The 120,742-nt window shown below is 35.3% G+C and overlaps 7 protein-coding genes, 1 long non-coding RNA gene, 1 other non-coding gene and 1 pseudogene across 23 annotated transcripts; 2 read left to right on the top strand and 8 right to left on the bottom strand.

Annotated features, from left to right (window-relative positions):
- Nucleotides 1–1,085: 1,085 nt before the first annotated feature.
- On the top strand, nt 1,086–22,178 carry LOC132306960 (sister-chromatid cohesion protein 3). 2 transcript variants are annotated; one of them, XM_059804575.1, is made up of 22 exons: nt 1,086–1,297; nt 1,392–1,617; nt 8,459–8,571; nt 8,716–8,808; nt 9,654–9,817; nt 9,912–10,148; nt 10,302–10,446; nt 10,544–10,722; nt 10,853–10,998; nt 11,080–11,207; nt 12,033–12,206; nt 15,578–15,739; nt 15,828–16,028; nt 16,106–16,243; nt 16,325–16,528; nt 16,641–16,785; nt 17,885–17,991; nt 18,495–18,632; nt 19,163–19,428; nt 19,512–19,627; nt 20,445–20,750; nt 21,826–22,178. In XM_059804575.1, the coding sequence occupies exons 1-22, from the start codon at nt 1,250–1,252 to the stop codon at nt 21,837–21,839; spliced, it is 3,450 nt and encodes a 1,149-aa protein (XP_059660558.1). In that variant the 5' UTR covers nt 1,086–1,249; the 3' UTR covers nt 21,840–22,178. The 2 variants fall into 2 exon arrangements, with proteins under 2 accessions (XP_059660558.1, XP_059660557.1); XM_059804574.1 differs by having other exon boundaries at nt 19,512–19,636.
- Nucleotides 22,179–25,529: 3,351 nt separating this feature from the next.
- LOC132306959 (protein SLOW WALKER 1) lies at nt 25,530–27,505 on the bottom strand. Its single transcript, XM_059804573.1, has one exon. It carries the CDS (start codon nt 27,423–27,425, stop codon nt 25,797–25,799), a length of 1,629 nt encoding a protein of 542 aa, XP_059660556.1. The 5' UTR covers nt 27,426–27,505; the 3' UTR covers nt 25,530–25,796.
- Nucleotides 27,506–30,323: 2,818 nt separating this feature from the next.
- On the bottom strand, nt 30,324–43,444 carry LOC132306958 (serine/threonine-protein phosphatase BSL1-like). Of its 4 annotated transcripts, none has more exons than XM_059804569.1 (21): nt 42,834–43,444; nt 42,677–42,737; nt 42,465–42,543; nt 42,255–42,334; nt 42,079–42,173; nt 40,729–40,828; nt 39,869–39,938; nt 39,185–39,286; nt 38,840–38,921; nt 38,559–38,729; nt 36,847–37,042; nt 36,554–36,758; nt 36,304–36,471; nt 35,966–36,204; nt 34,106–34,190; nt 33,906–34,004; nt 33,638–33,837; nt 33,489–33,564; nt 31,336–31,471; nt 31,114–31,253; nt 30,324–30,973 (listed from the first exon to the last, which is right to left on the bottom strand). In XM_059804569.1, exons 1-21 carry the CDS (start codon nt 43,039–43,041, stop codon nt 30,890–30,892), a joined length of 2,676 nt encoding a protein of 891 aa, XP_059660552.1. In that variant the 5' UTR covers nt 43,042–43,444; the 3' UTR covers nt 30,324–30,889. The 4 variants fall into 4 exon arrangements, with proteins under 4 accessions (XP_059660552.1, XP_059660554.1, XP_059660553.1 ...); XM_059804571.1 differs by having other exon boundaries at nt 36,847–37,036; XM_059804570.1 differs by having other exon boundaries at nt 36,554–36,755; nt 42,834–43,443.
- A 1,877-nt stretch (nt 43,445–45,321) lies between these two features.
- TRNAA-UGC (transfer RNA alanine (anticodon UGC)) lies at nt 45,322–45,394 on the bottom strand. Its single transcript has one exon. It is a non-coding gene; the product is annotated as a tRNA-Ala (tRNA).
- Nucleotides 45,395–48,217: 2,823 nt separating this feature from the next.
- On the bottom strand, nt 48,218–49,633 carry LOC132309509 (protein VAPYRIN-LIKE-like). The gene has a single exon (XM_059807813.1). The coding sequence runs from the start codon at nt 49,631–49,633 to the stop codon at nt 48,218–48,220; it is 1,416 nt and encodes a 471-aa protein (XP_059663796.1).
- Nucleotides 49,634–67,215: 17,582 nt separating this feature from the next.
- On the top strand, nt 67,216–69,975 carry LOC132306957 (gibberellin receptor GID1B-like). The gene is made up of 2 exons (XM_059804568.1): nt 67,216–67,798; nt 68,486–69,975. Exons 1-2 carry the CDS (start codon nt 67,760–67,762, stop codon nt 69,479–69,481), a joined length of 1,035 nt encoding a protein of 344 aa, XP_059660551.1. The 5' UTR covers nt 67,216–67,759; the 3' UTR covers nt 69,482–69,975.
- An 8,887-nt stretch (nt 69,976–78,862) lies between these two features.
- LOC132306955 (short-chain dehydrogenase TIC 32, chloroplastic-like) lies at nt 78,863–88,837 on the bottom strand (annotated as a pseudogene).
- A 1,255-nt stretch (nt 88,838–90,092) lies between these two features.
- On the bottom strand, nt 90,093–103,285 carry LOC132306956 (uncharacterized). 11 transcript variants are annotated; one of them, XR_009482143.1, is made up of 9 exons: nt 103,195–103,285; nt 102,495–102,646; nt 102,286–102,343; nt 96,534–96,707; nt 93,019–93,134; nt 92,206–92,914; nt 91,596–91,672; nt 91,384–91,437; nt 90,093–90,466 (listed from the first exon to the last, which is right to left on the bottom strand). It is a non-coding gene; the product is annotated as an uncharacterized LOC132306956 (long non-coding RNA). The 11 variants fall into 11 exon arrangements; XR_009482144.1 differs by lacking the exon at nt 96,534–96,707 and having other exon boundaries at nt 102,495–102,693; XR_009482141.1 differs by lacking the exon at nt 96,534–96,707 and having other exon boundaries at nt 92,998–93,134.
- Nucleotides 103,286–108,520: 5,235 nt separating this feature from the next.
- LOC132306954 (LRR receptor-like serine/threonine-protein kinase GSO2) lies at nt 108,521–110,259 on the bottom strand. The gene has a single exon (XM_059804566.1). The coding sequence runs from the start codon at nt 109,925–109,927 to the stop codon at nt 108,707–108,709; it is 1,221 nt and encodes a 406-aa protein (XP_059660549.1). The 5' UTR covers nt 109,928–110,259; the 3' UTR covers nt 108,521–108,706.
- A 3,161-nt stretch (nt 110,260–113,420) lies between these two features.
- On the bottom strand, nt 113,421–116,219 carry LOC132306953 (histidine-containing phosphotransfer protein 1-like). Its single transcript, XM_059804564.1, has 6 exons — nt 116,000–116,219; nt 115,736–115,866; nt 115,547–115,615; nt 115,189–115,260; nt 114,031–114,103; nt 113,421–113,705 (listed from the first exon to the last, which is right to left on the bottom strand). The coding sequence occupies exons 1-6, from the start codon at nt 116,060–116,062 to the stop codon at nt 113,658–113,660; spliced, it is 456 nt and encodes a 151-aa protein (XP_059660547.1). The 5' UTR covers nt 116,063–116,219; the 3' UTR covers nt 113,421–113,657.
- Nucleotides 116,220–120,742: the final 4,523 nt, after the last annotated feature.

The following is a 120,742-nucleotide window of genomic DNA, read 5'->3' as shown; positions in this document are numbered from 1 at the left end:
CCGCAAAACAATTGCACCACAAAACAAACCATGATCTAGAGTCCTAAAGTTGGACAAGTCTAACTAATTTCTCATCTCCTTCTATTACAGTATATATTTTCCTTCAATGTATATTGGTTTATTGCATTATTTGCAATCCATCCTCTATATATAGATAGGTATAACACCCAAAATAAAACAAAAAAGCAAAAAAAAAACAAAGTGGTAATTTGTTTGGGATTTTATACATAGAATTGAACATTAACGCTTTGTTTGGATTCAAATTATTGAGGAATTCCGATTTGGGAAAAAAGAAAAAGAAATTGGAACCCAAAATAAAAACAAATAAAAAAAGTCGCGCTATCATTTGTTTGGGATTTTGTATAGTGAAAGCATAGATTTGAACATTGAGGCTTTGTTTGAAAGCAAATTGTTGTGGGATTTATATTTGGAAAAAAGAGGAATAAATTGGATTGATTTGAAATGAAATTCATTGTGTTTAGAATAAATTATAATTTTATTATAAAGGAAAGGTCTCTTTCACCATTTTATCCGGATTGTAATATTATTTTTTAGAGGAATGAAAGACAAATTAGTAAGATACAAATTTTCAAAAATAAAAATAAAAATAAAAATAAAAATAAAAATAAAAATCTACAAACCCATCAATTTCCACTAATTTTCATTGAATTTGGGTGCACTATATTTTGGAATTTCAAATCTTATGAAATTCAATTCTTTTTTAAATTCCATTCATTCCAAACATAAAAATTCAATTTTAAATTTAAAATTCCACCAAATCCTAACATTCGAAATATTAGTCTACTTTGTAAAATTTATTCGAAATGTTAAGTCTTCGTTTCATTAATCCAATCCTGATACTCTTGATTAAAGTGGACTGTTGAGGTAAAATTATTACTTTTTGTTGCAACACAAAAAAATCCTAAAAGTATAATTTTATTTTTATTTAGACAAAAATTGCTTGGCATTGGATATTTACTTATACAAGTTTTTCACTTTTTTCTAGTCAATAAATACAATACAATTTATATTTTTGTTAGGAAAATTTATAAGCGGGACTCAGTGAATTACTATAAATTGTTCTAATTGAAATAAATTAGTACTCCCGCTCTCTTTCTCTCTCTTCATTTCTAGGGCACATTTTCTGGTTACAGATCGGACTTTAAATTGTTCTAATTGAAAAAGATTAGCGCTCTCTCTCCCTCACACACACATCACACACATTTTCTGGTTACAGAAAGGGTTGGTCATGGAGGAGGACACTCCTGTAGCTTCAGAAGCAGTGCTTCGCCGCTCGGTTAGTTCTTAGCTCTTACTCAGCTTTGCTTGATTATCTATCTTCTTTACTTGCTCAGATTTTAACCTAATTTTTTCTGTTATTGCGTCAACAGAAACGGCCTAGGGCTCAGACTACTGGGACTGGTCAACCGACCAAGACAAATGGTACCGGCAGAGGGAACGCGCAAAGGGCCAGCGACCGCACTGAACAAAGCCCTAATCAGCCTGAGCTAGAGGACTCTTTTGACGATTTTGTGGAACCTCAGTCCAAAGCTAAGCGGAACCGGACTTCGGAAGGGGCGTCGGCATCGGCAAGGAGAGACGAGCTAAGTTTGATTGGTAAATTCACTTTTCAATTCTGGAGTTTCGAGTACCAGTAAACAACTATGGGGCTATATGTGTGTGCAGTTTCGAGTACCAGTAAACAACTATAGGGTTATATGTGTGTGCGCGCTCGCGCGTGCATTTATGTATGTTAAAAAACAATGAAATTTTATGAATTTGTTGCTCGATGATATTATAGAACTAAGTATGACAGAATTGCAATGGAGAACTATGATAGACTCATCGGTAAATTAATCTTAGACTTCTGCTGTTTCGAGTGCCCTACAATTTGTTTCTTAAAATAACCAAGGGAATTTTATGAATCGGATGTTAAAGAATATTCTTTTGACAGAATCAGTTAGAATTGCATTTGCACATTTGGTAGACTCATTGGGAACATTTTAATATGATAATAACACCTTGGGGCCAGTCTGATTGCATATAGAATTTGGTTTAATTTAGCACTTTAGTTAATTTCTGTGTTATGTGGTGTTTTTTTTTTTTTTTTTTTTTTTGTTAATTACTTATTGACTTTTCACAATTTTATTCCTTCATGTTTGTAGGGTATATTCTATTTCTATAAAATGACTGGGAGCGGGATTATTACTGCATAGATGTGTGCATTGACAATGTGAAAAGTATGCAAATGGATGATTTGAATTTGATGAGAATTATGTATAGTTTGAACTACTTTGTCATGGAGTTAGACTTTGCAATTTTAGTTTCCAATTTACTGATCTAACATCTTACTTGACATTTCATTTACCTCCTACACCACCAAAGCAACTTGTAAAATTATATCATTTTGATCTATAATGATTGAGATTTATGCATGATTATGGAAATTGATTTTTGAGTGTTAGGTCTGTGGTTCATTGTTAATAATATGCATCACCAAGTGTTGCCTGTGTTGAGCTATAAACAGGAACGACAGTTTGGATCATGGGGTGGGTAAGGTTGCAAGTACACTAGCCTATTCTCTAGGCTATGGTAGATTATAAAAAATTAACTAAACAAAGCATGATCGGTGCTACTATTTCTGGCAAGCAAAATGAATGTTTGAAATAGAGATATTGTCAATCCAAATTAGAAAATTCATCTTGGTTCATATCAAAGTTGGAACTCTAAGGTTTGTGGCTTTAAAGGCTAGTGCAAGAGTTACCCAAAAAAAAAATAATAATGAAGGAGCCTAGTGCAAGCCTGATTATAATATTGAGAGTGGAAAAGGTTTCACATGACGTGTTCCATTACCAAAAACAACCTTTTCTTGAGTTTTAATTGGTTAACCCATGTTTAGGTTAGGTCTATTGGTTGGGTGAATAAATACCATCCTTTCATATCTTGTCTACTTTGCCTGCTCTGATGTTTTTACTATGATGTCCATTACAGCTGATACTTTAGAGGATATGCTTTTCTTGGAAAAATTGTTATAAAAACAGACATTCTTGTAAGAAGTTAAATTGATATTTTAGTTTCCATTTTTCCACGATGATTTACAATAAGCAATGTGTGAAACACTTGGTGTTTGGGCCTCTTATCTTCTTTGTAATTGTTCATGTTGCTTTTATATGCTGTTTAACTCAAGTTACTCAACAAAGGCATTTATCCTGTGTACCTGGGATCTTTTACCTTATATTACATAAAACAAATACAATGGGCTAATTGTATTTTATTTGTATAATGGACACCTGTTTATTCAGATATTTGATACCTTATCCTGAATGCGACAAAAACGTTTTGTATTTTTATTTTATTTTATTTATTTTTTTTTTTTTGTGATAAGAGAGTTTGCTGGGATTTATCAACCCAAACCTAAAGTTGTAGATGTGCTTCTTGACAAGACAAAGAGAACAAAGAGAATTTATGGAGACAACTTGTCTATCTTTCCCTTCGGGAGACTTCCTTTACATAATAATATTGAGTATTCTATACAAGGAATGCTTACAATAATCATATCCCAAGATTTTGAGTATCCACAAATAATATCCGTAACTACAAGCAATCTGTAAATTATCTAAATTGGAATGGAATCCCTAATTATAAGCTATCTTACAACGGATCAAATCATCTAATTTTGGTATGCAGATCACTTCCTTTGAAATCTCCGATATCCACCCCCCCCCCCCACAAAGCATCAATTTGTCAACTAAGAAACTGGTGACAAACTTAGTCGAGGCTTTAGTGAAAATATGTGCAGTTTGGAAATCTGTTGACACATGAGGCAAAGTGATGAGATGATTAACATAGGCTTCCTGAATGTAGTGACAATCAACCTCTATGTGTTTAGTCCGTACATGAAATGCTGGATTTTTTGTAATCCGTATGACACTTTTGTTATTAGCATGTAGAGAAGTAGGAGTTAATTGAGGAAAACCTAATTAAGATAAAAGACGACGAAGCCAACTATTTCAGAATAGGCAGAAGGCATGCCTCGATATTTTGCTTCACTAGAAGATTTTGAAACTCATTCTAGTTTCTTGCATTTCCATGACACAAGGGAGCCATTGAGATACGTGCACCACCCCGTTGTAAATCGACGAGAATCAGGACAACCTGCCCAGTCAGTATCACTATAAGTCGTAAGTTGGAGAGATGAACCAACTTTATAAAATAACCCACACTCTGGAGTGCCGAGTAAATAGCGAACGATCCGTTTGACAGTTGCAAGATGAATATGTCGAGGTTGATGCATAAACTGACTCATCAAATTAACTGCATAAGAAATATCTGATCTAGTGATTGCCAAATAAACCAAGCTCCCAACTAGTCGCCTATATGTCGTAGGATTAGAGGGTAGTTGGCCTTCATCTTTTTTGTACTTGACATTAATTTCAAGTGGAGTATCTACTGGAGTTGAGTTCTCGAGTCTAGCCAAAGCAATCAGATCTTTGGTATATTTGTGCTGATTAATAAAAATTCCATTAGCTGACTGATGCACTTTAAGGCCTAGAAAATATGTAAGATTTCCTAGATCCTTCATGTGGAAAGAAGAGTATAAAGAAGCCTGTAGTTGTTAAATGCCTACTGTATCTATACCACCGATGATGATGTCGTCCACATATGCAAGGAGAATGGTGATACCAGTTTCACGACGACGAAGAAACATAGAAGGATCATTGGTACTCTGATTAAAGCCAAATTGATGAAGAGTGTTACCAAACTTTTCAAACCAGGCTCGTGGTGCCTGTTTCAGGCCATAAAGAGAGCGTCGTAGATGACACGCATCTGATGCGAAATTGCTTGTGACACCAGGTGGAAGTCTCATATAGACTTCTTCTTTCAAATCACCATGTAAGAAGGCGTTTTTTACATCCATTTGACAAAGAGGCCAAGATTGAGAAGTTGCAATAGCAAGCACTGTATGAACAATTGTCATTTTTGTCACAGGAGCAAAAGTCTCCTCATAATTAATCCTATACTCTTGCCAATTCCCGAGAGCGACCAAACGAGCTCTATATCGATCTAAGGAGCCATCAGATCTAAGTTTAACGGAGTAAATCCATTTGCAACCAATTGGTTTGTGACCGAGAGGACAAGGAACAATATCCCAAGTATGGTTCCTCTCTAAAGCTTCCAATTCTTCCTTCATAGCTTCTTTCCTACATGAGTGTTGTATGGCCTGTGAATATGAGTTGGGAATAGATTTTGATAACAGAGTTGTCATAAGAATCAGGCGATCAGGAGGTTTGGATTAGCGAGTGAATCTTCGAAGAGGAGGAGGAGGCGGTTGTGGACTTGGATTAGGAGATGGAGATGAGTCACGGTTAGGACCTTCTTCTGCACCAATTGTTGTTTCACCTCGTCGCTTATAAACCAGCCCAGGTTTGAACCTCGTGAAAACAGAAGGATTAATACTAAAGTCATGAAGATAAGAAAAAGAGGACGGAGGAGAAGGGATATGAGTATTTAGGTTTGGATTAGCGAGTGAATCTTCGAAGAGGAGGAGGAGGCGGTTGTGGACTTGGATTAGGAGATGGAGATGAGTCACGGTTAGGACCTTCTTCTGCACCAATTGTTATTTCACCTCGTCGCTTATAAACCAGCCCAGGTTTGAACCTCGTGAAAACAGAAGGATTAATACTAAAGTCATGAAGATAAGAAAAAGAGGACGGAGGAGAAGGGATATGAGTATTTTGAAAGAAATATTGTTTTTCAACAAAGACAACATTATGAGAGGTACGAATGCGGCAGACAAAATGATCATAACACAAAACCTTTTTGATGAGATGCATACCCAAGAAATGCACAACGAGCAGATTAAGCAGTTAATTTGTTTCCATCAGAAGGCAGTCTATTGATAAGATGCACAGCTATGGAAAGTGCTTCCACCCAAAAATGAGAGGGTACTGATGCATCAAGAAGTCGGGTCCGAGTAACATCCAAAAGATGCCTATTTTTCCTCTCTGCTACTCCATTTTGTTGAGGAGTAGATGGACATGGGAAATGATTCCTTCATTTTGGAGATAATTTTGAAATTCATTTTTCATATATTCACCTCCGGAATCGGAAGGAAGAATTTTGATGGATGTGGAAAATTGATTTTTTATGTAAGCCAAAAAACGCTTAAAGGCATCAAAAACTCCAGATTTCGAATGCAAAAAATAAATTCATGTGTGTCGACTATAATCGTTGATGAAGGGAAAAAAATACTTGTGACAAGAATAAGAGGGAAATGGAGCATCCCCCAAAACATCCGTATGAATCAAATCGAAGCATTTTGTAGTAATGTCACCATGAATTGGAAAAGGAAGAGTCCTACTTTTACCCAATTTGCAACTACTACAATCAAATGAGACATCATTGAAAGAAACAGGGTCTTTATTAGAAAACAAACCAGATTTCAACAATAACAATAATCTTTTGGCATTAGGATGCCCCAATTGTGAAAACAAAGATTTATTCCTGGGATAGCTAAACAAGCTTAGAGGAAACAGCCTTCCATATTTAGGTCCCTTCCCGATCACTTCCCCCGACTCTTGATCCTGCACAATACATCCAGATGTAGAAAATGAGACTTTGCAGTTGTTATAAACCAATTGACCAACATATATAAGATTAGAGGTCAAACGTGGTGTATGATAGACATTATATAATGGCAAAGAATGAGGGATATCACCAACTGACTTAATGGAAAGATGTTTTCCATTAGCAGTATGAATTTGCACATTTCCCACATATGGTTTCACATTAGTGAGATGTGTTGAGAAAGAGGTCATGTGATTGGAAGCACCAAAATCAACATACCAAATAGATGAGGAGTTTTTTTACTAGACCAAGAGCAGAAAATGCCGAATGAATCATTTGTTGCGCTACCTCTGGAGTTAAGGAACTAGAAGCAGTAAAAGCTTTAGAAGGCTGCATTGTCGTAGCAGCAGAGGGAGAACCCGCTGCGGTGGTAGCATGAAAAGCCTGGGATGTTCGATTTTGAGGTCGCTTACGACAATCAACAATTAAATGTCCAGACTTCTTATAGTAGTTGCAATTTTTTTTTTTCTTACACTGATTGGCTATATGCCCATATTCCTTACAACTATAACATTGTATTTTGCTCATATCCTTTCCTTTAGCCTGAGCTGCATAAGCTACATCCAGTGAATTAGTGCCAACACCCTTTTGTTCAATTGCAGCTTGAGTCAAACGACGTTGTTCTTCTCAGAGAAGTTCACCAAAGCACATATCCAATGATGGAGAAGAATCTCTAGCCATCAGAATTGAGTGAATAGATTCAAAATCACGTCTCAATTTTATAAGAAACTGATCTCTTTGAGTAATTTCATACACTTTTTGAAGAGATGGTAGCCCCTCAGTTGGGATAGTAGCATAAATTAGTTCCTTATATTTAGCCCAAAGATTCATGAATCCAAAATAATAGTCTTGGATTGACATATTCCCTTGGGAATATTCAGATATGTCCAATTCAAGTTGAAAATGCCTCCGAGAGTTTTCTTGATTGTAAATCTTTTTTAGATAACCCCACATATCTTTAGCATTGAAATAAGGCCGCAAATTGAGTATGATATTAGAATCTACTGATCTTAAAATCCAACTAATTATCTTGGCATCATTAGACTCCCATTTAGCTATGCTAGCATTTTCAGTCCCAATTTTTGGTTTTGGGATTGATCCATCTATGTGTTCCACAATTCTTTCCCTTTAACAAACATACGGAATTGAAACTCTCAAGAAAAATAATTCTTCCCATTCAATTTAATGGGCAAGATTTTTGACTTTTTTGACATTCTAAAAAAACTTCAAAAGAGACTCAAACAAAAGAGAAAAGATGAATGAGAACCTGAGATGATGCTAATTGCAGTTCTTGACTGCAACTCAAACCAAGATTGTCACCAAAAATGTCGCAACTCCTTAGAAACAAGACACCATAGTTTTTAACAAAACTGTGATGTATCTTATCTAAAGAAACTTAGAACATCTTTTGTATCAAGCCAGGCTTTGATACCATGACAAGACAAAGAGAACAAAGAGAATTTCTGGAGAAAACTTGTCTTTCCCTTTGGGAAACTTCTTTTATATAATAATATTGAGTATTCTATACAAGGAATGCTTACAACAATCATATCCCAAGATTTTGGGTATCCACAAATAATATCCCTAACCACAGGCAATTTATAAATCATCTAAATTGGAATGGAATCCCTAATTATAAGCTATCTTACAACTCATCAAATCATCTAATTTTGGTATGTAGATAACCTCCTCTGATACCTCTGATACTTCTAATTGTTCATGTCATTCTTATTTCATCTCCATGTTATTTATACTGCAAATAGTATACTCACTTCTGACATTCAACGTTTCACATCTAAAGATGAGGAGTTAAATTTGTATGCATATGCAGAGGTTATCAAATGCAACGGGAAACTTATTCCTGAAGTGGTTAAGTTTTGGGTTGAACGATATGAGAAGGATCCCAAACCTGCAATAGTTGAACTCTTGATGATGTTGTTTGAGGTAATTTGACATTTTGTTTTAAGAAACTCTTTTGCCACTGTATGTTCTTCAAGATTTCTACACTGAAAGTTCACACCCTAAATTACACATTGCATTCTCCACTTTCATGATGTTAGTGCAATGATGAATCTTATAACTGTACAGGCATGCGGTGCAAAGTATCATTTACAAGGAGATTTTCTGGACGAGACTGATGTTGATGATGTAGTAGTTGCTCTTGTCAATCTGGCTAGGAGAGTATCCTTTTGATACTTGTTTAAATATGTTTACTTTATAGTCCTTTCTTTATTGAATTATATTCTCTCACAATCTAAGAAGCACGGATACGGACATAAGACACAAACGTGATACGACACGGATATGCCGACACTTCAAATTCTAAAAAAAGTTGAACACGGACACGGTGGGAACACAACTAATATAAATATAAATTTTGAAATCCAAAAGGAACTCGAGTTTTTGGTGCGATCGCCTGTGAATTGAGACAGTTATATTTTACTAAAATAGTTTCTCATTTATATATTTATTGAATTAGACAATCATAGAACTTTAATTAATTTATAAATTCTATACTAAAGTTACATGAGTTAGAAGATGTCATTATTCGAATATCAAAAAGAAAATCTTATATTATATATGATATTACTATCCTATCTTGTTATTTTAGTTATGTTTTTGTTCCTTGGAGATTGAACAGTTTGATTTATGTTCATAATATTGTTTTAAGGACCGTCGTATGTTTGTTTTATATAAGACGAAGAGTGTAGGATGTGTTGGTCGAGTGTTTGGAATGTGTGTCCAAATGTCCGAGATGTGTCAGCCAAGTGTCTGAAATAATAAATTTAGTTTTAAACAATAGCCATGGCCATGAAGTGCCGGACACGTGTGTAGGAGTGTCCATGGAGTGTTGGTGTCCGGTCTGGTGTTGGACACGGACACGGCACCTCGTAGAAGTGTCTGTGCTTCTTAGCTCACAATCAATTCATGGAATTGTTGTGCAATGACCAAATGTCCTAAACTTTTTTAGTTTATGTGTCACCATATATTCCTGTAGTTTTGGCTTAACACCACTAAAATCATAGGGCGAAGTCGAAGATTATCAAAATTCGAAAAGGAAGGAGTTCAAGAATTTCAAAGATAACCTTGTTTCTTTCTGGGACAATTTGGTCTCTGAGTGTCGAAATGGACCGTTATTTGATCAGGTCTTGTTTGACAAATGCATGGATTATATAATTGCACTGTCCTGGTTAGTGTTAATTATTAATAACTTCTCAAAATATTTAAATTTTTTTGAAGTAGTTTCATCTGACTAATCTGCTTTATGATTCCAAATCTTCCAGTACTCCTCCAAGAGTTTATCGTCAGGTTGCTTCATTGACGGGACTCCAGCTTGTCACATCCTTCATAAATGTTGCTAAAATGCTTGGTGCACAGCGAGAAACTACCCAGCGACAGTTAAATGCTGAAATAAGGAAACAAAGTGAGGGACCACGTGTGGAATCACTAAATAAAAGATTGTCGACAACTCATGAAAAGATAACAGTGATTGAGGAGACGATGCGCAAAATATTTACCGGGTAGGATTTTCTCACTTAATATTATTTTATCAAAAATTAAGTAAAGAAATTCTTAGTGGAGAAAGTTTCTCTCCTCAATTTTAAATTTATTTTTCCCATTTCATTATTATAATTTAATAGCTTTAAACTTATCTGACATATTGTTTGTTGAAGGTTATTTGTGCATCGCTACCGAGACATTGATCCTGAAATTCGAATGTCATGTATAGAGTCGCTTGGTGTGTGGATTCTTTCATACCCATCATTGTTCTTACAGGATCTCTATTTAAAGTATCTCGGATGGACGCTGAATGACAAAGTGAGTTGTAAATTTAAAATGAGTTTTTATTTTAATTTGCATTTTTTGTACTGCTCAAGTGCTAGAAATCCGCTAACTCTCTCTCTTGTTTATGAAGAGTGCTGGAGTGAGAAAAGCTTCCATCCTTGCATTGCAAAGTCTTTATGAGGTGGATGATAATGTGCCATCTCTCGGTCTTTTTACCGAAAGATTTTCTAACAGGATGATTGAGCTTGCCGATGACATTGATATTTCTGTGGCTGTATGTGCTGTAGGACTTGTAAAACAACTGCTCAGGTATGTACTAGTTCTTAACTTTAATAATAATGATAATATTAATAATAATATATTTTGCATTTTAAATAATTCCCGGTGACTGTTAATTCTAAAACTTGTGCATGATAATGGTCCTTGTGGTACCTTGCAGACATCAGCTTCTACCTGATGAGGACTTAGGTCCTCTATACGATTTACTGATTGATGATCCACCAGATATCAGGCGTGCCATTGGGTCACTAGTATATGATCACTTGATTGCCCAAAAATTTAATAGCTCCCAATCTCGGTCAAGAGGTTTCTTCTGACTCTGTTGCACCATGTGTGCTCTATGATTTCTCAAGTTAGACACTCATGTTCATGAAATTCTCATTTCAGGTGATGATACTGATTCTTCGGATGTTCATCTTGGTCGAATGCTGCAAATACTAAGAGAATTTTCAAGAGATCCAATTCTAAGTACCTATGTCATTGATGATGTGTGGGAGTACATGGGTGCCATGAAAGTATGTTGTTATAGCTTCTTGAATGTTAGGGCTGCAACTTGGGCTGGATGAAAATATCCCAGTTCAATCCCAATCTAATCAAGTAGGAAAATAAGGCTGGGCTTGGGGTTAAGAAATACTTTCTGTCCTTAGCTTAGGCTGCATAGGACTTCAAGCATTGGGCAAACTGAACCCGTTCTAAATTTCTAATGTATGCGTATACAATTTCCAACTGATATAATTATGTTTATTTTTGAATATATCTATTACAACATTAACGATTGTTAGGTAGATAAAGGCTCTATCTTTCTGGTTTTTGTATTTCTTTTACACCAATAATGCTATTTTTGTTTTGCAACTGGATTTTTAAAAGTTTTCTTTATTTTTCAGTTGGTAAAAGTTTACTCAGCTTCATTTTATAATTTACATTCTAAAAAAGAAATATAAAAAGAACTTGTGGGATATATGTGAAAGGTACTTGATTCCACCTTGAACTCAAATAGGCTTGATTCTGTCCAGACTATTTATATTACTACAGAAGAAAAGGAAAAGAAAAATCTCATGTTCAAGTTGAGTGACCAGTAATTAATGGGGGAGGGCTGGGCTATGGTGTCTTAGTTTAAGTCTCAGGATTGAGCCGGGTTTTTTTCTTCGAATCTGACACTTGTTGCAGCCCCATCACATTAATCTGAAAATTTCTTAGTTCTGGGTAATGTTTTCATTCAGATAAGATATTACACTCAGTAATAGAAACAGTGAAAGGAGAGGAGGAAATAGGACAGAATAGTTTTAACTTCTATTTTCGTTGCTTTTGTTTTGTGATGGGTGTTAATATTTCCTTGACAGGATTGGAAGTGTATTATGTCTATGCTTCTTGATTCCAATCCGATGATTGAGCTTACAGACGATGATTCAACGAATTTAATTAGACTTCTTTGTGCATCTGTCAAAAAGGCAGTGGGTGAAAGAATTGTTCCTGCTTCTGACAATCGAAAACAGTATTACAGTAAAGCTCAAAGGGTTAGTATGTGCTCAATTTATTACCTTCTTTTCCCCCAATTTGACCAAAATGTTCCTTTTAGTTGCAATATAATATTTATGAATTGTTGCTTCTAATTTTACCTTTCCTATACTGATGACTTGATATGCCTCGTTAGATGAAGCTTCAGATAGTGTTTATGAATTAATTGAAGTCGTGAAATCTCATCTTATACATCAAGTGTTGGTCTGAGTTTGATTTCTTTCTTGGAAAATTTCTTCACGTAAGTGGAGTTCTTTTCTGTCCTTCAAATCGATAATTGACCACTTCTCATGCTAGATATTTTGTCTGGAAATTTTAGATGCACAATGCCCAGTCAGATTTTGCATTGCCTTGATTTAACATCAGGGTGCTTCGGGCTGATTTGAACTAGTTCCAGCCAAGAGCCAAATGGGTCAGTTTTTTAACTGGAGAATTAGTTAGTCGAAAAACTACCAAATTGACCCAAGAGGAGTCTGGTTGTTTCAGGTTTGGTTTTGATTTGATCTGATTTGGGTAAAAGGTTAAAGAGAAACAAAAGAGTTATAGAAGAAGAAAAAATGGTGGCCTTAGTCTGAGCCTCTGAAGTTTTGTTAGATTTAGCCTTATAATAAATGATGATGCTTAATTCCCTTTGACAGGACCCCAACTTTAGATCTGTATGTGCAAGGAAACCTTATATTGGTCAGTGGGTTAAAGAGGAGCCCTATGTTTGCATTGGAACCCTAATTGAAGCTTAAATATTTTTGGGCTTTGAGAGGAACTTCCATTGGCATTGAACCTTAATTTTTGTTAATAAATTAAAGACTTTTGCTATTGTTTTCCTGTAAGTGTAGCAGGGCCTACACTGGCAAGTCACAAGAATATATGGCGGTGCCATTGTATAATCTCAATATCCTTAGGTATGTGTCATCTTATGCTTAGGATTGGTTTTCTGGCCCGCCATTGTAATCTCGATATCCTTAGGTATGTGCCATCTTACGCTTGGAGTTGGTTCTTTGTCTGGGTCTAGGGATTACAAAAAAGCTACAGATTCGATATATTGACTAGGCTGGCCAAAGCCTGACAGACTTCCGTCTGGATCTAGACTGGCACTGGTTTAACTAAACAATGGAGGGCCTAGGTCCAAGTCTTGAAGCCCCACCCAACTGTGAAGCCTGCATCTGTAGGTCCAGTCAGCTTCATAATAGCTTGGTGTAATGGGCCGGGTACTTCGCGATTCAACCCAAAGGCTTAAGCTTTTAGGTGGGGCTAACACCCCGCCCATTTATACCCATTTACTTCCCCATCCGGATCCAATGTGGGACAAGTCCTCCTTATAACATTCTCTCTCACCCGCACTCGCAACGCCCTCGTTGTGGTCGGACCACCCTATCTGCCTACCTGGGGGACTCACCTAGACGCCTCCGGGCCGGTTGCTTGGCATGGCACCGGATCTCTGTTAGGCGGGGCTAACACCAAGCCCATATATACCCATTTACTTCCTCATCTGGATCTGATGTGGGACAAGTCCTTGTAACATTTGGCCACTTGTTATATTTTGAATATTTTATTGAATTCAATTTTTTTGGTATGCAAGTCAGCACACCCATTTGTAGTACAATTTTTTTGCCTCGTTTGAGGATTTGAACCTTAGAAGTCTAGAGTTCAAACCTCAGACTTTATAGTACAATTCATTTAATTGGAAAAAATCAAACGAGGCAAACCCGGACTGGTCTAGTAGGTCAAAGCCTACCTGGCTGTTCCTTGGGTTTGAGTTACGGTTCGTTGACATGGTTAAAACCTGTTGGGGCCTGGACGTGGACCTCAAATATTCTGCTGGACGTCCCATTTAAAACAGTTTTCGAGTTACCTGAGCTAGTAACCTAGTGCCGAACCATTTATGATCGATTCTATATATTGTACTTTGTAGAATAATATTTTTATGTTGGCAAATTCTGTTCCGAAGTTTTGGTTGCTAGGGTGTAAACAAATGTTAAGTCTACGCTGGACACTTTGTTAAGATTTGTTCGTGAAGATTGAGATATGGAGACAGAAGCTACTTCAGAATATCTTTACAAGTTATTCCATGATGCTCAGTCACTATAGGTGTAAGAAGGACCTTAGAGACCTCAGGATCTAGGTCAGTAATGGACTTGGATGGATTGGACTTACCTGGACTTCAGGTTGGTACTTTATTGAATGATGAAGAACGGTTCTTGTAGGAAAATAAATGAGTTGGAAATAGTGGTAAATTATATTACTAGTAGGTTTAGTTGTACCGGTACTTGTTTCTGTTTTAATTTATTTTGGACACACTGCCCGTGTACCGGTGGAATATTTTGTTGCACCGGGACAATGTGATACCGAAGCTTGTTTTTCTCAAGGATTTTAATTCTGTTTGGACTCTAATTTGTGAATTGGCTTAGGAGCTATAAATTCATGTTTCTTGGGATATTTTAGTGTGCAAAAATGCAGAGATTTGAGAGCAAACTTATAGTTTCGAAAACCCTAGTTTTTCCATGTTTTAGAGTGATTTCATCTTTCAGAATTAGGAAATTTAATACATACCCCATGTATGATTGTGATTGAGTTGAGAGCACAGCGCTTTTGTGATTTTGATATACTTCAACCGGAGTTCATCTTCAAGCTTACTCATCTATGTTTTTCTTTTGAGGAGTTTTGGATCACTACGAAGGGAGTTGATTGTTGGTTGACCAATCGTGTTCTATGCCAACGGCTTGTTTGCAAGATTGTGGGAGTGATTCTGAAGTCTGTAACACCTGGGCTTGAGAGTGATCAATTTGGTAACCAGGAATGAGTCTGATACGGTCAACAACCAAGTTTTGGTAAAGGTGGTCTGAGAATAACTTTGAGTCAGAGTTGGTGTAACTTTGCTTCGAGATAGTAAATTGCTTTCTTCTGAACTACATTCTTGTAGTTTTTCATCGCTGAGGTTTTTCACGTAAAAAATCTGGTGTTTTTTTTTTTTTTTTTACTTGCTTTCACATTATTGTTTGTGTGGGATTGGTACGCATCTTAATTGCTAATTAACTCAGAAAATTTAATCAGTCACAAAATTAAGCAAGAACACCTATTCACCCGCTTATAGGTCTATAGGAGCCATCAGATAACACTAACTCAACTAACCACTTCCGCATAATGCAAACACAATACTGAACCGAATATGGTTTTAAACTACACCTAACCAACCCCATAAAGCACAGGTTGGTGGTTGGTTGATACTTCAGCTTTGACTGAACCATATTGCATCCCTACATGTAGCTTGTTTTCTTTGGATTTAATGGTTGCCTAATGTTCACTGAAGAAAGATTTAAGTGCTATAACTAAGAAAAAAAAAAGATTGACCTGCTATGTCTGTTACAATTTTCAGGAAATGGTTGAAAGTAATAGGCGGGATGTAACTATTGCCATGATGAAGAACTATCCACAGCTCCTACGCAAATACATGGCTGACAAAGCAAAAGTACATTCTCTAGTTGAGATTATTGTTTATATGGACCTTGAACTTTATTCTTTGAAGAGACAGGAGCAGGTTGGTAATGAACTTTCCCAATGCAAGTTATTTAATATGGTATACTGCCTAGACATAAAGAGATGCTCCTCTTTTCTTGCCTTTTCAGAATTTCAGAACTGTTCTTCAGCTCATGAAAGAGGCATTTTTTAAACATGGTGAGAAGGATGCTCTGAGGTCTTGTGTGAAGGCTTTCAGTTTCTGTTCCAGTGAGAGTAAAGGAGAGTTACAAGATTTTGCCCAAAGTAAATTGAAGGAACTTGAGGATGAGCTTATTGCTAAGCTTAAATCTGCAATAAAAGATGTAGAGGTATATATGTCTGCAAGTTGCAGCTGCTCTTTTCTTTGGGTAAGGGGATAAAATTTGATATTTTTTAAATCTTGCAGGATACTGATGATGAATACTTGCTTCTAGTAAATTTGAAAAGGCTGTACGAACTTCAATTGTCAAGATCTGTATCTATGGAAAGCTTATTTGAAGACTTCTCTATGATTCTTGAAAGTTTTAGAAACATGCATGATGAGGTGTGTATTAAACAATCTGCAAGACACGTGTTTTTTGTTTCTTTCTGCTTGCATATGATATACTTGTTAATGGTCGTTCAGGTTGTCAGCTTTCTGCTTCTCAACATGTATTTACATGTTGCCTGGTGCTTGCACTCTGTTATCAACAGCGAAACTGTGTCTGAAGCATCATTATCTTCCCTATTTTCAAAGCGCACAACCTTGTTCAAGCAACTTGAGTACTTCCTGCAAACCCCTTCTGAAATTCAGGGAGAGGGTGAATGTGGAAATCAGCTAGCGTGCAGGGTAGGCATTCATTGCACTGATTTATTAAATTCTGCATCGCTAGATATATGCAGAATGAACTTTCTTCTGAACTTTTTTGGAAATTTCTAATGGAATCTATTTTTGTGCTTAGGTTTGTACTATATTTGCAGAAGTCTGGTTTTTGTTCAGAAGTACAAATTTTGCCTCAACGAAACTGGAAAGTTTAGGATATTGTCCCGATGAGTCTATTCTGCAAAAGTTTTGGAAACTCTGTGAAAAACAGTTCAATGTTTCAGGTGTGATTAATTCCCTTGTTGCTCTATTAGCTAAAATTATGTGATGTCTTGATTGGATATGCGAAGCGAAAATTTAAACCACCGGTCAGATAGTTGCTCAAAAGATGCTTAACGTCAACGATGTGTTTCTAATAATGCGGCCTAAACTGGCAACTTCCCCCATCATAATCATCCTTGCCTATATCCCACATTGGGGTTGGCCACATAAATTCTCTTTTTCCATTCTTTCCTTTTAACTATTATACACCATGTCTTCTCTTAGGTTTGAGTTTTTAAAGTCGTTTTTAGTTACTTCACCCCACGTAAGCTTTGGTCGGCCTCGTTGTCGCTTATCTTCTAAAACAAACAACTCTTCCTGTTTTAGTAGGTGCATCATTGGGTCTACGTTGAATATTACCACACCACCTAAGTCTGTTTTCCCTAATTTTATAATTTATAGGTGCTATACCTATTGTTCTCCTCACACGTTCATTATTTATCTAATTTCTTATCATCCAACGTAGCATCCTGACTTCCCCCATATTTGCCATATTTATAAAGAAGTGTTGTATGATAAATGTTAACAACCATCTACTCCAAAAGCTTAAGCTGTTAGAGAGGGTGTAACTTTAATATTTAAATTCTTCAACACACCCCCTCATGTGGCCTTCTTTTGGTCTAACACGTGTTTTTCAATTTTTAATTAGGGTGACGGTGAAGTTTGAACTCGAGACTTTTTGGCTCTGATACCATGTTAACAACCATCTACTCAAAAAGTTTAAGCTGTTAGAGAGGATGGAACTTTAATATTTAAATCCTTCAACAAGAAATAAATGGTATATACACCCATCCACTTTTCTCAGGGTTGGCGAATATAGTTATTGGATACAATAATGTGGGAGTAGGAATGCCAACATAAACTCTGGATATCTTTGTCAATGTTTAGTTGCTTTTGTCATTATCTTTGCATATCATTATTCAAAGAATATACCTGTTGAGATTAATTTTTTTGGGTTCCACAAATATTTTCTTTAATGACTGTATTAGAGTTTAGAACATGATGCACACTTATTTATAATGCCGTGCATCACATCAAATTCTTCTCTTTACATAACTACAGATGAGACAGAAGATGAAGACATTAACAAAGAGTATGTTGAGGAGACAAACCGGGATGCTGTCATGATTGCTGCTGCTAAGCTGGTTGCTAATGATGTAGTTCCTAAGGTAAGTCTACATTTGTCTTATATTAAAAGTTTGGGAAGTGTCACTCTTTACCTAGGCAGAAACTTTTTGAGAATTCTTTATAACAAAAAAGCATGATCACACCAATGGACCAGTGGCCTAGCGGTATCAGTTTATGACTTCCCAAGGGGAGGTCAAGGGTTCAAGCCTCAGTGGAGGCATGTGTGTGTGAGTACCAACTATGAAAAAAAAAAAAAAGGCATGATCACAAGCTCTGGTTGAGAATGGTTGTATAGTAAAAATTATGATCACTGTTTACCTTAGCAGAAACTTTTTAAGAATTCTTTATTGTAAAAAATTATGATCCCATACTCTGGTTGAGAATGGTTGTATAGGAGACTGAACCTGGCAGATAGTTGTTCACTAGCCAAATCTCATAATCAGACATGTTCCTACTTCAAAATATGCATTCTAGATTTGCATATTATATCTTCTATAGCAATTAGTTGCTAAATTGTCTTGTTTAATGTCAATTGTAAATGCAGGAGTATCTTGGTCCAGAAATCATTTCGCATTTTGTGATGCATGGAACTAGTGTGGCTGAGATTGTTAAGCATTTGATAGCTGTTCTAAAGAAAAAAGACGATGACGTCTCTAATTTATTTCTGGAATCGTTGAAACGGGTAAACCTCATCTGGTTAACAATGCTTACTTTTTGTGCTCCTTTATACCTACAAATGTATAGTACTAATAAAGTGACACCATTTTCTACATCTTGCACTTGGGTCATTTCCTTCACATGATGCTAATGCAAATAGATCTTCAGAGAAGGCAATATATCTGTATGAACTATAGCTTCCATTTTATTTGGCTAACACCCAGCTCAGAAAGATTTGGCTAATACCTTTAGTTTGGTGCTTTGTTCACGATTCCAAAGATCTATATTGATGTTGAGATTTTACTCGTGTATGTGTGTTGAGGCTTGTTATTCATAGTCAGATAGCATGATGTGGTGATATGAATGGGAGTATATATATACCCGAGAGAATATATACCAATGGATGTGCCATGGGTTGAGATTTACTTTAAGATAGAAGGTAAAGTTGTAGAGAATATGTTCAGGTCCTTCAGGATATCGTGACATAGTGATATATGTTTTGCTCTTTTTTTATGCCAGTGAATAATTACGAACTCCTTTATTGGGTTTGACTAGGCCTACTATCGGTATGTGGTTGGACTTTCCATAAGCAACGATGAATCCTTGGCAGGCAAGTTTTTACAAGAATGTAAAGATCTGGCTGCTCGGCTTTCTGGAACATTTGTGGGTGCTGCTCGAAACAAGCATAGATCGGAAATTTTGAAAATTGTCAAGGATGGTATCGAGTATGCTTTTGTCAATACTCCAATGCAGCTGTCTTTCTTGGATGGTGCTGTGCTCCATTTTGTATCCAAGCTTCCTACACCTGATATCCTGGACATGTAAGATTTTCCCTTTAACTTTGTGTAATTGTTATAATTTATGCTTTCCGAGAGCCAAGTGCTAATACGTGCTTTGCAATTAGTCTAAAGGATGTTCAAAAACGAACGGAGAATGTCAACACAGATGAAGATCCCAGTGGCTGGCGCCCTTATTACACATTCGTAGACACCCTACGCGAGAAGTATGCAAAAAATGAAGGTTTTCAAGGTTCCATCATATTTTTCCTTTTATTATTATTATTTTTTATTTGGGTCAATAAGTGGTAATTTATCAGGCATTTTCTTTGGTCTCGTTTATTCGACTTCTATTTCCCTCCTCCCTCCCTCCTTCTCTCTTTTATTTTGTCTTTCCCTTTCCCTTTATTCTTTTCATTCACTTTTGATTCTATCTCAATGGAAATTATATCCTGGCAGAAAGTTGTTATAAGCTGCCTTTTCTTTTTCCTCTTAACAGAGTAGTAAAATATATTAAATCAAACAAGCATTTCCAAGCCCCAACTTTCCAGCATTTATAAGATCAAGGCAGATTGTTTGCAACCTTTTATTCATTATGAAGAGAAACACTTCCATCACATCATTTTTTTTTCATTTATCCCATTTTTTGTTTCACTTTATTTTCTTTTTTCTTTGGAGTGTCTTTGTTATTTCATTTTTAGGAATGGGGGCTGGCTTTTTATCTCTTGTAGATCTGTCCTTACATAACAACTAACACAATGAGAAGATAGATCTGAATTAAAGCATTTTCCGTCCTAGGATGCTCACAATATTGATTATGTTTTCTTTTTAAATATAAATTCCCATGCTTTCTGACTTTAATTTCACAGGGTAGGAACATCTAAAAATTGTCAAATGTTAATATATATATATATATATATATATATATATATATATGTATATATATTATGTTTTAGTATTTTTTATTTCTTCTTTGTGTGCACCTAATGATTGGCCAAAATGTACATTTCAGATTGTATATTTGTGAGATGACTCATTGTTAATGTTGGTTTGAGTTGCAGCTGAGAAAGATGGGGTGTCTGTAAGACGCCGAGGTCGTCCCCGAAAGAGGCAGAATTTACAGGGAAAGAAACTCTTTGATGAGCACAGTTCAAGTGAAGAAGAGGATTCAATCAGCGCATCTGACCAGGATGCTCAAGATGAAGAACAGCAAGAAGAGGTGGAAGAGGATGCTCCTTTGATACAATCACTGAGATCATCAGCTAAGCTTAGGTCATTGAAAGTTTCAAGAGAGGAAAACAGAGGCCAGACAAGAACAACGGATTCTGGACAAGCTGCAGAGAATTTATCTGGTTCTAGAATATCAGGTGTGTATTATTATTACTCTATTTAATGTTTGACTTAGTTTCTGATTGTTTGTTTAAGATGAAGACTGTACAATGTTTCAGTAATTCTGCTTAAATCTGTCAATTGTTAATGCAGTACCTCTTTCACTTCAACTCTTGATTTAGCAATTTATATGGTCCTAGTTTCTGATTCTTTTGTTAAGATGAAGACTCTGTACAATGTTTCAGTAGTTCAGCTTGATCTGTCACTTGTTTGTCTTCAACCAGCTTTTTCTTGTGATATTAGCTGATTTGATTATCTGGAAGTTGTTGACTTCTCCAACCAAAATTGTTGTATGTTCTGAGGATGCCCTAATTTTGAAGCAGCAGTGTAGAAGGTCCTCATTTGAGTCGGTTTTTATTTGTTCGTCATGGATGGAAATGTGATTGTAGTTTATATTTTCCAGTTGAATCTTTGTGGATGCCATTTCAATGGCAAGGTTTATCCAGGAGAGATTAACCTCAGTGCTTGAACCAAATCCAATCCAATTAGTTGGATCTGTTGAGTGTTCTTTGATCTGTTGATCCTTAACTATTTAATCAGACTGATCCAATTACTAAGTGGATAACACATGATCAAAGGTGGCCTAGTCTGTTAAGGATCCGATTTCTGATTAGAAATATTATACGTGTCACATAAATCTCATATTCCTAGTGGTCAACATACTAACATAGCATGTATATATACTTGGGGGCTGGCTGGTTTCTTAAATCAGTTTTATCGTCATTTCTACCTCTCGGCCTCTCTTGTAATGCCAGCCTCGTACACTCTACAATTCAATGCGTGTTCACTCCTGCTCTCCTCTCTAACAATTAGCCTAGTTGCTCCATCTCCACCAGCGCCATCCCTGGGGGCACTTAGTGTAGTGGTGGTGTAGTTGAGGACTTCTTTTGATTGGATGGTTGAAGACTTCTTGTAGAAGTGTGATATTAAAGTCTCCAGTGGCTTTAATGAATTTTGGTTAAGATTCCCCTTGTGCAACTCTGTATTCTTTGTTCTTCTCTTTTAAGAATTTTGTGGATATGCATATGTTACAAAATGTTTTACATTGTGTAGGAACATCAAGCTAGTGGATGCTAACTTTATCGTGCGTGTTTAAGTTGCTGAGCGAGGCATAAATTTTGCAATGATCGATCCCTCGCAAGTGTAGAACTTGTCTCCAGCTTGAAAGGGTTGATTGGGGGCCTGATGAAGCCAAGAAAATACCGTGTAAATTGTGGGTGAAGGTTTTGAATGACAGCAGTAGGAAGTGCCTTGGCATGATATTTACTTCTCGGCCACGTAATTTGTTAGTAATATACAAGTTGTTCCACAGATGCTTCCCTTGGACTTTTCGGTGTATATACTTCACTTCGTAAATTCGCATTTGCAACCATCTTCATAATACTTGTATAATTTACCCGTCTTAAGTTCAAATAGTTAATAAATAGTCAAATTATCCTTTCAGAACAAGTTTATCCTACAATTTAATTACCTGCTAAAAAAATCCTTTCATTTAATCATCTTTTGAAAGGCATGATCCTCATGCTGGAGGATAAGTGGGAGTTTGTAACATGATATAAAATGGAAAATGTCTTGTGGTTCTTGCAATCATTTCTACAGGTGCTTGTTTCCTTGCCGGGAACCCGGTGTTCGGGAACAGAAATTAGGTCAAATCAAACCAACTTGACGCCACCACATCATATGTTGGGTAGATTTTAAAGTACAGAAATTTTTACATGGTTCTGGCCTATCACAAGAAGCCATGTTCGCATGTGTCAGTTTTTTTTTTTTCCTGCTTATGTGGCTGCATGTGACTGGCCGGACCGTGTAGTGGGAACCGAATTTCTCCTAAAGTTACTCCAATGAATGTTTAGAATATAAATCCTAGACCAAACCTATGCATTGGAATTTTGAAACAAATAAAGCTTACCCCTACTGGTTCCAAATTTGGAAAACTGAGAACATACTCTTAATGCAATCACATTACGCATATTGGGAAGGTTTTTGTAAAGTTGCACTCAAATGAATGTTAAAAATATAAATCACAGACTAGAATGTAACACGAATAAACATTCCACTACTAATTCAATTCGTTTATAAACCCTTTTCCAGGAAAAGGAGAAACAAATATAAGTCGAGGAATAATCATCTTATCACTCAAGACTCAAACGCATTAATCCATACAACTTCAATTTTCTAAAACTATCTATACCTGTTTGAGAGCATCAATATTATGTGCAACACTGAGTGGGCAGAGAAAACATGTAAAGGAGAACTAATAGTTCATCAGTCCTCAGTCTCAGGTTTATTATGGGAGATTGCGACGTCATTAAATAAGAATTAGTAGAGAAAGGACCAAAAATGTGATCATTTGAGTCTTCATTCTGGAAACAGTTATGGCAGATGGACACTACAGTCAACAGATCGAAAAAGGAGGGATTAGCATCCTGCATCACCGAGGAGACAACTGCTGAAATTCTGGGACTGCATCTGTTCCATGCAAACACTATGCCAAGCAACCCTATCCCAATGATTCCTGCACTTACTCCAGGCAGCTTTAAAATTAAACTGACCATGCTTCCAAACCAGCTTGTCAACTATTGACGACAATAGTTTAATGAGCAATCTTATCGGAATGTGTATCTTAGGGGAAAAGCATGTGAATGATGATGGTCCAAACACAGGTGATGCTATTAGAGCCTGCATACCATGCCCCCTTCCAACAAAATAGATTGAGGATATTTTAAAAACTCCCACAACCTTGCAAGATCAGCAACAAAAAAATTATTATCTTCTAAACATAGCGAAACACATTCTAAACCTTACTCAACATAAAATTCAAAACTTTAGGGTGAAACACATTCTAACCCTCAACGCATCCTAAACCTCCATAACATCTGTATTAAAATCAAATATTTACAGAGACAGGGTGAAACACGTTCTACACCTCCAGAACATCTTCACTTGGGCCATTCTGCGTCATGAATTCATACATTTGTTGTAACGTTCTGTCCATGACCTTCAGCCGGTCAAGTGACAGAAGATTGTGTTGCTGAACTGCTTCCATGTGACTATTCATGGTTTGATGTAATTGCTTTCTCTAACTGATCATCATGCTTGTCTATTTCTGAGTCCCTTTTCATCAGTGCTTTATATGGAAAGACATGAGAGCATAAAGCAGACCCATTAAGAGTCAGAGGCGGGGGGATTTCAGGTTAATACTGGCACACATGAATTGTGCCAGTGCCCCATGAGACGAGCAATTGAATGTAAGGTCAATTCGTCTCGCTCTTGTGCCACTGACACTTGACAGCACTGGAAAAGTCTACAGCGGTGATTATCAGATTTATACCGCAAAAGACGTCAGCCATGATATTCACTAGTCGTCGATTGATATGCTACTAGGTTTGATGATGATGAGGAGGAGTTCAATGCTTCATTATCACATATTGTGATAAGATATTGTAATGATGAAGTTGTTGCATAAGGATATTAAAATGCCGTGTTAAGGATTGAGCTCTTTCTCATCATTGCCGAACCCCAGCAGCATGTGGAGCTCATTGTCAAACCCCAGCAGCATATCAATCCACGACTGGTGAATATCATGGCTGAAGTCTTTTGAAGTATAAATCTGATAATCACCACTGTAGACTTTTACTGACATTGTTTTCCAGCGCTGTCAAGTGTCAGTGGCACAAGAGCGAGAGCAATCGACCATACATTCGATTGCTCGTCTCATACGGCACTGGCACACAGTTCATATGTGTCGGTATTGACCTGAAATCACCTAGCTGCATACACTTTCAGACCAATTTATGGGTCTGCATTGCGCTCTCATGTCTTTCCGTAATGTATAAAGTACTGACAAAAAGGGACTCAGAATTAGACAATCATGATGATCGGTTAGAGAAAGCAATTCAACAATTACATCAAACCATGAATAGTCACGTGGAAGCAGTTCAGCAACACAATCTTATGTCACTTGACCGGCTGTAGGTCACGGACAGTAGGTCACAACAAATGTATGAATTCATGACGCAGAATAGCCCAAATGAAGATGTTCTGGAGGTTTAGAATGTGTTCACTCTGCCTCTGATTTAAATGAAGATGTTATGGAGGTTTTAGGATGTGTTTCACTGTCTCTGTTAAAATCAAACACTATGTCCCTGTAAATATTTGATTTTAATGACTTATCAAAAAATATATATATATATATATATATAAAATATTTGATTTTAATGAAGATGTTATGGAAGTTTAGGATGTGTTTCACCCTGTCTCTGTGAATATTTCATTAAATGAAGATATTATGGAGGTTTAGAATGTGTTTCACGCTGTAAATATTATATTTTTATGTTGATTAAGGTTTAGAATGTGTTTCACTCGGTTTAGAAGATGTTATTTTTTCTTTGATGCTGATCTTGTAAGATTAAACACTGGTTGCAAAGATGGACTTCTGATATCAGATCCCATACTTCACACGGTAAGACAGAGAAGGAACCTGAAGTGGAAGAGGCCGTGGTATTAACACTGATCAAACTGCAAGAGCTGTTTTTGTCAAAGAAGCCAAATTGTTCCTGCAACAGGGCCTTGTTTTTAATCTTCTTCAGTTTTACAGTCTAATGAGCTCTAATCTGACCTAACTATCTGTTGTTTAATTAACCACGATGGGCACTTGGTTGAGCACAAATTTAGCAGTGTTATCCAGGCATTTCAAATCTTGAGTGGGTCACTAAGCCAGACCATGATTAGAAATAGACAATAATAATGCAGATAGATAGATAATAAAAGAACAGCCATAGTATAAGTAGAATGTTTGCATAAATCGAAAACATTACACCGCAACAAAAGAGAGAACATTTGGTTGACAACAAAAATAGCATCTTGGGCATTTCTTAATTTGATAGCACAATTTCCTTCATAAAAGAAACAAAAAGAGGAACAACTATTAGATCATGATAAACCTCTCTCATCTTGGAAGTAAATCCAAGCAAACAAACAAGGAAAAAACACTACCCAGTACATAACAGAGAATCTCTTACATTTCATCTCCTTCCAGCAATTCTCAGCAAGGGAGATATTATACCCTGTATCTCTTGCAAGGACTGTTGAATTCTTAGCTCCTCCTCCACGGATCGCTTTAGATTTCTAATATGGCCTTTCAGAACATCAGAAGCTCTAACATCTTCAGCCCTCATTTCAAGAACCTTCTTGGCCAACCCCATCAACAACCGGGCATACCTAGGCATTGTTGTGTACCTTTGCAGAAACTCCAATAACAACCCAAGCTCCTCTGTGTCCAAATTCGAAACACACCTCATCAACTTCTTCCTTGCCACCAACTCCTCCATTACAGCCACAACATTCTCCGGATTCTTTCCTCTTAAGGCAGACACAAGAGCTTCCTTGTGCCTGAACTTCTTCAACAACTTATCATGCTCAGCTAATTTCACCTTTTTCGGCCTCATAATCAAGTAATCACCTTTAGAAGGCTTCTCATTTTGACCCCTATGGAAGTACCGAAAGTACGAAGGCCTTAAAACCCTCTTGTGAGGCTCCTCCACAGAACCCAACCCCACATAGTCCCCCAACTCAGAACCCACATCTTCCTTCACTTTCCTCTTCCCTGCAAATATGGTGCCATTCGAAGTACCGATTACCCTAGTCAAACAATCCGGTGAGAACCCAACCGATAAAAGAGGCGCCGGAAACCTCATTGTATGAGTAACCTTAAACTTTGCATAGTCAAAAACCTTCATATATCCATCCAATGAGACGCTCAAAATCCTATACTCCTGAGCTGATTCACCACTATCCTTCCCAATCTTCCCCACACAAATCGAAGTCACAGTCTTGTTATGACTCTCCATTGAATACAGTAACTTCCCTCCTGCGATCACATCCCAAATTTTCACACAATTCCCACCCGCGGTTGCAATTAGCCCTCCGGAAGGCAAAAAGATTGCGTCTTCGACCGGCTTCCCATGATTGAGCTCCATCACTGAGCTCAAACCCGAAACCCTAACATCCCAAACCCTAACTGTGTGATCATAGGATCCCGTAACGAACATGTCATCGCTAGCGGGGGAGCTGTCGCCGCAGCGAACGTAATCTTTGTGCCCTAGAAGTTCACCGATCCGGGTTTGGGACGCGACGTCCCAGTACTTGACGATGGAGTCATCGCCGCCGGAGAGGAGGTGGAGCTTATCGAGGCGGGGGTATCGGACGAGGTGGACGGGGCGCGAGTGACCGCGGAGTTGACGAAGAGGGGAGCGGGTCTTGATGTCGAAGACCTGGACAAGGCCGGAGAGGGATCCGGCGGCAAGGAGGCGGCCGTCGGAGCGGAAGGAGGCGGAGGTGGCGGTATCGGAGAAGGCGGAGATGGTGGATTTGGGCTCGAGGGTTTGGGCGGAGAAGATGGTGACGGTGGCGGAGTGGGTGGCGGCGAAATCATGAGGAGCTGTCGGGGAGAAGGAGAGAGAGGTGATGGAGGAGATTAGGGTTTGGATGGGTTGTGGCTTGAATGATTTCCAGTACTTTGATTCTGGAGAAATTGAGGATTTTGAGGAAGTGGGTTTCAGTTTTCGTGTTACAGGGAAGAGTTTGGCTATGCCGCCGCCTCCTAACTGTGACTGGTCCTGCTGATTCATCTTGGCAATCAATTGGTCCGCCATTGAAGGAGCTGAGGGAAGTGTGAGGGTTTAGGGTTTAGGGTTTTGGTATTGTTTGGATTGTAGTTGCCTAATGGCTACTACTGTATGATGTGTGCTGGGTACAGAAGATGGGTCGGGCCTTTCGGGTTTAGTCCCCCTCTCTCACACTGACACGCGCGCGCCTGCACACGTGTATATTCAACAATATTCTTACATATGGCCCTTTTGTAATATTACACAATATTACAAAACAGTTGTGTCGTTGTAAGAATGTTTTGGGTAGGATTCGACAAAGTAACGAAAATTTGATGTGGGAAATTCGAAAACAAAAATATGTAAACGAAATTTTGATGTGGGAATTTCAAAAACAAAAACATACAAACATGTTTGATAACGTTTTGGGTTTTACTAAATTCGAAAACAAAATACTTTCGGCATCTCATTTTGTTGTCAAAAATTCTGAATCAATAACATGAAAATATGTTTGGTAAATATTGTTTTGTTTATATTTTTAAAAATTAAATATATATTGATATAATTATTTAGTTTATATCTAATAGTTCATTTTTTTATGGTTTGAGAAATTTTGTACACAACAATTTTTTTTTTTTTTTCATTAACACTTGGATGAAAATTGGATGTAATACAAATATTAAAAAGTGTCTAACAATTTGTTTTTATATGTTGAAGGGTATAAAGATATTCAAGTACCATATTCATCTCGACAAACATGACTTTATTGAATACTATTGAAACCGACGACATGTCGTCGCTGTTTGAACCAATGGCGCAAACTTCATGAACAATTTAGCAGTCCGAAACTTATCACTTAATCTCCATCAGAATATCCAATTATGTCACACTTTCTCCGATCAAAGCATTGGCATGAGAACTCTAGGTCATGGAGTCGCACGACTCGCATCTCCTTGTAGAAGTTCTAGTGGCAATGTTTCGATACACGAGAAAGTGTGTGACATAATTGGATAGTATGATGGAGTAAACAATGGGAAACCTAATGGTGTTTCAGCCTTTCAGGTGGTGGAAGAGGCTGAAAAGGTGAAAGATCCACTACTCAAAGGTGGGGCTTTTAAATTTGAATTCTCTACTTTCAAATTCCACAACCTAGGGTTAGGGTTTTTAGGCATATGAAAAGGACCAACCGAATGCACTATGGGCTTAACTGGCCTTTTGATGTAATTTTGTTTCCTCTTCTTCTTAGGATTAATAAAAATAATAGGTGGGGCTTTTAAATTTGAATTCTCTCCTTTCAAATTATTATTATTATTTTTTTTTCAGAAGATAAGTTACATCTCTACTTTCAAATTCCACAACCTAGGGTTGGGGTTTTTAGGCACAAAAAAGGACCAACCGAATGCACTTAGGATTTATATGTAAAAATCCCATAATAATATTTGTTGGGTTGGGAAAAAAGAGAATTGTACAAATAAATCCAATATTGGATGCAAAAAAAATTTCTTTAGTATTTTTTTTTTTATAAAAAAAACATTAACGTGGATAATCCGTAATTCACTAATGCATTGAATGCCACACCTTCATTGGCAAATTGAATATTGAGTTAATTTATAACTTTTGGCAAGTTGCTAATTCGAGCATATGGAGTCACCTGGATCCCCTTGAAACAAATTTACCTTCTCTTGATCCGGCTGCGAGTCATATTTTCACTGTCAACAAGAATAATATATCCAAGACATGAATCACGTAGACTTATTTCATTTTCTTTTTCAAAAATTAATCATGATTCGGATTCAGTCACCACATCTCAGGTTCAAGTGTTAGTGATCAACAATTTAGACGAGAATATGTCACTGACTGTCCATTGTCAGTCACAAGATAGAGATCTTGGCATTGATCAGAACCACCCATTCGGAACCAGTTATCACTGAACTGTCGATATTGTAGTTAGGAAATCAGCCTCATACTACTGTGACTTGAGTTCTGCAAATTCGCATGGTAGGTGTGCTTATGATCAGTGTATTTGAAGGGTGGAGTGGATGGGGATGGATTGCATCTCTGCATCAAGAAATCAGATAACAAGAATTCTTTAAATTTCAAAACACGGCTCTTTGACTACTCACAGGAGCCTGTGTGGGGGGCTGTCGGTTTTCACAACAAACAGCACGGCTCATCCAGAAAAGGATTTTATTAAATAGCCTTTCTGCAAGAAGAATTTGCTAAAACCAGTATACCAAGTCCACAATAATGAAAATCCATACTGTGAAAGACTAAAGAAAATATCAGTATGTAATGTGCTATCTAACATACTGATATAAAGAAGAGAGAAGAAAATGGAGACGAGCAGATATATGTCTTATACGAGTTTCATAATCAGACCCCAAGTATAAAGAAGAGAGAATAAAATGGAGACGCGCAGATATATGTCTTCAACAGAAGCACCCATTTCAGATATATAACAAGGAGGGGAAAAAGTCAGATATATAGTTGACTGTTCTATAATGATCAAATTAGTGTAAAAAGAACCAAGTAAATCTCCTAATCCTTTTAAGGCGACGGGAGGAGATCAAGGTAAAAAGTGTGCGAGTAATTTCTCAGGAAAAGAAAAAAAAAAAAAAAAAAAAAAAAAACAAAGCAACAGTCAATAGCTTTGTTAAAACGAACAAATGTATATATATGAAGTTACTAATATACACCAAGCTCATGTGTGTACATGAGCAATAACAGTTCAATAAATGCATGAATGCTTGAAGTCATCAAAATTCGTAAACAAAATATTGAAATCCCAGCTTCTACCATGAACTTGATCTAAAAATCAAATAAATGATGAGAGATAGACAACCCAATAACATAATTAGCAGCCACACCAATGAACTGACTGGGGAAATCATGGTGTCCATCACCCTTCACAAAGTAGATTTATATATACACACACACACACATATATATATGTATAAAAAAGATATTTTATATGTAAATACATTGGTGATATTGACCACTACACAAAGAAGATATGTGTAATTTGATTTCTCAATTATATCACAATACACAAACCTATATGACCACTTTTACCTGTACTTTTTTGTTATGGACACTGAGGGAACTCCCCATCACCTCCACTGGATTAATAATACAAATACTATCAAAAGGATTTGGAGTATGCATAAATAAATTGGAAAGCACGATTAACACACCTTGGCTAACAGCAAATACTTACAACATCCTGAAGCTATGTGTACACAAGTGAAGCCGCCTCTTCCAAGACTTGGTTTGGGGGAAGTATGATCAACATGCATTGGCTACCAGCTAACTGTTCTACCATTCTCAAGCTGTGAACAAGTGAACCCTCCTCTTCCAAGACTCGGTATCTTCATAAACACAACACTGCTTACTGTATTATTGTAAAATATGACGGAATTCCTTGTTCATGAACTGGCTCCCATCATGTCGCCTTGTAAATTTGGGATTCCCACTTCAGAAAATGGTATAATATGTAAATCAATCATAAGACTTCAAATATATGCAAGTGAGCTCCGGTCATGGTCTGGCTGTGGGCGACCTCTAGTGGGTGTCGGTGGCCTTTGAATGTTAAGCTCCTGCAGGGACCAAGCCAAGCCAACACAGGTATATTATGAGCCAACCAAACAAATTCTGTGTTTTATGGTTGGATTTGAATCCAGCATATCAAAAGGCCTAGCTGCCCAAAAGAAAATGCAGGCTTATCAACAAATTTTACCTGCATCCATGTGTCTTCTGTGACACGTTCTGGAGATGTCTCAGGTGAATGAAGGGGAGGTGGCAGAGGATGAATCAATTTTGGAACCACAACCAACCCCCTGCCGATTACCAGTATTGCTCCAGCATTGTTGGCAGTCCCTAGATGCTTTAACCAATTAGACTGCAAATGACAGGACTGGGAAAAAAAAAAAAAAAAAAACTCGAACCTGTCATTGCTTACCACAATAGTTGGTTGCCGAAAAAAGAGTGATTAATTGACCCTGAGCAAACCGTTCAAACCCGTCCATAACGCATTCGTGGGCTCTTATGATGAGTTGTAATTTGTTCTTCTTACAGAAATCTGTGACCCGGTCAGGCTGCAAGTAATGGTAATAGATTATGGTCTAATGATAGAACTAAATGCATATGTGAGTGTGGAACTTTTCATGATTAGCAAACAGTGTCCGCAAGTGCGTGCTCATACTGAAATTATTTACTCTACAAAAATGAATTACTGAAAGGGAACATTTATTTTATAGCAAGTATTATAAGAAGGCTGCTGATATTGGCGCTCCAACAAAGTACTCATGCACTCCACTATTATTTGAAAAAAAAAAAAAAAAAAAATTATAAAAAAATCCCTAAACTTGATGCTTTGTTCTTATAATTTTTTTTAATGCCATAATTGTCCTTCATCTTCTCTATTTCACGTTATCTAAATATTCAATCATACAAAATCTCTCTTAGGTTTCTTCCTCTAAAATGCTTTTCATATTATCTCTCTAAAAAACTCTTTACCGTCGAGAATCATAACACCACCTCTGTTCACTGGTCTCTGATCCCCGAACTTTTCTGCGTGATACAACACAGCGGATGCACCTTCACCCAAATCCTGATATACTAATTTGAATTCAAGGTATCAAATAGAATACATAAATACACACACGTGTGTGTGTCCACATGTGTGTACGAAAAGGATGAGTGTTATGCTTTAAGAGATTCGTGTGTGTGAGAGAGAAGGGATGTGATGAGTTTTGGAGGATTATTAAAATTACAGGTTATTTTCTTTTGATCAATTACAATTGATGAGATAATCATAATTAATCACACCATTTGAAACAGAGTTTGATTTAGAAACTGACTCTATTTTCTCTCACTAACATCATCCACATTGTAGAGAGAAGGTGAATTTCACTAGCATAATAAAATTCATGGGTGAAGTCAAAACGTTTAGATTACAAGGATGCTTATATCAAAAGTTAAATCTACCATAGGCCACAAAAACTAAATATCTGGAAGGAGCGGAGGGGCTGGGGAATACCATGTTTCATCTACATAGCACAAAACTTGTTTCTGTCCAGAGCCCGAAGAGACCTTATATTACATAAGCTCTTCCTGCTATAAAGTCGATCCCTATGCTAGCTTTGACATGTTCAAATAAAGATGTTGATTCCATTGTTCATCGAAGGAGAGGTCACAAGAATATAATGGTCTATCGTTTTTAAGAGTCTCTCCGAAGGTTTTGAATCAGAGTAAGAAGAAATGTTTTGTCTAGGGAACTGTAAGGTCATTGGCTATCAAAGGCCTGATTTGCAGTTGTATTTCTTGTATGGGAAATAGTGGAGTTTGTTGATTCAGATAATTTTGTATGTTCATGTCATTATCCTAGTAGATGGGAAATCTGTGGCATTGAACACGAAACTGAAATAACTCGTACCCGTAAAGAGAAGATTGATCAAAACCCATTAAGGGCAATTATGGCATTAAAAAATATAATGTGTGGTGTAGGGACTTATTTGTAACTTTATTTTAAAAGAAAATAAGAGTTGAGTGCTATATACAATGTTGGAGTGCCAATATCAGCTCCCTTATAAAATAGTATTAAGAATTGTATACAACCAGAAAACCAAGTTTTCCAAAGAGAGAAATTTAGATCAACATCTTTTAAACAGCCAGCAATTCGTAATTAAGTTACCAAGTTTGCTCCGTAACTACCACATAGCTTATTTGGGTCTTAAATATTGAAGGGTGTGGTTAAAATGGGAATAGATAAGAAATAAATCTTATTTATAATTCCCTGGGTCAATGTTGTTGGCTTTAACCATAAAGTTAACAGGGATCTATGGAGTATCTACCATATTATCACATCAAGAATGCACAGTGTCTTGCTACCCATACAGTTAATCACCAATCTTTGAGTAATGGAATATAAATTTTTCAACAGTTACATCCTTGAGGTCAGAGAATCAAGGATCTTTAAAAATCAAGAATATCAGGGCAGAAGAAGAGGCATCCTGCATGTCATCCACACATACAAGACACGTGAATTGCTAAATGAGAAAATAAAATCACATGCCCATTCTGAGTATGTACATTGAATCATAACATACGTACCCCAAAGGAGACAAGACCGGGCCCTCTAGCATTTGGTCTCAGACCCTCTACACTATCATTTTCCGTCGGATCCGACCTGTGCAAAACATGAAATAATGTAGACAACATTGAATTGAAACTTATTAAGTACAAAATGAGCTAAAACATACCATAAAAGATCCATTAGAATGATAGATCCACCATCCATTGTTATTGGTCTTTCTAATTTCTCTATCTGTTCTACAGAATGTATAGATCTCCCTATGCCACCATGCATACAGATAATTTTTTTCTCAATAAGTGCAGCAAGCGGAAGATAGTTGAAAAGTTGATTGAACCGTGTCCATGCCCAAATCCCATCATTCTCTCCCTACATACACAGTTACTGTTACTACATTTACAGCCTTCAAAAGAGAAATGTTTGCAGTTAATCTATACCATTCTCTCAATGCATTCAAGACGGAAACCAAAGAGCGCATTTATATCTGAAGCCTCATGATTCCCTCGTATTAAGTGCACATTGTCAGGAAACTCGATCTGGAAATTATAACAAAGGAACATCGGGATCAGAAAAAAAAAAAAAAAAAAGGGTGGCCAGACAAAACCAATTACTAAAATAGTTTAAGGCAGAGGCTTGCCTTTAGAGCAAGGAGCAAAGTGATGGTCTCAAGGCTGTGCTGTCCTCGATCAACATAATCACCCAGAAATAAATAGTCAATATACCTGAAATATAGAAAGCAGTGTCGATAAAACAAGGCCAGCAAAAGGTTTACAGAAGTATTTATTCAGATTCTTAATTTACAAATGTAGCTAATAGCTAGAAGCATCCAATCAAAGGGACCATTTCAAGGAACAGAAATAACAAGAATATCCACATCGGGCTAAAGCAATATCTGCATGGACATATGCAAAGTGGCCCATGAGTCATAACTATCACCTGAGGCAATAACCCTCCCCATCACCCTCATGCCAAGAATTATAGCTCCTATCTAAGAGTTTTTACATCCACACCTAATCAGAAACAAGAATTGAACCCCACAGCACAATGTGTAGCACTTCAGTGACCTAAGCACAAAGCTATCTGAACTCTAGATTGACAGCTGCAGTCAAGAGATTAGCTTAAATTCAGGCGTGGGTGAAAAGTATGGGTTGCTTAGCTTGAAATATGGATCCTAATTACACAGCATTCCAAAAAATAATCATTGTCATCAAAGTAAAAGTCTGCCCATGTGTCAAGCATTCGAAACCTTTTCCCCAAAACAGATGATTCTATGCTTGCATCAGACATGTACAATATTGGATTATTCTGAGAGAACCCTGTTAAAAGAATATAGCATGCTCAACACTTTTGATTGATAGTTACGGTGCCTTACTTCAACCAACATTGACTTCTAATTTCTGATATTAAATTAAGTTGCATAATATTTTCCTAAAATTTTTCCATGAAGGATCTTTCAAATTAGTTTGCTCCATATGTTGCTTTAAGAAAAATTGTGCCATGGCCTACTTATTTTATTTGTGACAGAAGCATGAATCTGGCTCCATATCAGCAAATTCAGTTGAAGGTTCATAATTTAATGCCTTTCACCAACTCTATGTGTCTCCTCCTACATTTTTCAAATATTATCGATTTCCAATCTTAAGATTAGACGATCTAGATAATGTATTGGACTTAAAACAAAATATAATTATACAAGATCAAATGTGTTGGACTGCAACCAAACCATCGCAATCAAGTTCACATAACTTGCACCTACTTATGCTTCTTAATTATTTTAATTGCATATCCAACCTTTCCACGTCCATTGAAAATTTTACATCATTTTCAACCACTATATATCCTCATCTGACCCTATCTTCAAATCCTCTTCAAGCTCTCCCGTCTTACAAAATTTATTAAGCCAAGATAGTCAACAAAGTTACTATGAGGATGCCCAGTCATCGCACTTGCCTGGCATCTGACCGTAACTAGAGCCTTAATAAAGTCGTAATTAAAATGCATCACAAAATCTCTAGATGTCATCGCATTCCTCCATAATTATAGTAATAAAATTAATTAGTCTCATCCACTAGAGAACCATGCCATTTCAAGATGAAAGACGCCAAGAGGACAAGGTAAATTGGGCAATCAGTAAAATTATATGAAAAGAAAAATGTTCCTATTCAAATCACATGTACAAAATACTATTGTTTAAAAGGCTATTTTAGGTCTCTAGAAACTCTTGAATCCATGTATTAAGGGCACAATGACATATCACATCAACTTATACATATTCTAATGATACAACAACTTGTGTGAGTATGATAAAATTAAAAAATTAAAGCATAATATCTTTGATACTAAAGAGAGTATGTTCCAAACATAGATGTGTCACTTCTAAAGGTTCATGAACTCAAATAACCAGCACATAACAATTCCCAAAATTGTCTCTTTTATTCCCAGAAGTGAAATGGGAGGAAAATATTGGATATTGCTTACAGTCCAATATCAAACTTACGTTATATCTCCTGCAGCGGAAGGAAATCCATATTCATCAAACAGCCGCATTAAATCACCAAACTGTCCATGAAGATCACCAAATACTTTGATGGGAGCTTTCAGTTGAAGAACTGTTGGCTCTTGCATAAAGATCTGTTCAGCAGCATAGCAAAGCTCACCCACTTCATACGAATCCAGAAAAAACCTCCTGTCAGCAGGAGCTTTCCAGTTGCGAGGCCTAAGCAAAGAAGAAATAACCTGTGCAAGAAAACAATGCTAATGAAGGAACACCCCAAAACAATATTTTTCCATTTTTTCAAAAACGAACATTAAAATTAAAAGTTTGGTAATGCCTGCCTTTTTATGCAAGCCTTGAGGAGATCTCTGCCTGGTGAACCTTTTGGTAGGATATGACAGGTCATTATGCAAGGGAAGCATCCGTCTACTCTCATTTTCAAATTGATCCAAGGATAACTGCCTAATTAACCCACCCAGATTTCCTACAGCCTCTCTAGCTACTACGACCTGTAGCATAAGAAACAGCATGATGTCACAGCTTGAAGATGAATGGAACACGATATATAAAACATAGGTGCAGAGAACATACAGCTCTAGGGTGAAGGCGAACATCTAATTCGGTCTCACTACCCTCCGAATTAGTTTCTGCAACTTGTGAGCTGTCATCTGATAGAGATGTTTCTTCTGCAGCAGTGGTAGATACTGCCTGCACAGCTTGCCAGACAGCAGTAGCAGCCTCAGCTTCAGCAGCAGAAGCCTCAGCCAGTTTCTCCATAGATTTTTTATCCATGCTGCTAAAGATGAAAACGTGCCACAAAATTTTTAGAGAAAGTTCCTTTAAAATTCCCATGAAGATATATAGAGTCAGCTACAGAATTGAACCTCGTGCCACCATTTGAGGGGATATCAAGCCTGCCAGCTAAAGTTGGTGTTTGGGCGTATGAATTTAAATTGGAATCTTTTGTTCTGGGACTTGTCACAGTTGAAGCCCTCTCAGATGTTAATATAGGAGAATCAATGTCAGTCTGGATTGGTGAATCTTCCGCAATAAGAAAGTCATCTAAGATCTTGTCTGCACCTAGTAACATAACAGAATTATATGATGCAAAAAAACAAGGGAAGTGAAACATTGAAATTATAACATCAAGATTAAAAATTACTCTGATGCAGAACCAAATCCGTATCATTGTTCATTTTCCAATATTATTTGTATCAGTGGAAGTTAATTGCTTCCAGCAGTAACGAATGCATATTCCTGGTTTTTTTTTGCATAAATGGAAGCAGATAAGCAGGGCACTGAAGCATATGCCTTTAATTTTATTTTTTATTTTAACCTGAAGCATATGCCTTTAAGAAGTGTCCATGTACTGCAACAAAATCCGATGCTTTGGTTGGATCTTCATAGAGATCATTTCCATGGAAAAATGAACATGGAAGGCTAGTGCATGGCCCAATATAGCATTTTCTACGTGACCAGTGGCTTAATGAGAAGATTTTCTTGATGCGAAGGGAAAATTCATTCTCAACTGGTGAGAATTGGGCATCACTTTACCATCTCCTTATCCATTATGATGTTGCTATAGAGTTGTGGCCCTTTACTTTGGCTATGTTGGGGCTTCTGTGGGACTTCCACAATCAGTGGCTAAGCTATTTCATTTTGCAAGGGAGTTATCATGCCCACAGCAAAGGAAATATTGGGAGTCAGCCCATTATGCATTATGTGATGTCTTTGGAAGAAAAAATCAGCGTTCTTTTGAGGGAATTGAATAACCAATCCATAGGTTGGACAGCCATTTTTGGGCCTGCTTTACAATTGAGTGAACCACACGATAGATCAGATTTGGGAGAGCTATTATTGCTGAATGGAGGAGCCAGAGACAAAGTATCTTAATGATTGTTAACTACTAAAGTAGATAAGAATAAATTATAGTATGAAGCCTAGAACGGATGAAGATCATTATGGTATAGCTTACTACGGGGTTTTTTAAAAACGCCTCGGTAAGTCTCAAACAAAATGACCTCTAACATAAGCTAAAACCTAATTGATTATTTCAGGTTATCCTTTCCAAAAAAAAAAAGTAGAGGTGACAACAAAGAATATGAAGGATCACTGTGGACTGGGATTGGGGTAGAGATAGCATCATATTGGAGAGATGAGATGGTGTCTATATATGTAATATAGATATAAATATATATAAATTTACAAATGAAGAAAGAGAAATAACGAAGAAGATAAATATTAAAACAATGCTGTTCAGTTTATGAATGTAATTTGTATTTCACAGGTTTTATTTTTCACTCTTTTTATATTTAAACAAAAGAAAGGAAAACTAGTGACTTCCTGTCGCTAGTAACAGCGACCTGATGTCATGTCCTAAATGGAACTCTTGTATAGTTCCGGAGGTTATACACCATATCAGGGAGTTATCTATCTGCAAACGTAGTGGTTCACAAGGTCATTTTTGTGATCTACCCAAAAAGAAATTATAGTCCTTGCAGTTGTTGAAACCATCCTAGAAATTAGATTCAGACTGCCAGATCTTCTTAACAAAAAGACAGTCTAAGTTCCGCATCTACAAAATTACAGTCATTACCTCCTTTGAGACCACCATAAATATATATCTCACCACCAACAGACGCAGCTGCATGGCGGCAACGACGCATAAGCACCGAAGAAGGATCGTTCTCGGCCAGTCCCTTGCTTGTGCGTGAGTTAATCACCAGCCCATTTCTATCTAACCAAACTCCAGCAGCAGTGTCCAATACTTACAGAGCAGAAATGCAAGCAATAGGATCATGATTGAGGTTTTCCACAATTGAAATGAATTACAATAATCCTTCACTCTGTGGGTTCGGGAAGCAGAACCTAAAATACCTGCAATAGCTGCTTCGGTTTCTACTGCCCGTCCTCCCCTAAGAGCACCTCCCGTAACATGCAATCTAGCACCAACAAATACCTGATAACCAGCAACATTAAGATCATTGACACTAGAAAAATATCAAATTTAAAAAAGCCGAACTCTCAAAATAACAGAAAAGGATATAAAGAATGCCATCAGCTATCCATAATCCAAAGACCAGAAAGTGTGGTCAACGCAAAGAATAATACAAAATCTCCAGTGAAATTAATTAAATAAAAAATAAAAAAAATAAAATAAAAAAAGATATATATAGCTAATGTTCCGTAGATAGAAGCTTCTAGCGTACAGTTATCACTTACCCCAGCATGTTCATACCTTGGCGAAGGAGACACCCCAGGTGCAAGAGTCCACTCCCACTGACCATTCCTATGCATGAGGAGTCCATAAGCATCCGCCAGTGGCTGTAGATGCATGCATACAACAAATAATCTGAGACAATTATACTTCATGAATTCCAAAAGCATTTTTTTACTTCATGAATTCATTCTAGTATAGTGGGCAATGTCTACTCTAACCCCCACCTACCTAATCAATGATGGATCCAAGGAAGGAAAGTCATCACTTTTGGTAAATTATGGCCTAATTTTCACCATTTCCTATTTTGTACTCCTAGTCCTTCTAAAGTTGCATTCTGTATATTCTATCTTAGGCCTACACACACACACACAAAAAAAAAAAAAAATCAATAGAATCAACACCAGAGTGCCTTTCGCGGCAATTTTTCATTATAAAGCGCTCTAAGTTAATTAAATGTAAGCTGTTGTCTTTTTCCTAGGTTTTAATACTTAATGGAGTCGGGTGAGGGGCAGCACCCTAGACCACCGATAAAGTCAGCAAATATCCACGTAAGGTAAACCAGTGAATATAGCATATAAATGATGGTAACAATTTATCCAAATTAGAATATAATATAGTAAACCTCTGTGTCAAAATATTAGCAATTACTGAGTAGTTTAAGTTCCCACAAGAACAATAGGTTATACCATGCCTGCAGAATCTCTTCCACCACAAAGCAAAAACATGCCATCAGAGCGTGCACTACCTGTTGCATACCTACAACAAACAATGTCAAAGTGTTGCCACATCATTCAGATTTCAAGCTCTAAATTACAAGCATAAAAGCCTTTAAAATATTTTGCATATACTCACACCACTCAAAAACTTGAAAAGAAACATCACGCACACATATAGACATTAAATAGAGGCAAAGAATCAATGGTGTTAGATTATGAAAAACTAGAGAGATTTTGTTTGTGAAGGAGGCAATACAAGCAACAGTAGATACCCATTTAATCTTGACGCACCTTTAGACAATATTAACAAAATATGTTAAAGATAAATTTTTCAAAGAAATCAATAAACAATACAAGTGAGCATTCATAACACCATGTATCATGCATTAGCATATTAACTACAAGTGCCAACAATCAGCGACTGAGTATTCGTGTACTAGCTCCTTAAAGCTGAGGATCCCTAAGGACAAGGCTAGTGTCACAAAATATGGGCAATAATCAATGACCACATGGAAAGAAGCAGAAGTTAAAAGGGAATAGAGAAAGCAAGTGAATAAGAAAGGAAGAAAGAAAGGAAGAAAAAACCAAAACGAACTAGTAGCGATGCTGACTTGAGCATGGGTTTGATACACACAAAGCTCTAAGAACTGCAACTGAAAAGTTTTGGGACGAGGTAGGTTCAGGTAGCCCTGCTATGCTAATGTTACATGGAAAATTCAAAACACACAATATTTGTGAGCAGCATCCAGAACCCAAGCATCTGACAGCACTCTATTCAACAGTCATCACAACCCAATTTTAAATTTGTGAAAAAACACATATACACTTACATTCTAGCCGAAGGCCTATCACCTTCTGGATTAAGCCTCTGCCACACATATGGTTTCTGAGCAGTATCCAGAGCCCAAGCATCTGACAGCACTCTTTTCCCTAAAAAAAAATTAAATCACCCTTAGAATGTTCTAGTATTATTAGAAAAAAAATTTTTTTTTTTTTTTTTGGGTAAAACAACATATGGAACACAATCACTTTTTCTTTTCTTTTCTTTTTTTGGATAAATGTAGAGAATCACTAATACTAGACCAAGGGAAGTAGAAGTGGAAAATAGCTGGCACAACCTCTTATTTACTCAAAACTACTTTTATTCGGCCTTGAAATCGCCAACACATAATGGGGATAGATGTAACAAGAACTAAGAGATGGTTGTATGACTAAGAGAGGAATGCAAGCCCCAAGTCAAAAGACCTTAAACCTTTTTCATCTTGAAAAACCAGGCTTGTACGGGGTTACTCTGCATAACCAATAGAATGGAGTGGCTTTTTTTTTTTTAATCCTCCCTAGTCCCTATTACAAAGAATAGCTGGCCAACTTTATTGTACCCCAAAGGATTGGTCATTTAACCTTAGAGAGTTGGCTTCAGGTTTAAATACAGTTCTAAGATAATACTAACCTTGAGGCCTTATCAACTAATCATTGTAGATCACATTTGATTCTCTTATGTGGACAAATGCATACAAGAAAAATGTACAACCCTAGCACAGAATGGGCCTTCAGCCCTCTTCATCTGAGCTCTTCTTATATAGGGTAATTGTGCAGGTTTAATTGTTTGTTGCGTAGTTTAAACTACATAAAGTAGGTTCTGTTTTTGCCAACTGAAGTCAAAGGTAAAATTGCAAGTGCCTCTTGGCCCTCTTCTATAAAGGGTGTTGCTGTCAGACAGGGGATGATCAAAATACAATCCCAGACATTGATGGATTATAATTTGATCCGTGAAGTTGTCCGCAAAGAGTTAATATTAAAGCTTGCTATTTCTGTATACAAAAGTTGAATAAATTCTTTATTCAACTACGTTCATTACTGAGAACTATACAAATTCCCTATGCAATTGACTACATTTTGTTTCACTGACACTCTGAGAAACGCTATTGACTAGTTCCACAGATTCAGAAGGATCATTTATGCAAACATTCTTAATTCTCTTTGCAATCTACGGACATGCCTTATGAAGCCTAAGTTTTTTGGTGATGGTTATACACAACTATCAGACAACTAACCCAATTCGAGTTGAATTTTTTAAAATTCTGAACTTGGCATTGGTATCATATTTCAATTTTAAAAAGAACAACCAACAGATAATAAATAAATTCAAGTGATAAATTTAAAGAGGGAAAACCTCTCACCATCATTGCCACTGACAGTAACAAGGTATCGTTGCGCAACCAAATCCATTACATGGCCATATCGAGGCCCAGGACCTTGTCCTTGAACAAGAACTCTAAACTCAAACCACAGTAGTCAAGTCAAAATTCAACACAACCCAATAGAAGAAAATTCAATTCTATCTCTAGAAGCTTACCTGTGCCACTTGAACTTGTCATTGGTCAAGTCAAGCACGTAGATATCATCTGTTGAATGCCCAGCAGGACCTATACCGCCCTAGAAAAGCAGCATCGATCCATCAAAATTAAATTTAAAAATAAACATAAAAAATCACCCCAAGAAAGAAAAAAAATAAAATAAAATAAAAAATAATCAATCTTTCCCCATAATTCTGCATTTCAATCACCTGAAACACAACCATGGTGCCAACTGCAACCGCGACGTGCGCAGCCCTCGGAGAAGGCGGCTCACCAGCTGGTTGGACTCTAAGTAATATAAACACAACAAAAATCCATAATTAACATTCAATTTTTAAAAATTCGTAGAAAAAAAAAATAAAAAGAAAAAAAAAAAGAAAAAAGAAAAGAAAAGTAGTATTGAAGTATAAACAAGACATGCCTGGTCCATTTTTTGGAGAGAACATCATACGAATGAACAGAATTCGTCACTCCCGCTAACCCTAAAGTAGAATTAACAAATAGTTCAGCAACTTCCAATTGAAGTAAGCAAACATAACATATACATACATAGAGTTTGTAGAGAGAGAGAGTTATACTGATGCCGGGGGCGGATGAGGTGGAACCGCCGCCCTCGATGGCAGTGGCGCCGCCAAAGAGGATGAGGCGGGGGCCGTGGGATTTGGTGGCAGCGACGGCGGTGAGAGAGTGGCTGCAGCGGAAACCAGGAGAGTCGTCGTCGGTGTCCCAATAGGACTCCAAGGCCCGATAAGTCGGAGCCGGGTGGAGCCACGACTTCGAACCCATCAATCAAAACCCAAAAAACTCGGAGATCGAGAGAGTTCAGAAGCAGAACTGCTTACAGAGAGTCCAAAAGAAGAAGAAGATAAAAATGAAGAACCCCAAAAGTGAATTGGATCCAAGTCCCCTCCCGGGTGGTGATGGTGCGACCCGGGATCGGCCGTCGGGTACCACCGAAACCGGAGCCTCTCTCTTTCTCTACTAGCTTGGTGAGCTAGTAGAGTTTGATTTTCCGAGAAAATTGAGGTAATGATGCCATTTTCCTCTTGGTTTGTGAATATATTTACAGACACCAAAGAAATAAAACCCTATGACTATTCGAAGACAATGGAGATTGTGGAAATGGAAATCATATAAAATGGAGCCTTTTTTTTTTCTTTTTTTTTTTTTTTGTGTGTGTGTGTGTGTGTGTGTGTGTGTGTGTGTGTGTGATTATGCGTATCATATGGCATAGCCCTTTGAATTTGGAAAAAGGTTTTTTTTTACCATAAATTCATGGTTGACATTGAGCTTTTAAGGTTGAATAATATCTTCATCAGTCCATTACGTGTCCTAAGAAACTTCTATTTGAGTGGGATGGGACATGTAGGACTAATGATATCTTTGATTGGGAGAGAGAGAATGGAAGGAAAATGAATTGAGATGTTCTAATAACTCATAGCATCTCTGATCATTTTCTATATATTTTTGTTAAATTTAATGTATCATAAATTTATACAAAAAAAAAAAAATTGTATTACCTATTTTTTTTGTATTACCTATTTTTAGTTCTAACAATTATTTTATATTTTTTATGTAAAAAAAAAAATTTCAATAGCAACCAATCATGTATCATACCCAAATCTTACCTAACTTTTACAAACCCACTTGATTCATTTTACTTTTTCGCAATTAAATCTCACGTCTCAATCTTCCTCATTAGGAAAAAAATAATAATTTCTCCCTATATTTCACTTTTTCATCCCGCCAATAGCAAAACTTTCCTACCGCCACCAAAATTCTAATTTAATAACAAATAATAGAATTATGTAGATTAAAATATATATTTAATCTTTAGCTTGCTAGTACATATTTATTTCATTATAATAGAATGTAAAAGAATAAAAAAATCTAAAAAAAACTCTAAAATCTACGGCGATGATTGTAGAAAATAAGATCAAACGTAAGTGATGAATCAAATTATATTTATTAATAAATAAATAAAGAAAATAAGATCAAACGTAAGTGATGAATCAAATTATATTTATTAATAAATAAATAAAAGATGATGGAGCAGTTTTCACCTTACTGCAAGTTGCAGATTCTTTTCTATGGCGCTCTAGAAAAATGGAAAACAAAGACGCGTAAAGGAATGAAAGTGAAGAAAGAGAACCGCCAGTGAAAAATGGGGAGGAGAGAGAAAATATACTTACGTGGTTGTGTAAAAAGAGTATGTAAAATACACAACCCTTTTACACATTGGTGATGTGGCAATGTATCTTAACAAAGTGCTGAAGATGAAAAAAAATTATAAATCATACGTGGCAGTGTGTATTTTACACAAAAGAGTTTTTTTAACATACCGCTGAACTCTCAGGACTAGTTTAAAGTTTGTTTCGGACTCATGAACATGTTCATAAACATAAACTTGTATGGATTAATAACTATAGTTTGAATAAGTTTAAAAACAAGTCCAAACGATTTTGAACACGATCTCAAATAATTTGAATGAATTTTATAAATGAATGAACTTAATCTAAAATTTTCAAAATTACAAGTTAAGTCTAAACAAATTTAAACTCAACTCGGTATTTGCAACCGGTAAATAATAATATAAAAAAATAATAAAAAAAGAAAAAGAAAAAAGAAGGTATATATAAGACATCATATTCCGCAAAAAGAACAAAATAAATAAATAAAAACAAAAGTACATACCCAACCAATTTGGCTAAACAGTTGGAACTTTATTCAACCAAAAATGATTTCTTGTTTCAATGTTCAATAATTTCATGATTGATTAAAAGAAGTGCAACATTTTCTCTTATTTTATTTATCATTCTACTCACTTAAACATCATAGAAGTAAATTCATTTGTGTAAATTCATATTGTAGCTGTTAACTCTTTTGGATACCATGTAGCTATTGTAAAAGACACATCAGAGTTGCGTTTAGGCTTCCTATTTTATTTATTTATTATTATTATTATTATCATTTTATTATTATTATTTTTTTTATACCTTAAAAACAAAACAAAAAATGGCCCTTAAAATTGGACCCCCACTTTAAGGTTGCCAATAAACAATTAATTGGAGATGCAGGGTATCGAACCCTGTACCTCTCGCATGCAAAGCGAGCGCTCTACCATTTGAGCTACATCCCCCTTTTGGTTAGCAGGCCAATTCTATTTAAAATAGAGAAATTTTAGGTTCATTTAAAAAAAAAAAAAAAAAAAAAAAAAAAAAAAAAAAAAAAAAAATTCCCATAGGAAACTCATACTCACAAACCCTCTCTACAAGGAATCGAACCCTCCCATATTTTTAAATTTCCAACATGACTCAAACAAAATGTTAGATAGTGAGACAATAACAAGAGAAAATGGGTACATAATTTAACATATAGCGCTAGGGTGAAAAAACACTCTTTAACATAAATATTAATCCCCTTAATGGCCAAAAATTGACTGATAAAAATTATATTTTGTGAATGTTTATTTATTGATTTAGTGCTATGTTTGGGATCACGGCGTCTTGAATTTGGGATTGAAATAAATTTAAATAAAATTTTGAACTAATTTTTTTTCAATTCCAAATCCAATGCCCCCATTCTATACTTTTAAACACAACAATGTAAATTAAGAAGGGCAAGCAAATTCTGATTGCAAACCACTAGTTCAAAAATATGCATCATAAATAGATATTACGGGTATAGAAAAAAAAAATGATATAAAATTAAAAGCATGTATAAAAATAATATCAAAAATTAAATTTATCTATATTTTTCTTCTAACATTCCATTTTAACAATGTCAAAACACCCAAATATGATACAATAACTCTAGCACATTTGAAGAGAACCAATTTCAACAATTGACAAAATGTGGAGAATTTAATTGATAAAAGCAGAGTAGTGACTGTTAATGTATGAACAATTACTTAACAAAAGTCTAGATAATTAGTAGTAGTATAATTTATTGACAAAAAGATTCAATTAGATTCATGATTCACCATATCGGCCAATACGTGACGTAAACCATTGGTAACTCTTTTTTTTAAGAATGACTAATAAATGTTGTGCAAAACCCCTCCATTAGCAATGGTGTCACACCCCAACAACTTGCTCAGCTCCTCACCGTTCCTCACATCCAACTGTATGTGCCTCAGAATAATCCGATTTCTCTTGTTGTCCCTTGCAGTATTTTTCCAGCAAGCTCTTGAAACTATCAAAAAACACAAATCATCAATAAGAAAAATTTTCTCGAAATAGAAAGAGAAAACTTAAAATAGAGAAATCAGAAACCTCATAGGCTTGAAACGGGCAACTGTAGGCCAGTTTTGTGAGATCTGGAGACGGGCTTGGAAGTTCTAGGCTTGCTTCGAAAGCCCATGAACTTGGTTCACGGCGAGGGCTAATTGTGAAAGGAGGCTACACCACGCATGCAACACCTCTATGCTCGGCATCATAATGGGAAGAGTAGAGAATACAGTGGAGAGTGTAGATAGTAGAATATAGTAATGTTCTAGAGTCCTTTGAAATTGTGTAGAGGGATATGGAGCATTATAAGGAGAGTTTGGAAGATTCTACAATATTGGAGGGATTGCACTGAAGAGAGTAGAAGATTTTTGGAGATGTGGAAATTCTAGAATTATAAATGTGTAGAGAGTTTTAGAAGTTAGATGGATGCCTATAAATAGATAAGGAGGGTCGTTTGTAACCAACAAGCTCCAAGTGAGAGGCAGAGGATTTGGGTTGAGGTAGCCTTGTACAACAACTCTAAGCAATAATCCAAATGTTATTTCCTCTCTCAATAGAAATGGTAGAGCAATGGAGAAACTCAATACTCGTGGCAAGTTGCAGTCTTGGTGGTGGGTAATTTCAAAATTCAAACAGATTATTTGAACGTTAAAGTGATGGAGGAGGATATAAAGGTTCATAAAGGATTATTGTTAATGTAGCAATGTTCTATAGGGCTTGATCCAGTAATGCTAGTTGAATAACAATGCATCCTCTTATCTAGTAACCTAGCTATTTTATGTTTTAAAGGTGGGTGTCATCAACATTGAAAAATCAATTATTTAATAGTGTCTCCTCAATTTTCTAAAGTAAAAATGATAATGTCAAATGGGCACTTGAATTTCTCAACTAAACAACTATGGAATTGTGAATTTCTCAACTAAACAACTATGGAATTGTGAAAATATCACCTCTCACAAATTATATAAGAAATGTATGCACTATGTAAATAACTATTTTTTCATATATGTGATGAACTGAATTTGGTATTAATTAAAAAACATAGGAAATGAAAGCAAATTTGATCAAAGACTCACCATGACATTTACATACGCTTCCCTCTCACCTCTAGGGAAGTGTTTTCTCCCTCAAAGACATATAATGATAAATTCCTATAGATGCATATATCGAACTTAAAACACTTGAAGTGATAAAATTATGCTAATTTTTGTGGTACGTTGGAAAAAATAAATTGTCTGGTTTGATATCTTCTTCCTCTGAAACACATCATACACAATTATACATCTCATTGCATTGCAAATGAAATCTCTCTCCATTTGTCGAAGTGTCACATAGCTCCAAAAAAGTACATAAATTGAAGGCATGTCTAGATAAAAGCATAAGAAAATTTAAACAATTTTGACCCAGACAAAAACCTCAATTCATTCATGGCTTGTTAAATCTGAATCCTCATAACACACATGCATGAGACTGAACTGAAGATTGGAGGGTCACACCATATAGAATTCCCTCCTATTTGGATTGTACACTCTGGTATGGGATGGGAACGCATCATGTTCTCTCTCTCCCCAACATTATACAAATACAAAACCCCAAAATATATCTACACAACTCTACACATCAAACATAAGATGATGCTATGCTTTTCCATTTTCTAGGCTCTTTCTTTATCTTTTCAGTTGTACATTTAACTCGCCCTTAAACCACGTAATGGCGAGAGCCTCGTGCACCGGCTAGCCTTTTAGCCCTTTATCTTCACACAAAGGAGTGACAAGAGAAGGATGGTTCTTGAAACAATCCAAATTGAAAGGAACCACACCTTTGAGACTCTTCACATTTGCTTTAGCACCATGAGCAATCAGACAAAGAGCAACCTGCACATGCCCTGCCTCCACAGCACGGTGAAGTGCCGTGTAACCGGAATCATCCACGAGCTCAACCTGAGCTCCATGGCAGAGCAAGAGCTTCACGCTGTCGATCCGACCCTTGAATGCAGCTCTGTGCAGAGGGGTCCAACCATTCTGATCCTTACCATTCACATTTCCACCTTCAGCTATGCAATTCTTCATCCCATGAACATCATCCAATCTCGCAGCACGAAGCAACACATCACCCAAATGCAAAATATCGTATAATTGAGAGTGACCCTTTTCGACCGCCATTGCAAAAGCTGTTTTTCCTTCTTTGTTCAGAGCGTATTTGGTATATGATGAACAGTTCAACAAGAACTCCACTGTTTCAGTGTGACCATTTGAAGCACAGCAATGGAGAGGAGTGCATCCATTACAGTCTGCGATTTCAGTGTCTCCTCCGATTGAAACTAGAAAACGAAGCAATTCGATGTTTCCATGAATGGCTGCGATGTGAAGTGGTGTTCGACCATTTAAATCGATTGAATTCACGTCGATTTCTTTGAACCCTAGACACAAAACCTTCATTAAATCCAATCTCTGCATCTCTGCTGCTTCGTGCAAGAATCGATCAATTGGGTGTTGAATTGTACATCCAGACTCGATCAGGACCCGAACCACATCGACGTCGCCGGATCGGACTGCGAGAGACATCACCGACCGTTCATCGGAGTCTCTGCTGTTCGGATCTGCTCCGGCGTCGATTAAAGCCGAGACGAGTTGAGAGTTTGCATTCGCGATGGCCAATTTCAGCAGCGAATTGAGCTGAAACTCATCGCAATACCCAATCGCTTTGGAGAACAGGAAAGTGGTTTCCAGGGTTTTGGGGGAAGGTGAGAGGAGGGATTCGACGACGTGAGGGCCGACGAGGGAGATGGGGATGGCGGCATCCTTGAAAACGTGTGGGCCAGGCTTGGCGAACAGACGGCGGAGATCCTCCTGATTGGCTTTGCCGACGGGGAGCATGGAGGAGCGGACGAGGACGGTGTCGGCAGGGGAAGATAGAGGTGGGTGGTCGGAGGGGTGGGAGAGGAGGAGAGAGAAAGTGGAGGTGGAGAGAGGAGGGAGGATGGAGAGAGGATGGGTGAGAGAGAAAGTGGATGGGTTAGTTGTAGAGAGAGAAACAGCAACAGACATGGTGTGCATGAGGTTGGTAAGCTTGAACGTTGCAGTGCACTTTTGGGCTCTGGTGAAGAAGAGGTTGACTTCATTCACGTCAGGCTTAACCAGTCTGTCCATGGCCTTTGCTTGGACGGACTGTAAGTTTTCAACTTTTGATGAACGACAGAGACTAGTATATTCGTTGAAGATGAAGATGATTGCAGATTCGTTGGTGGGGGTGGTCCTTTTTCTTGTACTATTACATTATGTTAAACCCTCCCCTAAGTCCTTATATAGTATTATATTAAACTACGTATGTATATTATATATGTATTTATTTAGTTTATGTTGAATTTTCCAATCCTCTGTTCTAATAACACAGTATTGTAACTGAGCACGACACTGATCGTTTACATTCCTAGAACGATTATAGCTATTACCATTAACTTTTGTGATTTTTTTATACGTGTAGGGTGATCACAGTTGCGAATAATCACGGCCATTGGCTCCAATATAGTGCGATGTTGTTTGTTGCAGTGGATACTTGCTCTTAGGTTTGATGGTGGAGAAAGAGAAATGGTGACTTTGAAGATAGTGACGTTTGATTTTAAGCTTATTTGACTTGGGGTGGGCCAATGGATTTGGCAGATGTGAATGGAAATCATGCTCAACGCAGCCCACAAGTTGGTTAGACCACTGATCAAAAAAACGCCTCTTAAGTTTTTTCGCGGTTTCTAGAAGTGCAAAATTAGTCGCAATACATTGAGATAATTCTCCATCCCCGCTCGCATCCCGTCCCACCTTGCTTTATTTATAAAAATAATGAGAATTCTTTTAGTTAAACGAAAATAGGTACGAGAATAGAGGTAAATTATGAATTTTTATCGGCTCGGGACTGGGGGAGGGGATAGGGTAAACTCGTCCTGCCCCGATTAAATATGAAGTTACTAATATACCCTTATATATAATAATTTATTACTAAATTTGATTTATTATATATATGAAAATAAGAAAAAATGTGTTTTTTTTTAATCAAAAAAATTATGAGGCCGGGACGGGGCGGGGACAGGGATAAGGTGTCGGGGGCGAGTATGGGAATTTTGACAAAATTTTAACTGGGGATAGGGACGGGGATGGGGAATGAAAAATGCATTGGGGATGGGGATGGGATGGGGATGGGGAATGGAATCTCCGCCTTATCCCGCCCTGTTGTGATCCTAACAATACCTAGTTGTAATAGGGGATGGAGTCAGAATTTTAATTTAGGATGACACAATGTTAATGAAAACAAACAAATCAGAGAAAAGAAAAAAAAAAATTAAAAAAGAGAGAACTTAGAAGAGGTAGAAGGGGAAAAAAAAGAAAAAAATTAGAGTTTAATTTGAGAAAGAAAATTTAACCTTTTTAAAGGAATTTAAAGAGAAAATAACTAAACATTAATAGACAATTTTAGAAACCAATAATTTTAAGAGGGGCATTAACTTAAAATTTTCTATATTTATGCATGATTTTTTTATTTTTACCATATATACTTAATGGGCGGGGCAGGAAGGGCGCAACTGCCCCGAGCATGCTGGCTCCATCCCTGATAAGGAACGTCATTTATATATGTGTGATTTGTCATAATATAACATTGTGCTATATTACAATTCATCATATGTGTGTTAGAATGATTGCACAAGTGAATAAAGACAATCATTCGTTACGATAGACGATGCTATTTATTCGGGAAGGATCCTTGTTCTTAGCTTACTTTCTTTATGGTGTTCTATTTTTTTTTGTTAGGTTACAAGACATCCTAAAACTCTATTGACAATTCCTTATTCATGCAACTAAATATTACAGCTACCTGTCCTCACATCTCCTTGTTTACTTTAACAGTGCAACTTCTAATAAGTAACTTTAGGATGATACTTACATCATTGAGACTAGCCGTAAATTGGGACGTCTCTTAAACACTGAATTTAAATAAATACGTAAATCAATGATAGCATATATTCAAGATTTACCTTATAATTATAAAAAAAAAAAAACACCTCCAAATTAGAAGGGTTTTTGTTTTGATTTATTTTTATTTTTACCTATTTTTTAAATAAAAAAAATAACTTTGGGAAGGCTGATTAAAATATGGCAGAGACAGTCTCAATGGAAGAAGGAAGGGATTGCAGTACCATTAAAAAAATTGGAGCACTATTATAGCAAAGTTGAGAAGAAATATAGTTTATGATTAGATACAGGACTATAGATTACATAGATACACCCTATGATCAATAGATTAGAAATCACAAAGATCCTTTATATTTTTTAAAATTGGGACTCTCCGTGAATCTTCCCAGGGACATAATGCAATGTAAATTTGATTCCTATTGGTTGATTAATTCCAAGTTAGTTGTTGTTGCATATGTAGTCCACATCTCATGTAGTAGGGTCCATTATTATATTACGTGTGAGAATCACAATTATTATTTGATCATATAATATTTTCACTGCATTGCTTTTGCCAAGTCGCTTCAAAGACCTAATTTTAAATTTAAGATAACTTTCTATAACCTACTTTGAGTTTGGAGGGACTCTTAGATTATATTATGTATTGTACTGTAGGGTTAGGGTTAGGCGTCTTCACTTATCCTAATTATCATCTATAGCCAAGAAAAAAAAAAAAAAAAAAAAAAAGGCCCCCAGAGAAATATTAGTCCATAATTCCTGAATCCACCATTGTTTATATTATTCACTTGAATAGAACATACATTTTTGCTCTCTCTTATTTCTAATATTTCCTTTAACATGACAACTTTCAATAAGTAACTTTAAGATACTTGCATCATTGAATCGTAAACTTGTACATCTCAAATTCAACTCAAATACTAAATTTACGCAATACGTATGATTTATGAGTGATTATACATATTCGAGGTTTATTTACAATACACGAACACCTCCAAATTGAAAGGGTTTTCCTTTGATTTTTTTTTTTTTTTTCTTTTGGTAAAGAAAAATATTTGGGAAGGCTGATTAAAATATGGCAGAGACAATCTCAATGGAAAAAGGAAGGCTACTACCATTAAAAAAATTTGGAGCATTATTATAAGGTTGAGAAGAAATACAGTTTATCATTCCATAGATACACCCAATGATCTACAGATTAAGAAATCACAAAGATCCTTTATACGAGTATTTAGAAAAATTAGGACTCTCCATGAATCTTCCTAGGGTCATAATGCAATGTAAATTTGACTCTTATTGCTTGATTAATTCCAAGTAAGTAGTAGTTGTTGCATATGTAATCCACATCTCATGTAGGGTCCACTATTAGTATTATGTGTGACAATCACAACCATTTTTGACTGGTGAAATTTGTCTGTTGTTGCAGCATCAATGGACAATTTTATATTTTTCAATTTGTGATGGAACCTTTATTTAAATGTTATGTGTAGGTAGGAAAGGACAGTCCTTGTTATTTGATCAGGGAACCATGTCTTTAGTCTTAACTTTATTTAAATCTTTAGTTTTCCTATTTGTATGATTAATTGTCTATGATGTTCTTGATTGTGATTTTAATAATTTGATAACTTTTCATTGAAAACAACATATTAAATTGTTTTTGCAGGTTGTCTCAAAATTTTTATTGGAAAGCAAGTTGTGAATAAATGACTGTTATAATGAATTGGTAAACTAGATTTTATTTGTTTATTTTTGGCACCAAAATAAGAAGAAAAAAAATACAAGTGAAATTACTTAATGAACTTTGTATTTTTACATAAACTTGAATTTTCGATTTTTTACGTGGGAAAGTATTACTAAACTATAGTTCTTGCTAGTAAAATGGAGAATTGTTGGTTTTTTACATAGACTTAAATTTTCGATCTTTTACGTTGCAAGGTGGGAAAGTACCACTAGACTACAATTCTTGGTAAAATTTTCAATAGGAATAATACTAAGGAAAAAAAAAAAAAAAAAAAAAAAAAAAAAGAAGCAAATTTGTTGGATTATTGCATATCTTAATGCAAATTTGCACTTTTTTTTTCCACACATTTTCTGTCAAAGCTTTCACTTTTTTATTTCATTTTTGGGTGATTGAAACCTGTAATTTTTTCGTCCCATAGAAACAAATGGGTGTGTGAGTTTTTTACCACTAAAATAAAAACCTGTAATTTTTTCATTAATAATAATTAAACCATCCGTCCACAGCAGACAATTTTTAAAACCTAAAGCAATTTTTGGAGCAATGGGCTTGAAGGGAAAGAGGAAAAACACAAGAAATTCAGTCATATTAATCAAGAAAAGTAGAGAAAATTGCTCATGAAACTGGCTGGGTTGGGGAAGCATGTTAGCAGTCTATTGCAACAAGAACATATTTATATTTATTGTAAAGTAAACTTTATCCGTGGTTGGATCGCTCGCGGTATAACAGATTTGAACGAATATCGATGTAAATCGACTTAATTGATCTGTGCATAGAGGTATGTAACGGCATCACATCATTGAAAAAGAGTAATGAACCGACCGATACGACAAACCATGACTTTACCTTTAAAAAAAAAAAACATATTTATATCAGCAAACATATGTTATATATTATATTCAGTACTAGAAAACAGGTGTCTTAGAATTGAAATTGAAGAAAAATTATTTTAAAATTTATACTATTTTTTTTTTTTTTTTTTTTAATTTCGAAACACTTAATTTCATACAATGGAACATAACAAACACAACATTATACCTGAATTTTTGGTTTGCAGTATACTCTTGAATTCATATTAGCTTCACAAATTATGTCAATATCATCATCACCAGCAGCAAAAACCTTGATGAGACATTGTGTTCACTTTTGATGGGCAGGTGGGGCTAAAATTGTACAAAATACGTAGTAATTAATAATCTAATGCCACATTTAAACATCACAAGATAAAAATAATTAGAAAATGAGGTTTGTAGAGTCCCATCCTACAAGCAACAAATTAATCAATTTCTGAAAGAAACATTTTCCTGTCTAAAACAACTAAGTAGCTTTCGAATTCTTCAAAGAGAATGATAAAGAAAATTATCAGAAACAGTGATAAAAGTTAAAACATTATTACGTAACAATTAAAAGGGTTGAGTGAAAAATATAAAATAAAATCATGTTATATATAGAATTTGCAAAACTTCCCTTGTTGTTAAGAAAAAATCCCTACAATTTTCAAATTGATCAAATAATGATATTTTGCCAACTGAAAACTGAAATACCTAAATTGCCCTTAAGACAGAATAAAAATAAAAAAACATTGATATTAGTTTTAGAGTTTTTATTTTTAAAATAGGGTCAAAATTGACAATCAACAAATATTAGTAGGTAATTGATATATATATATATATACACATACACACACATATATTCAAATGTTATAGACTTATATGTACATACTAAATAGCTGAGCTGTTTTTTGCACATATGTAATTTTTTTTTTTTTCACTTTACCCTAATTAAAAATGTGTTATGAGAATTCACTAATTTTTTTTTTTTTTAAATAACATTTGCAAGCATACTTCATTATAGTATTGGTACCTATGAAGCACGGACATCACTCCCAAGGGTTTCACCAGTGTTAAACACGTTCCGACACTTCTGTGAAGTGTCCAGAAATTATTTTTTATTGGACACGGGATAGACACGGATGGGACATGCGGGGGACACGCAGAGGACATGTAGGACACGGCGGGGTATATTTTGTAATTTCTTTTAAGAAAAACGGGATACCTAATGTAATTTTAAATGTTTAAGAGTAAAATTTTGAAAAATTAAAAAAAACAACTACACAGGCAATGAACTATTGAATGAAGAATGTTAGTCATGTTGGAAATGTACATCTTATTAATTTGTCTAATTTTATTGATAACTTTGCTTGGTTCTTAATTGCTTAGATGATAAATTGAAGCATTTCTTGCAATATTTGTTTGGGAAGATTAGATTTACGGTATTGTGGATTTTGAATATATATATATATAATTTTACAGGCATATTCCTGCCGTATTCGTAATCTAATTTTTTTAAATTTGCCATATCGTCGTATCTGTGTCGTGTCGTACCCCTCTCCCGTGTACGTGTCTGTGCTTTATAGATTGGTACACATGTTTTCTTTGTCCAATTTAGCCTTTTAAAACCAATTTTGGATTCTCTTTAAGGCCACATATGGTAAGAACAGAGCATAAATAAATAAATAGAACACCAGGGGATTTTTTTGGTAATTATCGGGTGCATGTAGAACGGGAACTGCATGTGTCTTATGTAAATTATAGAGTATTCTAAGAAGCCAAACAACACATTGTTAAAAAATAAAAAATAGCCTAGTTTCTCATATATTTCAACTTATTAGTCTCAAAAACTGAAGAATCACCAAAAGATCAGTAGGGCTATATAATACAGTGGATTTACAATTAGAAAATTAGAGAAAGAGTAGAGAAGAAGATCAAAATATTGAAGACAATGAACAATTATTGTTAAATAGGCTTTGGGTCCAAACATGTACCGGGCTTGGGTTTTACATTGTTTACACTACCAATAGGCCCAAAATCCTAATTGGACTAAAAATTTGGTCCGTAACCCTATTGAAACCCAAGCTAATGATGGGCTCTCTGGAGGTGAAAGAACTATTTTTTTTGTAATATTTAACATATATTACTTGAGTTTTTTTCACTATTCGAAAATAAAAATTATGTTGAAATTTCGTGTTAATATGGATGATATGTGGCAAAGATAAAAAAAAAATATGTTTGGAGTGACGTACGCATAATAATAAATTAGAAAACACAGAAGCTTTTCTGAGAGCTGTGCTATGACAATATGAGGGGTGAAAAATGAAATTAGATTAAAAGTGTCCCAGAGTTTAAATAATTATTTTTCCTTGTTAAACACTACTGGAAGTCATGAATAAACATCTGGATCACTTTTATGACATGGCGGGATAAAAAAAAAAAAAAAAATAAGGGGATTCTCAATGCAATTTTAAAGCATATTACGAGTTAATAAAAAAATAATATACATTTTTAAAAAACAAAATAATACTCTAAACTTTAAATTAGTGATTACATTCATGGTAATGTGAATAAAATAAGCAAAAAATGATTTTTATGTATATAAAAACAATATGTTATAAACTTATAATATTATTTTATTGATGTTTTCCTGCCATATCTTCTTCTTTTTTTTTTAATAGATTTTTTTTATTGTCATTTAATAGATTTTTTGTATTGTCATGTGGTATATTTATCATACATGTGTCTCGTGCTTCATTAGTGATAAAATGAGAAAAGGTAGTTTGAGGTGATATTAAGTTAATAACATTCACAATATAGAGTTATGGTACAGAGACAAGGCAAATATATTATTATGTAATTTAATTTTAGATTTTACCAAAGCAAACAGGTTTCGTCTTTTGACCTTGTTGATCGTTAATAATAAAAGAAGAATCTATTATAAGGTATGAAAATAAGGTGGATCAGTGTAATTTTGTCATGTCTCAACTCTCAAAGGAGGTAATTTTTAATTTAAAGTAAATTGATGATAAAATTATCGTCTCGAGAAAGCATGCAATACTTCGAAATGCTTACACATGGTACCTCTAACTAATAAATTATCATAGATATCAAAAAAAAAAAAAATTTACTTTAACAAAAGAAATTTTCAAAAAAATTGTAAGTGTATATTGATTGAAGGTACAACATAATTTACTAATTCTAGACTTTTTCATCTTACCTGAAAGTTAGAATGTCATTGCATGCCACTCTGAGAGAGTTTTTCTTGTAGTTACCCTTGTGGGATACTATGGGGGCAAAAAATACTCACCAATCGAAATATGACACGTGTATAATGAAGTATTAGTAATAAACCAACACGTGTCTAGGTTCAAAGTCTAAGTATGAATTATAAATTTGACCCATGTTAAGGAATTAGCCATTCCACCCTGCAACGTGGGTTTAACCCGAATGGGTGAACCGAACAACGCATTGGATCCCATAAGAAGATCTTTCCCTAACAAATAAAAGATTGAGTAAGGTAAGGAAAGAGATAGAGAAGTAAGGAAAGATCAACTTAAACGAGAAGCAAAAGTCTGAGAATGACTCGATTAGGGTTTTCCGTGTATATAAAGGGTTGAAGACCCTCAATGAAGAGAGGAGAGAAAAAAAAAAGGATAGAACCCTCAAAACAAAAGAGATACAATTCTCCTTGTCAGAACTACGTTTTGACCTGATTTCCACATGCTCCACGAAGCGGGATACGTAGGCAATCTAGGTAATCCTAGATTCGATCATATCATCAAAATACCCCCTTCCTCTTTACACAATTTCTCTATCTCTTTGTTTTTTTTCCATTACTATTTTGGGTGTGGTAATTGCAGAGATTTTGTTGACTATTCTTAATTTGCAAATTTTTGCACATACAGATACGTAGTGGTCTTAATGGTGGATCGTGAAATACTTTGCCTAGTTTGGTATGCAAGAATAAAATGCAATGACCATTTTCATTATATTATTTGGTTACAAATATGAAATAATGTAGGAATGAAATGATACCATTTTAAGTGGTGGTGGTGAAAGGCGACAGTGGTGGAAGTAGTGGAAGGCAGTGGTGGTAGTGGAAGGCGGTGATAATGGAAGACGGCGGCGGTAGAAAGCGGTGGGGGAAGGTGGTGGTAGCGATCGATGGCGGTGGAAGGCATGGTTTGCAGTCGCGGTCACAATGTAAAATAAAATGAGAATGAAATGCAATGACTCGGGCGAATATCGATGTAAATCGGCTGAACTTGCTGGTTTATGAAGGTGTGTAACGGTATCGACCCTTGAAAAAGGGTTACAAATCCGCCGATACGGCAAACCACAGTGGAAGGCGGTGGAGGTGGCAACAATGGAAGACGGTAATGGTGGTGGTGGCGGAAGGTAGTGGCGGTAATGGTGGTGGAGGGCGGTGGCGGTGGAATGGCGGTAATGGTGGTGGAGGGCGGTGGCGGTGGAAGGTAGTGGCAGCGGTGGTGATGGCTGTAACCAAAAATTTCATTTATCGGTTTAGATGTGAAATAAATTTTTATCCTATGGGAATGGTCATTCTCACTTTAAATGTCATACAAATGTCTATTCTATTTCATTCCTGCATACCAAATTAGACCTAAAAGGCCTAATACCACAATCATCCACACACAAAAAAAAAAATTAAAAAAAAATAATAATCAATAATCAATATATTTGGTCGGTATGCAAATATGGTAAGCCAACTATATATATATATATATATATATTATAAGTGATAAATTATTAAAAATCATATGTTCATATGTACCATACATATTAATATATACATGATTGTGCTTCTCATGTGGGGTGCGGAAGAAAAATATTAAGCATGTTGGCACCCTTGCCATCTAAAATATTAAGCATGCTGCTATCTACAGAGGGATCCATGTGGTGTGGCAATGGTCATTTTTCTATGTTTCCGTCATGGCCATCGTCATAACGGTCGTTATAATCATCACTTCCATTGCTCTATAATATACTAGTATTAAAAAAAACATCAATTATTTCTCAATGTTTATGTTGAATAACATGAGATCTGACTCAATCCCATTACCACTTTTTATTTATATAAACCAATTAAAACTTGACACGTTAGCTTTTTATTTATTGGAAGGACAGAGTTAGCGATTTTGTCGGAGATGTTCATGTAACATGTGCAGATCTCAAAACCACCTCCAAGTCAAAAGAAATGCTCCCAATACTTTTTATTCTTAGTGGCCTCAAAGGTGAGTTCTAATCAATCAAACATCTTTTGTTCAAAAGTAGAAATACAAGAATAATACAGTGTACGTGTGTGTGTGTATATATATATATATATTATTAAACCGTTCTACGTTGAGAGTAGACAACCGATTTAGAGATAAATGGTTATTCCCAACACAACAACTCACACCTCCTAACTCTTGGTGTAGACTCTAAACAAATTTAGTTTTTTTTATTTTTATTTTTATTTTATAGTCTTGCCAAAAAATTCATAGAATCTCTAGGAAGACATAAATTGTTGACATTCTACTTTAAAATGTAAAGAAGTGCCATACTTGTGCCAAAAAAAAAAAAAAGTTATATATATATATATATATATATATATATGAATTTGTAAATATATTTTATACGAAGGAGGATTGTAACCGAGTGGTATCACCCAATCTTTTAAGGATAGAAGGTATATGGTTCATGTCATGTTAAGTTAATCTTGAGAATAATAGGGTGAACATGTTCTTTTTTGTTATATATATATATAGTAAAAAACATTTTTTTTATCAATTAAAAAAGTGACTCTCCATATTGAGCACTCAATCATATAGGTAGTACATTTTAAGAAATTTAAGATCTTTATATGATCAAAATAAGTGCAAAATAGTCTCCTGAATGCTACATGAACAACAAAAACAAAAGTTGTTTGTGCCCGAGAAAGTAGCTAAGAAAATGAAAGAAACATAGACGAGCAAAGTTGGAGTGATGAAATGTGTGTCTACATGTATAATATGTATATATATATATATATGTTCAATTTTGGAAATGACAAGAGACACCCACATCCCTAAGTGGGCCTGTAGTAAAGGGAATCATAGTCCGAGAATAAAACCCAAGTCTAATCTCCGGCCTGTAGAGTGGGCCCCACTTGTGTATTTGTAGTTAAGTCCATTATCCATTCTGTAGCCTATTTATCATAGAATAGCGGATCAAGCCCAACAACTAATACAAACACAAACACAAGCATGTGAAACAAACAAAAAGTATAGTAGTATATATAATGTATGTATACATATATATATTTGTGTGTGTGTATAAAACAAGAGATTCTTTGACTGTGTTTATAATGGACGGTGATGGGATAAGATGATGAAACTCACACGCGTATCTGATGTGGGGCTATGATTTTGTCTTTAATGCAGTGGTAATATATATGTTTGTATAGTATGTATAGTAGAAAAAGATGTTAGTATATATACATAGTTATATATATATATATACTATGGGAGATGTATATATTGTGCTAGTGTATACATTCGTTGGTAGATACACTTGTCTAGGCACCAAATTACCAATATAAAAGTTGACATAGTGGTGGTGTAGTGTACCTGGTGGCAACCTATTAATTAACTTTACCAACGACTATGCTAATGGGTCATGGACTCATGGGCTGGCTTGTCTGCTGTTTTATCGGTTAGTATGGCTTGTGTGCCCAAAAGTAATTGTAGTTTTTTTGAATGGTAAAAGTAATTGCTGCATGGGCTAAAATCATACAACTCCAATACTATGTCAAATAATCAGTATTGGATTAAGGCCAGTATGTTTGACCGTAAAATATTTAAAAAAATTTTTTTTTTTGGTATTTAATTGTCTTAAAATATTTACGAAGAAAAAAATATTAAATCCTAACAAAAATAATTTATTCAATAATTTTCGATAAACTATTTTACACGTTTCACCCGATGAGCTCGACTTACACCTTTACCAAATATTGAAAAATAAAAATTAAATAAAATATTTTATCTGAAAAAAAAATATTTTACGTCGAAACAAAAGGAACCTAAATAACTTTGATAACTTACAAAATTGATCATTTTACTCTCATTTCGTAACAAATTTATATTAATTAAGTTATAAAATGATAAAATTAACTATACTATTTTAATTTAAATTTAAAAGTTGAAGGAATATATAAGGGGACATTTTGATCATATATAGAGTTATCGGTAGTGTCTAAAAAAAGGGGAATAACTTGATGACTTTTTGAAAAATTAAGAGAGTTTTATAGTGTTTTACTTGATTTTAAGATTTGATAAATGAGGGGGTAATAAATCCAAAATGACTTATATATTAAGGTTGTTGGACTAGTATTTTATTCTTATAAAATAGTGTAAAAACAATGATTCTGCACATTAAAATCAAGAAAACAAGTGCAATAGTAATTTGGACCAATTCAAACGTGTCCCGTAGGCATCAAAGGATGGTCCGAGTTGATTTTGTTAGTAATAAAACTTTCTTATCTTTTAAAAAAGTAGGTTAGAGAAATTTTACAATTCGGTAGTGAAGTCATATTCTCTCGTTTTTACTCCATACAAGTGTGCAAACGAATGTAGGATTTCCAACTCACACTCAACTTGTGATACCTTTGGTATCATAAAATTAGTGTTGAAATTATATTTAAGTCCGTGTAAAGTGGATAATATATTTTTCTACTATAGATTTTTATGTCCGATTACTCTTACTTTTTTATATATATTTGCGTAAAAGTATAAAATAAGAGAAAATAAAAAATACTTTGGAAGGGTACCGCGTAAAAAATACCCTCGAAGTATTGTATGATTTTCCAGTAAAGACTACCTTAAAATGTCCGAAATGCCATCCTATTTTTTTATTTTTTATTTTTAAAGCAAATTGACAATTAATGGAATGAGGATTCTAACATGAACTTTTGACTACAAGTATCACATGCCCTACCACTGGATAATCACACCACATCCAAATGTCGTTTTACTTGTTATTGTAATATTATTAATCAAATATTACTTTCCCAAAAAAAAGAAAAAAAACCAAATTTTTATCTCCCACTCTCTCTCAAAAGGGGATTTTTTTTAATTTTTTTTTGTACACTTCAACCTTTTAAGTAAAGATACTTTAAAGTGTGAATCAATATGCCCCCTTTCATTCTAATTTTGAAGGGGCACAAAATTTCATACTTTTAGACACAACAACACTCTAATTTAGTTTGAATACAAAACAAAACAATAAAAAGGAAAAAAAAAATTGCATTCAAGTGGATTTATGGTTAGAAAATTTGCTTCCCCAAAAGAGGGATGATGAAAAATCATATTGAAGAAGAATAGGATATAATAAAAAAATTAAAAAAATAAAAGAAAAAAAGGCAGCCAAGAAAGGACAAAATGAGATGGCGTGAAAGGAGAGGAGAGAGAGAGATGGAAGTGTAGAGTTGTAGTCTAAATCAACACATGAATAAAACTTTTTCTTGGCACTTGGTGGGATTGACAAATCGGCACAATAAGACAAACTATGTTCCTAGTTGTTGACCTAACGCACAAAAAGCCAAAACCCCAATGTGGCCCGCACCTCATTATATATATATTATTATACTACTAAAGTATACCATGACATATACCTATATATATATATATATATGTATAGTCATATATAGATATGTATGTGTAATAATGAATACAGAATAGAACGACACCCAAAAAACGAAAAGTGGAGAAAGAGAGAGAATGTGAGTATGACGGCAATTTTGTTTGGTATGCCGTGTGTGTGGCACATGCTTAGCCACCTCCATATGCGACAACTAATGCGTCCAAAACTTCAACCACCGTGCTACTACCTCATTTCTTTCTTCTTCTTCTTTTATTACTATTTTCAACTCTCGATAAATTATATTTTATTTATACAACCACACACACACACACACACACACACATATATAGCTATATATGTTGAGCTATATAGATATCATGATTAATTTATGAAGGGTGTTCGAGAAGGAACCAAACCACTCCAAAAGCATCCGGCAACGCTCTCGAAAAATAATTCAATTACAAGGATAATTCATTTTTCTTAATTTACAAATGATACAAAAATAATAATAATAATAATAATATTGTTATGTCTTTGTTGGTTACTTATTCATTTAACGTTAGTTGTTTGAAGATCCAATATATAATTAAATTTATGAGAATAGTAGTTATTTACTCTACCCTCACCAAGCTCTCGAGTTCATATGGACTAACTATAGTCTTGAATAAAAAAATAATAATAATAATAAAGTGCCACGATTTCTATATGTTTTGTTTAATTTAAAACATTTTGAGTTAAAATTTTAACTGCAATAATTTTTAAAGGTTGCAACTATTGTCAGTATAAAGTTTCAATTCTCAAATTCAAAGCTAACTTCAAGTTTTCAAAACCTTTGTACCATTAAACCACGATGAATTGAAAGGATCACATGTCTAAAATGTTTGAGCAGCTGGTATGGCCAGGCTTGCCATGCACATAAAGGTAGCTACAGTAAGTGGCTAGCGGTATGAAACTGACCACAAATAAAAATATAATTTTTGAAACTTGTCAAAGAAAAAGAGAGGAAGACAAAATTGCACGAGAAAAAAAAACAAAAATTGACCCGTCAACAAAAATTGGACCCGTCATTTGGCTACTCAGACACCATAATTATTTCCCTGGGTAAAATAATGTCTAACATCTGTTGTTTTTACTAATAAAAATTTAAAAATTTAGTTTACAGGGTTATATATATAATCGTTATTAGCTTTACATGGATACACAAAACTGTAGAGACCATGTATATAGTCCAGTTGGATAATTTTTACCTAAGTGGAGCAAAGCATTATTCCAACCGTTTGATGGGTGTAATAAGAAATCCACTTCCATTTCAGAGAAAAATAAATGGTCATGATTGGCTTTAAGTACGAATAACAAAGTGTTCGACAAAGTACGCGACACTTTCTCCTATTGTAAACAATTTTCTTTCCAAATACTGTCTCTCCAACCTTTGATTTTTCCACGCATTGAACCAACGGTGGACACTTCCACTCTGTGGTCCCACCTCCTCATACCACGTCCCCTAACAAAAAATCTAATCTAATCAATCAGTGCACATTCAAAACGTATTGGACACGTGTCTCGCTCCAAGGGCACTTCACGAGTAGGTCCCACGAGGGTCCATCACAGAGCGATCATCGTATCAAACTGGATTTAAGAATAAGACTACAGGGTTGCAGAGTGAAACCCTTTTGGGTGGGACCCAGAGGTGGCGGGGGGGTCTGGTCGTGAGACACGCGTCCCACAGTATTCGTTGAGAAACACACACAGAGCACGACAAAGTCCAAAGGCCCACGCGATGTCCCACAGATAAATCCCCCCTCCAGAGACTGACAAAAAACATGCGGTCACGCGCTCGGCGCTAAAAGACAAAGCACGTGTCGTCGTCCGTGGCAGGGTCGGGGTTTCGTTGGGAGTGTGGGGGTAGTTTGGGGAATTCGGTTGGGGGATTGGCAAAAGAGTCGAGACGGAACCTTTTGTCGCCACGTGCCTTGGCGTCGGCCGCACGCAGGAAAAACTATTGTCCCGTGCTTTCTGCCTTTTTCTCTTTTGAGAAGAAATCTAATGGCATTGGCTATGGACAGATCACTTTTGACTGAATACACAACTTTATTTTATTATTATTATTTATTTTTAAAAATAAATTGCACTCCCACCCCTGAAATTTGGATCAACGTCACTCAGCGAACCGTCAATGCATTAGATTACGTTGATACCCCTAAGGTTTCAAAAATCATCATACACACTCCTGAGGTTTCAAAAGTCATCATATACACCCCTTCTACCTAATAAAATGACCATTTTAATCTTTAACTTAGGCTTCGCTTATTTAGACGTAAAATATTTTTTAAAAAATATTCTTTTATTATCTAGTATTTGGTTATCGTAAAATATTTACGAAGAAAAAAAGTATTAAAATTTAATAAAAATAACTTATTCATCAATTTTCGGTAAGTTATTTTACATGCCCCGTCCAATGAACTAGACATCAATCTCAACATAGACCTTTACCAAATACTGAAAAAGTAAAAATAAAAGAATATTTTACCTGAAAAATAAAAATATTTTTCAAAAAGAATATTTTATGTCGAAACAAACGGAGCCTTAGTCAACAAATGCAAAAAAATTATAAATTACAAATATAACCATGTAAACTAAATTTTGAAGGACCAAAATAATTTTCTCTCTAACCCACCATACCCCCTCTCTCTAACCCACCACACCATATCCTCTCTGTCTCTTTCTTCCCTAACACCACCCCACCACCATACCCTCTTTGTCTCTCTTATCAGAAGCACCACCACCACCGCTCGCCAATTAGAGGCAAAATCCCTCTGCAAAAATGACGAGACTGTACACAACCACCCCCACACACATATATTCTTCGACGACAGTGGTGATCGAGACGTCCTCGATGCGTTAACGCTTTAGATCGAGGAGTGAATCAACGATTCCTTGAGATGGCTCGCCATTGAGGACGTCGGCTGGTGAATCACTCTGCCATCACCACCACCACTGCCTTTCATGCTCGCTTTACGCGTTTGATTTGAGGTCAGATTAAGAAGCTTCCTGATCTGAAGTGTTGTGTGGTGGCGGTGTACGGTGGTTGTGGCGGTGGGGCGTTGTGGGTGTGAATTGTTTGGCAGTGGGTCTATGGTCGCGATAGTGGGTTGGACAGAGCGTGGCGGCGGTGTGTTGTAGTAAAGCGTGGCGGTTTGTGGTTGCAGCAGAGTGTGGCGGTGGTGGGTGTGAGGGTTTACAGGGTCAGGTTCAGGGTCAAGGTTAGGGTATTTTTGTCAATTAATAGGTTCATACGTAAATATGACTTTTGAAACCTCAGGGGTGTCAATGTAAACTAGTGCGTTGACTGTCCGCTAAGTGGCGTTAACCTAAACCTCAGGGAGTGTAAGTGCAATTTACCCTTATTTTTATTATTTTTTACACCAATTCTCTCTGTTTTTTTCTTCTCATTTTTTTTTTCCCAAAACTAATTAAACATTTATCAAGTGATTCATATTAAACTTTGGGCTATGCAAATTTTCTAGTATATAGAAACCGGAAAGAGTTGCGAATTTTATTTTTCCACTAGCGAGATTATAAGCTCTGTAATTGGATTATTTGTGATATTTATTTTTATTTTATATATGACAAATAAATTTGAGTGGAGAACAAAGAGATAAAAAGGGATTAAAGGTGACACAAGTGACAATGGATGGAAATTAAGATGCAAGCAGGGACGGACCCAGCAGGGGACTAGGGGGGGCATCTGCCCCCCCTGAATTTTTAATATTTTCATTTTATACCTTAATGTTTTTAAAATTTATGAAAATGCCCCTCTAAAATTACAATTCGCCCCCACTGGATTCTTTTTTTTTTAGCATTTTATACTTCAAATTTTGATAATTTATGAAGATGCCCCACTATAATTATAATTTGCCCCACTGAATTTTTTTTTTTTTCATTTTATACTTAAATTTTTTAAAAATTTATGAAAAAAAACCCTATTAAAATTACAAAAATGAACCCATCATATAATTTTGTACCCACAAATTAAAAATTCGCCCCCCCTCACCAAATTTTCTGGGTCCGTTACTGGATGCAAGATCTATTAAAGGTGACATAAGTGAGAATGAATTGGGATGAAAATGCTAGATGTGATTGCGAGAAAGGTAAAAACGAATCTTAAGTGAATGAAAAAATTTAAAAAGAAAAAAAAAGGCAAAACGAATCTTATTAAATGAAAATTCTAAAATTTTGATGAAGAAAATGCACATAATTTAGTGAAAGAACAAAATTGGTCAAAATTTTAATACATATTTTACTATTTATGTGAAAGGAGACACACACACACACATATATATATTTACTCAATGGTAGAATAATTCGAAAATATAAGCTCTGTTTTGCTCTAAAAAAATTACCTCAATGCATACTTCATAGCTTGGTGGTAAAAACTAAAAACATATATAAAACGTTAAAAACTAAAAAAAAATGAAGTGATATTGAGTGTGAACACATGGACTTAGCAAAGTAGTAGGTTTGGCATTAGATATACACAATTAAAAAAAAAAAAATTCAAAAAAAAAAAAAAAAAACAGAGGAAAAAAGAAGTAGAAAAAGGGTGGAAAGGTAAAATATAAATAATAGTTTTTTTGGGGTTGATGGAAGAACATATGAGTAATTAGAATTGGATTTTATTACAAATGGTGGGTCCCATCAAACAGTTTATTTCGGCCGCCCGCTTTGTCGTCTCTCTCGCCTCCGTCCACCACCGTCGTTCCTTTGCGTTTGACTCCACGCCTCTCTCTCTTCTCTCTCTTCTCTCTCTCTCCTCTTCTCACCCTCCTCTTATCCTTCATAACACCTCTCTCTCTCTCTCTCTCTTATTTCTGTCTCTCTCTCTAATGTGTTTTGATCCTCTCCTCTTGTGTGTATAAGTCATCTTTTAACCTCCGAAGTGTCTCTTCCTTGTTCAGAACCCAGAACGAGGAATCAGAGACACATAGCGAAAACAGAGCAAAACAGAGCTCACTCTTCGATCCTTTCTTTCGTCTCTTTGAGCGCTATGACTGGTCAAACATCAATCCTTTCGAACATTACTGTTGGGTTTTAAGGTTCCGAAAGATTGAATCTTGGGAGTGGACTGTCATGGCGGGTAGTAATGAAATCAACGTCAACGAATCAAAGGTGTTGCTTTCATCTATCTTTAGCATTTCTCTTTGTTAATTTTTCAAGTTCCTGAACAAATTTGGAAAAAAAATTTCTTTTTGGGTTAATTAAGTGTTTAACTGTTGATTGCTTGATGGGTTTGTTTGATCCTTAATGCTCTTTTCATGGTTTGTATTTTGGGTTCAATTATTGTTCAAGAAAGTTAAAAATTTTCGAAATCAAAGTTTTTTTTGGGGGAAAAAGATTGAACTTTTTGTTTGATTGGAGTGATTTTGAGTTGTTTTTAGCTTTTTTTCTTTCCAATTTCCTTGTTTGTTTACTTGTTTTCTGCTGATTTTGCAGTTTCCTCTGATTAATCCTTACTTTTCTTTTGGGTTTCTCTGTTCCCTCTCAAATTTTAATTAATTTTCTTGCCTACAATATATTTTCTTAAGCTTCATTTTCTGGTTTGTTTTGTTTTTAATCACGGTTACAAGAATGATATGAGAGGCACAAACAAACATACATATATGTGATCAATCTAGTTCCTTTTTTTTTTTTCTTCTCTCTCTTTCTTTTGGAAGGTGATCAAATCTAGCTCTTAATATTTGTTCTTTTAGTGATTTTGCAGTATATGTTCTTTTGTTAATTTTTTTTTTGTTGGATTTTTTATAAATTGATTGATATACAAATTTCTAATCCTTTGAATCTTTGCTTTTGGTGTAGAGGGTGGTTCCACTTAATACATGGATCCTTATATCCAATTTCAAGCTAGCTTATAATATGCTTCGCCGGTCGGATGGAACATTTAACCGAGATTTGGCAGAGTTCCTTGAACGGAAAGTCCCTGCCAACACGAATCCGGTTGACGGTGTTTACTCTTTCGATGTGGTGGATCGAGAAACCGGCCTCCTTAACCGGATTTACCGGTCAGCCCCGGAAAATGAGGCTCAATGGGGCATTGTGGAGCCTGACAAGCCACTGAGCACCACCGAGGTTGTTCCTGTCATTATTTTCTTCCATGGTGGGAGTTTTGCCCACTCCTCTGCCAATAGTGCTATCTATGATACATTTTGTCGCCGCCTTGTGGGCATTTGCAAAGCCGTGGTGGTGTCTGTGAATTACCGGAGATCACCTGAACATCGGTACCCTTGTGCGTATGATGATGGGTGGACTGCTTTGAAATGGGTTCATTCCAGACCGTGGCTGCGGAGTGGGAAGGATTCTAAGGTTCATGTGTACTTGTCCGGCGATAGCTCTGGCGGTAATATTGCTCATCATGTCGCGGTGAGGGCAGCGGAATCAGGAGTTAAGGTACTGGGAAACATACTCCTCCATCCAATGTTTGGGGGGCAAGAAAGAAAAGAATCGGAGGAAAGATTGGATGGAAAGTACTTCGTGACAATTCAAGACCGGGATTGGTATTGGAGAGCCTATCTACCTGAAGGGGAGGATAGAGATCACCCCGCCTGTAACCCTTTCGGCCCCAGGGGTAAAAGCATTGAAGGACTAAATTTTCCAAAAAGTCTTGTTGTTGTTGCTGGTTTGGATCTTGTTCAGGATTGGCAATTGGCTTATGTTGAAGGGCTGAAGAAAGCCAAGCAAGAGGTGAACCTTTTATTTCTAAAGCAGGCGACAATCGGATTCTACTTCTTGCCGAATAACGAGCATTTCTATTGCCTCATGGAGGAGATAAGCAGCTTTGTTAATCCTAACTGTTAATAGATTACTTAACTTCATCTACAGGCAGCCATACATAACAAAAAAAAAATGCTTGACATTTCACTCGGGTACTTTTTTTCCCAGCTTTTGCAGTAATGGTGTGTAGTTATATGATTGTGTAGAATTACATCTTACTGGTGTTGTTATATATGTGGTGGTGATATGAGATTTCTGGACCCTTTGCTACGAAGATAATGCCTCTGTCTTCTTGTTGCTAAAAGGGTTAGTTTCATCGGTTCAGCACAGTTGTAACACATTCATCGGATTTGGAAGAAACGGCAAAATTCAAGTTCATGATGTCGAGCCTTTGAGGGGGGAGGTGATAATTTGGTGGTGCAGGTGTCGCGGTGATCAGCCAGTATGTGGCTGCTATTGTAAGAAGCTAATTTCAGAATTTGGACCAGAAAATTCATGAGCATTCATGATGTTGTGAACTTGTATGTTATACTTGTGCTCTAGAAATATATAAAGATTTTGTTTCTTTTACTTTTCAATCTTGTTTCTCTTCTTTCTGATGGAACAGAACTCTTCTTTGTATTGTTGCTGCTATTGTTGGCACTTAATTCATACTGAACACCTAAGCTTGGACATTGTGGAACACAATTGATACTGCAACTTGTGTGAGAGGACTCAAATTAGGGTTTCCATATTATTGGCACTTAATTCCTAATGAACACCTAAAGCTTGGACATTGTGATTTGTGAAACACAATTGATACTGCAGCTTTTGTGAGAGGACTCAAATTAGGGTTTTGGATCAAATTCTGATTAGTGTCAAACATACAAAATTGTTAAATTTTTTCTCCGTCCATCGGGGGATTGAAATTGGGTACTCAAGACATAGGATAGGAAGGAAAGGCTCGAGATTTATAAGGAAGGAAAGGCTCGAGATTTATACTACGTGTGGCATTATTTTGCATAAAGAGATTGATCCGCTAGTTAAATTCGCATCTACGTGTGGCATTATTTTGCACAAAGAGATTGATCCGGTAGTTAAATTCGTATCTTCAAGCTTGTTGATAAAATTTATTGATTGGTGTTTGTAAATTGAGATTATACGCTGATATGGATAGACTCCGTATTTGGAGAAATGAAAGAAATTGAATAAGTCATCAATCTTGCATGTTCTCTTTTTTGTATCCCATTATGGGATTATATTCCCAAATTTCACACCTTAAAGCAGACAGTAAACTGTTGTTCTAGTTGTTCATCTCAAAATTGGGCTCTAGGTGGTGGACCAACAAATCTCATTGTCCTCTCAAAGACCAAAACCAAAGCCTATCCACCAAAAGTGTGTCATCACAATTTTCACGAAAGAATGATGATTGGACACGAGTCTAAATCATGGACCTGGACGTTGATTTGATTAATTCTTGTCACTTCTTGATTGTGCCTGTTCTTGATGGGGTTGTTTGGATTGTGGGAAAATAGCAAATTGCAGGAATTTTGCTTTGTTTTTGATGGGGGAGAAAGGGAACCCCCATCTAGCATGGCAAGTGGTTAGGAATTTTGGAACTACTCTAGGGGACCACTTTGAGAATCCACACACACACACAACACACACACACCCCCTTTTATTTTAAGCTGTTGGGATTGCTTTTGAAGTGTTTAAAATGCCCACTAAATGTTTAAAAGAACAGCTAAGCTTGGACAATGACATCAAACCCTGTTTTTTGAAATTGACTTTACAGGCCCTTTGCTTAGAATACATGCTTAGTTTTTGCATCTGTCAATCACCGGTACAAATCACTTTGTTTTGTTGGAATTATTTTAATTTTATGTCCCTTGCTTTCTTTGTTCTCTGTTTTCTATTCTCATGTCTTATTATCAAAATGTCCCTATAAATTAGCTGGTTTATGTTTGAATGTGATCCCTAATGCGACAAGATGAGGTCATTGTCACCAAATGGGCCTTTCTTTAATCACCATTATAGACAAAGCTTTGTTAATTTGTTTCTTATCACCTTACTGTTTAGGCATTAATCTATTTTGGTGGGTAGCTCTTGGAGTTTTGTGCTTTCATATTTTGATTCTTTTCACGGGGCGTCTCTAAGACGCTAATATTGGGCACATGAGTAGAAATTCCGACAAATCACTTTGTATAAAAAAATATCAAATATTTTAAAATTTTTTTGAGCAATGAGGATCATATTAGGGAGTCGCTATTATAGATATTTATTATTGTATCATTTTTTAGCCTGGAATAAATTCTAAATTACTTCGTGTAACTTAGAGTTAATTTTTGGACTCATTCGAGTTTTCTTAGCTTGCTCAACTTTGTATCGAAGAATTTCTCAACTTTGACTGATTTTGCGTGATCAATTAGGTTTAACCGGCTCTAATAGTTTAAGAGTCTCAACTTTGACTGATTTTGCATGATCAATTAGGTTTAACCGGCTCTAATGGTTTAAGAGTGATGCTAATTGAATAAATAATAACACCATTTCCAAGCAGCAGTCAGACTTTTCATAGGGTTTCTTGTTAACGTGGAACAAGAAGTTATAGAAAAGAAATTTTCCTAGAAAAAGTTGGAGGGGCAAATTGTTATGATGCAGATTGAAGAACTTGACCATCTTACTAGACATTTTAAAATTCAGATTATGGAATTCATAAGAGAAGGTTAGGTTTGAAGTTCAGTTATAGATTAATTTTGATTGTATAAAAAACCTATAATGGCCCTTACTTGTGTACTCTTCTTTAGTTAGAAGTTTTAAAAAAGTCTGAAGTTGGAATCATCATTATTCTTTCTTTGATCTCATGTGAAAGGAGTTGGCTAGTTTGGAGTACCCTTTTTTTTCTTCTTAGCAAACTAAGAGAATGGGAGACTTGAACGCACACCTACTGAGAAATTGAGCGCTCTACTAATTAGGCCGCTGAATGATGTCTAATTTAGAATGATGTCTAATTTAGAGGTATTATATACAATTTTTTTTTTTTTTTTTTTTTTAAATATTCCACCAAATAATTACCTTTATAAATTTGAGATAGTAATTGTTTTGATGAACTGTTTTATACTGGCATATAATTCATAGTTTCACACCCCTTTGGGTCCACTTTACAGTTGACTTTGTTGAAGCCATATTGCACTCCAAACCCAACCTAAGTTGCTGTTGAAATTTTAATGGTTGTCAAGTTTGATGAATTGGGTACACCTACTTAAATCTCATTGATAATTTTGTATACTTATGTACTTTCTCCGCACGAAATTAAATATTCACTTTTTATTATTTTTAACGATTTTAAAATAAATATTCAATTTGAAAAGTGGCACTATTTTTTTTATAACATTATCAATTTAATCTTCTTGCATTGAATTTATAAAAAGAATCATCACACTTTATGGATTTACTATGGATATATTTGGTAATTAATTCACTACTAATATAATAAAAAATATTAAAATCCATTATTTTTAAAAGAGTAGTACTCATAAGAGATTTTTTCAATGGAAAATGTTATGAGCTATTCATATTTATTCATTAGATAAAACAATTTTTTTAAATATGTGAAAAGTCAAATTAGTTAATTACTAAATTAAAAAATATAATAACTCATAATTTAAGTTACATAAATTTTTTCAACCGATAACGCTTTCACGCTCTTCCTTCTCTCACTATGTAACTTAAATTTTGTTACTTTCACGTTCTCACTCTTATTCTCACTCTACGTAACTTAGGTCATGATTTTTCTTACGAGAAAGATTTTTAAAAACTTAGTTCTTTTTAAAAATGACTTCTAATTCGGGGGAGTAGTATATTGTATGATGATCATAATTGCACATGCATACACATCTTGAAGTGAGACTGCAGTTTTGACTTGATATGTGGCAGAAGTGGTGTGAAGAATCCATGGCAGTATTGAGTGTATGAATACGAAGAAGGGGGGCTGATCCATAATTGAAGGTAAAAGTAAAAGAGTGATATAGATGATGGTCCAAGTCCAACCAACAACCATATAGGACAATTGCTTAGAAGGGAATCAAGTCTAAGCAATAATGATCATTTGATGGTTGTCCTTTACTGCCCCTTTCAAAACAAAAACCAGTGGGCTGCAGAATCTGTGTTACTGTAGGTAAATTTCCCTCCTTTTTCAGTCAGGGACATCAACATCCATTCTTCTTCTTTTCTTTCTCCCATTGTCTTGTCTCTTTAAATCCGTAACTTAATAATTTTATATTGATAAAATAACAGTTACATAAAAATATAAAATCTCAATTTAATTTAATGGTATTGCAACATCATATGATATGTGAATAAATATTCTATCTTTGGTTTAAATATGTTGCAGATATATTATATTTAATTTATGTCTCAATTTACGTGATGTAAGTAAGTTATTTTGAATCCACAAAATACAGTAATTTAAATATGTTTAGAAAAAATCTAATATTATATTAAATAATTGAATTAACAATTCTGCTCTTTACATTTTATATATTTATAATGAAAGAAAACTTAACACGAGAAGGAAATTAACTGCAATCGAATCGGGATATTTAATTCCGAAATGATACTAATATTTGAAAATAAGCCTAAAAATAAAATTTAAAAAACCTAACCAAATAAACTACTAAATATAAAATTTCGTAACATTACGACTTTGTTATGGCCTTGAACAAAAATTTTGAAATAATCCGTAAACTTTCTATAACACAATAAAACTTGATTTTAAAATTCTAAGTAAGATTTTCAGCCGAAAATCAATATGGCCCGCAAACTAAAACTAGTGAAGTCTTTCTCAATGGCCGTTTTCACACAAAAAATACTCTTTCTGAATCGAAAATTAACTTGTCGAATTGACGGAGAAATATATTGAATAACGTATTTTTAACTTACCATACGTCCAAGCTCAACATCTTGCATATTTGGATTCCTGCATTAGGTATATTCTTTTACCATAAGCTAAATAAAATAATCCCAAATTTGGAAATGTTATATTCTTCACCATCCTAATTTTAAAAAGCAATGGAAAACTATATCTAAATTACCAGACACAAAAAATGGCCATGTTCCCAAAGATTTTCTCTCTGAAATTTTCCCACTTGCAGCCAATTTTAACGCATACCAAGCAGAAAATCAGATCAGAATTTGAGTGTGTACTGTTCATGAAATGATCTTTGTGATTTTGGGTTGTCATGATTAGCTAAAAGGGTAGGAATGCAGGAAAAGATGTTAGAAGCAATGTGAAGAGTATGAATATATATATATATATATATATATATATATATAAATGGGACCCAAATTTGAGCTGATGGAGAAATAAAAAGCCATGCGTAGAAGTTACTGGAAATCAAATAAGTGCTAAAATGGCAATGGAACGAATTTCATATTTGGATTAGACTTTCCATGTTTTTTTCTCCTGACATCCCACGTGTTTCTAAAACGTCTCAGATCTGTTCCTTTTCTGTTTTCACATTCTACTCCCATCAGGTAAAATAATACATATACTTAAATATATGTGTGTGTAATTTATTGTTAAGTTATTAAATATGCACATTTTAACTCTTAATTTTGAGTATATTAGATCATATTCTTAATTTTCTATTTTAGTCTTAATTTGTTTTATTATCGATTTCAGGTTAATAAGGTTCAAATGGACTAAATCCAATTCATTAAAGTCTTTTTAGAGTCAAACAAATGCAGCGGAAGAAAGTTTCGGAAATTGCCAAAGTGGACTCCCACGATTGATCTTACAGTTCTACGATCGATCCTCGTGAAGATAAGCCCAGTCAGCAAAGATCAACTCCCACGATCGATCCTGCATTTTTAACGATCGATCCTATATTTCCACGATCAATCTTGATAAAGATAAGGACAAGCTTAACCGACATGGATCACGATCGATCCTATTCAAATTGCAATCGATCGTGACTTAAGTATAGCAGTTTTAATTGCTCATTTCAGGCTCTAATTTCAAGGACCAAGGGGCTACGTGATTGCATCATTTGATGGTAGAGGTATGACTCATTTTGACCTCCAAGGGAAACCTATAAATAGAGGATTGAACCATCTTTACAAGGGTTAGACATTTTAGAATACAAGAGCTAAGAAGAACTTCTAGATCTACATACTCTCTCTCTATGGTTTCAACCAAGGAAGAAGATGAAGATGAACCCAAGCTTGAAGATGGATCTTAAGGATACCTTGATGACATTTACCTTCTCCGTGAGTGGCTAGTCTTTCACTTAGGGCTTGGATGAGCCCTAAGCTTGTGTCATTAAACTCTTATTCTTCAATTTTTGGAGATTTAAATGTATTGTAATTGTGCTATGGTCTTGTGTACTCAACTTTGGTTGTACCAAGGGTTTTTATTGATAATTCTTTCTATTGATTCTCTAGGTTGGTTGCATATTGTCTTATGTGTAATTAATTGAGAATTAATCTCTATACTAAATACTCTTTGTAATTGTGTTTAGTGATGGCTATGCATGGTTCTTAGTAGATACAATTGTTAATTAGTTTAATGAATTATGCTTAATCTTAATGAGTTGCACTACACCATTAGGTTAATTGTAGTTAGGTAGACAATTCATGCTTGAATTTAATAGTCCATACTTATTATTGCAATTTGTATTATCCTCTTGATTGATTGATGTGTGCTTGTAGCCACATTTTGATTACAATATGTTTCCCTCATTAGTTGAAGACAAGTGGTTTAATACATGAGTTTAGTGGTGAATCATATGCCCTAAGTTTCTCTTTTTATCTTTTAAACCCTAATTCCTTTAGTTTAATTTCATTTGTATGTTTCATTTAATTGAACATTAGATTAATCAACCAAACAAACTTCCTTTCAATTGTATGTTTCATTTAATTGAACATTAGATTAATCAACCAAACAAACTTCCTTTCAATTTCACGTTCACTAAGTCAAGTTAGGTTCCAAGCCGTATATCTCTGTGAACGATCCCTTCTCACTTCATACTCACGTATAAGTGTTTTGTGGCTTTTATAAATTTAAAAGTTGATGTAGACTTAGCACATTCTCATATCAAGATATAACACATTTTTGTGGTACACACCAAAATCGCATCATTTATGTATATATATAAATAAGTATGGTGCAATTTGATGACCACCATCAATCACTTTGTACCGGTATATATATATAAATAAATAAATAAAATTATAATAATGTTAGTTTTTACGAGTTACAAAATTTAATTTGGTTGTAGTTTTCTAAAATCATTTTTTAGAAACTTTACATAAATAGTTTTTAATTTTCTTCCCTTTATCTTAGTTGTCAGTTTTTATAATATTTTTTAATTTTCTAGTTTGTCATTCAGAAAACAATTTTTAATAACTCAAAAAATTAAAAATTATTTTCAGATAATTATAAAAGATCATTATATGATAGTTTTCAGAAACAAAAAATTAACAAAGCAAGTTTTTTTGTATAATTTTTAAATTTTCAATTCTCATAAATATAAAATTGTTCAACCAAATAGCCCCTAAAAATAGTTTTCTGAATTCTTAGGGTTTGTTTGGTAACCACAATTGTTCTGTGTTTTTGCTTTGACCCAAAGTAAAACCAATATTTCTGTTTTGAAGTGTGTTAAATATTATTTGAAAACGTAATTGGCAACATATACTTATTGCAATATTTTTTAAAGTAAAAACATGAAAACATACTTGGTAAAAAAATGTTGCAAGTTTAAAAATTAAATGACTAGTTAAAACTGACATTTTAGAGGTTTATTTTTTATTTTTTATCGGAAACATCAATTTAGTGCTTCCACGGTACAATTCAAATTGCAGCAAACGTTACCAAATAAGCGTGCTTTTGGTTTGCTATAGTACACTAACAGATGCAAAAAATACAGAATAGAAACAATCGAAAAACAAGCCCTAACAAAACTAAACTACAACGATCCTTAGTTTTTAGCCTTCCTCAGTAGGCAAAACTTTAAACATGTTATATGTTTATACACACACATATATATATAGATTTTTACCAGTATACAGTATATACATATAACAATTACCATGTAACAAATGGCTAGGTTAGAGTTCTAAGCTTTAATTAATTTTGATGTTGATGTCCGATGGCATGTATAGGGATGTATATGGTCTGATTTAAGATTTAAGATTTATTACCATTTTGGTTCATTCATGAGTGGGTCCGCAAAACCAGCATAGATAAATCTTATGTTAGGTACAGATTAGAAACCAAGATGCACATAAATTACAGAATACATGTACCTTTAAATAATTGTATTTGTCAAAAGATTCTAGCCATTCTGTTATGTTCAGTGAATAGTGAGTCAACAACAATAAATCAAATCGTGCTATCATTTGATAATTAAAGACCCCTTCTTTTTTAATCATTACATTTAATGCACCAGTTGCAATGTATCAAGACACTGTGTGTAAAGACACCATGTCTTGTTCAAAGTGTTATATATATGTATATATATATATATACATGTATATATAAATAACACACCCTTTTAACACACCCTTTTGGCTAGTAGGGACACTTTGAACAAGACATGGTGTCTTTACACACAGTGTCTTGATACATCGACCAAGAAATATATAGCCATTCCTGCAATATAATGTAGGGCCCTTTTTTGGTGTATGTAGAGAATAATATTTATTGTAATTTTAATACTTTCGAAGCGATTTCGAAAAAAGGTCATAATCCAAAGAATAAAAATTATATTTTTGGTTGTTTTCACATTGTAGCTTAAAATAAAAAAATTAACATTTTTAACTATTCATTCAATTTTTCAAAGTTAGAATACTTTTTTACCAAACATGCTTTAATGTTTTTGCTTTCAAAAATTTTGTGTTATCAAACAAGGTTTGAATAGATTCTAAAACAAAAACACTACTTTGTTTCGAGTTAAAACAAAAGCACAAAGCAAAAACAATATCCAAACATACCATAATCAATCTATTAGATCATTAGATTTAAAATATGATGGACTTGTCTAATAATTTTAAAGTACATTCAAATTTTAAAGTACTTTCTTTATGTAAGTAACGTACAGTATAAAAAACATAAGTCTGTTTTCACCCAATCATTGGACGGTCAAAAAAAAATAAAGCAAACCTGTTCATAGGATTGGGTTGAATTTGTTCTTCCCGAAGGAAGACTAAGGCCCAATTTAGCGACCCAGTTTCGCAAGGTGTTTTGGATTCCTCATGTCGTCCAAAATTAATGAATAAACATTGCAAAATTAATTTATATATATATAAAACCCAAAATTTGCCGAATAGTTCAATACGCAACCGTATTAATATGCGATTATTTTTCAATTTCGATACGTGATTAGTATTTGCCAGTTTACACTGACTTTGTCCGAACTCGTTACACCACGACCGTGACCGATACTGCGAACAATGATATAACCATATACACTGATACACACATACATCAAATAACATATTTTTATGGATTGAACATCAGTAGTGCACTTTTTAAACACTGTAATGTGAACGAACGGATGCAGTATACAGTACTCCACTAAAAACTTGGGAGTTTCTAAGTGTCGGGGAGGTTAGTACATTTTGATTTCCTTTTTGAACTATATTACAGAGAAGATAACATAAATTCAAAGCAAGCCTCTCACAGCCTTCTACATTTATGTCATTATGTATGAAGCCAATTACTACTCACTGCAAATGTATGTCTTCTGCTATTCAAGTGGAAGTTCCCTCGGAGGACAGCTGCAATTCGAAGAACAGATTGCAAGAAGTAGCCCAAAGTTCCTCAGAAAGTTTGGTGTCGTAAGAAAGTGCAGAAGAATTGATAGTCCGGCCATTTCCACCAAAAAAGTAAACTCCTGATGTTCCCTGAAATCGACAGACAACTCTAATGGGTGCTAAAACAACAGATCAACTCATATTACTATAACATACATACATTCTCCTTTGAGAGTTAAACAAATTAAAAATAAAATCGAAATACATGCACATCCCGGAAGTGTTTTACCACAATAAAAGTAAGTTGAACACGGAGCTAAAGCACAGGTCCTTAATTATGCAGAATCACCTTTCATTTCATGGGGATGCCTTTTTACAGCACCAATATATTAAGATGTCTCATTTTGAGTTTTTGTCTTCTTTTTTTATTATTTTATTTCCCTTTTTTTTTTCTTTTTTTCTTTTTTCTTTTTTTTAATTAATGGAATGCCCCAATTTAGACAAGGAAAATTAAATCCTGTTCCACCCAATTTGAAGATTATATTACAAATTATTGATTCAGGGTGTTAACTGCTGATTTATTTAACATTGTTTAATAGTAACAAGTCACACAGTGTTATTGGTTACTACATCGAGCAGCAACTTTGTTTGCTTTATGAGGAACAACACATATTTATGTTGGACAAAGCATGAGGTTGATCAGTAGCTCTGAGAAAATCAAGGGCTAATGTAGGAAGTCCAAGAAAACATACAAACATTTAAATGAAAAAATGACATGAAAAAACATACTAATACATAGAAGAAATTCCCATGAAGCAACTGCAATAATTACAGTTACGAAGAACTTACTGGAGGAGCAAGAGCAGCATCAAGAATAGAATGGACCCATTCTCAGGGGATTGGAGAAGGCGTAGAAGTTTTAAGACCAAAAAAGCCACTTGTGAGAGACAAGAAGGAATCTCTCGCATGATGTTCGTCTTCACTACTCCAGGATCAGCAGCACTTCATCATTGGAAAGACACAAAAAAATTAAGTGATCGGGCGAAATGAAAGCAAGGTAAGAAATATTGCCCTTTCAAGAAGAAACATAACAATGTTACTATACAACTAGAGGACAATGCAAAAAATGTACATGGATCAAAACTTCCTAAAAACAAAATCATGTTTACTAAAGCATGGCACTGATAGATGACAAGGGCTACACAAATAATTAGGATACCACATAATGCATAGAGAAAGTATTTTATTGGGATAAATTCCAGAAAATTCTTGGTTTATTGTTTCAGAAATTTCATAAATTTCTCAAGAAATCAGCAATCTTGAAAGAATGACACTCGATCGTGGATTTACACTTCCATTGTCCAACAAGTAGGTTTTGCCTGAATAAAAATATATGATTTTAAGATATTTCAATTTTAAATTTTCTCAAGAAATCATCAATCCCTCTGCATTTTTCTCTTCTCAGCCACACACCCCTAGTCTCATCTATTTTCCCACCAAACAGGCCAACTACGATGAAACAGGAACTCCTTTGAACCCAGGGATTCTGAAATTAAAGACACAAATGCACAACAATTTTACATGATTGAGACAATTAGGTAGAACAAACCATCATTTGTTTCTGAAACATGTCATAGCGATTTTGCATTTCTTTTAAATATTTCCAGCCATACCACAAAGGCAAAAAATAAAAATAAAAAAATAAAATCTATTACCATACAAGTGAACCCTATTCATAAAATAAAAATAAAAATAATAAGGTACTGGCCAAGTAGAAAGCAAAGAACATAAAACACATACCTGATGGAAACTTGATGAGATTTTCCCATCAGGACAAATTGACGATGAAGCTCATATGAAAACAGAAGTAGGCATGCTCTCAACAGAAGCTTGGCATTTGTTAGTTAGAAATGATTTAATAAAATATCAGGAAAACATTATATGTGACACATGCAGCTTACCTTTGGAATTCTCAAAGACATGAGCACAAGAATCAAATTCTAGTTTTGAGAAACGCTTCCCAGAAACAGTTTCCTTGTCAACCGGTATGTCGGATACTGACCAGAAAAAAAGAAAAAAGAAAAAAGAAAAAAAAAGGAAGAAGTCAATTTACATTTTATTACAGTATGGTCTATAACAATTAATCATGATGTGAATTTGATGTAACAAGTGGTATTATTTTATCATATTTTGCCTGTTGGATACACCAATGCATTTGTCAGACAACTTTTTAGGCACTGACATCCATACCACAGTTTATTTTCTCTAAGGCACACCATGTAACACGCTTTATGTGTCAGAAGCTAACAGTAATACCCACATCAGGGTCCTAGTCACAAGTGTAAAGGAATAAAAGCAAGGATCAACAAGAGTGAAGAATAAAGGCCTCATCTGAGCTGACCAATGTCAGAATACAAGATTATCTTGTCTCAGTGAGGTTTATATGCAAGTTATCGTCAAAAACCAAAATAACCGACTATTTAATGAAAATTTCTTCATACAAACAACATATCAAACAATCTCACCATTCTGATGTGTAAAGGATGTGACGTTAACAATCCAGGAAGGAACAGGGCTGTTTTCCAGAAGCGGTAGTAGAATTTTGGTAAGACAAAAAGCAGCAATATAATTCGTCCCCATCGTTCTGAAAAAGATATGGATGACTATAAGCATGCAATCCAGAGTTCTTCAGGAGCATAAGAACCCCTGATGCAGAACAAAGCAGCACAAAGAATAAGATGCTTAATTTACTTTAATTGGCATGCCATAGTCCAAAGTTACTTTTTCATGTAAAAAAACCAATGCCAAGATTACAGCGTATAGTAAAAAGATAAACACAGTCCAATTAGGGGTTAAATTCTATAAGGATTAAGTTGACAGAGGTGGCTACATTTAGTTCTAAAAGCAACAACAACTTTACCTATAAACTCTGCTTGGTTCTACGCAATGCTATACAAATCAACAGCGTAACAGAAAGAACTTGGTGTTGCACGTGGTCTTCATGTCTGGCCAAGATGGAACTACACATACTAAAGCTTTTTGTTTGTGCACACGTGTGTCTGTGTTGCAGTAAAAAACTTCTAATGTTAACTGAGCAGCACAGTGAAGCCAACAAAATTTGAAAAAGGTAGATAAATATATTGATATAGTTACATATCATAGCCCTCAGCGGTGAATCTGCGTGATGTTGCCAGTATCCCAGCATTATTTATCAGGAGTTGAATGGAAGAATGCATATCTGAATCCAAAAGCCACTGCTGAAGGGAGTTTTTAAACTTCAGGATGGACTGAAGGGATGATAAATCAACCTCAAAAGCTTTGAGATGAGCACGTCCATTTCGTTATCTAATATCAGATATAGCTTGCAACGACCAGGAGAGATGATCAAGAAAAGAAGAATGTGGAAAGGCATACAGATAACAGTAACCTAAGTACACGCACTTCACCTTAGACAAGAGATGAGACGATCTTCCCGCTGCAGGCATGAAATGAATTCTAGTTGCACATCTGATGTTCTGCCAAAAAACAAGAAGAATAAGAAGAATTCATAGAGGTGGCAAATTGTTCTTCAGTGATCTAAAATAGCAAGTAAACAACTACAATGTAGACATCTATTAATTCGGTCAAATCATCAAATGAAAAGCATCTGTGCTTCATAGAAGATGACTTCTTCTTCTTTATTTTTATAAGTTCGTTTAAAAAAAAAACAAATATATAAATAAAAACAAACATTGCATAGGCATCCAGATTGGGGAGGCCTGTTGGCATTGCCATGAACTCCTTTGAGTCCAAGTTTACTGATCTTGCCAGAAACATCAAGTAGAGCTCTTAGATACGTGCAAAATATCAAAGATGGCACTAATACACAACAACAATATTTTACGTTAGTTAGATTGAATAGAACCACCACCAAGGGCCTAACTTTAAGGCCTTGGTCCTTGGATAATGCAACGGCCTGACTCTTTGGGCCTTGACTAATACAAATAATTTCAAACCCTGCAAGGAGGAGCCACTGCAGTGTGTGATAAAAAAGAGCAGATCTTGGGAGGAGATACCAAAGTAGGTTGCACTTCGTGAAAACGTGTATAGCATGAGCAAGGAGATAATGTTGGAATTTTTGGATAACAAAAACTAAGGAAAGACAGCGCCTCTACATCACGAACAATTCTCGCTGTTTAATGAACATGCCTTTCTTGTCCATCTATCTCCTTAGCCAGCAGAGTTCTAATAGATCTTGGTGTCGAGGTACTTAAGTATAAGAACAGAGGCTAGTTGGAAGGTGCTATTGGTGCTGCTGGAGAATAAAGGGCACTTTAAACTTCATTAAAAGTCCGTTGGTTCCCCCTGATCCAATAGCAGGGGGACTTAGCCCTTACAAGAAGTATCAGTGATGGCAGGTATGAAATGCCAAAGAAAGGAAACTTTTTTTTCCTAAAAATTCTTCAATTGTTTACGTGAAGTTGTGTTCCAAGTATTGATATGCCTAGAGAGTTACACTCCTTCAAATTATAAGGAGTGTAATTCTCCAGGTTAGGCATGAGCAGCAGCAAACTAGAGAAGAGTCTTGGTCTTGCAAGTGTTGATACTTGATATGCCTCGAAGAACATTTACTAAGTGGGTGCAATAGTAAAAGTAGTGAAATTAGCTACTGATGTGATTATGGTGGAGATTGATTGATGACGGTGCAAGTGAGGCGGTTATAGGACTCGGCTCAACTGCTGTGGTGCCAGTCACAGTGACAGCGAAGGTAGCATCCATCTTAGACTAACCACAATAATTTCCACATCTAACACCCCAGAAGCATTCTATTATGGTCTCTCCCAATATCAGGAGCACATAACCCAATTGATCAACATTATTCATTGCCCTAAATAATTGTTGATTTACCACACTTTTGAAGGGGCAGAACATAGGCTGCGATGGCAGGATAATAATAGACTCATAAGAGGCAAATATAATAGTCAATCAAGGCATTAAGCTGGAACTGATTTGATGACTAGCGCAATCGCCAGCATGAATGACAGGTCCACCATGAAAATTGTTTCACTCATCCATCATTCTAATAGTTCTCCAATTGAATCACTAGAAATGTGGTTTTTCGCAAAAGATGAAGGTATTACACGTAATATACAAAATTGAACTAACTAAATACCACAAACATTTGTATGAAAATATAAAATTGAAGAGGAAGACAAGCAGAGTACCAAGAACAACAAAGAAGCCTTCCCTTGAAAAAGCATCTGCTGCAGCGGCACCCAAACCAAACGTGGCCTGCAATCAGTAACCCCACCAAAACATAAGAATTCCAAATTTAGTGAAACCAAACTGAAATCATCGCCTGGAATTTAGTAGTAAAAGAGAAAGGAAGGTGATAGTTGATTTACGCCGGTGATGACGCATACAGGTCTTCTGTGAGCAGAAGCGGTGGAGGTGGACGTTCCCGGTGGTGGCACCAGTGGCGGAGAGCAACGAGTGTATGAACCAGAATTTGGGGAGAAATATGTTAGGGCGGCCAAATGTAAATAGGAGATGATGAGAGAGAGAGTCCATAAAACCGCCATCCTCCAGAATTCAACTGTGCAAGCGAAATACAGAGCCTCGCGCAACTCCTTCATCGCCATCTCGTTGGCTCTGGGGAGAATTGTGCTTGTTTCTATCATGTAATAGAGGTAAACAACACTCGTGAGTTGCATATTTTTGTTGCACCTCTGAGAATATGCAGATTTAAAGCCTACACCAAATTATTTCATAAATGCTATAATTAACCTGCAACCAGACTTTATGCCTCAAACATTTGCAATACTTATCTTTTAAATTCCCCTTGGTCAACTTAACATTGATATTGTGGAGTGGAGGCTGCATGCCCTTTAGTGAAAACACTGGTATTCACCATGTCCATGATGATTTTCATACTGAGTAGATTTTTTAAGAATGAACAGCATATATTAATTCATGTAAAACAAGATTATTATTGAAGAAGTGTTTTGCTTAATTATAGGGATCCATGAAAGATAATTATCCAACAGTTCTTGAGAAGCTCCTCACCAAATAGAATTTCAATCAAACTTCCCAAGAAACAATGTGATTAATGTGAGGGGTCCCAAACAAAAGATTAGAGGGACAAAGCACCATGACTAGTCACCTCCTCAACAAAGTCACCATATGTATGTATGGGTTCTTACACTCCATTCCGCAAGGACTCAAAGGGTGTATGAGGGAAGCAGTGGAAAGAGACTGGATAAAGTGTATCATCCATTCGACAAAGGCGGTGAAAAGAGAAGATCACTTGCTTATAAGTGGAGGGTAGAATTTTCTGTACAAGGGATCAATTCTGGTCTAAGAACATGTGAAGAACAACCAACATAATGACAACACATTGTCAATAGACAAGTGTCCCACAATTTCATTCCATTCTCTCATTCAGGCATGGATCTGCTAGCTAGAGGCCAATGGGCTCAGGGTCCAAAAGCAGTGCTACCACCAACGATGACTTCATTATGCTTGTTTTGGTGTAGTCTATTGGCACGTTACTAATGGTGTCAGCCCCGTCTCCAGGAGCACTTTTTCATGACTTAAAAAACCACCACCACCTTTAAACCCCCTAGTAAATGGTTGCCATGTGGCACGTTGTGGCAAGCAATAGGGTCTCTCTCTCTCTCTCTCTCTCTCTCAAGGACAGAGATTTTATTGTTTTATTTATCTTGGTTTAATTATGTATGTATGATAAAATTTGCTTATTTTCTAAAAGAATCGTGGTTGAGAGAATTTCATTTAAACCTTGTATTTAAACAATGATGAAAAATACAAATTCTATTGTCTTAACTGAGCTTGAATAAGGAACACCTAGATGTAGAAGTTTTAGTCTAAGAGATGTGAAAATTTTGGGTATATTAGAAGTGGATTTTGAATCCTTCTGTTCCAAATATCTCATTCACTTTCTAAAGTACTTCATCCACAAAAACTCTTATCCTTTGATGTTCATTGGATCTAAACCTAATTAAAGATTGGGTTTCACATGATTGTGAAGCTCAAGATTAAATTGTTTCATTAAGCGAGTGAAGTAGAGAGCAGTCCAGTTGATGCTGAACTTGGTACAAAATTGGTGAACTGAGCTTCTACATAGTTTTATGGGTTCAGTTCAAGTTTAGGGCTGATTTGAGCATAGCCAAACTTAGAAAGCATCTGCTAGGTGTTACAAGGGTAAAAATCTTCACCAATCTCCTTGGATCAACACCCTTTCAAGAGTATAAAAAACCTAGGCTCATTTACAACCTAAGGGTAAGGTGGTGGCATAGAAGTGGTATTTATTTATTTTTTTTTTCTGTTCTAGTTATAGATTTTGCTTTTCCCATCATTACAATATTCTATTTGTGGGAATTGCCTATATCATTTCTTCATGTAAGACGTTAATACTAAGTCAAAATAAATTTGGAGATAGGGATCCAAACTATAATCTCCCTCTCCACCCAAACACGCCACCCCAACCCCCACCCCCTCCTCTAAAGCTGAAAGGTTAAAACCACTTGATGCAGGACAGCACTTGGTATGGTATAATAGGGCAGACTACAATTGGTTTATGGAAGGTTTCAGTTTCAGGTTATGGAATGCTTTTAGAGTTTGGATTTTAACTATATTAATCAATTTCATTCAGTTGGCATTTTATTTTGGTCAATTGAAACATAAATTAGTACCAGAGTGTTTCGGCATAGCATTGCATATTTATCGTTCTAAAATAAATATTTATTTATCAAACACATGTATTCATGCAAATAATGGAATATAATAAAGGATGTAATATAAACAAAAAGAAGACGAAATACAACCTTACCTCCTAAGTTCAAAAATAACCTTAGGAGTATATTTGAACTCCTTTTGCATAAATTAAGAATAGTTATGTCAAATAAAGCAAATTGAAGCAGCAATCACCAAATTAATCACATTTGAGTCAATTAACAATCACCCAATTTCATACTAAAAACAACAAATATCAATTCGTGTATGTAAAAATGTAATGATTGCATATATCAGTCTGTGCAAATGTATCCTTCGGGATGTTTTGCAGTATATTTGAAGAGAACCCATGTTTTGCAGTATATTTGAAGAGAACCCAATTGACCAACGATATAGTGAAACAATAGACTGGGAGCTCAAAGCACTAATTTGATCCTTTTTCCTTATAATATTTTTTACCACTTAATCATTGAATGCCCTTACAGACGTTGAGAACTTCCAGAATACTCAATATATATTCTTACAATTTTTACTGGCTGAATTAGTGGTTTCAGTCCAAACCAGATAGATTACTCCAAAACAACGAAATATGCCGGAACAGGAACAAAGCTTAAGCAAAATGAAACAGGCTCCTGTGTGCTTCGTTTTCTTTCCCAAAGGGAATGTTTTAACCGAAATGACTGAATTAGTTTGTCCATAAGGGGCCAGGATCAACTTAGATTTCAGTGACATGTTGCACGGTTTTCAGAATAAGGAATTTATGCTACCATATGCAAGACAAATATTAGTTTGGTGATTGGGTTTTTATGGAATGCCAAAGAAATGGGAAAGGGTACAGGTTGATTTGGGCAAGTTCTGCTCATCAAATAGAAAGCATTCATTGTGGGTTCTAGTTGCTAGGCTCTAATGATTTGTTGAGGAAAATATTAGGCTTATTGAAGTAGTATTTAAGGTTCAACAAGATTATCATTAAGATCTGGTAACAGTTAATGAAGTGTAAAAATAAACCTAAATAAAAAGAAGAATTATAGAGGAATCTCACTTTGGATTCCTAGGTTTAACTCCCGCGCTAGGTTGCATCACATATTATACACAAAGGTTCAAAACCTCTTTCAAATTCTTACATTTTATTGAATCATGAGTTCTTATGGGCTGCTAGCACTTTCCTACTTCTACCAAGTCTACAATCCCAAAGAGAAAGTTTTGACCTTTTGATTACAATAAAGACCACATTTTTTAGCCAAGAGATGTCTTTGAATTTAGGACTTCCAGAGATGCAAGACATGTGGCCCAATATGAAGCTATAAAGGTTGCAGTTCCTGTCAAAAGAGGGTCCCCTAATGTGGATGCACACCATTACTTCCTCAAAGGCTTTTCTAGTCACATCCTTCATTTCCACTTCAATCTTAAATTATATACTTAATGACCCACAAAATTAATTTGTTTAAAATAGCATGATAAAAGATTGAATTCTGTAGCAACTTGGATTGTTCATTCCTCGGAGTAGATATATGTGTGTGTGTGTGTGTGTGTGTGTGTGTGTGTGTAGAGAGAGAGAGAGAGAGAGTGAACCTTGGCTTGGTTCCAAGTGTTGGAGACAGAGAGAGGTCCGGGCTGCTTGATGATGTGTTAGAGAGATTCAGCGATGGATGAAGCCTCTTGGGGCGTTACCTTAGGTTTGATTCTCCTCAGATTCGGTGAGCATTTCCTAGAGAAGTGCCTCACGAATGTCGTTGCAGCTCCTTCTATTTCTCTTCCAACTCCACCACCAAACCACATCTCCTCCGCTCCTACCCCTCTCTCTCAATATATTTATATATGTGTGTGTGTGTATACATATCTCTTACACACACTCCGCTCAAGCACTCTCTTGGCCAATCACTATTGATCCTTTTGCTATTTCCATGTATTGATTCATTGCATTCTATAAACCCTTGATACCGCTTCCTTACAGCATCTGCACCAACTCTCCGAATTTTTTTCTCAAAAAATATTACTTCAGTTTTTTCAAGAGCCTAGCAACTTTCACTGTCTTTCATTCTCCAAAAACAAAAATTAATATTTTTATTAACTTTTTTCTAACTGTTTTAAATTTTTAATTCTAAGATGTTACTAGTATTAAATTTCATTAACGACAAATTTTATTATGTAATGGTTTATTAAGATTAAAAATGATCAAATTATTTTCGAACTGAATATTTTTCAATCAAACAATATTTTTTACAAATTATTTAAAAAAACAAATTGATATAATAACTTCCAACAATACTTTATTCATTATGGATTATTAAAAATTATAACTAAGATTGAGAAAATAGAAGATAAAGTAACTTGGATGGTAAACAATAGAAATGTGAGATGAAAGGTGGTAGGAGTTGGCACATGTCTACGTGTACTACTAATCTACTAAATTCTCGCCCTTCTTGTCTTGAAAAAAAAAATAATAAATAAATTAGTAAGAATTGGAATATTTATAAAAAAGAAATGAATTTTTAATTTTATTTTTTAAAACTATTTTTTTTAAATTATAGACAGTAAGGCACTCTTTGTGTCAGCCAAACAATATCTTAACAGACATAAATGCAGGTTGTGGAAGATTTTTAAAAATTAAAGCAAAAAAAATTTTTAAGGAGCCGAAAACATTTTTTTTTTTTTGGACAAACAATGTCTAACAATATATTTTTATTTAATGAATTTTATTTTATTTTAAATTAAAAAAAACCTCAAAATAACCCATTGTTGGGTTTTTTTTTTTCTTTCCAAAAAACCATTCTACCCTGTTGCAGCCAGATCTTATTTTATATAACTTTTTAAAAACAAGCCACTCCAACCAAAGCAGTCGTTTTGGCAGGAAATAAAAAAAATTGGGGCTTCGGCTCGCGCTATTCAGCGAGCCGTTATGGGCCTGCCCAATTTCCGCAAACCTGCCCAATTTCTGCAAACCCAGTGTAGTGGATTTGCCTTTTGGCAAGGCCGTTGGAGATCTCGATGCTCTTAATAGAAGTAGTTTGTAGAGTCACGTTAGTAGTTTATATACCTCGTAGGGTCACGTTAGGGGTGGAAACAATCCGATTCCAGCTCGAAAATTTTACCAGACCAAAAATCACCACTAAACAGCTGCAGTTTTTTAAAAACTGCCAACTTTTTACTTTTACCACCAGTCTGGCACACTTCCTTATTTATTTTGTTCAATTTTTAAATCATCTATAAAATAAAATCTCAAATTTTGCAATTATCTGAACAATAAAATCTCATAAACACCAAAAGCTTCATTCAAAGTAATTATACATCTAAATTAGTCAAATATACAATAAAAGTAATAAATATATATATTTTTTCATCGACAAAAAACACACTCAAGACACCAACTTTTGCCCTTATGGAGGGACTTGAACCATCAGACCTTCCACACCCTAGCCTCAAGAAACCACTACAGCTGACTGTTGCATAAGCAAGTTGTACTGATAACTTCTTTCAAGACCGGATCGATCGCACAGACTTTTTCTCTAATTTTCTTTTTCTCTTTTCAGTGCTTTCTAATGTCGACTCTTGATCTCTTCATGTGCAAACCACTACTGCCCACTGTTCATCTCATTATTCAAAATCCTGAAATTAACAAATTCATATTATTCAGAAGATTTAATTTTCTAGCTTCTAAACAGTTTTTAAGAATAGAGGAGCACACAACATTTCAACCAGAACCCCAAAAAATGGCCCAGGCAGAAAATATATATAAAAGAGACCACATCCCCACTAGCCTCAGCAACTGAAAAATATAAATAAATAAATAAAGAAGAAGAAGAAGGGAGATAAATGTACTACTTCCAACAACTGAATTTTTTTTTTTTTCTCGAAAGTGCTCAAATTATGTTTGTTCTAGCACCACCAAGAAATGATCAAATAAATTCAGGGTAAATGTTTGGAAGTATAATATTGAAAAATTGACATTTAAACCATATGCTAAATTTAATTCTCAAGAGAAATAATACAATCACCAAAACCCATTCTAAATATAAAATTCCTACACCAAAAAATATCCCTTGAAAAAACAGCAAGTAAAACTAAATAAAATATATTTAGCTAATTAAAGCTTAAATATAGTGGGCTTAGTTGATGGCAGACACTATACTTTCACTCCTACAAGCACATCAATAATTGTGTTTGTCCACAATGCTACATGCTTATACTGTATGTAGTATTGCTCGAATCGACAAGATATAGAACATATCTGATACTTGAACCAACGCGCCAGTAGCCTAGCGGTATCAGCCTCTTACTTCCCAAAGGAAAGTCAGGGATTCAAGTCTCAGAAGAGACGTGTGTGTGAGTACCAACTAGGAAAAATATATATATATATATCTGATACTTGAGACTATTGAAGAGTTTGATTCAAAACTTTTTCATGCAAGGGTCATAGTTTAATTTTTCCAAATATAAAAAATAAAAAAAAAAGGCTTGATTAATTAATGCAAATGGTGTTCGGAATATTTCAAATACATGAGAAAGACAACAAGAAAACATACCTCTCTTTTCCGAATCCACTCATTTCAGCCTTTTTCTCTTCCCAACAAGTAAACCTAAAATTTGAGGGGAAATTTTATTTTTAAAATATGGACATTAGTAGTTGAAGTATTTTTATTGATGACTTAAGCTAGCATCACAATCACAAATAGTAGACCTTAAATGACAATTAAAGGGAAAAAAAAAAGTAAGAATAGTAGTGAAAAAAAACTACCTGAGAACTGAGGCAGCATAATGCTTGATGACTGTTAGATTAGTAGTTGTTAAAGCCAAAACTTGAGAGATAAAGGTCTGCAAAAACAGTGTAAAATGCATAAATTCTTCAAAATATCATGACCAAAACTCAAAAATCAGCAGAAACTCAATGTTGACTAAAGTTTCTCTTTCCTAAAAAGAATCCACAAAAAACCAAACAATCAGAACCAAAAAAATATACACACAGCAAAGATTACCAGAAGATGCAATTGGAAAAAATAATAATTTAAAAAAATCATCAAGAGATTGTAGATCAATTATGTACGTATGCTTAGTAGGCTGTAAATGAGCCGAGCTTTGGAGTGTTCAGCCTTGGCTCGTCACAGCCAAAGGGATGCTCGAGCTCGATCGAGCTTTGACTGCTCATGAGCGAGCTCGGCTGCTCTAGTCATACAAAAAGAAGAAACAAAATCCAATCTGCATATATACGAGTATATACCCAGCAATCTTGACTTTCATATCAATCTTCCCCCAATGTTTCATCTTCAAACTTTCACACTACCTATTTCAATCATTCATGCCAATATGAAGAGAACAAAGAAGTGAGACCAGATGAGAGAGAAAAATACCAGTAAATGATACAGTGACACGGCTTCTTAGGGCTTTTGCCGTGATGTCGGCTTCTTATGGCTTTTACCGCTGTTGTGATCGTAGAGTGCTTTGGGAGAGGGGGCAGCTAGGGTTGTGAGAATGGAAATGGAGAGAAGAGAGCATGTTTCTAGGTTCAGATAGATGTGATTGGGGTTAAGATGAGAATATGAGATGTGGTTAACGTGTTTATATAGGTCGGTTTCAAAATCTAGGCATGGGTTTGGACTTGGTTCATTTTATTTTTTAAAGGCATATATTACATTTATATGCATTAGATTTAGGTTGGGTTAAAATGGTCAAACTTTTGAATTAAAGAAGAAGAAAAAAAGGTAAAATAAAAAAATAAAAATAAAAAATAAAAAATAAAAATCTAGGGAGTGGCTATTGAAAAAAGTGAATTAAGATCAAGTTTAAAATGTAAAATGTAGAAAATGATTTGGAAGAAAATTTTCATTTATAAGATAAGTATTGATGGTTGAATAGATTTAATACCACTTTGACATGGTTTTACTAACAAGATTGATGTTCTCAAACTTCATCACAAGTTCCTCATGTTTTAAATTTCAAACTTCTACTACCATAATAAACAATAGTCCCAATGAGAGACGCATCAGTCCCAAATCCGTAGACCAAAACACCATGGTGAGCAAAATCTTATGAGGGTGGTCTTGGCTCTGAAAAGATTCCCTATCACAAACAAAGATAAGCAAGTGTTTCTCTAATTAAAAATAAATTATTAAGCAAGCAATATTAATTGTTTGTATACTAACTGTTAAGACATCTCAGCAAACCTCTTTATAGGTTTGAAATTCCAATGTGTGCAGCTACGGGGCCACCCATCAGGGCCTTGAGAAAACTGGTTTCGCCTTATTTTAACAAAGCCAAGGATCTTGACTGCTCTAGGTACCTGGAGCAAGACTTGTTAAAGACACCAAAGCAAATGACTTGTTTTTATAACACAAAGACTTAAATTTGTATTACATTAGCAGATTTACAATTTTCTTTCTATCGTACTGCTGATTCCAACCTTCTCTATGTCTTCCCTTTCTGGATCTCCTTGGGTTTTTTTAGTTCAGGGCATTTTTGGTAGAGATAGTCTATAAGTTCTATGATGACAAGAAAGCCCAAAGCTTTGGACTTTTGATCTGTGAATGAGACTCCAAAACATCTTTTGGAGGCAAACCTCATTATTCTAATTATTTAAGATATAAAACATAAATTAATTTAAAGATGCTCACTAGAATGCCCTTGGTTCATAACCTTGTTGGAAACCTTCCCTTTTTTCATCCAATGTGCAAAGATAGGAATGGGCGAACATGTAAAAAATAAAAAATAAAAAATACTAAAGTAAAAAGCACTACTTAAGCACTATAACCTAATTTAGAATAAAATACAAAATACGTGTTGAACATCATGCATTTGGAAGTTACATGATAAGGTATGACCAATCAAGAAATATGTATGTATCCTCTTCACTTATAGGTGTTGGACCAAGAAGGGGGGGTTGAATTGGTCTAAGTTAATTTCTTCCTTTTTCACTTGAGTTCAAACATGTTGAACATAGGAGATATAAACAATGAAGTCAATCAAAGCACATGAACACAAGGTATACAAGGAAACCCTCTCAATAGGGAAAAACCTTGGTTCTTGACCTCAGCCAATAAAAGCATTCACTAGTTGTATGTAGGTAGTTACACACTCAACTGTCTCACTCTCTGTACACACCTTATACTAGTAAGGACATTGACTTTCACCTCCTCTACACAAACACTAGCTCATCATCTCCACTTGCTGTATGCATGTAGTTACTCACTCAGCTGCCTCACTATCTACACACACCTTATACTAGTTAAGACACTGACTTTCACAGCCACTACACAAACACAAGCTCGACAATGTGCACTCATGCACTCCCCCAGTCCACAGCACCCTTGCTTGGACTCTAAAGCTCTCAATAGCTTTATCAACAAAAGAATAAGGTGTCAATACACCAAATACAACTTACTTAAGCTGTTGCACAATGTAGGAATGAAATACACAGCCTTAAGTAAACAACACAAGAAACCCTAGTTTACATATCACTGCAACAAGAGGGATAAATCTGTCAAAACACAATGCAGCTTCACTTGATGATCAAAATGGATGAAAGGTTTTTAACATATGAAAATAGATACCACCAAGTTACACTTGCTCAAACTTTGATACCAAACTTCGTAAATCACCAAAATCAGTGCTGTTGCATATGTAAATCACCAAAATCAGTGCTGCTACAGATGTAAATCACCAAGTTACACTTTCTCAAACTTTGTTTTGACTCCACAAGTGACCACAGCAGCTTTGAACCACCTTAACCTCCTTTTGCACCAGAAAATCAACATCACAGCACCTCCTTATTCTTCACTTCTTCTGTACTCTCTTATGGCAGAATTCTGAGAATCATTGTAGCTCAAATCATGATATAATTTCTCGAAAAACCTTATGTATATTCAGCCCTCGAAAAACCCTCACACAACAGCTACAACATTCTTGCTTTTTCACTCAAAGAGGCACACACTAAAGAAATCTATAACAGCACCTTTATAGTCATTGAAAACCCTAGCGTGGATAAGGTTTGTTCACCATTAGCCAATGAATTCAGTATACAGCATTTTCTCTGTAGGACCACACAGCCACGTGGCAGTGGTATATTCATGCAATACATTTCATATACAAACTTCCATAAATACCTTTGGCTGCCACTTGATGTATATCTCAGAGATGATAACATTCATCATGAGAACAAGGACAAATATCACAATGCACCTTCACTACAGGGTTCCAAATTGTCTTAACAATATAGAGTGACCAAGATACCCTCTAGAATGTGGACATAATTACTGAAATATCCTTTAGTGGTACACATGTCACACACATCAGCAAACTGTCTATATTAGCATATATATGTATGTAACTCATGAAAATAAGGCCTGTGGTGCAATGTACTATTCCCAGCAAATGTAATAAGGTTACACACACATGTAGAAGAACTAGAATACCCCTGTGACCGTGAGGAACAAAATCATGAGTGATGAACCTGTAATTACCCTTGGCAGCCCATTGAAAATGAGAATGTAGTATACTCTTGACATTGAAAGTGCAAAACCTCTTGATCAAACATGGGATCAACAATCTCCCCCTTTTTGCACTTTAATATGTTAAAAACCCTTTCATCAATTTCTCCCCATGTTTGACATTGGAAGTCAAAAGGTGGATGGGATTAACAATGAAGGACAACATGTCACAATTGAATGGTACCAAAGCCTTGGTCTGCACAACCAAGGCATTAAAAAGCCTGCAGTAAAGATTCTTGGAACATAATGGAAGGTCTATACATTGACAATGCCCCATGTCTTGATAGTACAAACTTTGATACTTAAAAAATCAAAATGGAAGCCTATCTTATCTCAAAGTCATATGAGGTGTGGTATGCTGCCACCAAGGGAGTATCCATGCTTAATGAAGATGATATGTCAAGTGATTCAAGGGTAAAACATACTATACTCAGTGGTCTAAATCATCATGATCTTATGAAGGTCAAGGGCTGTAAATCATCCAAGGATGTGTGGGACTTACTTAGGATAGAATATACACTTCAAGAAGACTATGAAGCATCAGAGACAACCAAGGGTATGATCACTCAAGATACAAAAGCTCTTATTCAAGAAGAAGAAGCAGCTGAAGAAGACACTTGTGTTGAAGACTTCAAGTCTAAGCTCTTAGTCTTAATCTCTTTTTCACTTGTTGTTTGTAACATAGTGAAGCTCAGATCAAAGGAAGCATTGTGGAAGAACAACATTGTTAAAGAAAGGTCTATAGCACTTTTGACAGGTGAAAGCAAGGTTGAACAAGGTTCTATTGTTAAAGTTGACTGCATTGCAAAGGATCTCTACATCCTTAAACTCAAGAAGAAAGGTCAAGCTAAAAATGTGGTTTATTGTAGACATAGAAGATGGGACTCTGAAAGGTGCAGATTGCAAGAGTATGACAGTAAGAAGAATGGTTCAATGTTGCAATGTCTTAAGAAAAAGGAAGGTTACCCACTATCTGTCAGAATCAGAAGTACCAAAGGGATGTCCATTGCTCTTGATACATTAGCACACAGTCTGTCTAATTGTGAGATCCTTGATATCTGTACTCAAGGCATCTTTGTGAACAGAAAAGGAAACTCTATTCTGAGTTGTCCAAAGAAAGCTTTGATCTCTAAATGGATGTCTAAAACTTGGAGAACCATTGAAGCAACAAGTCAGAATGGAGTGTGAAGATGTACCTTCTGAAGAAAGTATCACACTTGAAGATAGTGTTGATAACCAGGACTCCAATTCACAGTCATTAAGGATTGTATCTCTTGATCAATTCAAAGCCAATCTAACTGTTATGTGCTCCTTCTCATTTGCAGCTCGCTACCTAATCAAGGTCAGGTCAAAACACTCATTGTGAAGCTCTGCAAATTGCAGAAAGATGCATCAGTGGTGTCCCACTTCTTATCCATCTGAAGAGGGTTTGAAAAATGATCTTAGACTAACACTGAAAATTGATAATGCTCACAGAAGTTCTGTTACAAAACAGACTCATTCAGTTGTCAATCAAGAAGAAGAAGCTATCATTGTTCACAAAAGTCCTCCTGATGTCTTCAAATTCATCAAGTCAGTTGATAATCCTCTAAGGAGAAGACACAGATCTCAGAAAGGGGATATGAAATTGTCAAAACAAGTTCACATTGAAGAAGGACAAAAATCACCAGAAGTTAAATTCATAGAGGTTCACAATCCATCTTTCACTAACCTCTTCAGTAAACCAAATAAGCTATGCTCAGTGAGTAAGTCAAAGCATTCAAATTTCAGGATCAACACAGTCCCTTCAAGATCAAAAACTATTTGCTACTTCAAAGCAAATGGTCTTCAAGTCAAAGCATGGATAAAGAAGACAATTTCAGACATTGACTCTCAACTTCAAAGCTCATCAAGTTCAATTGATTCTTCAAGACCTCCTCCACTTAAAGATAAGAACCTGCAAATCAATCTTGCAGGTATGGTGATCAAGTTGACAACTGAATCATTCTATTGCATCTCTTCAAAGGATATATTCAGCAAGAATCTTAGAAATCCAGCACCTATGTCTTTCAAAGCTATTGGATATCACTTCCTATATTGGATATACTCAAGGGTTAATCTCAGGCCTTCTCCACTCAGAGATAAGGACCTGCAAAACAAACCAGCAGGTATGTTGATTATTTTGGCAACTCCTAATTTAGAATTCTCCTATCTCTTACTACAAAGTTTGTACCCTATCTGCTCTGATACTATTCAATTGGGACATGTCGTCCTTCATTGTTAATCCCATCCACCTTTTGACTTCCAATGTCAAAAAGGGGGAGAAATGGATGAAAGGTTTTTTAACATATGAAAGTGCAAAAGGAGGAGATTGTTGATCCCATGTTTGATCAAGAGGTTTTGCACTTTTAATGTCAAGAGTATACTACATTCTCAGTTTCAGCGGGCCGTCAAGGGTAATTACAGGTTCATCACTCATGGTTTTGTTCCTCACAGTCACAGGGATTCTAGTCCCTCTACATGTGTGTGTAACCTTTTTTTTTTTTTTTGATAAGTCCAACTTAGGTAATACACTCTTATGTGTGTGCAACCTTATTACATTTGCTGGGAATTGTACAGTGCACCACAGGCCTTATTTTCATGAGTTACATACATATATATGCTAATATAGACAGTTTGCTGATGTGTGACATGCGTACCACTAAAGGGTATTTCAGTAATTGTGTCAATATTCTAGAGGGAATCTTGGTCACTCCATATTGTTGAGACAATTTGGAACCCTGTAGTGAAGATGCATTGTGATATTTGTCCTTGTTCTCATGATGAATGTTATCATCTTTATGATATACATCAAGTGTCAGTCAAATGTATTTATGGAAGTTTGTATATGAAATGTGTTGCATGAATATACCACTGCCACGTGGCTGTGTGGTCCTGCAGAGAGAATATTGTATACTGAATTCATTGGCTAATGGTGAGCAAACCTTATCCACACTAGGGTTTTCAATGAAGATTATAAAGGTGGTGTTATAGAATTCTTTATTGTGTGCCTCTTTGAGTGGAAAGGCAAGAAGGTGTAGCTGCTGTGTGAGGGTTTTTCGAGGGCTGAATATACACAAGGTTTTCTGAGAAATTATATGATGATTTGAGCTACGATGATTATCAGAATTCTGCCATAAGAAAGCACAGATGAAGTGAAGAACAAGGAGGTGCTTTAATGTTGATTTTCTGGTGCAAAAGGAGGTTGAGGTGGTTCAAAGTCACTTGTGGAGCCAAAACAAAGTTTGAGAAAGTGTAACTTGGTGATTTACATCTGCAGAAGGTGCCTGAAATTACATCTTGAAGCTAGTAACCATTTTCATATCTCAAACCTCTATTGTAGCTTGATTTTCTAGTCTATACCTCTGAAACTGAACTAAATATGACACAAACATACTATACTCTGAATGTTCATCATCTAAGCATGACTGACTTAATGATTTGAAGCTAATCAAGTTGAGATTTGGTCAAGAGAATGACCATCTCAGGTTCTGGTTTGGTAGACCTCACAAACTAAGGTGTGTTTAATTGTTCATGTCTGCTGTGTGCGCTGTGAGTGCAATACCTGTGTGTAATTGCAGTGTTCTTAATCTAAGCAACTGTATTTTGATAATATATCATTAAGAGAATCATTGGCTGGGCTTTGCTGCTGTAAAATTACATTTCAGACCCTAATAACCGTGCTGCTGCAGAAACAAACTGAGAAACCTACTTTGACCTATGATTTGACATTAACTTGCTATAAACTAAGATGTGATGACTTGAGCAAGTGTAATGTGATGAATGTAAGCTGTGGGAGCTAGATTCAAGAAGGACCAGCCACGAAATTACAAAAGTACCCCCAAAACGGCAAAACCTGAAAATTACAGTAGCAGAAAAATAAGCCTGCTGTTAGCAATTATTTTGCTGCCTTTTGAGCTATACATTGTTGATTCATTGCTGGTGTACCATGTCCAAGCTTCAGAACAAGCGAAATCCATTAATATCAAGCTGAGGGAACCTTTGATTGAAGAGATTTTGACAGTTTTACCCTTAAACCAGAAAGTTACAAGTGCAGCAAAATACACCTACTGTGAGCTATCATTTTGAAGATACAAAGCTGTGGGAGCCACTTACAGGCCTGAACAGAAGTTGCATTGTGAAGTTATCAGGTTGCTCTTGCTTTTAGGGTTTAAGACCATTGTGAACCAAATTTGTTCTACCTTGCAGAGACTATTGAGTTTGATATGTGTGCAAGTGTATATTAGCTATATAGAGCTGTTGAAGACCATTGCAGGCCATTCTTGGAGCTGCATTGTGAAGTGTCACTTTTACCCTTGGTTTTTAGGGTTTGAGCCTTTTGGGAGCTGTTATTGATCTACCTTGCTTATCTACTTGTGTTCTCCATACAAGCAAGTGTATTTGACTGTGTTAAGGCTGTGGGAACCTAGTTTGATCATCAAGTTACACTTACTCAAACTTTGTTTTGGCTCCACAAGTAGCCACAGCAGCTTTGAACCACCTTAACCTCCTTTTGCACCAGAAAATCAACATCACAGCACCTCCTTGTTCTTCACTTCACATGTGCTCTCTTATGGCAGAATTCTGAGAATCATTATAGCTCAAATCATCATATAATTTCTCAGAAAACCTTGTGTATATTCAGCCCTCGAAAAACCCTCACACAAAAGCTACAAGCTTCTTGCTTTTCACTCAAAGAGGCATACACTAAAGAATTCTATAACTGCACCTTTATAGTCTTCATTGAAAACCCTAGTGTGGATACGGTTTGCTCACCATTAGCCAATGAATTCAGTATACAACATTCTCTCTGCAGGACCACACAGAAAACCCTAGTGTGGATACGGTTTGCTCACCATTAGCCAATGAATTCTGTATATAGCATTCTCTCTGCAAGACCACACAACCACGTGGCAGTGGTATATTCATGCAACACATTTCATATACAAACTTCCATAAATACCTTTGCTGTCACTTGATGTATATCTTAGAGATGATAACATTTATCATAAGAACAAAGACAAATATCAAAATGCACTTTCACCACAGGTAGGGGTCGCAAATGGGTGGGTTGGGCCGGGTTTGGGTTGGGTTGAAAATTGACAGGTCAAACATGGGTCAATGCCCATATTCAACCAGTTCAGAACGGGTTGAAAATGGGCGGGTCTAAAATATATAGGGTCAACTCGTTATGACCAATGGACCCATTTATTATTATTTTTTTAACTATTTTTTAAATTATTTTTTTCATTATTTATTTATTTATTTAATTTTTAAATTTTTTATTTTTAAAATTTTTATTTTTTAAAATTTAAAACTATTATTTTAATTTTTTAATTATTTTATTTTACTTTATTTTTAATTTTTTTTTTCGGAAGGTTTTAAAATTTTATTTAATAACAAATAAAAAAAACAATCTCAAACTCAGCAATATTTATCGACTCGTTTTAGAGAGAGATTAGTGAAGGAAAGAGAAGAAATTTCTAGAGAGAAAAACTTAGGGGATTGATGAGAGACAAATTTAGAGAGAGAGAGGATCATTAGTGAGAGAATTTTAGAGAGAGAGAAATGAGTTGAATGTCATATAGAATAGATGTGTGTTGTGTGTCTATTATGTGATGGATGAAATATGGGTTGAATATGGTTATCCATATTTAACCCATCTTAACCCTAAAATTAAGTGGTTAAAAATTACCCAACCCATTTTTGACACATATGGGTTCTGACACATTTTGTCACCCCTAACTACAGGGTTCCAAATTGTCTCAACAATATGGAGTGACCAAGATATCTTCTAGAATATGGACACAATTACTGAAATACCCTTTAGTGGTACACATGTCACACACATCAGCACACTATCTATATTAGCATATATATGTATGTAACTCATGTGGTGCAATGTACTATTCCCAGCAAATGAAATAAAGTTACATACACATGTAGAAGGACTAGAATACCCCTGTGACTGTGAGGAACAAAACCATGAGTGATGAGCCTGTAATTACCCTTGGCAGCCCACTGAAACTGAGAATGCAGTATATACTCTTAACATTGAAAGTGCAAAACCTCTCGATCAAACATGGGATCAACAATAGGTAATTTCTACTCTCATCTTCAACAACAAAATGACACCCTAATTTTAAAGGTCTTTCACACTAGAATATTAGCATGGCAAAAGAGAGAAATATAAATTTTAGTGAAATAAAGGAGACAATGTATTTTGTGGATATAAATTTTCGGCAGTTCTTTTAGGTAAAAACCGCAGTAAATACTAAATCTCTTGTAGTGGAATAACATCCGCTATGAAATTATGGTACAATAGGACGACTTGTTCCCTTCTCAAACAACAAGTACAACGATGAAAATTATGAAAAAACATTTATTTTATATATGCACTATAAAAAGGTTTTTTTAAAATAAATCATGTTTACCAGAAAATCAAATTGTTCAACGAGTCAGATCTAAGTACATTTCGGATGACCACTGATAAACATTTTTGCAGCTTTCACTGACGCCATCTTTGTCATGAAAATAAATCAGAAATGGTAAATGAAGCAATTGTAACAAGTTTTGCCCTCCAAGAGAATGCCCTTGGTTGATGGCAGACACATACTTTCACTCCTACAAAGAGATCAATAAATCTGTTTGTCCACAATGCTACATGCTTATACTGTTTGTAGTTTTGGTTGAATGGACAGGTTACAAATCAAACACATATGATACTTGCGACGATTGAAAAGTATGATTCAAAACTTTTTCACGCAAGGTTCGTAGTTTAATTTGTCCAAACAATTTTTTTTTTATTTTTAAAAAGGCTTGATTAATTAATTAATTAAATGATGCTCCGAATATTTTCAAATACATGAAGAAGACAACAAATACAATGCAACATCCTTAATTAACAAAATAACATTCCGGAAAACATACCTATATTTTTCCGAATCCACTCGTTTCAGTGAGCTTTATAACTTCCCAACGACGAAACCTAAAATTTGAAGAGCGGGGGAGGGGGGGGGGGGGGGAAGAAGAATATTTCTCAAAATGATTTCAAATGGTACATAAAATGGGAAATATAAACACTTCAAACGCCAGTTAAAGGGGGAAAAAAGAGCAAGAATAGTGATGAAATTAACTACCTGAGGACCGAGGAGGCATATTGCTTGAGTACTCTTTGATTGGTTTTTGTTAGCTAAAACTTTAATATATGGAACAGTATCTGAAGGAGAACGGGACTAGGGGTGGCAACAGGGTGGGTTTGGCTAAAAATGCAAAAATTCTTCTTCAAGGTCTGCAAAACCATGTAAAATGCATTAATTCTTTAAAATATCATATAACCTGAAATAAAGGAAACAAGCAGAACCTTAATGTTGACCACAAAACCACCAACAAACAAAACCAGAAAATATACACAAAAACAAAAAGATAAATGTGTGTCTAATCTAAATATGCAATTGGAAAAAAAAAAAATTAAAAAAATTTAAAAAAAAATCAAAAGAAGATTGTAGATCAATTATGTACGTATGCTGATAGGCTGTAAACGAGCCGAGATTCGGAGTGTTCGGCCTCGGCTCGTCACAGTTAAAGGGGTGCTCGAGCTCAATCGAGCTTTGACTGCACATGATCGAGCTCGGTTGTTCTTGTCATACAAAAAAGAAAAAAAAATCCGATCTGCAATATATGAATATATGAGTGTATATACCCACCGATCTTGATTTTCATATCAATCTTCTCTCAATGTTACATCTTCAAACTTTCACACTACCTATTTCAATCAATCATGATTCATGCCAGTATCAAGATAACAGAGAAGTGAGACCAGGTGAGAGAGAGAAATACCAGTAAATGAGACAGACAACGCAAGCTTTTTCCGCTGCTGTGATGGTGGCCACTAATGTGATTGAGACTGGAAATGGACAGGGGAGAGATGTTTTTATGGTTCATTTGAGATGTTCTGTGGTTAGTGTGTGTGTATAGGTGGGCTTCAGAATATGGGCCTTGGTGTGGGCTTAGTTTAATTTATTTTTAAAAGGGTGATGGGATTACATTTTATATGGATTGGGTTTATGTTGCATTTGGATGGTCTAAAACTTTTAAATTAAAGAAAAAATAAAAAAATTGGGAAGTGGTTATTGAAAAAAGTGAATTAAAATCAGGTTTAAAATGTAAAATGTAGAAAATGATTTGGAAGAAAAAAAAATTTACAAAAAAAGGTATTGATGGTTGAATAAATTTAATACCACTTTGACATGGTTTCACTTACAAGATGGTAAAGAGAAGCATTATGTGTGGTCCTTGTTTATCGATGCTCTTGTGAGCAGAAAAACATGCATAAATTTAACCTTTCGACAATCCGTTGTTCTCAAACTAGATCACAAGTTCTCATGTTTTTAAATAATAATAAGTGGGCAAAAGTGCAAAAAAAAAAAAAAAAAAAAAATACAAAACAAAACATAAAAAAACAAACAACTTTGAGGTTTCACTAAATAAGCACAGCAAGCCAATCCCTATGGCTACGTTTGGTTAGTGTGGTGAACTAATGAGAAAGGAAAAGAAAAACTTATCAAAAAAAAAATGAGAAAGGAAAAGAAAAGAATTTTTTTTAATTCTTTTGCGAGTTTTGTTAGACAAATGAAATTTTTTACTGAAATAAGATCCCCGCATCTTATGGATTTTCTTCCAAACGTTTTTCGAATAAAACACAGGGATTTTTTTAAGTGAAATATGATTCTCTCATCTTATGGAATTTTTTCCAAACGTTCTTCGCATAAAACACAAGAAAATTATACTTTATCGCGAAAGCAGTTCTTTATATGTTAGTTTCCTATTCTACCCCAAGTTAGAGTATGTTATTGTTCACATGTTATGTTTTCGTTAGATCAAAACTCTATCTTCAGTGAACGACATTCTCTAAAATCAAACACTCAACCATTTCTCAACTTATAAATTAATATTAAACAAAGACGATAACCTACGTATGAGAGTCCTCGGTTCATAATATTGAACTTGAAATCACAACCAACAAATAAAAATAAATAATTAATTAATAATTCATATTTTACTATTTATTTACTAAAATAAACCATTAAGTATAAAGGATATTCATATAACATAAATTTATTTATTTTATAAGTATTAAAAATTAGAAGGGTATTTTGGTGAGTAAAATTTTTTTTTTTTTTTTTTTTCCTTTTCTTGCCATCCAAACTAATAAAATAATATTTTCTCATAATTTTCTTCAAAAAAATTCTTGCTAACCAAATGTATGATGAAAACTTGATTTTTCAAACTTGATTTTTCTTTCCTTTACTTCACTTTCTTTCACTTTCACTTTCCATCATAATTTTCCATCTAATCAAAGGGACCCTATAGTTTCAAAAGCGAGCAACTTACCAATGTACATACTATTTTATTTATACAATTAACATTTTACCTTTAAAAAAAATAAAAATAAAAATAAAAAAACTTGCCCAATGCCCCTTGCATTCATCTCCGATCACTTTCTGTCTGTAATGTGATGCACATGTTTGATATTTTTTTATTAATTTCAAAAATAGCCTCTAATATAGCCGTGATAACTGATAACCCATCTTTTTTATAAAATGGCTTTTGCGTTCATTTGTTCCAATCAAACCCATTTATACTTTTTTCTCTCCATTTGCATATGCTCTTTATGATCTCCCTCTAATGTTAGTTGATTTAAACATATATATATATATATAGATAATAAAACCATGAAAGATACACAATCAAAGCCCTCTTACAGATGATTTGAAATGTGAGGTTCTAAATTCCTTTTTGGCCTTAAAGCCTTCCTTATAGGCATCACCTTATAACAATCTTCAAGGATTTCATTTGCTTGAAACTGTAATAAGTTGGTGGTTAATTTTGTGCTATGAATAATTTCTGCTACATGCTGGTTAGTTTAGTTATTATCACGTCATTCTTATTTTGAAAGTACATCCTCAACCATTAAATATTTATCAATGCAAAAGTTGGGGAGAGTTAATCTCATGATATGTACATCAGATCACGATTTTCCCTCTTTTCACTACCGAACCCAACTCGAATACGGATGAGGAAGGTTAAAAATAAAAATAATAATAATAATACAGATGAGGAAAAAGTCAATACACATATGGTTGCCCCGACACCCAAATGAGGAGTTACATGCTTAGTTAATTTAGTTGGATGTGGCCAATTGGTAGATTAGCTATTACAACTCATAGTTTTGATGCGTCTTTTGTTTTTATATATAAATTTTTGGATCCAATTTGTATTTTAGTTGTAATTACACGTTTTATACAATTAGTATTATGTCATGTTTGATTGGAGGGATACATTGACGAGGGATGGATAAGGCTTATCATTTTTGGTTGAAATGAAGAGAAGAGACGGAGGAAACAATGCTTCATCTCTCATTGTTTTAAGTTTTTTTATGGGTTCAAATTTGAGTGGAAGAGAGGAGGGGAAGAAAGAGTAACTACCCAAATCTATATAACACCAATTTTATCCTTTCTATAAAGAACATTTCTTTTTTATAATTTTTATATAACGAGGGTATATTAGTAAAAATATATATAAAATCTCTCTTCTTTTGAATTCCAACAAAAAATAATAATAATAATAAAAAAAATCTCTCATCCATCTCTACCCTTCCTCTATTTTTTTATTACTCCAACCAAAAGGAGCATTCATGTACAAAAAGGCTATGACCAAGCTACAGACAAATTATTTAGACATTAATATATTCGCTCAACCACGTAGCAGTTGCTTAATTCTCTAAACAATCCACATTCAATTAGCAATTCAACTCTTTCAACAACTCTACATTATCTTATTTACCTAAAAGGAAAAGTAGTCCACATCCATACACGTGAAGAGAGAAAAATATTGAGCCCTGGAAAGAAGATGTTAATTATTAAACATAGAATAATAAAGGGTCCCTTAATTTGTTATGATGGAGGAACACAATCAATGAGGGCCACCACTTCTGTGGGTTCACAAAAATTTATGAGAAGTAAATCCTACACATAGAATCATAATGCCCCTAATTGTGGAAAAAATATTTCACCTCATCATCACATATCATAATTACATTTCATGTATTCTCATATTCATTTAAATTCTGTGCAATGACACTCTTGTGAAAATAATTTGTATGAATTCAGAATACAGAAGAGGAATTGTTTGAGGTGCGAGTATTTGAACCGTCGTTCTAATTTACATATGACTTTAAACTTTATCAAAAGGAAAAATCAAACGTTATTTATCAAGTTAATTATCAACTAAACGGCGAGTGTTTACATCATCACCTCTAAAAAAAAAAAATTCATTACACTAAGTAGCACACAATGTGAACCTCAAACACAGTTAAAGTTTTATAACAAAATTTTTAAATAAAATAAAATAAAAAATACTTTTTTAAGAAGAAAATTTAGGGTAAGTCTTAAATTTTAAATTCCAGACATTGGCAGGTGCCAAGAAGAATACCCCAACTAGGCAACTACTCCATTATGAAAGTTAAAACAGTGAGTACAAACAAAGTGTCTTGAACCTATTGGTTGGACCTGTTGTTGTTGTTGCAGTAGTAGTCCATGCATGTGCCCCCAACTTCATTCCCTCCAACCCCCATCATCAAAACTCTAATGTCCTTATGTGTATGTGTGTGTGTATATATATATGTGTGTGTGTGTATATCAGAAGAAGAGTGAGTGTCATTTGTGACTTTCTTATTATTTACGCAAGTGTTATTTTCAAAGATATAGAATTGGTTAGGTTTAAACACATGATTTGGCATGGAAGAGTAAATAAATGTCCAAGTTTGTGACGAGTGATAGTCACACACTATTTTAGATGGTCCCAAGATTAATATACGATCGGTGGTTGTTCTGCACATGATCGTGATAATGAAAAAGACTTGTACAAAAGAGCCAGGCTGTTACTGTTAGCAATTTTTGTAGAAACAATACTTGAGATTGAATTCAACCTTTATCAGAATTAATTTACAAATGACAATTAGTAGAAGGGACATCATTTGGTTTTTATGGATCATGCAATTTGGATTTTAAAACGATTATATTGCACAAGACAAACAAAGCCTTAGCCCATCACCAATGCCATTTTGCAATGACAAGAACATCTTGCACTGGACTAGCTCTAACTTGATCGTGCAATTTTATTTACTAAAGTGGTAATATATGTAAATTTGAATACGAAGACAAATAATACGAAGTGCCAATTGACGTTATGTCTTGTATGTCAAGTCTATTCTTTTGGCACCCTCTTAACACTCCTTGACTAATGAAGATCATACTATATAATGTCCTTTTATTTTTCTTAATTTTCAAATATAATATATAATACCAATTAAAAAGAAAAGATTACAGAAAAAAAAAAAAAAATTTCAATCAAGTGTATCACATTTATAAACCAATTCTTTAATGCCTACTAGTGAATTGGGAACAAGAAAAGAACTCACAATCATTGTTTCATGTGGATGAAATAAATGATGAATTTATAAAATAACTCATACCCCTATTTATTTATTTTTGATATATTGGCTTCATAACATACACATTATTTAAGTTGAAAGTGTGATTTGAAAATAAAATCTCAAAGACTTATCTCCGGATCCCTACTAACACCGCTATATCCCTAGAGGCACTCTTAAAGTAAAAACCAAAGAAACACATAAGCCATTAATTCTTGAAGTTTTTGTGATGCTTATATAAACAGCAAACCTATACTATATTATACGAGTAACATTTTATTTTACTTTTTTTTAAAAAATTTTGGTATATCAACCTCATAACATATACACTATTTGAATTAAAAGTGCGATTTGAAAATAAGATTTCAAAGATTTATCTTCGGATCTCTACAAACATCGCATACCCCTATTTATTTATTTTTGATATATTGGCTTCATAACATACACATTATTTAAGTTGAAAGTGTGATTTGAAAATAAAATCTCAAAGACTTATCTCCGGATCCCTACTAACACCGCTATATCCCTAGAGGCACTCTTAAAGTAAAAACCAAAGAAACACATAAGCCATTAATTCTTGAAGTTTTTGTAATGCTTGTATAAACAGCAAACGTATACTACAGTATACAAGTAACATTTTATTTCACTTTTTGGGACTTGCGCTAGAAAATATAAACCACCCAAAAATTACTTCATTACACATCAAAATATGCACCAACAATCATTTCATTTGTGACTTTTACACATTATCACTAAAAAATAAATAAATGAATCCAAGAACCTCAGACAAAAAAACCCTCCACCATATTTATCTTTTTGCTTCGTATGGTGCCCTTGATGTAGCATGAATTTCCCATTTTACCCCTTCCATTTCATGCACTGCGAAGTAGGCCTTGTCTTCTGGTTTCCATCCCTCAGTGGACACGCAGTCTGTATTGGTGGGACCAAGCAATTGTACTGTAAACACAACGAACTGCTTGGAGGAATCTCAGCCGCCGGATTGATCTCGATCCCCGTAAGAAAGTTATGCTGTAGATATAGAGTCTGTATATTAGCGTCCAATAACCGGTCCACGAAACTTCCCGGTACCTGACCCGTGAACCGGTTACTATTCAGGTAAAGATTATGTACGGTCGACAACTTTGGCGATATTTGACCGGACAGCCTGTTGTAGCTTAGATCAACGGTTGTGATCGTCACCTGATCAGCCGGTTCCACCAGACCGGAAAACAAATTTCTCTGTAACTGAAGGTTTGTGATCGGAAAGGAGAACACGCTGTTCGGAATTTTGCCGGTGAACCGATTCAAGCTTAGGTCTAGGTAGTTCAACCGGTTGAGCCGGGTTAGGAGCCGGTCCACTGGACCACTGAACCGGTTCCAGGAGAGAGAAAGGTATTGAAGCGAAGGAGGGAGTGAAGTCGGCGAGAAAGCACCGGAGAGATCGTTGTGCTTGAGGTCGAGCCGGGTTAAGGTTTTGGACACAAACAGAGGGACGGAACCGGAGAGACGATTGTGACAGAGAATGACGTTGGACAACGCAGGCATACTTCCGATCGACCACGGAATACTTCCGGTGAACTGATTGTAGCTGAGGTCGAGAGTTTGCAGTCCCCGAAGCTCACCTAGAGTTGCCGGAATATCGCCGGAGATAAAATTCCGGCTTACGGCTAGAAACCGGAGGTTTTTCAGTTGAGAGAAAGTCGAGGGCAGAGCACCGAAGATGCGACCTGGTACGACGGTGAATTCGGCGAGAGCGGAGAGTTTACCGATGGCGGGATCGAGCCTGCCTGTCAGACCAGGAGCACCGGCCCTCGGATCACCGAGATTCAACGCGATCACCTTGTCGCCGTCGCAATAGACTCCGGCGAAGTTACAGGGGTCGGACGTGAAGTCCCACGACGAGAGGTAGTTGGAGCCAGGCAAGTCGTCTAGGGCTTTTTTAATGGATTGCAATGCCAAGAAATCGAGAGGGTCCAATATAGCGAATGTGAATAAACTACAATGGAGAAGAGAGAGCAAATGAATCAAACCTAATAGCCACATTGACATTGCTCTGTCTCTGAACACCTTCTTCATCATCAGTGTATCATCCAATACAAGTGTAATTGGAAATTGAGATTAATATAGGGTGGGTTTATATAGGAGAGAGAGATTGAGCTTTTTGCGGTGCTTTTCCGTGAGAGGAACCGAAATACAGATTTCTCGTGGAAATGGGCGTGAATGCTTTAATGGAGAAAGCAAGTTCAAGAGAAATACAATATATAATATATATATATATAGTGAGAGAAAGTGTGTTGTTCTAGAGAGAAAAAGTGACGACGCTTGTGCTGGAAGCAACAACACTTTCGTTGATCTTTGTTCTTCTTCTTCTGGACGCTTCTGTTACTCTCTCTCTTCTCTGCAACTACATGGAGTCGATGGAGTGCTCGTTTGATATATTTCAATTAGTAGTACTTGTATTTTTGTTTTTAATTTTGATTAATACTACTAATAAAAGTTTTTGTTTCTTTATCGGGATTAGGTTCGGGAGATTAAACGGCATTTCGAGTCTACGTGGAAGGACGAAGCTGAGGTTGAGGTTGCCAGCTCATTATATTCGGGCCTTGAGGTTAATCGGACGAGGACCACGTGACCATACGGTTGCTTGCTGCCACCACGTGATCATACGGTTGCTTTGCTGCCCAGATAACAAGCAAACATGCAAAACCGTGGATTTTTATTTGTTTTGGGGTGTTTAGACTGAGGCGAAAAATCAATTTCACCGATCGTATTGACTTGCCACGTAATCAGTCAACGCCACGTGAGCAAAAATGATACGTCTCATTTATTTGTTATTGAACAACACAGAAGAAAGATACTTTAAAGCGGCTGTGGGTGGAGGTGAAATGTTTGAGGGAAATTTATTGGGCTTCTTGTTGGTATGCTCTAATTATAAATGTACACGTACAAAGACAGAAACAAATAAGAAAAATATTATGTAATTTTCTTATATATTACTTTTTTGATTTAAAATTATAAATAATATGTGTATTTGTGATTGAATCAAATTAGTTGTGAATAGAGATCATTTATTCACGAATAGACAAGTATTGTCCTTTGAGGATTCACTAAAATTAATTTAATTGTGTTTTGATTGATTTTTAATGGGTTAATTTAATTTAAAACAACTTAGGAAACTATAATTACCAATTTAAATACTACTTGTTAAAAATAACGTCACATAAAACAACTTGGAAAATGATATTTTTGGCGACAAAAAAAACCCCTACAAAATGCCGATTACATATTAAATACAGTAAGTTTTTTTAAAACAAAAATACTCTTTTAGTCATTTTCTTCAAGGTCGACTTCACCTTTTTCTCTCTATATGATTAATTAATTTCCTTCTTTATCTTCTACATCTTTTTTTTTTGTGTATGTTAATCCTCTTTATATATATTTTTTGAAATTCTAATATTTATAAAATATTTTTTCAAACAACTATGCCAATAGCCTATTTTTCTACTCCAACGTTTCGATACGGTGATATATATATATATATATATATATATATATATATGAGAAATATTATAATCACAGGAAAGACTGTACACATCATGATGGTGGCAGTAATAAGGAAACTTCATTAGAGCAACATCTTATATTCATCATATATCTTCAGCATTACCATTATCGATTTAGACATAAAAAGGAAAGATGAACAATGCTAGAGAGGGAAAGGGGTACTTGAGGGTATTTTTATCCTCAAAATATTAGGTTTTCAATTTGTTACAAAAACTAAACTAATATATCGCCACATCATCCGTCAGGTCTAAATTAGGTAAAATTTGTCTGTTGAAAATAGCAATACTCAAACAACTTAGGTAAAAGTAATTACCAAACCATCAATTTCCATCCTTTGAGTCAAAATTGATTTTTTTAAAAAAATTTCAATATTGGAGAAGGTAAAATATTCACCGCATTAATGTAAAATGTATCACCTATATTGATTTTTTTTTTAAAATACAATATTGTAGAATGTAAAACATTCACCGCACTAATGTAAAACGTTTGATACGTTAATATAAAATGTTTACTGCATGATGTCCAAACTTAAAAATATTTCAAATTATAAATTATATTCCTCCGACCATCTCTTCAGACGATCTCCCTAATCCAATTCGATCTCAAAATTTCTCTAACACCATCAGCACCATCATTCTCTCATACGAATCACCGCCAGCATTCCTGTATTGATTTGTTAAATTTTATTATTATTATTATTATTGTTTATACTGTAAAATGTAAAACGTTCATTGCATTAATGTAAAACGTTCATTGCATGATGTCAAACTTAAAAATACTTCAAAGCATAAATGATATTCTTCCAACCATCGCTTCCCACAGTCTCGTCAACCCAATTTTCAAAATTCCTCCCATACCACCACCACCACCACCACCACCATAACAGCTTCATCCTATATAAAAGGGCCCACGTGGAGATGAATTGCATGGAAATGTGTGTAGATTGCACCAATCTCAACAACCCAAATACCTACTACTCATCATTTGGCATGTGCGATTGAATGGGTCACCATTATGGCTACGGCAATGGCTAGAGCTCAGTATTTTGGATTGTATTGGCATTTCTACTTCTACGGTGAGAATGAATATGAATGTATTATGTATTTATGTAGCTCTGCTGTGCTGTCTCTTTCATCCAACCAAGGAGTCCCTTCTTTTTTGGTACATTCTATTTTGAGTACTTCTCCTACATGTTACCTGTGCATTTGTCTATTCATCTACTAAATTGACTGACCCACCATGTTACTGCATCAATTTAACGCTTGCAAGTACGTTTCATAGTTGCGTGTAAATTGGTTCTTGAAGGTATATAATAATATAGAATCTTTAAAAAATAGTTACGAATAGACTGGTACATCGCGTATCAGCCGATATAACAAACCATGTTTGTAAGTTAGAACTGTTTCAAGTGACCTAACTATCAAGTTACCATCAATACGTAATGATTGCATTGTCGATTATAAAAGTATTGCATTAATAATTTAAATCACAAGTATTTTTCAACCCAAGCCCTGTAATTGTAAAAATGAGTTTGGACTCGGGTTGGATTCGTGTAAAAGTTTACGCTCACCTTTTAATGTGAAGGTGAAAGTAGGGAAGTAGTAAAAGTGGTGCTATACATACCGATACCGTGCGCCGAGTTATTGGGCCGAAAATCTCAAGGCCCTTTGATGCCTTGCAATGGTTGATGTATGTATGTGATAATGGTGCAGGTTTTGAGTAAGCATCTCCGAATTGTGGGCATGTGCTATTTCTTGGTGCTCTGGTTGAACCTCAAGTCACGTAACCAGACCATGCTGTGTGTATATATGTATTTTCCCTGGCAAACTAGGGAGAGAGGGACTTGAACATGGACATACACGCACGGAAAACTGGGCGTTTTACTAACTAGACTACAAAGTAATACCCGACATCCTGTATTGAGACCATGAAAAAATTCCCCCCTATGAACACAAAGGAAGAAAGCTATCCCTCCTGAACAAATTAAAAGAAATGTCCAAAAATCAAATTATAGAACAGCAAATAAAATTATATGCTTTCAATGTCGAAAATGAGTAATGATGGAGCATAAGAGGTACAAACGTTTGTTCACACCACTTCTCTATTTTCTTACAAGCTTTAGATCTACAACTAACAGTACTCGCAACTCAACAGCAGCTTGATTGACTACAAAAATAGAAGTTCGTAACATAAACCCTTCACAAATTTCTTTACTTTGGTAAGTAGGTAATGAAACTAGTACTTTTTATGCCATAGGAACTGACCCTCCAGCTGCTGAGATTTGTTGCTCCAGCTACAATAAACACAGAGAGAGAGAGAAGGTTAGACAAAAAGGCTAATGTTCTATTGCTCAACGGACAATGGAATTTGAATAAACACAGATGTCTTGAGTAACCAAGGAGAAAAAACACGAAAAACAAAAGAAATGCTCCTTTGACATATCTGTTCCACGAGATATATATCGGATGCTCAAACAAAAAGTAGGGTTCTAAAAGGCCAGAGAATGACAGGCCTATCTTTGAACAGAAATATATGTAGTTCAGCGGGCAGATCCTGTTGGTGTATCTAAAGGATCCCAATAGAATAAGGGGTTATAAAAGTCAGACCATGAAACTTACCCTGAACAGAGTTTCGAGCCTGGTCTTCAGTTGACAGTATTCATTTTTTAGTTGTTGCAGGCATTTCACACACCTGCAGCAAAAATTATCTAGCCATCAAGCATCACAATATGGTGTGACCATTACAATCATGACAATTTTACCGTGGTTAGATTAATGTAGAATAGAATACCACAAAACCACACTAGGTGGAGTCACATATGACATCATAGCTCATACAATTGGATGGGAAATGCTGTGACCACATTAGTAGTAAGGGCAACTTATGACCACATTAGTAGAAAGAGTGGATTATACACTAGGTTTACTTCAACATATTTTTGAATCAATATGAATATTTTGAACAAACCCACAGAAAAACAGACTAAAAGTTATCTTTTTATCAAAAAAATTAGCTAATTAATAGTCCATTCCCACAATGACAATAATCAAATAAATTTTAAGAGCTCACTACTGTCAATCTTTGACGTTTATATGAGTATGAACCTGATACCACTTTAGAAAAACCTTGCTACTAAATGTTGGAAAAACTTTTGCCTTCATTCAGAAGGCTAAAATGCTTGGCATTGAAAAATTTGTTAACCATCTAAAACCCTAAATGGAAGGTAAAATATTTTTTTCCTTAAAAAATAGGATGACATTCTACTTCCAAAACTATTATATCAAGCATGAAATTCATTTATGTATCAGAAGTCACAAACTTCAAATGACTGTTCATCAAGACATTGTTGAGCTTAACGACCATATAAATTTGTCATGTCGTGCGTATGACTTCATTCTAGCAGGACCATCACTCATCATGCTTGAATCAAGATTAATGGTAGTGTCATACACCGCAATAATCATCTTAAGGTAGTCCAACTCTCAAGTCTCAACGCTAAATTTGGATAAAATATGATGACATGCTGAGTTCATACCAACCAAGGCCTACTCCAAGGACATATGCATCATTCAAAATTATGGTGAGAATGAGGCAGCGATCAATGTAAAAACGCATCATACATGACTATGATATCAAGTTTTCCTAAACTAGTTTTCCATTCATAAATTTGTGCATGATTCTTTTGATAAATAGTAGCACATTTTGCACAATTTCCATTTATTGCACGTGGTAATGGAACAAAGAGATATGTCATATGAGTTCTAAGCAAAACTCACCCTTCAATGTTTTTTTCCTCGCAGAAATTCCTGAAGCCGACGCACACATTTTTCACTCTCTGGGCACCTATGCTGTTAACCACAGAAACACAAAAGCTGAGCTAACACCCACAAAAGAACCATTGGCCAATACAACTTCGCCGCAATATAATCTAATGCTAAATTAACCCTCATTCAGATCTGGATATATATCCCACAAACAATAACATGAATTTTTACAACAATTTCATGGGTGATTAACATTGACAAGTACTCTAGGAACACGGATCAAAGTATCAAATCAGGTATTTTTGGTTCAGAGAAAGAAAATTCAAGAGTAAAAAATCAGTAAATACTAAATACATAAATAAATAAGTACCTGGAACTACTGCCCTTGAACTGGTGGACATGGGCATCAACTTGTTTAAAATCTACAACCTGTTGTTGTCTGTACAATTGAAGAACAACCCAGTAACTCTATACATGATATATCCAAAATTAACCGCACAGGACAATAAATTTAAGAAAGAGAATCCAAAAACAATGAAGATGGAGACAATAATCTTACAGAGCATTGGCCAAATTGTTGAGAAGCTTTTCAGAATCTTCAAAGAAGAGAGACACCACTTCGACAACAAAATCTGGGTTGCTCTCATCTTGCAGTTTCTGGAGTTGCAAAAATTGTTCATCCAAAAAACCCTTCACACAACCAACAAAAACTAATCATCAGAAAACCTCAAACAAACAAAATCAAAGCACGGAAATCAGTAAGAGAACCCAAAACAAACAAACCCATATGAAGATCATTTAAATCTTTGTGGACAATATTGACCTCATGATACAGAGTCCTCGAAAAATCAACAAACTGTCCCTGCAACTGACTGATGAAATCCATGGTTGCTTGCTAGCTTCTGGGTTGTCCTCACAACTGTTTCTCTATCACGCCAGATGACTCCAAAGTCCAAACACTACGGAAAAACGCAGATCTTGTAGACCCCCAAATCACAAATGGGGTTTTTGTTCTCTCTCTCTCTCTATATATATATAACATATAATAATATAATATATCTCTATCACACGATTCACCCCATGGGAAAGATCAAAGCGTTGAAAGGGATTAAACGAAATTAATCTAATACTTATTAATTTGCCGAAAAAAGAGAGCCCATTAATCTAATACTTATTGGTTTTTAATTATATACTCTTATTCGTAATATTAACAAATAAAAGTCACGTTCTTTAATTCCCATCCAAGGCTTAATGCTCCGTCTCTTCAAAGGGTCATCATATACACCACCCTCACAATTTTTTATTTTCCAACAATTTATGATGGAGATGGGCCGCAGCCCACATTTGATGGCACTCATAGGTACATTTGATGGCACACTCCATTGGCATGTACAACACAATGGCACTTCCATTTTTTTTAGTGCAGTGACGAAAGTGTATATACCGAAAAAAAAATAAAAAAATAAAATAAAAGAAATAAAAAAAAAAAAAACCATAGTGCATATTGTTGTATACTGAAGTTATTATATACATTCATATATATATATATAGTAGTACATTTAATATTTTTAGGTCTCGTTCCCCATGTTATTATTATGAGATTAATTTGAATGGGCGTTAAATATGGATTCCCCTAAAAATTGGTCATTTTCTATGTTATGCAAATGCATGTTTAGCACAGCGATTTAAGTCTTATTTTATTTTTATTTCCCTTTTCTTTGAGTCAAATTTGGGGAATTTATTATTTCCAAGTTCTGAATATTTGGCTCAATTTTCAAAACTGTTTTTCCATTTTTTTATTGAATATTGATTAAGGTTCCCCCTCAAGTCACAAATTCTTCATATTTAACCACAGTTTTTTAATTTAAATTAAGTAAAAAATCAAATGAATCATATATTTAATTGGTCTTTCAATCTACTACGTAATGATTATAGATGGCCAGCAAGGCGGAGCCAGCATGTGGCCCCATGGGGCAGCTGTCCCCCTTTCAATGCTGGCCCACTAGAATTTGTTTTTTCTTTTATGCCTATAGTTTGTAAAAATTGATTAATGCCCTCCCTAAAGTTTGATAAAATAATCCCTTCACCCTTAGGTTCATGAGTCCGTTAAATTTTATTTTATTCTATACATATATTTTGTAAATATTTATAAAATTCCCCCCTATTATTTATAAATTACCTCATAAAATTATTTATTTCTAAAAACCACTTTAATTTTTTTCCTTTTTATTCTTCAATTTTTTTTTTTTTTGTTGTCTCAAAAACTTAAGCATTCTCTTTCTACAATTAAAACATATTTTTTCCTTCAAAGTTCTCACTCATTTTTCTGCACTCATGCATAATTTATGTGCAGCAACCTTCTTTTTTTTCTCTTCTCATTTATTTTTGATTCACTTACGGGAAAAAAAAATTTAATCAGGCTTAATATGCCACACTTAACCAAATTTCTGACTTCGTTTCTGATGGCGAGCTCATGACTCCTGTCATGAGAAAACTCTTTTAAAAGGAACATCTAATATGGGATAACCAAAGGACCAAATGCCCAGTGATGTCACCCCTTTCTCCCCTTTAAGGGGAGGTCGAGGGTCTGAATTTCAGTGGAGGTAGGGTGTGTGCGTAATTGCTTTAACTTCCAAAAAAAAAAAAAAACTCTCTTAAGAGCATATTTTAGACAACTTTTTAGCTAGATTAACAAAAAATAAGTCCAAATATCTTTAATGGAACTTCGAATTCAAAATTTTCTAATTTCTTCCAAACTATTCTTAGTCAATTTTGTTCTTTTTTTTCCCAGATGAAACCTAAACAAACAATCTATCTCGAGCGTGTGTTAAAATGGTTTCTTAGATGTCTTCATAATATTTTATAATCCTTAAAAATTTCAGTGTTTGTTCCGGTACATCTATTTGGATGAAATTCACCTTACAAGTAAAATTTTGGATAAATTTGTTATCATTCATGTTTTAAAATTTGTAAATGATATATTTACATGCATAATAAAATTTAGCTGAAAGCGTAATATTTGCAAAGTATATACAAAAAATATCAATTGACATTTGGAAATTTTGGAATATAATGTAACAATCATCAAACATAAAACTGAATTTTTAGTATTTTTTTTATCTACTAAAGATAATACTTCGTTTATCTTTTTTACAAAATAAATATACCCATTATCGCACCATTTATTTTTTTGGTAAATTATACTTATTTTCCCTGTAGATTGGGCAAATAATAAAAAAAAATTCCTCTAATTTAGATAATTACACTCACCTCTTCTCTAGTAAAACAAATTCACCCCTTATAGTTAGTCTTTGTTATCGTCCAAGACGGTAAACACTGATGTCACACTCAATCAAGCTGAAAAATATACATTCTACCATCACTAGAGAAGACATTTTTATTCATTTAAACTTGTGTAAAAAGTCATTTGTACCATCACTTAAAAGGGTAAAATGTAAAAAAAAAAAAACCTTAAATTATTGGGATTTTGCAACTAACCCTGAATTATAAAAACTCTCTGAACTATGATTTTATTACAAAAAAAATTCCCTAAATTATTATTTTGTTGCATTCCGTTAGTGACTTGGCCAAAAATATTAAAAGACTATTTTACCCTTTTTAAAAACTACGTCGTTTTGAGAGTTGCCATTGCTATTTTCATAAACCAAAAAAAAACCAAAAAAAAAAAAATTAGATTTGTTGTCTCGTCTTTCCCTACTCTCTGTCTCTCTCCGAGTCTCTGTTCTCCATTTTCTCTCTCCTCCTAGCATCCACATAATCCCGCAGCACCCAAACACCACTGATGCTACCAATCCTTCCCCATCCGAAGCCCATTCCTCCACATAAACCTACTTCCTTCCCCATCTGAAGCCCTCTCCTCCGACGCCCACCACCTCTCTGTCCTGCGTCGCCGGATGGAGTCACGGTGGACAGAGGAAGAACGTCCAGAGGCTGAGCAGTAGAAGGAGTAGGAGTAATCCTGGAAGAGGCGATCTCTTGGCACTCATCAAATATGCCCTCAGCGGGGGTGGAGTCTGGGTCGGCATAAACACCTGGAGGATCAATCTCCAGCTCTCTATCAACCTCATCAGGGGTAGAACCGGTCTGACCTTCATTTGGAACACGATCGGCATAACCCTCTCGGAACCCCTGCGCATATCTAAGGGCCCCAACCTTGGAAAACTGAGCGTGCAGAGCTAGCATACCACCATTTACCCTACTGATAGTGTCGAGTAAAGCATTGCGCTCGTCTAGAGCCCTTTTCTCAAAGGCCATCCGAACGGATTGCTCATCACTCAGAAGGCGTAGAAGTTCTTCTTTTTCAGCCTTAAGGGATTCTCGCTCGGTATGCCAGACACTCTTCTCAAGATGTAGAGCGTTTCTTTCGTCCTGAAGAGAGTCCGTTTCCTTCTTTAAAGAGTCCCTATCCTTTTCAACTTTGTTGAGCTGAACCATCAGCCCGGTATTCTGAGCACCTAAGGTATCGTTCTCCTTGTTCGCTGTACTAAGGTTGTCAGAGAGCATACAAACCTTGGCATTCACTAGCTCAACCTGCTTCTGCATGGCTATCATCCCGTACAGGGTCTGTAAAGATATACATGACAACTGATTAAGCCGAGCAGATGGTTAGAAAAAATCAAATGTAAAGACTGTGTAAAGATTCATTGACCGAGAGACAAAAGTTACCTCTATGGCAGATAAGGGGAACCATCTGAACATTTCCTTCTGAGATAGACCCTTGGCTACCTCAATATCCTTAGGAGTCCACATGCTCCTATAGTATGCCATAGCGGTCTGGCCATCTTTGAACATGGTCTCGTTCGGCTTTACAGACGATCCGTCTGTTCGAATGAAACGAGGGTTCCATGGTGTCGTTCCAGAGGCAAAGGCCTGCCCAGAGGGGGTAGGAGGCCTAGTCAGAGGAGGCCTGGTTAGAGGTTGCACGAACGCACTCGGCCTAGAAGGTCTAACCCTTTGTGACAGATGAACATCATCAGGGCTAAGAGCACTCTCAGGCTGATGCCTTTTTCCTCTTGTCTTTTCCCGTGCGGTAGCAGTAGCAGTGCTGGGAAGGTTGTTGACAGAAGGGATCACGTTCGGACTTACTGTTGCAGTGCTGGAGATCAGGTTGGCAGTCGTCACGTTCGAATCGGTGGTAGGAGTGGTATCAGAAATAGTGGCAGAGGAAGATACCGAAATTGGGGAAGAAGTTGCTACAGGGGCAACAACGATCCTAAGGGCAGCTTTCCTCCTGCCAAAGGAAGGGATCTGGAGCTGACTCATTTTCTTGTTGAGGGCTGAGAGAGCAAGAAGGTTGTCTGAGGTAAGGAGATCCGAGCAAGAGGGAATGTTGGTCAGAACGTACTGTTTCAAATAGTTATCCCTATCCCTGCAAACACCGTAGCTCAAATCATCACAAGGAATGCCTAAGGAACGGCATAAGAAAGTACAAAAGCGAGGAACGCAAATCTCGCAAGGATAGTCACTCTTATAGGTTTTGTATTTTTTATATGAAGAGACAGAGCACTCTCCAAAAGCGCTCGGGATAGGAAAATCCTCTGCGGCT

The sequence above is a fragment of the Cornus florida genome, unplaced genomic scaffold (genome assembly GCF_030987335.1).
Source record: "Cornus florida cultivar Cherokee Brave unplaced genomic scaffold, ASM3098733v1 CherokeeBrave_3.0.0_Hap2_Chr05, whole genome shotgun sequence".
NCBI lineage: Eukaryota > Viridiplantae > Streptophyta > Magnoliopsida > Cornales > Cornaceae > Cornus > Cornus florida.
This window is presented reverse-complemented; position numbering and strand designations above follow the sequence as displayed.

Bases quoted from the DNA above. Each gene is read 5' to 3' on its own strand.
- LOC132306957 (XM_059804568.1), top strand. From the start codon at position 67,760: ATGGCGGGTAGTAATGAAATCAACGTCAACGAATCAAAG. The intron at 67,799-68,485 runs GTGTTGCTTTCA...CTTTTGGTGTAG, and splicing joins TCAACGTCAACGAATCAAAG to AGGGTGGTTCCACTTAATAC.
- LOC132309509 (XM_059807813.1), bottom strand. From the start codon at position 49,633: ATGGACAGACTGGTTAAGCCTGACGTGAATGAAGTCAACCTCTTCTTC.
- LOC132306959 (XM_059804573.1), bottom strand. From the start codon at position 27,425: ATGGCGGACCAATTGATTGCCAAGATGAATCAGCAGGACCAGTCACAG.
- LOC132306954 (XM_059804566.1), bottom strand. From the start codon at position 109,927: ATGATGAAGAAGGTGTTCAGAGACAGAGCAATGTCAATGTGGCTATTA.
- LOC132306958 (XM_059804569.1), bottom strand. From the start codon at position 43,041: ATGGGTTCGAAGTCGTGGCTCCACCCGGCTCCGACTTATCGGGCCTTG. The intron at 39,939-40,728 runs GTAAGTGTATAT...TGTTTGTTGTAG, and splicing joins GATAGGCCTTCGGCTAGAAT to GTATGCAACAGGTAGTGCAC. The intron at 33,565-33,637 runs GTATGTTTTAGC...TGTTTTGCACAG, and splicing joins ATTCTAATGGATCTTTTATG to GTCGGATCCGACGGAAAATG.
- LOC132306953 (XM_059804564.1), bottom strand. From the start codon at position 116,062: ATGGATTTCATCAGTCAGTTGCAGGGACAGTTTGTTGATTTTTCGAGG. The intron at 115,867-115,999 runs GTCAATATTGTC...GGTTGTGTGAAG, and splicing joins CGAGGACTCTGTATCATGAG to GGTTTTTTGGATGAACAATT. The intron at 113,706-114,030 runs GTAAGTTTCATG...TGTTTATTGTAG, and splicing joins GGCTCGAAACTCTGTTCAGG to CTGGAGCAACAAATCTCAGC.
- LOC132306960 (XM_059804574.1), top strand. From the start codon at position 1,250: ATGGAGGAGGACACTCCTGTAGCTTCAGAAGCAGTGCTTCGCCGCTCG. The intron at 9,818-9,911 runs GTTAGTGTTAAT...CAAATCTTCCAG, and splicing joins TATATAATTGCACTGTCCTG to TACTCCTCCAAGAGTTTATC. The intron at 10,999-11,079 runs GTTTCTTCTGAC...TTCTCATTTCAG, and splicing joins CTCCCAATCTCGGTCAAGAG to GTGATGATACTGATTCTTCG.